This window comes from Hirundo rustica, chromosome 15 (assembly GCF_015227805.2).
Source record: "Hirundo rustica isolate bHirRus1 chromosome 15, bHirRus1.pri.v3, whole genome shotgun sequence".
Taxonomy (NCBI): Eukaryota; Metazoa; Chordata; class Aves; order Passeriformes; family Hirundinidae; genus Hirundo; species Hirundo rustica.
The window spans coordinates 15,664,744-15,801,530 of NC_053464.1; the positions used below are offsets into that span (position 1 = coordinate 15,664,744).

Below are 136,787 nucleotides of genomic sequence, written 5' to 3' on the forward strand. Positions count from 1 at the left end.
TTCCCGGTGTCCATCCCTGCCCATTCCCAGTGTCCATCCCTGCCCATTCCCGGTGTCCATTCCTGCCCATTCCCAGTGTCCATCCCTGCCCATTCCCAGTGTCCATCCCTGCCCCTCCCTGCTGTCCCCACTGTCTATCCCTGCCCATTCCCGGTGTCCATCCCTGCCCATTCCTGCTGTCCCCACTGTCTATCCCTGCCCATTCCCGGTGTCCATCCCTGCCCATTCCTGCTGTCCCCACTGTCTATCCCTGTCCATTCCCGGTGTCCATCCCTGCCCGTCCCCGCTGTCCACCCCCGCGGGATGCAGATGCCGTATGCAAACGAAGGGTGGGGCGGGGCCCTATGCAAATCAGCATGCAAATCGGGGTGGGGGAGGCGTGGCCGCGGCCGGGCGCGCGCGGGGGGCGCGGCCGGCGATGCAGATGAGGGCGGGGCGGTGCCGTATGTAAATGAGGGGGCGTGGCCCGGCGGGCGGTGTCGGAGCCTCCCGCCAGCTGCGGGCAGCGGCCCCGGCAGCGCAGCCGGAGCAGCGCCAGCCCCGCCGGTAGCGGCGGCACCGGAGCGGGCCGGGCCGGGCCCGCAGCCCCCGCCAGGCATGGCCGAGCCGCCGGCCGCAGCGCCGGCCCCCGAGGGCGAGGAGGGCCCGGTGCGCTTCGCCCGCAAGGGCGCCCTGCGGCAGAAGAACGTGCACGAGGTGAAGAACCACAAGTTCACGGCGCGGTTCTTCAAGCAGCCCACCTTCTGCAGCCACTGCACCGACTTCATCTGGTGAGCCTTTCCCCCGGACCGCCGCGGGACACCGGCTCGGGACGTCCCGCCCATCGCATCCCATCCCATCCCCCGGCCCGCTGCGGCTCGTCCTCCCCATCCTTCTCCGCTCCCCTCCGGCTCCCCTCATCCCCCGCATCCCCTGCCGGTGCCCCCGGTGCCCGCTCCCCTCCGGGCGGGCTCTTTGCGCCGCGGGGCCGGCGTCTCACTCCGCCTCTCTCTCCGCAGGGGCTTCGGCAAGCAGGGTTTCCAGTGTCAAGGTGAGTGTCGCGCTGCCGGGGGGGCTGAGGGGACCCGCACTCCGCGTCCGCCCCCCGGCCCCGGCGCCGCGTCTCCCTGCGGGCGGCATCCCCGCCGCACCGGCCCCGAGCATCCCCGCCGCGCCGGGAAGCGGCTTCGTCATTTTTTAATCGACCCAGCGACTCCTCGGTGCCCTTAAGCCGGTCGGGTCGCGTTAGCGGAGATAAGCGCCCAGGACTTGGGCTAAATCCCCCGAAAAAAGGCCGAGGGGAGTTTGTTTTTAATGTACTTAACACCAAAACGTGTGTTCGGGCGGCGAACGGGCTGGGCGAGGGCAGCTCCGCGGCTGCAACTGCGCAGCCGGCGAGGGCTTGAATGGCTCGCTTGTGTTGCCGGGGAGAAAAAAACGAGGCTTTATAACAAAATATGTTGCGGTAGCCGGGTTACTACGACCATAATTCTTTGTTCTGATGATGCCGGGATTCTGGAGGGGCCCTTCAGGGATTTGGGATGTCCCCTCGGGAAATTGGGCTGAATTAGCCAGGCGTTCTCGGGTTGCTGTTGGAGCCAGCCCGGCTGGGAGCTGCTCCTGCCCTGTCCTGTGGGTCCCACCCGCGCGGGGTTCAAACGGGGCTGGTGCTCGCAGCTGCAGGCAGTGAAATTTTGCTTTTGTGAATATTTGGGGACAGAGTTTTTATTTTGGTGGATGGCTGACTCCCAAGCTGAGGTATCTGGCGTGAAAACAAACCCGCTTTGGGGCTCTGACAGGCTCCTCTCCGCAGCTGTCCTTGGGTTTTGGAGTGGTACCCTCGGTGTGAGGTGCTGGGGGGCTCCTGCGGGGGGGCTCTGCCTCGGGAGCATCCCTGCAGCTGCCTGCACCTGCAGCGTCAGGTGAATCCAATTTAAACGATGCTGCTACTCATCCTTAACGCCTGCCACACGTGTATAACACTAAAACGCCCAAAGCATCTCTCTGCCACCTCCCAAAGCCCAGCCTGAAGGCCTGGACGGGCGTTGGCACGCTGAGGAAAGTGGAAATGGAGATTAAAACGTGTCCTAGGGCTGTTTCTCAAGGTCACAGCTCCCCCCCGCACCTGGGGTTTCACACATGGGCGGCTGAGTCACGTTACCCACAGGAATGTCGTGCACCGCGGATCTCTGGTGTGGGTCTTCCCAGGCTCACCCGGCTGTGAATTCCCCGCCGTTCCTTGCAGTGGCGGTGTATTTGTGCGGGCACGGTGTCCGTGGGAGCCGGGCCGTGTTTGTGGAGCAGGTGGGGACCACGCAGGCTTTGACTCCTGCAGCCCTGCTCGCTTCTACCTCCGGCGCCCAGCGCCGGGTCACTGGCGCCGTTCCAAGTCTCCTCCAGCTGTCAGGAGCTGTTCTCCAAACCGGCCACCTTCATCCTTGGGTGTTTTCAGGCAGTGTCGAATCAGCCTGGGTGGGCCCGGGAGCCCTGGGGAGCTGCGGTGCCACCAGGAGCCCGCCCGCTGTGCCAGGGACGCCCCAAGGTGTGTGGCTGCTCGGTGCCATCCCTCTGTGCCTTAGGAAAGCCCTGCCCAGGTCACTCTGGCGTTCCAGACGTGACTGGGCCCTAGGGAACGTTTACTGTGCAACAGGGAATCCTGCAGGCTGAGCTCTGCCGACCAGCCCAGCCTGCGCTTCCCAAAATTCCGTGATCTGTGGATTTTCCCGGAGCCCACCTGTGGGGTGCTGGGGTGCCCAGTGCAGGTGCTGCTGTGGCTGAGGCAGCTCTGGGCGATGCCGTGCCCGGGGTGGAGGACACGCCGTGTTCTCCCTGCAGGATGTTTCCAGCCTGGGAAAGCAGCGCAGAGATCTCTCCCACGGCCACCTGCTCTGGAATCACGGCTGCCCCGGGGCTTGTCCTGGAGGGAGGCAGAACTGGGGGTGCCAGGGCTGGCCCTGCCCTGCTCCAGCTGCGCCAGGGGAACTCGTGCTGGCCCCTGCAGGCACCACCAGCTTTGGGGTTGTGCTGAAGCCGCTGTTGAACTCGGCAAATATTGACAGGGAGGCAGAAAATCCCAGGGCTGGCTTTTGTTTAGGGGTTCCTCGTCCCCGCAGGGCCGGCAGGAGGCTCGGGAGAGAGGATCTACCTCTCCCTTTGCCGACCACACCTTTAATTCCACTTTAACAACTTCCCCGAGCGTCTCGTCCCGTTGTGCTGGGGGGTGGCTGGAAATGCAGCTGGGCACTCAGCTTTTCCTACTGCCGTTTTAAGTAGGTTTTCACCTGTGCCCTGATTTCTTTCTAGGGCATTTGCGATAATTAGATTGTTAATTAGCTCATTACTTGCGACTTTTGGCAGGAAGTTAGCAGAAACCGACTCTTCGTAGCTCGAAATACTAATGGATACCACAAAATGCCACTTAATTGCCTGCTAATCTGCTTCTTATCCTCGCGCACGATCTCCTCCTTATCCTCGTGTGCATCTGCGGACTTCCTGGGCCAACGTCTCTCTGGTGAGCCAGAAAGTGTCTGGGCGTGGGCAGCGGAGGTCTGCGCACAGCCGCTCCAGGGGCAGGGCTGCTCCCGGCAGGCTGGCGAAAAGAAATCGATAGCTGGTGGGTGTTGGAAGCCGAAGGATGTGCCTGGAGCTGCCAGGGAGATGAACCCGAGGCTCGGTGCCTCTCGGTGCCTCTCAGCCCATGCCACAGAGGGGCTGCCTGGCCCTGCTGCGGCTGGGAGGTGAAGAAACTTCTCAGGAACAGAGGAAGGAGAGTGTGACGTGTGTGTGTGAGTGCAGGTTTTGTGTGTGAGTGCATGTTTTGTGTGTGTGTGCGAGTGCATGTTTTGTGTGTGTGTGCGAGTGCAAGTTTTGCGTGTGTGTGTGCGTGTTTTGCGTGTGTGTGTGTGTGAGTGCAGGTTTTGTGTGTGTGTGAGTGCAGGTTTTGTGTGTGTGTGAGTGCAGGTTTTGTGTGTGTGTGAGTGCAGGTTTTGTGTGTGTGTGAGTGAGTGCAGGTTTTGTGTGTGTGTGAGTGAGTGCAGGTTTTGTGTGTGTGTGAGTGCAGGTTTTGTGTGTGTGTGAGTGCAGGTTTTGTGTGTGTGTGTGAGTGCAGGTTTTGTGTGTGTGTGTGCATGTTTTGTGTGTGTGTGTGTGTGTGAGTGCAGGTTTTGTGTATGTGTGTGCATGTTTTGTGTGCGCTCCCCTCCCCGGGTCCTCATCCCGGCAGTACCAACACCAGGAGCGCCTTAGAGGCAGGGAGCAGCCCTTGGTGTCTGCAGGCTGGGGAAGGAACAAGCGGCCCGGTCTTGTTTCTCCTGACGTGGGAGGTGCTGCAGGAAGGCAAAGGAAAGGGAATTTGGTTTGGAAGCTTTGGAGAGAGAAGCTCTTGGCTGCCTTCTGGGAACTGGCAGCTTTCTCTTTCCCTCTCGTGTTTTCCCTGCCTTGGCACCCTCGGGGCCATTTCTGCTGCTGGCCAGGCAGCTCTCGGTCCCTTTGTGGCTCGGGGTGCTGAGGGGACGTGCCCCTGGCGCTGGGTTTGCTCAGCCTGGGCAGAGGTGAGGAGCAGTGCAACATGATTCACACTTGGGAGCAAAAAATAACCTGCATCTGTCGCTGCTTTCACGTGTACAATGGAGAGAAGATCTCGGAAAGGAGAATCTCGGTTCTCCCTGAGGAGAGAGGGAAAAAAGGCGTAATTTGGTAATGGGTGCTTGGATCCCATGCGGTAACTTATCTGGGGAGAATGTTTACTTCTTGTCCCTGCTTATGACTCAGTAAGCAAGGCAACTCTTCAGATTAGATCTCCTTCCCAACTTTCTACCACACAGAATTCCTGCCTCCAGGTTTTCCTCTCCCTGTCCTCCAAGGCCAGCGCTCTCGTTCTGTTTTGTGTTTTCACCAGCCAACATCTGAGACCAGAGCAGAGCAGCTGGAAAATGTCACCCAAGGCCTCACCTCTCAAGCAAGTATTTCTCTCTAGCTCAGTGCCTTCACCAGCCACCCTTCCTCCCCCCGAGGCGGAAGTGAAACCCATCTCACTTTGCTCCCCACGGCAGCTCGAGCCGCTCTGCGGGCTGCGCTCGGCACCGCTCTTATTGACTCCATTAAACAAGTAAGAAACAAAAAGCAAAACAAACTCCAATCATTCCGAGTCGCCTCAAACCCAGTAATTTCGTGTCAACGCATTATGCACACTGGAGCAATGTTAGTGTTCAAATAGACTAATTAAAAATGTTACTGCAATTACTTTTGCAACACAAATGACACTAATTATATAATGCCGCAGAAATTGGAAACGCGGTTTCGGAGGGATTTCTGCGCGCCCGGCGGTGGTAACGCAGCGCTGGGCGCTGCAGCCGTGTCCCCAGGGCAGCGGGGTGTCCCCACATAGAGCCATGTCCCCACACAAATCCTGTCCCCAGGGCAGTGGAGTGTCCCCACATGGATCCTGTCCCCAGAGTGTCCCCACATGGATCCTGTCCCCAGGGCAGCGGGGTGTCCCTACACTGATCCTGTCCCCAGGGTGTCCCCACACAGAGCCATGTCCCCAGGTGTGTCCCTACACTGATCCTGTCCCCAGAGTGTCCCCACACGGAGCCATGTCCCCAGGTGTGTCCCTACACTGATCCTGTCCCCAGAGTGTCCCCACACGGAGCCATGTCCCCAGGGCAGTGGGATGTCCCCATATGGATCCTGTCCCCAGAGCAGGGCAGTGGGATGTCCCCACATGGATCCTGTCCCCAGGGCAGGGCAGTGGGGTGTCCCCACATGGAGCCATGTCCCCAGAGTGTCCTCACAGTGATCCTGTCCCCAGGGCAGTGGGATGTCCCCACACGGATCCTGTCCCTGGGGCAGAGGGACGTCCCTACACTGATCCTATCCCCAGGGCAGTGGAGTGTCCCCACAGGGAGCCCTGTCCCCATGGTGTCTCCACATGGATCCTGTCCCCAGAGCAGGGCAGTGGGATGTCCCCACACGGATCCTGTCCCTGGGGCAGAGGGACGTCCCTACACTGATCCTGTCCCCAGGGTGTCCCCACAGGGATCCTGTCCCCAGGGCAGCAGGGTGTCCCCACAGGGATCCTGTCCCCAGGGCAGGGCAGCAGGGTGTCCCCACATGGATCCTGTCCCCAGGGTGTCCCCACAGGGATCCTGTCCCCAGGGCAGCAGGGTGTCCCCACATGGATCCTGTCCCCAGGGCAGCAGGGTGTCCCCACAGGGATCCTGTCCCCAGGGCAGCAGGGTGTCCCCACAGGGATCCTGTCCCCAGGGCAGCAGGGTGTCCCCACAGGGATCCTGTCCCCAGGGCAGCAGGGTGTCCCCACAGGGATCCTGTCCCCAGGGCAGCAGGGTGTCCCCACAGGGATCCTGTCCCCAGGGCAGCGCTGCAGAGCAGGTACAGCCAGAAAAGGGAAGTGCGTGTGTGTGTGTGTGTGTGCGTGTGTGTGCGCACGGCCCCTGTTGCACCGATGAGCTCCGCTCCTGCACAGCCCAGTGCGCACAGCGCTGGGGGCAGAGGGGAGCGTGTGCCCCCGGGCACGGCCCTTCCCGGGCCGGGCTTAAAGCTGGCACCTGAGCCGGCCTCGCTAAACCCGCCCTGCCCTGCGCTGCCCACCTGCGGCTCCGGGGAGCGCCGGCAGGGACGGGTGGTTGGCAGGGAGCGGGGTTTTGGAGGCAGGTGTTTAGGAGGGAGAAGGGTGTTTAGGAAGGAAGGGTATTGAGGAGGGACAGGTGTTTAGGAAGGAGATGTGTTTTGGAGGGAGGTGTTTAGGAAGGAGATGTATTTAGGAGGTAAGGGTGTTTCAGAGGTTCAGGTATTTAGGAGGGAGGGGAGTTTAGGAAGGAGATGTATTTAGCGGGGACAGCTGTGGGGGAGGCCGGGGGCCGTGCAGCCCCTCTGGCAGTGCCAGGGCTCTGTGGCCGTGCAGGGACAGCTCTGTCCCCGTGCAGCACGCAGGGGCTCGCCCGAGCCTCGCAGTGGAAGTGGTTTCTCTTTCCCTTCCCCCTGCTGTTGCAGGGTGGGTTTTTCTTTCTTATCTCCGGAGATAGCTGTCACCCTAAACCCATCTTGGGCCCCGATCGTGGGGTGGTCTGTTTCCTTCCCGGGGTATCCGCTGCTGACTGGTGCCAGCCATGGGATGCTGGCTGGGAGGTTTGCAGCTGGTTTGGAGCTGTTTTGGGTGGGCATCTGGGTGCCTCGGGGTGGCAGGAGGCTTTGCAGCACACCTGCCTGGTTCCTGCTGGCTCTGACGCCGCTGCAGAGGTTAAACCACCCCAGTCCTGAGCCTCTGCCACGATTGTTCTCCTGCTACTGAGCCTTCCTGGGGAATTTAGTGCCTGGGCTGTCTCTAAGGAGACTCCTCAGCAAACAGCGCAGCATTTGTGCACGCCTGCTCGCTCACACGCGTGTGATCCCACAGACTCCCGTGCACACGGGTCCCCGCAGGGTGCGCAGGGCATCCTTCTCGGGGGGCGAGCTGTGGGCGGGCGCTCACCTGTCTCGGCACCAGCAGAAGATGCCGAGAAGCAGGGCAAGACCTTGAGGGTTTGGTGTCTGCTGTGGAGCAGGAGGTGGGGATGAGGCTGCCCTCAAAGCTCGGCGTGAATTCTGTTAACTGCCGGGGTGTCTGGAGGAACCGGAGCGGGGGAGTTGCGCAAGGGTTTGCACTGGGCTGCTGCCCTCCCTCCTTCCAGCCAGCACAGCTCCTCCTCCTCCTCCTGCAGCTGGGGAGGCTCCTCGGTGCCACCCAGGCCGGATCCATCGGATGAGCGACATGGTCACAGTGACTGAGAGATTAACGCCCGGCAGCGCCCGTCATGGAGCTGCTGGGGCGCGCTCCAGGAGGGGTGTGATCACCCGGGGAGGGGGAAATGCTCCCCCCTGGCCTGGAGGTGTGTGCTAACCACACGGGAGCTTTGCAGCCATGGCTGGGGTGGGATTGCGCCCAGGTGAAGCCTTTGGGTGGTTTTTCCTGCAGCAGGAAGCTGCGAGACGAGCGGAGCTGCTGGAGCCCACGGGGGCCTTTGGGTGCCTGTGCTCCGGCCCGGGCAGTGCTGGTGGGATAATCCCAGCAGAGGGGCTTGGGAGTCCCTGCTCAGGAAACGGGGAGCAGGGAGCTCCCTGCAGGGGAAGGGTAAGCGCAGGTGCTTGGGCAGCGAGTTCCCTCTGCCCTCTGGGGTTGTCAAAGACGAGCTCTTTGCAAAAGGCAACAGCACAAAATCAGGAGTCCTTGTGTGGGGGCCCTGGCTGCAGCCTGGGGTGGCCAGCGCAGTTCTGGGGTGGCCAGCACCGTTCTGGGGTGGCCAGTGCCGTTCTGGGGTGGCCAGCGCTGTTCTGGGGTGGCCAGTGCCGTTCTGGGGTGGCCAGCACCGTTCTGGGGTGGCCAGTGCCGTTCTGGGGTGGCCAGCGCTATTCTGGGGTGGCCAGCACTGTTCTGGGGTGGCCAGCGCTGTTCTGGGGTGGCCAGCGTGGTTCTGGGGTGGCCAGCACCGTTCTGGGGTGGCCAGCGCCGTTCTGGGGTGGCCAGCACCGTTCTGGGGTGGCCAGCGCCGTTCTGGGGTGGCCAGCGCCGTTCTGGGGTGGCCAGTGCCATTCTGGGGTGGCCAGCACCGTTCTGGGGTGGCCAGCACTGTTCTGGGGTGGCCAGCGCCATTCTGGGGTGGCCAGCGCCATTCTGGGGTTGCCAGTGCCATTCTGGGGTTGCCCCCTGTGCTGTCCCACAGCTGGGTGAGGGCAGGGGACACGGAGCAGCTCCAGACCTTTCCAGGTGATGCTGTAGGAAGCAAAGCCTGGCCAAAGACTCGAGCATCCCCCGTGTCCCATACTTTGAGATTTAGCAGGAACCACAGGTCCTGTGCTCCTTGGAGTGGGGCCCTGCAAGGGCTCCCCGGGGTGACGAATTCCCCACACGTGTACCTGGACAGAGATGTGGGGCTGGGCCATGTGGGCAGCAGAGACAAGGGCTGTCCCTTGGGGCTCCCTTTCTTCAGGGGAAGGACGGCTGTGGGCTGCTGTTCCCCGGCTCTGAGTCCATCCCTCCATCCCTCCCTGCTCTTGGCTCTGTGGGTGGCTCTGTGCCACGGCCAGGAGTCCCTGGAGGCAGAGAGGCGACACGAGCACCAGGGATGTCAAATGACACAGGAGCTGCCTTCGTTTTGCAGACGGTGACCCAATGGCTGAAGGTGAGACTCTCCCCGGAGCTCTTCAGCCCCGCCAGGGCTGCTGGTCAGGGGCTGCTGCCCCAGCAGAGAGGGGCAGACCCGGCCCCGGCTGGCCCTGTCCCGCAGGAGCAGCTCCAGGAAGTCAGTTCTTCCACAAGAGCCGCAGAAGGGATGGGGGAGACAGGAAGAGCTCCGGCGGTGGTTGGTAGCAGCCAAATTCTGTGTTAAGCAGAAGCAATTCCCAGAAGTAGCTGTGCTGGCTGTAGCTCTTCCTGGGAAGGGAGGGCACCGCTCCAAACCACAGCCTGCTCCTGCTGGGCTGCACCCAGAGCCGTGCAGGGCCAGGCTGGACTCACCCCGCTGTCGGGATCACCCGCAGAAGCCGTGGGGTCTCTCCCAGGGAATGCTCTGCTCCCTCCTCTGGCTCTTCCCAAGGCTGTGGGGTGGGAATGGCTTTGGCTGCGGTGAGGGGGCACCGAGCCATGTCTGGGAGCTCCTTCTGTCAGCACCCCAAAGGGGTCTCTGCTCGGAGAGGGCGGCCGAGGCTCGGCTGGGCCAGCCGAGGGGTGGCTCTGGCCAAACGGGCTCCTCCTGCGTGCAGGTGCCTTGTCCGGCTTTGCCGTGCTCGGTCCTGGGCTGTTGGGACCACGCTGGTGCAGGCTCTGAGGGATGGATCCATCCCGGCTTTAGACCGGCCTGCACTGGGGGAATGGAGCAAATGAAAATGTTCTCCCTGTGAGGAGGCACCCGAACTCTGTGTAATTAATAACCTGGCAGCAGCACTGGCTTTTCTCCTGCGGAGGATGACTCCTGCTCATGGCTGGGGAGCTGGCCGAGCCCTCCCAGGGCCGCTCTTGGAGCCCCGGCCATCGCTTCCGACAGCTGAGGCCGGCTCCCTGTGAAGGGAAATGTCCTTCATGAGATGTGACAGCTCTGCTCCCGCAGCATCGCGGGGCAGATGGAGCCCTGCTCCTGCTGCTCCTCCCTGGCAGCTGCCAGGCTCTGCTGGCCACTGGCACTGGCCGCTGTCGCTGGCCACATCCTGCTCTGCAGCACGGAAGGGCTCCTGCAGCTGCATGTCCCAAACAGGGACAGGGCTCCGTGTCACCTCCATGCCACCTCCTGAGAGCCAGGGCCTTCCCTTCCCTTCCCTTCCCTTCCCTTCCCTTCCCTTCCCTTCCCTTCCCTTCCCTTCCCTTCCCTTCCCTTCCCTTCCCTTCCCTTCCCTTCCCTTCCCTTCCCTTCCCTTCCCTTCCCTTCCCTTCCCTTCCCTTCCCTTCCCTTCCCTTCCCTTCCCTTCCCTTCCCTTTTGAGGGATTTTGGGCTCACTCCCTCAGCTATTTACAGCCATCCCGCTCTTCCCATCACATGGGAAAAAAAAGCCCCAATTCCGTTCCAGCCTGATACTGGAACCAGTGAGTGTTTGGGGCGGGTCACCTCGCTGGCCTCCCGCTTTCAGGACTGAACTCCTGCGGCCCGGAGCAGGAGCCCTCCTGCCCCAGCCGATGGGCACCGGGTGCCGAGTGCTTGTGAGCCACATCTTGTCAATTTAAATAATTTGCTTCCATATTTGGTCTCGCTTTTGTGCCAGATTTATACGTCTTGTTTAAATCTGACAAGCAGAATATACTTGCTGCTAATCCGAGCTGGACAAGGCAGTGCCTGCCAAAAAATCCAATATTAATAAGCTCCAGTACATGGAAGTTACTGGATTTGCAAACTTGAGGCTTGTTATGGCACAGCTCCCTGAAAATTGGCTTTTTTGCATCTACTTAAATCTGGGTTTTTCCAAGGAGCCAGTCTGTGAGCTTCCCTCTTCGGGTGGGAGCTCCCTCCCCAGCTCAGTCTCTGGAACAAGGGAAGCTTTCCAGCTCTGAGCAGGCGATGAGTTGCTTATTTTTGGGGGTGTGGTTGGGCAAACGGGGGGAGCTGGTGTCTGTGCAGGGAGATCCTGGGAGCAGCTGGCCTGGAGCGGAGCCCTGTGCTCGGGTGGCTCCGTGCTGGCACTCGGGGCTTGTGCTTGAGGACATGGAGCTGCTGGAGAGAGTCCAGAGGAGTCCGGGGCTGCTCCAGGGCTGGAGCCAGGCTGGCAGAGCTGGGAATGTTCACCTGGAGGGGAGAAGGATCCAGGGAGAGCTCAGAGCCCTTCCAGGGCCTAAAGGGGCTCCAGGAGAGCTGGAGAGGGGCTGGGGACAAGGGATGGGGGGACAGGACACAGGGAATGGCTCCCACTGCCAGAGGGCAGGGATGGACGGGAGATTGGGAATCAGGAATTGTTCCCTGTGGGCAGTTCCTGGCACAGGGTGCCCAGAGCAGCTGTGGCTGCCCCTGGACCCCTGGCAGTGCCCAAGGCCAGGTTGAACAGTGGGGCTGTCCCAGCCTGGGACAGTGGAAGGTGTCCCTGCCATGGCAGGGGTGGAACAAGATGGGCTGTGAGGTCCCTTCCAATGCAAACCATTCCAGGATTCCATGATTCCGTGTTTAAAATCTTCAGTCTCTTGTAGTTCTGCTCTCGTCTTCCTACATTTGATATTTAGTCAGCAGCAGGGAAGCTAAAAAAGATTCAGATGTCTAAATCTCAGCCTTCAGCTGTTCTTCCTCTTCCTCACGCTGTGCTGCCAGCATGTTCCAGCTGATCCCGCCGGTGGATTCCTCCCTGTCTTTTGTTGCCATGTGAAAGGATGCAACAGGAATAGCTTCACCTTTGGGGGGCACGGTTAAATGCCTTCGTTCTGCTGGTCTGAACGGAGAGCACAGGCACATGGAATAGCTGACACTCGGAGCACATGAACAAATGCATTTTCATGATTTCCAATTATAGCAGAAGAATGAGAAAGTGAGGTGGTGAAGAGGAGTGAAAGTCGTCCTGGCTCCCCCGAACGGCTTCCTGCAGCCGCGGTGACATCACATCGCGATGGAGTCAGGATTGTTTTATAATATCACCAGGAGCCGAGTGAGGGGGAAGTGGCCCATGAATTTCATTTGCATCACTGAGTGGATTAGCTCCTGACGCAGTGCAAAGTCATTATTTACAGTGTCTCCAGCTCCGGAGCCCTTCCCGCACGGCGCTGCCGTGGCGAGGCTGATTCAGAGCTGGTGCGGCTGCAGCGCTGCCGAGGGCACAGGGATGGAGCGCGTCCCGAGAGCCCGAGCCGTGCGGCCCTGCCCTGCCCTGGCCCTGCTCTGCCCTGCCCTGGCCCTGCTCTGCCCTGCCCTGGCTCTGCTCTGCCCTGGCTCTGCCCTGCCCTGGCTCTGCTCTGCCCTGGCTCTGCCCTGCCCTGGCTCTGCCCTGCCCTGGCCCTGCTCTGCCCTGGCTCTGCCCTGCCCTGGCTCTGCCCTGCCCTGGCCCTGCTCTGCCCTGCCCTGGCCCTGCTCTGCCCTGCCCTGGCCCTGCTCTGCCCTGCCCTGGCTCTGCCCTTCCCTGGCTCTGCCCTTCCCTGGCTCTGCCCTTCCCTGGCTCTGGCTCTGCCCTTCCCTGGCTCTGCCCTCCCCTGGCTCTGCTCTGCCCTGGCTCTGCCCTGCCCTGGCTCTGCCCTGCCCTGGCTCTGCTCTGCCCTGGCTCTGCTCTGCCCTGGCTCTGCCCTGCCCTGCCCTGGCTCTGCCCTTCCCTGGCTCTGCCCTTCCCTGGCTCTGCCCTTCCCTGGCTCTGGCTCTGCCCTTCCCTGGCTCTGCCCTCCCCTGGCTCTGCCCTGCCCTGGCTCTGCCCTTCCCTGGCTCTGGCTCTGCCCTCCCCTGGCTCTGCCCTGCCCTGGCTCTGCCTTTCCCGGTCACCCATCACACTGAAATACCCGACTTGAGCTCAGCTCAGGAGGAGCCCCTGGCACGGCTCCGGAGCTGGGCTTTAACCGCGAGGGGAGAGGCTGCCCAAGGGACAGGAGCTGTGTCCTCTGCCCGGGACAGGGGCACTGTCCTCACCACGCAGGAGGTGTGCCAGGGTGTGCCGTGCCAGGCCGTGCCAAACTGTGCCAAACTGTGCTGTGCTTTGCCAGGCTGTGCTATGCCATGGCATTCTGTTCAATGCTGTTCCGCTCTGTGCCGTGCTGTTCCATGCTATTCCAGGCCGTTCCATGCCGTGCCACTCTGTTCCATGCCACGTCATTCCATGTCATTCCATGCCATTCCAGGCTGTTTCATGCCGTGCCACTCTGTTCCATGCCATGTCATTCCAGGCTGTTTCATGCCGTGCCACTCTGTTCCATGCCATGCTATTCCAGGCTGTGCCAGGCCATGCCCCTCTGTTCCATGCCATACCATTCCAGATCATTCCATGCCATTCCAGGCCGTGCCAGGCCATGCCCCTCTGTTCCATTCCAGGCCATTCCAGGCCGTGCCAGGCCATGCCCCTCTGTTCCATTCCAGGCCATTCCAGGCCGTGCCACTCTGTTCCATTCCAGATAATTCCATGCCATTCCAGGCCATTCCAGGCCGTGCCAGGTCGTGCCACTCTGTTCCATTCCAGGCCATTCCATGCCATTCCAGGCCGTGCCAGGCCATGCCGTGCTGCCGGCGCAGCGCTGGAGCCCCTGTGCCCTTAGCTGTCTCTCAGGATCAGTCAGTGTCACCCAGAAGGCTCCTGCACAGCTGGAAATAATCCCCCAACGATTATTTCCAGCTTTCCGTGCCTCGGTGCCGTCTCTGCTGCGGCGGTGCCTTAGCTGGGGGTGGTGCTGGGGCTGTGGGATGCCGTGGGTTTGTTTTTGTTGTGTGCCCAGGTCCTGCACGGGCTCCTTGGGCAACCAGCCTTCGTGGGGGAGCGATCAACATCTCCACGCTCACCGGGTTTCTGAAGAGTTGGATGGAACAATTTGGGTTTTGGGGTCTGGTGGGAGCCAAGTGCCCTTCCATGCGACATCTGTAATTGCCAGGGGGTTCTGAGGATGCAGAGCTGCCTAGAGGGATCTCCCTGTGTGCAGGGGGCAGAAGGGCTGAGCAGCACCTGCGTGTCCCCTCCCCAGCCTGCCAGGGGAGATTTCTGCCCAGGAATGGCTCTGGACTGGACCAGTCCACCTTTGTGTGATCGTGCATCAAAGCACCGTCCCCAGCACCTCAGTGCATGAATTTCCAAATTTGTCTCGCTGGCTTGTCTTTGGTGGAGAGGAGCCTCAGGGCCGCAGTCTTCTGGAGGGGAGGGCTGTGGGTGTGTGGCTGTGTGGGATAACTTTGGAGCCGTGCCTTTGTGAGGAGCAGCAGGGACAGGAGCCGGGATCGGCCGTGGAGCCGCTGCCTTGGGCAGGGAGGGCACGGCCACGGCGGCGACAAGGGCACAGCTGCCGGCCCGGTGTCTCCCCGGGCTCCTGAGGTGGAAAAAGTCTCACTTACTGGGTCATTTAGAGACTGAATCTGGGGTTTTGGCAGGAGGAAAGGCTTTAATTAGCTGCTGCTCAGTAGGGCTGCTATTAGATCTTCAGAGCAAGATGCTGCCGGACTGGAAAAAATGCAGCAATAGCTCATTTGCTCAGGAAGCCATGATGGTGATTTGCATTTTGGTCAGGTGCTGAACCCTTGGAGAGAAATTTTCTAAAATAACTTCAAACTGTATCTGGGGCTCCTTCCCTCTCCGCAGCTGGGTGAATGCCTGTCTTGGTCCCAAAGCCTCTGGGTGTGAATTCCTTTGTCTGCAGCACTCAGCTCTGCGGGGAGGGCTGGGCTGTGGACATGTCCTGTCAGCCAGTGCTGCGTGACAAACGACTTTTGTCTCTCCACCTTGGAGCAGAATTCAATTCCCCCTGATTATACACCTAACAGGATTTTTCTGCTGTGCCAGCAGCCCCTCTGCTGACCTGCATTCCCAGGAGATGTGTGGTAGGGTGGGAAGCTTTGCAGTGCATCCCCTGAACCTCAGCTCCGCCGCTGCTGCAGGACGAGGTGCTTTGAAATGTGTTCTGAACGCTCTGAGATGCGTTTGGGACAGGTTTTTATTGTTTCTCCTGTGTTGTCAGCTTGCACGAGTGCCAAATGAGAACAACCCCGCTCAGCCCTGGGCTGGCTCCTGCCCACGGGTGTCACAGGCTTTGAGTGGCTGTCACCAGCGTGGTGCTGGGCAGGGGTGGCCGCGTCTCGGTGCTGTGCCGTGGCAGGGCTCTCCCGGGCTGTCCTCTCCCCGGGGCTGGCTCTCCTCGGGAGCAGCTCCCGGCCCTGCTGGCTCCTGCTCCTCCTGGCAGGATTGCTTTGCTTTCCTCTCTGGCTTTGCTGCGGATGCTTGCTGCTCCTTCCCCAAATGAGAGCTGGGAATTCCCAGCTCTTTCGGCCTCCGTGCCAGGCTTTGGGAGGCAGAGTCCCGCTGCTTTCACCCGGCTGCGGTTTGGCCCAACGGGGTACGAGGCAAGAGGCTGGTTGATCTTTTGGGTCGTTTTGGCTGTTTGCCCAGGCTGGTGTGGGTGGGAAAAGGGGGACAAGGTGGGGGACACGATGCACTGTGGCACCTCCTGCTGCGGGGACGGGTCACACAGAGCGGGAAGGATCCCTGGATCCTCTGGTGCCTGCCGGGGTGGGGACAGGAGCCACGGCACCCCTGGCCAGCAGCAAATCCCGGTGCTGCCGATGGTCCCCAGGGCCGTGGAGTTCCCTCCAAAACCACCTCCCCTCTTCTGGGCTTTTTAAATTTGGAATAAACTTAATTTCTCTGCTGTTACTATTAACTGAGTCCGAGAGGATGAAAATAAATGCCTGTTGGGAAGGGCAGGCTGACTCACTTTCTCGTTCTCCTGTAAATTTCCATTTAAGTTTCAGTTTAAGCTCAGGTATGAGGGGAGTGAAAGCCGGTAATTTGTGACAAAAACTTCTATTTTAACTCGCAGCAGAAGAACTCCCTTTTTAATTGCAGAAATTATAAGGCTGGGACTCCTGTGAAGGAACGCTGGCTGCGGCAGGTTCCTGCTGGCTGCTGCGGGTGCTCCACCGCAGGGCCACCCAAGGGAGCATCCCCCTGCGACCGCACACCCGCCCATGCCCGCGGGACCTGCACCGGTCAGGCTCCCCTGGACCGTGCTGGAACATCCCCCAGGTTTTGGGGAGCTCTTGCCGCCTGTTCATTTATCTCAGGGCTCAAACTGGACCCGCAGGAGAGCTGGGGCCCAGAGCTGTGCTTTAGGCACAGAGCCACGCTCTGGTTTGCGCTCACTCTCGCTGGCGTGGCTCCCTGGGGCTGGGAGCAGCCCCGTTGTGTGATGGCACAGCAGCCAACCCTCCCTCCAGCCGGGGCTTTGTGCCTTTGTGGTGTCCCCATCGTGTGTCCCACCCCCGGGCTGGGGTGTGCAGCCTCCTCCATCATCCTCCATGCGCAACCAGCTCCATGATTTTGAGGCATCTTGCCCTTCTCTGGACCTCTCCTGCTCTGTGGGGTTTGGAGGCAGCAAATTTTTCCTGCTGTGGGTGATGGGGCTGCCCTGCACCCCCCAGCACGGGGTGGGGGACCTTTTGCTGCAGAGCCTGGTCACTTATCTCATTCCTGGATCAGGTGCCTCGAGCTCTGCAGCAAGTTCTTCTCTTGGCTGTAAATTTACTTCCACTGTGTCAGAGCGAAACAAGAAAACTTCTTTAAAAAGCAAGAGGAAAGTCATGTGAGGGAGCGGCGTTGTGTCAGCACTTAGAGAGGGTTCACAGTAGCGTGGCCCATCTGGTGCCTTCTGAAAGGGGAAGCAGAGGGCTTCCAGCCTGAGCTGGGCTCTCAAGGCTCCCAGAGCTCCCAGCCTGCGTTGGGCTCCCAGAGCTCCCAGGGCTCTCAGCCTGAGCTGGGCTCCCAGAGCTCCCAGAGCTCTCAGAGCTCTCAGCCTGAGCTGGGCTCCCAGAGCTCCCAGAGCTCTCAGAGCTCTCAGCCTGAGCTGGGCTCCCAGAGCTCCCAGAGCTCTCAGAGCTCTCAGAGCTCTCAGCCTGAGCTGGGCTCCCAGAGCTCCCAGAGCTCCCAGAGCTCCCAGCCTGGGCTGGGCTCCAGGAGCTCCCAAAGCTCCCAGCCTGAGCTGGGCTCCCAGGGCTCCCAGAGCTCTCAGAGCTCCCAGGGCTCTCAGCCTGAGCTGGGCTCCCAGAGCTCCCAGCCTGGGCTGGGCTCCCAGGGCTCCCAGAGCTCCCAGGGCTCTCAGCCTCCTCACCCTGTGCTGGGGGACTCAGGGAAGCTCTGTGGGACCAGTTGGATGGCGCTGCTGGCTGGGTTGAAAGGGACCTCAGAGCCCATCCAGTGCCACCCCAGCCATGGGCAGGGACACCTCCCACTGTCCCAGGCTGCTCCAAGCCCCAGTGTCCAGCCTGGCCTCGGGCACTGCCAGGGATCCAGGGGCAGCCCCAGCTCTCTTGGAACCCCTCCAGGGACTGGAAGATGCTCCAGGTCCAACATCCCCCGGGGGTGGAAGCAGCATCCCCTCCCCGGCAGGCTGTGCCCTAAATTAGAGCAGCAAGATGCTGCAATGGGTCCAGATGGAGACTCCTAAAATAATAGCTGTCAGCTCCCTGGTGACTTGCACGGGGTGCTAAAGCTTTTGGCTTTAGGAATGACGATTTGGGAAACAGAAACGCTGCTGGGCTGGAGCCAGCCGGAGGTGCCGGTGGCGCGGCCCCGCCTGCGTTGGGATGGATGAACACCCTCGGGATCATCACCTGCTGCTTCTGGGACATCCCACAGGCCTTGGGAAGCTGCTACCGCCCGTCCATTTATTACGGGGCTCAAACTGGATTTGCAGGAGAGCTGGGGTCGAGCACTTGGCTTTAGAGGAATTGGGATTCCCGGGGCAGGTGTGTGACCGTGTGTGTGAAGTGCTGGGAGTGCTGGAGCGTGGGATCAGCCGGCGTCCCTGTGCCAGAGGTGTCTGTGGATGCTGCTGCTCACGTTCCAGGCCCACTTTACTGCCCTTTGCTTTGATGTCCTCTCCCTGTAATGAGCCGGGGCCGATGGATGTCTAATAACGAGCTCCCATCTCATCTTCCTCCTCTGCGGGGACTCTTGGGCTCCTCTAATTGCTCTGCAGTGGCCGTGGGAGGCGGCTGCCTGTCAGGACAGCTGTTCCTTTGATCGGGCTATTGCACATTCAGGTCTTGTCCTGCACAGGTTTCATTTTGCTGTCCAGGACTTGCCAAGCCATTACACTGAAACGAGCGGCTTAATTGTGAGGGCTAGTGGCTCAGCATCACCTCGTGGTCAGCATCACCTTGTGGTGAGCATCACCACCTCAGCACCTCCCGAGCTGGGAGCTGTGCTGCTGGGAGCTGTGCTGCTGCTGCTGATCCAGGAGCGGTGCTGGTACCCAGGGAGGCTGAACAAACAAACCCGTGCTGAAACAGCTGGGAAAAGGGTTGGTTTGTGATGTCCTGCACAAAAACCTCCTTTCCCTCTGCTGCTGAAGCTGCTGGGTGTGCAGTGAGCAGCCCCTTCCCTCCGGGGCAGAGCTGCGGGGGGAGTGACCAGGGCAGCCCGTGGGGACAGCTGGACCTGCCGGTGGGTCTGCTGGGGTCGGACACAAATCCGCGTTTGTGCTCAGTGATGGCGAGCTGCGGCAGGAGCCCTGGGCTGGAGCTCCTTGGTGATGCCAGGGGCTGTCCCCTGCTGTCCCCTCCCGAGGAGCAGGGCCCGGCTGCGCTCTCAGGTGACAGCCCCCAGCGCTCGGAGCTGTTCTCGGAGGGGAAGGACGGACAGGATAATTACCCTGCTGCCTGATGAGGAGGCTACTGTCTCCTGCAGAGCCTCTGGCTCTGTGCTGCTGCCACGCCGTCTGTGCTTTGGAACCGGCTCTGCCGTGCCCCCAAACCTCGGGGAGCTGGGCACATCCTGGCAGGACAATTCCGGCATCCTCGGTGCCTTCCTGGGCACATCCTGGCAGGACAATTCCGGTGCCCTCGGTGCCTTCCTGGGCACATCCTGGCAGGACAATTCCGGTGCCCTCGGTGCCTTCCTGGGCACATCCTGGCAGGACAATTCCAGTGGTCTCAGTGCCTTCCTGGGCACATCTGGAGCTTTCTGTGCCAGAGCCAGGTTTTGTAAGCAGGGCTGTTACACGGAAACTCTGCAGTAACTTCCTGTGACTTTCACTGGCAGAGGAATGAAAATTATGCAGCCCCTAAAAAGGCTTGAATGAAGAGTCAAAGGGTGCATTTCAGGTCCTTGTGTAACGTGTGAGAAAGGGTCGGCGTTTTGAAGTTTATTTGCATCTCCGCGGCCGGTGGGGAAGCTGCTGTGCCTGGGCATGGGGTAACTCAGCTGCGTGTCTGGGGGAGGTGACCTCCAGCCTCCCTGGTGTCCCCACAGCCAGAGAGAAACTTCTCCTGCCTGGTTTGGCTCTCTCTTGTGGAGTGCCCTGCCTCCCCCAGGAGTGCCGCTCACAACAGCAGCTGTGAGCCTGTGCTGCCTTCACTTGGCGCTGCAGGGTCCCTCCTGGACGTGTCCAGGCCAGGCTGGATGGAGCTCTGGGATGGTGGAAGGTGTCCCTGCCCGTGGCAGGCGGTGGCACAGGACGGTCCGACAGGTCCTTTCCAAGCCCCGGTGTGATTCTGGAGCCAGCAGCACCGCGATCCTGGGGCTCAGCCGGCTCCCGCTTCCACGGGGCTGGAAGGGAGCTGAGCGCAGGCTTTGGGGTGAGCCCAGGCACAGAACCCTCCTCATCCTCTGCAGCTCCTCGGCGAGGGCTCCGGGAAGGGGCTGGCAGCCAGCAAAGCCCGGGGGGATGTGGGGGAGGCAGAGGGGGGCTCTGGCAGCTCTGTGCCGCACAGCACTGCCGTGCGCCGCACATCACGGAAAACACCAGCCGGGCGCCTCTGGAGCCCTCAGACCGGGAATTTCTTCGCAGGCGTCCCCGTGAGCAGGTGGGGCTCCCCGGGGTGGTGCCCGCTCCCCGCCAGCCCCTGTCGCTGTGCCACCCCGGCTCGCAGCCTTCCCCCAGCGCTGCCGTGTGCGCCAGCAGCGCCTGCCTCTGCTCTGCCTGACACCTAGTGATTTTTCTCTCTCTGAAGGTTTCTGAGCAGTCTGAATTGAGGAAGGGGAGGGTCGCTTACAGACACGGCTCTGGCTTGGCTCTGTTTTCAGGGAGCGTTTTGAGGTTTATAGCAGCTCCTCTGCAGGGAGGGCTGGGTTGATAGTCAGCAGCGGTAGCGGGTCAGGTAGGCTATTTTTGGAAGGGCTTTTTAATTGTCTGGCGTGATTCTCGCAGGGCTGGTGGCTGGATGGTTACTGATGTCCTGTCAGGGTTTGTTAGCACGAGGCGGCTCTGCTTGCACACTGATCTTAAATAATAAACCCACGAGAGGGGCTCGGCTCTGCTCTGCCTGACTCGGGAGGGTGGCAGGGGATAAAGCACTCAGCACCTGGCTGCTCTCATGCCACAAGCTGCTCCAGGACTGTTGTGAATCTGTCTTCTCCCCTCTACGGTGGGTCTGTCACAGGGCTCAGGGGCATCGTGCCCACCCAGGACCTGCCCGTGGCCGGGCTCTGCTGCCCTCCCTGCCCACGGCACCGCCTGGATTTGGTTTCAAGCTCATTTTCCACCTCGGCTGCGTGAAGGACGCGCTCTCGGCAGCAGAGAGGGTTTGACTAAACACCTTTTAGTTGTGTAAGCCAGTGGTTCAAATGCTTCTGCTCCGCCACGCTCCTGAGCTGCAGAGCAGGCGGCTTTGGGCTTTCCCAGCCCCAGGGGCTCTGTGCTCGTGGCAGGGGCTCTCCCCAGTGTGTTTGTCTGGTGCAGGAGGGCCCAGGCAGCCCTGGGATGGCCACAAACCCCGACACCAACACCTCTCCTCATGCAGTGTTTGGGTCCTGCCCAGCCCCTGGGAGTTGCTCAGACCTGGTTAAGGCATCGCTTTTGGATCTGTGCAGTGCTGAGGGCTCCGATCCCTGTTTGACCTTGGGGTTTTTGAGTCAGGAAATTCCACTCTTACCCCTCGAAACGAGAAAGGGAGGAGAAGTAGAGGCTAAGGCAGGGAAGGGTTTGCCTGACCTGCTCCTCCTGCCTGGCCCGGAGCTGAGTGCCCGCTCGTGCCTCAGCTGGTTTCACTCCAGTCACCAGCGCGTCCCACCACCCCTTGGTGGGCTGGTGACGCCTTCAGGTGCTCCCCAGCGGGAGCGTGCCCTCTGCAGCCATCGGCTGAAGGAAAGCTGCTCGCAGCCCGCCTGTGTGCGGTGAGGAGCACGGCCCTGACTGCTGTGCGGTGAAGGGACTCGCTCCTCGCGCAGCCTGCGGCAGGAGACGGGAGCCAAAGCCCTGGTTTGTGTCCTGCATCCCACCGCTGCCCCGCCCGGGGTCCAGCAGTGCTGGAACACGCTGGCTTGAATGAGGAGTTTTAATTAGTTTCATTCTTAGGCTGTCTTTGCTGCGCTGACTCACTTCCAGCTCTGTGATAACTTCAACACATGACTCCACGTCGAGGCAGAGGAGCAGGAGTCCAAAGGAGGGGAGGTGGCGGTGCCTGGGCGTGGGGCACGCTGTGCTGGGGGCTCGCTTTGGGGGGAAGCCAAAGGAAGTCTGAGGTCAGGCTGCACCCAGAGCACCAACTTGGGGCTGGGCAGGAGGTGCAGGAGGTGCAGCAGCTTCGGCTTTCTCCAGGTTTTCCCGCAGCCCTGCTGCTCAGCGAGGGCCGTGGGAGAGCAGGAAGGGGCAGCAGCAGAGCAGCGCCAGGAGCCGTGCCCCGAGAAGTCCCCGTGTGCACCCCGGAGCCTTGTCTGTGGTATCACTTCCCCAAAGCTATTTCTGACGCAGGGAGGTTCTCGCTGCTCAGCCTGAACTCGTCTTGTTTCGTGTCTGGTGGGGCCTGAGCGCCGGTTCTGCGGTGTGACGGCGAGTGCGGCGCAGGGCCCTGCTCCTCCTTGCTCCAGCGAGGTTTGGGGCAGGGGCTGTGCTGGGGGTCACACACACGCTGTGCCCCCTCGGGGAGCCTTTGGGGCAGGGGCTGTGCTGGGGGTCACACACACGCTGTGCCCCCTCAGGGAGCCTTTGGGGCAGGGGCAGGGGCTGTGCTGGGGGTCACACACACGCTGTGCCCCCTCGGGGAGCCTTTGGGGCAGGGGCTGTGCTGGGGGTCACACACACGCTGTGCCCCCTCGGGGAGCCTTTGGCTGCCATCTGTCCGTGCCCAAAGCACCGAGCCGTCCCGGCTGGCGTTGGCCGGAGAGTCTGGCTGGGCTGGCGTTTGTGGGGGGCTGTCCCCACACACCGCAGCACCCTGGAGGGAGGGGAGGGGAGGGGGTGAGTGGGAAGGCTGGAAGGGGGAGCAGCTCCTCGCTGTTCCTCCTAATTGCTCTCCCACTTCTGTACCCGAGCGAGCGAGGAGCTGTCTTGAGCTGCGTCCCTGGGGACGCTGCCTGGTTCTGTCATCCCCGGCACCCTCCCCACAGCGGGGCCCTTTCAAAGGAATCCTTCTCTGTTTTGACTCGGTCCGTCTTCCCCTTGATGTGAGAGCGATCCATCTGCCTCTTGATACGCCGGAGGATGCAAGGGCTGCGCTGAAACCTCCTGAGCGGGGGCGAGAGCTCCCGGGACGGTTCCCACGGGCGCCGCGGGAAGGTGTGGGAGCAGGGCTCAATCCCCAGCCTTTGCCTGAAGAATCCCTGGCTCCAGACTTGTTACTAGAAGCCGATAATAAAATTTGTAGGAGTTTTCTTTCTGATGGAAGGCGTGGGGGAGTGCGGGAGGAGCTCCCCCGATGCGCTCGGCGCGGTCCGGGACTGTGGAAAGCGGCAGCCCCGAGGCCGGGCCCTGCGGTGGGCGCCCGGGTTGGCCGGGGATGGAGGTTCAGGGATGGGGATGGGTGTGGAGCCAGGCACGCCCTGCTGGCGCTGGGGCTGCTCAGGCGCCAGGGATGGACGGGGTGAGGCAGGGCTGCGCCCCAGCACGAGCTGCTCCTGCCCGAGGAGCTGCTCTCTGGAGAGGCCGTGCCAGCCCCACTGGGATGTTACTGCTCGCTGGGTCAGGGCTCTCCAAACTCTGCTGCTTCCCCCCTGCGCCGTGTGCAGGGCTGGCACTGCCCTGCCGCTGCGGGAGCGCAGTGCAGGAGTGCTAACGCTGCTCCTCACGGCCGGCTTGCGGTGCCCCTGGGGGTGCGGAGGTGGATGATGAGATGGATGCTCAGGTGGGTGCTGAGGTGGATGCTCAGGTCAGTGCTGAGGTGGAAGCTGAGGTGGATGATGAGATGGATGCTCAGGTGGGTGCTGAGGTGGATGCTCAGGCGGGTGCTGAGGTGTTGCTCTCCCCAGTGCCTCTGCAGAGCTCAGCAGGACTGTGCTGCTGTCTCTCTGCAGCCAGAAGTGCCCAATGGCAAAAACTCGGGGTCTTTCTCAACCAGCTCTATCCACAGGTGTGTGGAGTGTTTGCAAGGAGCAGGAGTGCTGGGGGCAGGAAAGCTTCAAACTCATGGAATGGTTTGGGTTGGAAGGGACCTCAAAGAACATCCAGTGCCACCCCTGCCATGGCAGGGACACCTCCCACTGTCCCAGGCTGCTCCCAGCCCTGTCCAGCCTGGCCTTGGGCACTGCCAGGGCACCCTGTGCCAGGGCCTGCCCATCCTCACAGGGAAGAATTGAAAAGGAGCTTTTTCTGCTCCAGAATTACTCAGCAGATTTCTCCTGCAAGTTGACTTCAGGCTGATTCTGCTGAAGATTGATTGTTGGGGGTTTTTTTATTGTTTTTTCTGGTTGTTGTATTTGTAGAAATGACGATGCCTAAGCACTGTCTTACCAGCTGGTCAGGAATTCGCTGCAGAGTTGATAATTTCCAAAGGAAATATTCCTGCAGCGGTAACTCCCAGTTGGTGGGTGCCCACCTGGGTGCTCTTTCCCTGGAGGCAATCTCTGTTTCAGCGCTGGTTAAACACCTTCTCCTCCCTGCAGGCGCCACTGGCCCTTCTGTTCTGAGCCGCCTGAGCACATCCCTACAACCCAGCTGCGTTGGGCACTGGAATTCCTGCCAGCCCGGGATGTGCTTTATGCTGGAGACTTCTACAAGGACAGACAGTGATGGAGCAAGGGGGAGCAGCTTCAGACTGAGAGGGGACACTTCGGTTAGATACTGGGGAGAAATCCTTCCCTGGGAGGGTGGGCAGCCCTGGCACGGATGCCCAGAGCAGCTGCGGCTGCCCCTGGATCCCTGGCAGCGCCCAAGGCCGGGATGGAGCAGCCTGGGACAGTGGGAGCTGTCCCTGCCATGGCAGGGCTGGCACTGGGTGGGCTTTGAGCTCCCTCCCAACCCAGCCTTCCTGGGATTTGGTGATTTCTGCTGCCAGCCCCGTGCCCCAGCCCCAGGCTGGCCGTGCCGGTGCCCGGGGTTCCCGTGTGCCTGGGGCCGGGCTGTGGCAGGCTGAGCTCAGTGTCCCCACCCCACGGCGTTCCCCACCCCACAGCGTTCCCCACCCCACGGCGTTCCCCACCCCACGGCATTCCCCACCCCACGGCGTTCCCCACCCCACAGCGTTCCCCACCCCATGGCATTCCCCATCCCATGGCGTTCCCCACCCCACGGCATTCCCCACCCCACAGCGTTCCCCACCCCACAGCGTTCCCCACCCCACGGCGTTCCCCACCCCACGTCGTTCCCCACCCCACGGCATTCCCCACCCCACGGCGTTCCCCACCCCATTGCATTCCCCATCCCATGGCGTTCCCCACCCCACGGTGTTCCCCACGGCATGGCGTTCCCCACCCCACAGCGTTCCCCACCCCACGGCGTTCCCCACCCCACGGCGTTCCCCACCCCATGGCGTTCCCCACCCCACGGTGTTCCCCACCCCACGGCGTTCCCCATCCCACGGCGTTCCCCACCCCACGGCATTTCCCACCCCACGGCATTCCCCACCCCACGGCGTTCCCCACCCCACGGCATTTCCCACCCCACGGCGTTCCCCACCCCACAGCGTTCCCCACCCCACAGCGTTCCCCACCCCACGGCGTTCCCCACCCCATGGCGTTCCCCACCCCACGGCGTTCCCCACCCCACGGCGTTCCCCTCCCAACGCGCCAGCGCGGGGCTGCTGTTGCTACGGGAACGGGCTGGAGCTGGAAACCTCCTCTGATTCCTTCTCCTTGCCAGTTAAGACACTCAGATGGATTGGAAGTCGCAAATACAATAGTTTTTGGGGTGGTGCAGGGAGTTCAAGGATCTTTCCCTAATGAAGGAGCTGCCTGAACTCTCAAGGGGTTGAATGAGATTTTCCCCTCAATACCCACTCAAAAGCTCGACGTGTGTGGGGCTGCTCGTTCTGCCACCTGCGGGGATAATTAAGACCTTTCAGGTTGCCATAGAGAGTATTTTGCCTTCTAATATTGCATCAGTTTATATTTGGGATATTTTTCCATAAGATTGCCAGTGCAGAGGCTGCTGTCTCTGTCAGGTGCCCCGGTGGCAGGTACAGAAGGGGAGGCCTTAACCAGCCTGTAATTTGCGGGATGGAGGAGATGCTCAGCGCTCCTGGTATTTCTCTGCACTTGGTTTTTCTAACAAATACCATCCAGAACGTTCCTTCCTCGCTGGAGGGACGTCAGCAGCCTGCTGCAGGAGCGATGGGATCTTATGTAGGCCAGACCCTGGACTCGGAGCGAGCATCTCCAGAGGAATTGTTCTGCAGTCACGTTAGCCCAGCCGAAATTCATCCTGGGGAGCTCGGCCCTCTTGGACGGGCGCTGCGGAATCAGAGCAACGCCGCCAGGAGTTGTGTCTGCTCCTGGGAGCTTGCTCACCCCCTCTTGACCCTGAAAACCCTTTCCTGCTCTCCAAACCCCACGGCAGTGGTGTGTTTAGGTGGGGGTGGGAACAGGGTGTGTGCTGAGCCCCAGCTCCAGCCCTTCCTGCGCTCCCCAGGGCCCCACCGCTCACTCCTGCTCCTTTGGGCACCTGCAAGGCTGAAAAGAGCGGCAAAGAGCGTTTGTGTGGGGTTAGAACTGCACAGCAGAGAGCTGCTCTGCAGTGAGACCTGAATGTTTCCCGGGATGGGAGCTGGGACAGCGGTCAGGAGCCGGGGCTGGCAGGGAGGAGAGGGTGTGGCTCTGCGAACTCCCCCTGGAGAGAAAACGGCTGGGGCAGCACCCAAGCCCTGCCTCAGTCACCCCGGATCACTCTGGGCGTGTTGGGGTGTCTCTGCACAGCTGCTCTCAGCAGGGATCGTGGCACGGAGGGGATTGCAGGGTGGTGTGAGAGCCCAGAGAGCTGCTGAGGGTGCCGAGAGCCGCTGAGGGTGCTGAGAGCCGCTGAGGGTGCCAAGAGCCGCTGAGGGTGCGGAGAGCTGCTGAGGGTGCCGAGAGCCGCTCCCTGAGCGAGGGCAAAGCCTGGAGCAGTGTCCTTGTCCCTGCAGCTCATGGAGAGGGGACAGAGCAGCTCCAGCAGCTCATGGAGAGGACAGGGCAGCTCCAGCATCACACAGAGGGGACAGAGCCGCTCCAGCAGCTCACACAGAGGGGACAGGGCAGCTCCAGCGTCACACAGAGGGGACAGAGCAGATCCAACAGCTCACACAGAGGGGACAGGGCAGCTCCAGCATCACACAGAGGGGACAGGGCAGCTCCAGCATCACACAGAGGGGACAGAGCAGATCCAACAGCTCACACAGAGGGGACAGGGCAGCTCCAGCATCACACAGAGGGGACAGGGCAGCTCCAGCAGCTCACACAGAGGGGACAGGGCAGATCCAACAGCTCACACAGAGGGGACAGGGCAGCTCCAGCAGCTCACACAGAGGGGACAGGGCAGCTCCAGCATCACACAGAGGGGACAGGGCAGCTCCAGCAGCTTACACAGAGGGGACAGGGCAGCTCCAGCAGCTCACACAGAGGGGACAGGGCAGCTCCAGCATCACACAGAGGGGACAGAGCCGCTCCCACACTCGGGGCTGCAGCTCTCGCTCCCTGCCCGGGGCTGCGGAAGGAGCTGTAATTCCATTAACCAGCTTGAATATGCTGGGGTCAGCTTTTGGCATCCAAAATAACACGATAATGAAAGAGAATGACGAGGTAATTGTTATTAATGGCCCCCAGGTTGGAAGAGAGCTGACGCAGTGGGTGTCACAGCGGGCCGTGGCCCAGCAGCCGTGCCCGGTGAGGGTGGGAGGGGAGGGAGGTCCTGGAGCAGAACCTGAGCTCCAGGAGGAGATTCTGCCGTGTGAATTGTAGTTTATCTGAGAGCAGATTTGCTGTGAATTAGCATCCTGGCAGGGTGCAAAACACGAATTGTTGGTGGGTGTTTGATGTTCCAGAGTCCGAAGGGCAGAGAGGAGCTTCCCTCAGGGTGGCTGGCAAGTGACTCGGAGTCCTGGGCTGAACCTGCCCCCTCTCCTTTAGCTCCAGTCTCCAGAACGCTCGGGAGAAGCTGCCCGTGGTGCAGGCAGCGATTTGCAGAAGGACCCAGTGGATTCCAGCTCCGAGCTGCGTGGGGGCTCAGGAGTCTTTGGCGGATTTGCCAGGCTGGCGGTGCTGGGGATGGGAGCAGCCGGGAGATGCAGGGGGAAGGGAGGATGAGCCTGGGGTGTTCTGTGTCACAGCGGCCCCGTGGCGAGGGGAGAGCTGCCCAGACAGGCTGTGGAGTCTCCTTTCCTGGAGATATTCAAAATCCAGCTGGGCAGGGTCCTGGGCAGGCGGGTGAGCAGAGGGGTCGGACGAGATGACCTCCAGAAATCCCTCCCAGCCTCAGCCGTTCCGTGATTTCCAGGAGCCGGGAGAGGCGATGGGGCTGTGCCCCTGTGCTGCGCTCCTGCTGAACTGTGGTGGGGCTGAAGAGATCGCGAGTGGGGCACGGGAGCCTCTGCATCCCGGGGGAGCCGGTCCCGCATCCCTCGGGGCTCGCAGTCCCGCTGGGGGCAGCGGGGACCCGGCACCGCAGCAGCGCTCGGCAGCGAGGAGCCGGCTCCTTCCCCAGCCCCGGCAGCGCGTTGTGACTGTTTGTGTAAAAATAACAGATCTTTCCAAATATTTATTACTCGATCATGTGCTGAGGAGCGGGTGCCGTGCGCTCAGCGATGGAAAACCGCCCCCGAGCAGCTGCCAATCCCGGCTGAGGCCGGGCCCGGGGGGTGCCCGCCAGGGAAGGGCAGGAGGCGGCACCCGGGCACGGTCACTGGGGCCGGGTGTGAGGGACGGGCACCGGGAGCTGGGCTGAAATGACATCTGGTGGAACGGGCACCTCTTTTAGGGGTTTTCTCGCCCAGGACTCTCCCAACAGACTCAAGGTTGTGTTGGCAAGAACCTCAGAGCGGCTTTGCAGGAGGCAGCGTGGAGGGGCAGCATCCTGGGTACGTGCCTCCTCGCCCAGCCCCAGCAGTTCCAGGCAGTTCAGTTCCTTTAAGCTCCCGGGAACGTTATTCCTCCTGCAGGGATGTGCACGAGGCTGCTGTGCGGGGCAGCGCTGCAGCCACCCCTGCAGCACTCCCTGCGCCCTGCAGGGCACTGGAGGGTGCGTGGGCACCTCACCCCTGCTGTGGGGACGCTGCACCGTGATCCCTTCCATGGGGACATTGCTGGGAGCTGGGCTGGAATTCTTGATCCGGCTGCTGCAGCTGATTTTCCTGCCCTGGTGAGGTGGCCTGGCCCTGGAGTGTGTCACGGGTCAAGGATGAGCATCTCCTCTGCCGAAGAGCAGGTCTGAGTTCCAAAAATCAAACTGGTGGCATGGAAAAGCTGGGCACACGGCTGGGGGCGGGAGCTGGAGCTGCAGCTTCCAAGGAGTTACCGGGAGCTTCTGTTCCCTCTCGTCCTGGCTCTGCTGACAGCTCCTCAGAGCTCGGCAGAGAGCTCCTCTCTTCTCATCTGCTTAGCAAAGGGGGCAGAGGAGGAGGCCGGGGAGAGCTGGGGACACGGCCGGGGACACGCAGCTCAGCACAGCTCGGTCTTTCTGAAATCTGCCCTATTTTGTGCCTCCAGAGTGCTGCAGAACAGCTGGGAGACATTTCGGGCGAGCTCACAGGTTTTTATTGTCCCACTTAGTCTCTTATGTGCGGAGCTTTCCCCTTTATTGCTTTGTTGAACTAGACTGGGTGCAAAGCTGGGCGGGTGCCGTGCCAGCTGTGCCAGCGCACAGCTGGGGTGAAACGTCCCCTCTTGGCTCGGGGTGACACCAGGGCTGGCAGAAGCTCGGGGGGCGGCGGTTCCTGCGCTTTGGGAGAGGGTTCTGCAGCTTGGCAGGCTGGGGAGCCGCTAAACTGCTTATGCAAATGTCATTAAAAATGCAAATGGATTCTTTCAGCGGGACAGAGCCGCGTTAAAAAGTAGGGCAAATCGTAAACATTAATAAAGTCCTACTGGCCAGCAGAGACGGGGACGGGCACGGTGAGCCAGGAAAGCTCTCTGCAGAGCTCCGTGTAAATAAAACGGCTCCTCTGCTTCCTCCTGCCCTCCTCCTCCTCGGGCTGCCAGCCCAGATAAGGTTCTCATCGAACCCAGTGGTGTGTGGTTGCTCAGGACTGCCCCCCACGCACGGCAGACTCAGCCCTTGGCTGGACGGAGTTTTTAGGGACAGCAGAAGGCAAACGCTTCAGCCACTTTGTTAAAACGATCATTTCTTTTAAAATGAGGTAAAACGTGAAGCAGGCTTGATTCCCTCCTCCCCAGCCCTGTGCTTTAAAACCCTTCCCTAACGTGATCCTGCAGGTAGTGTCTGATTTCACCTCCTGCGCTCCCCTGTCCCAGCCCTCCATGGCCATCACCTTGAGCGGGTTCCTGAGCTCGTCCCACGCGCTGCTGCATCCCAGAGCTTCCCCGGGGGCAGGGACAGACCGACCCCCGGGACAGAGCTGCCCACCCCTCCCGCAGCAAGGTGACTCCTCCCGCTCCGTGCTGCCTGTCTGGCAGCATCGCTAAAACCCTGCTCCAAACAGCTCTGGCTGGAGCGAGGAGGGAGCAGACACGGTAAATCCGCCTGTTGGAAATGTTATTTTAATATGTTATCCGCGGAGGATCAAAGGCGGTGCCAAGAACGCGAGCGTCCTGCCAGCTGCAGCCCTTTGAATGTCTGCGAGGCAGAGACGTTGCTGTGCAATAACCCCCGGCGCTGCGGCCTGTCAGGAGATAACGGCCCGTGCTCCAGGCAGGAAAAGCAAGCGGGGCCCCCCGTAATTCCCTCCCCGCGGCCCGGGGGCTGGAGCAGCCCCGTCCTGCGGGGTCAGAGCTGGGGGGGTTTGCTGCTCCTGGTGCTGCTGGCAAACCTCTCCCGGGAAGTGAGCAGCGCTCTCCTGGCTGGGGCCCAGGAGAGCAGCGAGCATCCTCCTTCCCTTCTTCTCTCCTTCCCTCCCTCCTTCCCTCCCTCCTTCCCTCCTTCCCTCCTTCCCTCATTCTCTCCTTCCCTCCCTCCTTCCCTCATTCCATCCCTCCTTCCCTCCTTCCCTCATTCTCTCCTTCCTTCCCTCCTTCCCTTATTCCATCCCTCCTTCCCTCCTTCCCTTATTCCATCCCTCCATCCCTCCTTCCCTCCTTCCCTCCTTTTCCATGCCCAGCAAGGTGCCAAAGCCCCACAAGGTCCAGCCGGGCTGGGCTGGCAGTCAGGGTTGCTCAGGCGCTCAGGATGCTGCTCCTGGGGTGCTGCTCAGGGGCTGGATGCAGGGCTGGATCCTGGGGTGCTGCTCAGGGGCTGGATGCAGGGCTGGATGCAGGGATGCACAGAGGAAGCTGCTCAGGGGTTGAATCCTGGGATGGATGCAGGGCTGGATGCAGGGATGCACAGGGGATGCTGCTCAGGGGCTGGATCCTGTGCCAGACCCTGGCTTGGCCAGGATCCGCCTCCCCGCTAGGACGAGCCCCAGCCAAGCCAAGCCAAGCCAAGCCCGGCCCCCCGCAGGAGCCGGGAATGAGCATCCTGTGGGTGCCCAGGGCGCTCCGGCCCGGCCCCGTGCCCCGCTGCAGCCCTCCCCTCGCTGCAGCTGGTGTTTCCTGCACAGGAAGTGGCGGCGGTTCTTATCTCGGCAGCTCCGTCCCTCCCTCCCTCCCGAGAGTTCAGGGCTGGGCAGGGTTGGAGCAGCTGGAAGGGAGGTTATGGGTGCTCGGGCCACCACCGTGACACCGCCCCTGTGTTCTGGGGGGGTCTGGCGGCACGGAGGGGCCGGGCTGTGGCTGGCACAGACCTGGGGGGGTCGCAGCTTTGTGCCCGGCTCTGTCCGTGCCTGATTTATGCCACAGCAGGGTCTGGGGGTGGGACTGGTCTGGGAGGCTGCCGGGGGTGTCCCCCGAGCGCTCCTGCTGCCCTGAGCTCAGCCCGGCTGCCACCGGGATCCCTGCGGGCATCCTTCCATCCTTTCCTTGGGCTTTGGCTCTGCCCGGGCTGCCCTTGATCCTCAGCGCTGCTGTTTGCTCTCGTGTGAAAAGGCCCGTGCTTGATAAATGTGTTGGATTTTGTTGGTTTTTTTTTTTTTTTTCCCCTCGACTGGAAGTTTTCCAAATCACTGAGATTTTTTTGTGATGTGGTTTTGTTTTTGTTTTTTTTTTGCCTGCTCTCCTCACCAGCCTTCGCCTTGTCTTGTGGTGGGAGGCAGCGCTCCGAGCTTTCCGAGGGATCGGCTGTCCCAGGACAAACCCCGTGGGAGTTTCTGCACAACACAAACTGGGACTGGAGCGCTGCAGGAGGAGGGAGAGGAGGGAGCAGCGGGGAGAGGCTGCGACTCCACCAAGGCCTGGGGCGGTCTCATTTCCCATTTTTATCGGGAAATTAGGCGAGCGTGTGAAATGTTTTCCAGCAGCGTGGTGCTTCTGGGAGGATTTCCCCCGAGGGGTGCCGAGCTGGCTGGAGGCTGGCTGGGAAGGGGGTCCCTCCCCTCGCTCCTCTTCCCTGGCACTTCGGCACAAGCCCTGGAGGCTCAGCCCCGCCTGATGGGGTTAACGGAGCACCTGGCACGGGAAAAGTGTCTCCGAAACAGCGAACTTTCCCTGCAAACGGTGCCAGGGCTGCCGGGCCGCCCCTGGCCTGTCCCGTGCCGGGCTGCAGCTCGGGAGCCGTGGGCAGAGCCGCTCCCCGGGAGACCCAGCCACGGTCCCTCCTTCCCTCTGAGCATCCTCTTTGTCACCAAAGCCGCGGCTGCTGCCTGCCTCGGGGAGCTGCAGCTTGTCCACCCCTGCTCCGCACGGGCTGATGCCTCCGGAGGGGCCCCGGGCGGGATGAGGGACCCGCGGTGCAGGAAATGCACCGGGATGCTGCTCAGGGGCTGGGTCCTGGGATGCAGGAAATGCACCGGGATGCTGCTTAGGGGCTGGGTCCTGGGATGCAGGAAATGCACCGGGATGCTGCTCAGGGACTGGGTCCTGGGATGCAGTAAATGCACCGGGGATGCTGCTCAGGGGCTGGAGCATCACCAGGACAAATCTGTGACGGATCTGGCAGCTGTTGTGAACAGGGTTTATAAATTAGGGATAACTTGTTCCTAAGGAACGTGCCCTGAAGAACGTGCCCTGAACAGCTCCGGCAGGGTCTGTGCCCCGCCTCTCCCCGGCTCTCCCCGGCTCTCCCCGGCTCTCCCCGGCTCTCCCCGGCTCTCCCCGGCTCTCCCCGGCTCAGGGGCGTCGGGGGCGGTGCTGGGGCAGCCAAGCCCCGTCCCTCGCCCAGTCACAGAGCTGGTGTGTGCCTGGGACCGGTCCTGGCCCCAGACTGACAGGCAGACATCCTCTGGGTGTGAGGGACAGGACCCGGGCGCCACCGGAGCCCCGGCCGTGGCTCTGCCGTTGTGTTTCTGACACCCAGAGCCCACCCCGGGGTGCCCCACGGGGGGCTGCTGGTGCCACGGGGCTCTCCAGCGCTCCATCCTGGGCACAGCGCCTGGTGCTGCCTGATGGGTGCTGGTTTGGAGGCTGTGCTGGGGGCCGAGAGCCGCCCGTGGCTTTTTGGGGAGGTCCTTTGGTGAGAAGTGGTGATGGAGGACATCCCTCTCCATCCCATCCCATCCCTGATGCTGCCGCCGTGGGAGCAGGGAGCTCCTGAAAGCACAAAGCACACCCAGCTGGGACCAAACAGTGCCTGGTTTTATTTCTCCTCTATTTTAGAGCAGCCTCAGCGCCCATGGAGCAGCCCCTGGCTGTGTCTGCGGCTCCCGGGGCGGCTGCTGGGTGCTCAGCGCCCATGGAGCAGCCCCTGGCTGTGTCTGCGGCTCCCGGGGCGGCTGTTGGGTGCTCAGCGCCCATGGAGCAGCTCCTGGCTGTGTCTGCGGCTCCCGGGGCGGCTGCTGGGTGCTCAGCCCCCCAGGCTGGGTGCTGTGGGAGGGCGCAGAGCGTGGGGGGCCGGGGTGGAGCGTGGGGACTGTGAGTCAGCCCCGCCCGAGCAGATGGAGCTGCCGTGAGAACGCTGCCGGGGCTGGGCGAGCAGGGCTGGGAGGTTCTGGGGGTGCTCTGGTGCAGCCTCCAGCCCCCGTGGCCCCTCGGAACCCCCTGAGCTGCAGGGTTTTGGGGCCACGCTGCTCTTGCAGGGAGAACACAAAGCCAAGGGAGCCGCCGGCCCAGGGCTGTGGTGCTGAGCCTGTGCCGTGAGCAGAGGGAAGGGGTTGGGGTGGTGAGACAAGTCCAGCCACAGGAGACAGAGGCCAGAGACGGACAGGAGAGCGTCCTGAGATTGTCTGGGTGCCGGGGCAGGAGGTGTGCGATGGCAGGGGCTGGTTGTGCCCGTGCCTGAAGCGCTGCCAGGGCGAGCTGGGGTTTTCCAAACCGCCTGGTTCCAGCTGGTGCCGTGGGCTCTGGGGCTGGACGCCGGGGCAGGGCTGTGGCACAGAGGGGACACGGTCGGTGCTGGCACCCAGGGCTGTGCACTGCAACACCAAATGAATCCTCTGTGGGCGGCTTCAGCCTACCAGGGCCCTGGCTAATTGATGCTTTCACTTGTAGTTAAACGGAGCTGCTCACGTTCCTGGGTGTTCAAGAAACCCTTCAAACGTTGCTCGCTGTACGGAGAACAAACCCTCCTAAGACGCTGCCAGCTCAAAATAAGCCCGAGGCAGCAGCAGGGAAGTCATTACTCTTCATATCGGACACAAAAAAAATATATGTTTCTGTTGTGTTCAGGATTATTTCTGGTTTCTGCGCTTCCTGGAAAGCAAAGGGACCATGCAGCGTTGTGGTTTTTTTAGAAATGCAGAGGGGAGCGGGATTACAGCCCGTGCTCCGCAGCAGCGTGTGAATGCCTCCCAGCCCTTGCTGTGCAGTAACTGAGCTCATGGCCTGCTCTCGATGGTGCCTCCTTCAAAGAGCTCCAGTTGTTCACAGCTGTGGGGCTGGGCCTCCAGCTCTCGGCTCCCTGGCCACGCTCCTGGAGGGAAGGGGAGGGCTCTGGCAGAAGGACCCTCTGGAAGATCCCTCACCTCGCGGGGTGTCCCTGTCCCCAGGCTGGAGCCACCTCTGTGCCCGTTCCCTCTGGCTCTGGCCACCACCAGAGCCTTTGTCACACCAGTGCTGGGACAACTGTGCGAGTCCCAGCTGCAGGCAGAGCTGGAACTGGGACCCCCTGGGCGCTGAAAGACTCCTCAGCAGCCCGGTGTCCCTCCTGGGCTCTTTGGAGGCGCAGGCAGAGTTCCCTGGGCAGTGCCACCGGGGCTCTGCCTCCGCAAATAACACAGCGCTCAGGATATTCAGAGTTAAGGGGGAAGGGAGGGGGTGCAAGGAAGAAAATGGGAGTGAAGTTCCCCTCTCTGTCTTGGAGATAAGCGATGAAATCCGGCTTTGGTTGTTACGTTATTAGCACTTTGAGGACCGGGTTTTTATCTGCCTTGAACAGGATTAATACGCCATGACAAAAAGGGATGGCTTCAAAGCAGGAGAGCAGGAATCTTCTGGGCTCGGAGCTGCAAGAGCCAAAGCTGGGCTGGTGGTGGGTTATCTGTGCCCTCTGCTGACTCCTGACCTCTCCTCTGGGCTGCACTGATCCTGCTGGGATACCTTTCCCTATTTCTCCCTCCTCTCAAGAGTCCGACCCGAAGTTTCAATTACAATATTAAATTACCAGGTCACCAGAGTCAAAGTAGGCTGCCAAGTTTTTAATGATCTTCTCTTTCTTCTGGTGTGGAGTTGGTGGTTTGTTTTTTTCTTTTTTTTTTTCTTTTTCTTTCTTTTTTTTTTTTTTTTTTCAGAGCCTCCTTTCCATCTCTGCACTTTTAATTGAGACCATCTGTAATTTAACACATCACCACAGCACGCGGCGAGTTGTGTAACTGGTGCAGGGTTTTAGGAGGACTCGGTGCTCATCCTCAGGGACTGCAGCAGCTCTCCGCTGTCTTCCAGCGCCTTCCTAAGAAACCCAGAACTAATTGCCAAGACCGTTTAATCTGCTCCCTCGGGGTTTTGATTAATCACAGAGTCCTTATTTCTCATCCCTCGCCGTGCAGATGCTGAGGGTGTGGTTGTGGGGCTGGGGCTGGTGTGGGGGTGTCTGTGAGTGGAGCTGGCTGCAGGCACCAGGGCTGTCCCCAGGGCTGTCCCCAGCTCTGTCCCAGCTCTGTCCCAGCTCTGTCCCAGCTGTCCCCAGATGTCCCTAGTGCTGTCCCCAGCTCTGTCCCAGCTCTGTCCCTGCTCTGTCCCCAGCTCTGTCCCAGCTGTCCCCAGATGTCCCTAGCGCTGTCCCCAGCTCTGTCCCAGCTCTGTCCCCAGCTCTGTCCCAGCTCTGTCCCCAGCTCTGTCCCCAGCGCTGTCCCCAGCTCTGTCCCAGCTCTGTCCCCAGCTCTGTCCCCAGCTCTGTCCCCAGCTCTGTCCCCAGCTCTGTCCCAGCTCTGTCCCCAGCTCTGTCCCAGCTCTGTCCCCAGCTCTGTCCCCAGCTCTGTCCCCAGCTCTGTCCCCAGCTCTGTCCCAGCTCTGTCCCCAGCTCTGTCCCAGCTCTGTCCCCAGCTCTATCCCCAGCTCTGTCCCCAGCTCTGTCCCCAGCTCTGTCCCAGCTCTGTCCCCAGCTCTGTCCCAGCTCTGTCCCCAGCTCTGTCCCCAGCTCTGTCCCCAGCTCTGTCCCCAGCTCTGTCCCAGCTCTGTCCCAGCGCTGTCCCCAGCTCTGTCCCAGCGCTGTCCCAGCTCTGTCCCAGCTCTGTCCCAGCTCTGTCCCCAGCTCTGTCCCCAGGTGTCCCCAGGGTCCCAGCCCCGTGCAGAGGAGCTCAGAGGGGCTGCAGGGTGTCCTTGATGCCTGTCCCCGTTTGTCCCCAGCACCAGCCAAGTCTGTCCATGGGTTCTGCATCTCAGAAGCTTCTCCTCTGCCTGACCTTGGCCAGCACCTGCCCGTCCCTCCTCCAGTGCCCCCAGACCAGCAGTGCCCCTGCTTGCCGCGGCCGTGGTGGCCCCAGGGCTGTCCCCTCCAGCCCAGGGCGTCCTCCTCACGCTGCCCAGCTCCTCTCCACTGGTGGTGGTCCCTCCATAGCTGCTTTGTGCTGGGATTGCACCAGGGCAGGGGAAGCGCTGTTCCCCCAGGGGCTCTCTGGATGTTGGGGTGCTCTGCCTGCTGCTCCCAAGCAGCTTTTTGTGACCCAAGCAGTTTGGGGAGCAAGAGGAGCTGGATTTCTGCCGTGGCCTGGGCGGAGGAGCTCAGCCTCTGGCACATCCAAGGGTGGCACGGGTCCTTGTGCCAGCCAGGGCACAAACCCTGCGCTGGTGCTGCTCCCTGGAGCAGCCCCCAGCCCTGTCCCTGGAGCCTGCGTGTGGCTCTGGGCGCTGCTCTGGCACGATGAGGATCTCTCCCGATCCGGGCTCTGCTGCTGTCATGGTCCCGGTCCCCACCCACTCCTCTTCCACTGCCGGGGATGATTGATGCTCCTCATCCCGCCCGGCTCCGGTACGTTCATTGTCATGCAGAGGGTGTTGTCAGCTCGTTATGGTATTTCATGGAAAACCGCAGGCGCTTTTGGGGTGCTTTGTTCATGGAGTCCTTCTGAAAGCACGTGGCTGGCCTGGACACTCAACCCCTTCCCGTGAAAGGAGAGTCAGGGATGTCCCCGCAGGCGGAGCGGCGCCCGGCCCTGCTCCCCGCTGCTGGGGCCGCTCCTGCCCTGGGGCACGGCGTTGCCAGCAGCTCCGCTGTACCTGAGACCTGCCGGTGCCCTTGGAGCCCCTGTGACAGCAGAACGCCGCACTGCTGCTGGATGGTGCCATCCCCCGCAGAGGACGGGGCAGGGGTCCGAGCCTGCATCTCTGGGGTCCCTGCAGCCTCCCGATGCACCGGGAGCGCCGGGGCTCCCTTTTCCCCTTCTGCAGAGCTCCGTTTGCTTTGTGCTCCTTGAATTTTCCTGGTTTTTATTTTCCAATCGGGCAGGGGAGCGAGCTGGGGAGCGCCTCTCCCGCCGGCTGCAGACGCAGCGCGCTGCTCCCCGGGGCCGTGCCGGGGACCCTGAGCCCCGAGGGGTGGAACGCTCGGGGCTGGAACTGGGGGAGGATTCCGCTGCCGGCGGTTCCCTGGGCCGGGCGGGGGTACGGGCACAGCTGCGTGCGCTTTGAGCTGCCACCGCCACCACGTCCTGCCCCTCGCGGGGCCCTGGGGAGTCCCCAGGGACGGTCAGGCTCAGCCCTGCGGCCCCGGAGCTGCACAGCCCTGGCTGCTGGCTCTGTCCCCTGTCCCCTGTCCCCTGTCCCCTGTCCCCTGTCCCCCTGTCCCCTGTCCCCTGTCCCCTGTCCCCTGTCCCGGCTCAGGGCAGCAGCAACGCTGATGGAGCGTTTAAACTCTGAGCCGAGTTTCTGCCAGCCGGGGCGGGCTCGCTGATGTAAAATGAATGTCTTTGTGTCTCTGGAAAGAGCTGCAGCCCCGTGTGGGGCACGGGGCAGTGGGGAGGTGGGGCCCTTCTGCAGCGTCCTGCGCTCCCGCTCGAGGGTTGAAGCTGCCCTCTCCCGCTCCCAAAGAGCGAAGAGAAGAGTGAGGGCTCGCCTTTCCCGGAGAGCTGGGAGTTTTCCCTGTACAGCCCATGGGAGATGTGAGAAAAAAGCCTGGCTCTGGGATTTTGGGCAGGTGAGGAGCCCAAGTTAATGAGGATATTCCAACCTGCCCTTTTCATGACGGGGATTTGCACAAGGCAGGATTCCTGCTCTCCAGGCAGGCAATTCCCGATTCCCGATTCCCGATTCCCATCGCTGAGCTCCTCAGCTGGGAAGGCCTTGGGAGGGCAGGAGGAGCTGGAACACCCTTCCCTCCCTTCGAAACGGGATGTGGCACTGGCCAAGGGGGCCCTGGTCCCGCAGGCTCCAGGGGTGAGGAGAGCTGGGGCTGCTCTCAGGGGCCGGTGGGGTCCCTGCTCCGGGCGCCGCTGCCGGAGCCTCCCAGGGAGCAGAAGGGACAGTGCTGATTGCTTTTGTGATGGCTGGATGATTGTATGACTTAAAGAAAGATGCATCCCGCTGCTTTTGCTTCAGAAACCCCAGGAAAGGCAGTTTTATCTTCCTGGAGCTCGATGGCACCTCTGTGGGCGCTGGTTTGCCAGGCTGCGCCCCTCGGGCTGTGACGGAGGTTTCTGCGTCCCACTGGAGCAGGATTAACTGGGCTGGGGGAGAATCACTCCCTGGGATTGAAATCTTTTAGCTGTTCCGGCAATCAGAGCTTTCCAGAGAAACCAGCTGGGGACACCTCACAGAAGAGGAGCCTCGTGCTCTCCATGTCCCCCCTTTTCCTTAAGGATCATGTCTCTTCTTTTCTTTTCTGTAAAAAACCCAAACCGGACAGAAAAGCCTTTTCACCCTCCTTACCCCTGCACCCCCCTTCATCCTTCAGGTGGATTCTGTGGCTTCTCCTCCTCTCCTGTCCCCTCTGTCCCCTCTGTCCCCGCCCTGCTCATCCCAGTGCTGCTCTGCTGGGGCTGTGTGCCCAGTGGGGCCAACCAGCAAAATTCCAGAGTCTCCTGGGGAACGGAGGTTTCTCCTTGTTCCGTGGGGTTGCTGTGCCGTGGTGGAGCAGACACAGACCCAGGGAGGGAGGGCAGGGCCGGTTGTCCCCGGTGTCCCTGGTGTCCCTGCTGTCCCCGGTGTCCCTGCCTTTGTCCTCCAGCCTGCAGCAGCAGCTCCGTGATCCCCATCCCTGGAGCTGCTCCTGGAGCTGTCCAGAAATCCCTGTGGATCACAGCTGTCTTCTTCACTGTGTCCCTCCGGAGCTGACAGTGGGAAAACCGCCAAAGTCTGAGGAGCTGAAGATTGTTGTGCTGTAAGAACCCCAGAAAGCTTTTAACCAAAGCTGGGGATTAAATCCAAAGAGTGCGAATTTTAGCTCAGCTTCTCTCTCTGCGTGCTCTAAGTGATTAAAAGCTGTAAAGCGCTGTCAGAAATTCAGGACTTCCCCTCCTGGAGCCCTTCTTTCCCCTTATTTTATGATTACCACGCTTCAGTGCCTCTGTTTGATGTCGTGAGTGTGATTTTTTAGCATGGAATGGAAAGTCGTGGGCAGCTCTGGCTGGGGCACGTTTCAGTCGCTCACCGGGGCCGAGCTGGTGCCTCTGACCCCGGGGGTTTGCCCAGCGTAGGTGGAGCAACACAAAGCTCCCTAAAAAAGTCTTTTTCTCTCCTTTTTTTTTTTTGGTGTTATTTTGTTGCCTTCAGCTTTGCTAATCTGAACTCCAAGCTGTTTCCTAAAGCTGTTGTTCGCTGGGAAGTGGGGACGTTATCCAAAGGAGAATATCCACAGGTTGGAAGGGCGCAGCTACACACTGAGATATGCTGGAAATAATCTTTGAGCTCCCCTGATATTGGAGCCATCTGCCAAAGCTCGGCTCCATCAGCTCCCTGGGGATGGTTGAACTCCTCCCTGGCTTTGATTTTTCCATGAATCTTGCTCGAACCTTCTTCTGTCTCCGTTAACTCTCCATCTGTCTCCCTTACTTGACACGCTGTATCCGAGAGCGTTCCTGGTACTTCCAGACCTCTCCCTGGCCTGGCGGAGGGGAACAAAGGCTTCCCTGTGCTGGGAATGTGTTCTGGGAAGGGGTGGGCTCAGGAGGCATCCGAGGTGACGCCCCTGAATTATTCATCTCGCGAAGGACTCGGGAAAATTGATTATTCCCTTCTTCAGAACATTGGGACAAGGAGTTCACACAATGGAATTAGCAGCAAATGCAGATGGAGTGGAAGGCAGGGCTGCTCCCTGGGCTGCCAGGCCGGGGTCATTCCTGCAGGAAGCCGTTTGTCACGGCTCCGGGGAGGGCTGGACGCCTTCCTGCAGCTGAGGACGTTCCGTGTGGGACGTGGGGCCAATCCCACCTCGTGTGCCAGCGCGGGAGCGAGCAGGGGCACGGCAGCGTTCGTCACCGCGAGCCAGCCCTGCTCCCCCGTGTGCCAGGGCTGCCACGGCTCTGGGCTCTCCAGGACGGGCTCAGCAGGAGTTTGCCAATGGAACTTGGGCCTCTCCTGGGCTTTCATGTCCCTGGGAATGCCTGTGCTTGGGCTGGCTCCCAGGGCAGCCTGGATAAGGAGCTCAGGGCTTTGGTAAAGGGCTTTTCCCGGGCAGGAACCCTGGCCTGGGAGGGATTTTGCGTTCTGAGAGCGAATCTTCGTGCGCGGCGTTATCCTTGGGCAAAGCGCCCGAGTGTGTGAGGAGGGGGACGGCAGGGGCACGCTGCTGAGCTTGTTCACAGGCTGTAAACAGGAGAGGGGATGTCCCGCGGGAGCGAGGAGCGTGTGCAGGGCCGGGAATGCCGCTCCGGGGATCAGCGGCTGCCGGAGCCGCCGCTGCCGCAGGAATTTGCAGCCAAGTGCTGCCAGCCCTGCTCGAAGCTGGAATCCTGCAGCCCGTGCCTCTGCACCCCGGGGAGCGCCCTGAAGCGGCTGGGGCTGGGGGATGCTGCGCTGAGCTGCCCCGCAGCTCCCTGCCCCAGGACAGCCCTTCCCGCTCTGGAGCTGCAGCCAGACGTGCGTTCCGCAGCCTTCAGACGCCTGGAGCACGTCCTGATGTGGTTTTACTGATTGGCACCTTCTGGAATCTGCAGGGAACCAGCAGGGAAACGGCTCTGTGGTTTTTCTGGAGGGTTTTCGAGCAGTGGTTTAAGCCAAGACGCCTTTCTCTGTGTGTGTGTGTGTATATATATATATATATAAGCAATACTGTGTTAGCATTTTCTAGCATTTTCTCTCTTTTCAGCCTCCACAATAAGACGTTCCCTAGGGTTTGAGAATGCCCTGCTGCTGTTGTGGTTTCTTAGCTCCCAAACCCAACCTTCCAGGAGATCTTTCCTCCCAGGACTGCGTCAGGATCCCAGGGAACAGCGCTGTGAGATCTTGCCCTGATATTTTGGTGCAGATCTTTTCAGACCTGAGACACTGTGCTGTGAAAAATGTGCGTTCCAGCAAATCCCCTGGGGCTGTGGAGAGCTGCTGGGCTCGGCGCTCTGCCTCTTGCCTTCCACGGGGTTTGCAGCCTTCCCTTCTCCCGGGACAGCGATGTCTGCCCAGAGCCCTGTGATGGAGCTGGCCCCGAAGGGGAGTTTGGGGCCAGGAAATCCTCCTGCATGGTGCAGTAAGGAGTGGGAAAGGTTAATCTTTCATTCTTGTTGCGTACAAGCGACTCGGGATGTTTGTAGCCAACCAGTGGGATTTGATAACTTTATTACCCAAATAATAAGATTTACAAATTAGCTGTCTAATTAGCAACCTGGGAAAGCTGCTGCTCGTGCTGGGGTTTGTAAACTGACAAAGACACGGGCTTAAACTGCTGAAGTGTGATGACAGCAGGAGGGCACGGCAGCGGAGAGATCTCTGCAACCTCCTGGCATCCATCGGGCAGCCCACGTCAGGGAGCTGAGACCGGGGAGCTGAGGTGAGCTCCTGCTCCTGACTCGCTCTGCCGGCCCTGCTTCCCCTTGTGCGGATGGAGCACGCACCTAAGCACGGGGGAAGGGTCCCAGGGGATCCTTCTGGGGCTGGTGGAGCTTCCTGGGAAGCGGTGGATGCAAAGCCCCTCTGCTGCCAGGGGCAGAGCTCTGGGTTGCCTTGGGTGTGTAGGGAAGTGCTCTGCTTGCCCACCTTCCAGTGGATTATCCTTGCCGAAGGTTACAATCAGAATCTTGGAATGGTTTGGGTGGGAAGGGACCTTAAATCCCATCCAGTGCCCCCCCTGTCCTGGCAGGGACACCTCCCACTGTCCCAGGCTGCTCCCAGCCCCAGTGTCCAGCCTGGCCTTGGGACCAGGGATGGCCTTTAAGGTGTCCCCCCCCCAAACCGTTCCATGGCAAGCTCATCCTGGTGGCACTCTCGTTCCCTCTGCTCAGCTGGAATGGTCCCAGCTCCCCCGGGAGCTCCCAGCACAGCCCAGCCTCTGGCAGCAGCGCCCACCCCACGCCCGTGTCACTGAGCCTGCACACGCGCTCCAGGAGAAATCCCTGCTAATAGAGTTCTAATTCCTTCCTTCCTGCTTCCCAGATGCTTCTGTCTCCATATACAAATGACAGAAATGGTGAGCAATGCTTTCAAGAAAATGTTTGTTTGTTTGACTCAGAAAAGCAAGTGAGAGGTCCTGCAAGGAGAGAGCTCTTGGCAGCTGTTATGCCTCTAAAACCTTCTGGGTTTGTTTTTGTTCACAATGGAAAATGTGAAAAGGAAAATGAATTTACAGCTGCGTGTAGCAGGGCACAAAGAGGGGACTGTGAAGTTCATGGCCAGTGTCATTTGCCTTTTCCTTCTTCCTTAGGAAAACTCCCCTGCTGCTGCGCCTGGGGCCTGCTCCGTTCTTGCACAGCTCCGTTTGGCTCCTGTGCTCTGTCTCCAGACCTCAGCCCCTGCTCCTCATCTTCCAGAGGCTTTTGCTCAGTGTAACCACGGCTCTTGGGAAGAGGATGTGGAGGGTGGGAGAGCCCTGGGGCAGAGCAGAGCGCGGTGCCCAGGCTCCCCGCAGCATCAGGGCTTGTTCCCTTTGCTCCATCCCTTCCTGGGCTCCCTTGGAGCTGAGGTGTGGGAGGGGGCATGGGAGGGATGCTCGGAGCTGAGCACCCTGGGTGTGGATGCAGAGTGCAGGTGGCCAAGGCCAGAGCTGGCACCCAGGAGGTGACAGAGGTGACAGAGGTGACACGGGCTGCCAGGTGCTGCCTCTGCTCCCCAGACCTGGGGAGCCCCAGCAGTGCTGCACCTCCAGCTGCAGGGTCAGAGGGGCTGAGACCCTTGGAGGAGGATCTGGGCCATCAGTTGAAGGCACCTACAGTGACAAATGATTCTTTGCAGTCTGTCACCGAAGGTGAGGTGCTTATTTGGCATTTGGGGGGAAAAAATCAGCCTTGAAGTACAGAGCTTTGGCTGCACAAACTGCAGGAGCAGTGCTGGCAGCCTCAGGCTGGCACATGCTGGGAGGGTTTGGTGGTTCAGGGGATGGGGGTTTAGCTCTGGATGCTTCTGCTGGGAAGTCTGGGCAGCGGCACGCCGGGATCGATTTCCCTGCGCCGTTCCCAGAAGGGCAAGGCTGGCATTGACGTGTGTGAGGGGAGGAAGATGTGCGTGTCTTCTGGTCTGGCAAACGGAGGCTGGGGAGATGCTGAAGAAAAGCAGAGCTGTGGGAGGAAAATTGCCCACCTGTTCCCTTGGGTACAATCTTCCATTTTTGGCCACATGCACTTTTCAGCTCAGATACCCGCGAACGCCAGATTCTCCCTCTTTTTATTCCCGGCGGTGACCTCAGAGCGTGTGCCGCGAGTGACAATGAGCTCAGAGCGGCAGAAGCGTTCCCAGCCCTCCTCTGACGTTCGCCCAACACTTTGTTCTGCTGAGTTTTACCGAAATGCCCGCTCTGGTTGGGGAGATTCCGTAAGGTTTAAAAGCCTTCCACGCGGGTTTGCCTAAAAAGCCCTCTGGGACTGCTCAGGAGCCCGGCACGGCCGTGGTTTGCCGCGTCGCCTCTCGGCTCCCGCGGTGCCCTGACCCTGTCCTGTGTTCTCTTCGCAGTTTGCTGCTTTGTGGTGCACAAGCGCTGCCATGAGTTCGTCACCTTCTCCTGCCCCGGCGCCGACAAGGGCCCTGCCTCGGATGTAAGTACGCTCCTGTGGGGGCTGGCTGCGCCTCGCAGCCCCTGGACCAGGCGCTCCTCCAGCTTCCGCGGCCGAGGCCACCCCCGGCTTGTTGTTTCACAGAAATCTCTAATTTATGGGATGGTTTAGGTTGGAAAAGCCTCTCAGGATCAAGTCCAACCATTCCGAAGCACTTCCAAGGCCACCAGTACCCCACATCCCCACGTGCCACATCCACATGGCTTTTAAATCCCTCCAGGGGTCGGGATTCGGTAGTTGTGGGGACTCTCGGAGGTTTCTGGGGTACCTAAAACACTCAAACCACCCAATGACTTGCGCTCAGCAGAGCAGAGGGAGCACAAGGGGAGGCAGAGATCTCCCTTCGGAGCTGAGCTCTCAGCCTTGCCCCGGCATCCTTCTATCCCTCGTGTCGGAACCCCCGCCAAACCCTGGCTAGCTGAGTCCCCGCCCTTGTTTCCCCGCGGGTTTTATTTCCAGCGGCTGCCCTGGCCCGGGGGCTGCCGGCGCCGCTCAGGCCCGTCTGGCAGGTTCTGCGCCTCGCCGTGGGAACTGGCTAATTTGGGGAACTGCTGGGAGAGAGGAGCTCGAATTGGGGAAACGGCGGAGCACCACAGCTCTCACCCTTAAAAATAGAAGTGGTGGGAGCAGGCGGTGTCGCAGGCTGCGGAAGGTGGAGGCTAAACACGCACCGGCCCCAGCTGGGGCTGTGCCCTGTGCCGGCAGAGAGGGGCTGGGGGGATCGAGGCTCCCAGCACTCGGTGGGGTTTGTTCTGGGCTGGGGGCGGCTGTTCCCCCCCCGAGCCCTGCTGGCGGCGCAGACGGCCCTTCCTCCCCCGGCGCAGGACCCCGGGCGGAGGCGGCAGGGTGGCACTGCTGTCACCCACGGGACAGGAGCCCCTGAGGGTTTCCTGTGCCAGGGACGGGCAGGGGCTGCGGGTGGAGCCGTGGGCAGGAGCTGCTGCCTGCTGGGCCGCTGGGAGCATCCCTGCTCCATCTCCGGTGGATCCGTGCGGGGAGCGGGGCGCTCCGTGTGCGCGCTCAGCGCTGTCCCAGCGCCCGCAGCGCGTCGCCGGCGGGGATGGAGCCGCCGCGGAGGGCGGCGATGGCTTCGAGCTGCTCGCCTGCCCGTGACAGCCTTCGTTCCCGGCGCTTTCACTCGCCGCTGCTGGAGCGGGGCGAGGGGAGAGGGCGCGGAGCGCTGAGGGCACGGGGCTGGGGGTCCCCCGTTCCCTGGGGGCGCAGCTGGCAGCGCAGGCAGCGCGGGGTCCGCGTCCCTCCGCGGCCGTCGAAGTGGAATTGTGACAGGTCTAGCAGAGCCCGCAGCACAGCAGGGCGGCTGCGGAGGGCCCCGGCCGCTGTCGCTGTCGCTCGCTGCCGTCCCCGGGGAGCGTCAGCGCCACGGCACAGGCAGCAGACAGGTAACAGCTGCCCAGCGCTGCTAATTAATCTTTTAACACGGAACTTCTGAAAATGAAGATGGAGTGCAGTCCTTGGGACTAAGGCAGGGAGAAAATGGCCCTTTTATAGCTCTCCTTTTTTTTTTTTCTTTCTTTTAATTATTTTTTTCTTTTTTTTCTCTCTTCAGCAAAGGCCACCAGAGCCTCTCGGGTCTGTCCCCTGCCCCTCTGACACGGGGGTGTCCCTGGGGATGCAGGCAGGGCGAGCTTCCTTCCTCCTGCACTGTCAGTCTTGCTCTTACAGCAGCACAATTATATCTATAATATATCATATTTATAATTATATAATCACATCATCCTCAAGGAGCTTTGAATCAGGAGAGGAAGAACTGCTTCAGCACGTATCAAGGCTTCAGGGACGAGCCAGGGACAGGGGTCTGCTCTGGGCAGTGCAAAGCTGGAGATTCCCTCTGCTCCGTGCCTGCTGATAACCACGGAGCGAAGGCAGAGCCACCTGCGCTGCTGGCAGATCCGGTGCCACCAGGCTGCGCCGGCTGCAGGGACGAGCTGCTGCAGCTGCTGCAGCGAGCTGGAAACTCTTCCACGAATGCGAACCTCCAGTGAATCCCACAGAAAGAGGGAGTTTCATTCATTGCGGGTGTCAAGGCTGGCGGCGGCTCGTCCCTGCAGTGGGCCGGCGCTTCTGCTGAGCCGGAGAGGGAAGGGAGCAGTGCAGGGGCGCTGCAGCCCGGGCTGGGGCTTTGCTGCCAGCTGGGATCCCAGAGCTGCTCCTCCCTGTGGCCTGGACCCGGAGCCCAGGGAAAAAATGTGTTAAAGAAAAATATCTTCTAACTTCGCTCCTGGATCTCTTCATGGTGCTGGAGAATGGAGAAAACCATTTTGTACCCGTGCAGTGCTTATGGTCTGCCTGAGTGTTTACATTCTAACGACGGGGTAATTCTAATTACTGCAGCGGAGCTGTGCCCCTGCAGGTGCGGGGGGTGCTGAAGCGCTGCAGGCATTAACGCATGCAGACAGAACCCGGGGGAGCAGAGCAGAATCCCCGGAGCCCCGTGAAATGTCAGAGCCTCTGTCACTGCTGAGCGCTCCCACTCCGGGTGTTTCTGTTTGATCTGGTTGTGTCTGAGCCTCCTCGAGGAGAGCCGGCGTGTTTAACCTTGCCAAGGCTGCCGAGCAGGAGCTTCCATCTGGGAGAGAGCACTAATTACACATGATAGCGTCTCCGAGCAGGAAAAAATGAAAGATTAATTGCTTCTTGCAGCAGGGAAGGAAGCTGTAGCTGGAAGCGCTGGGGCTGCAGGCGCGGGGCTGCGTGTGTGCTGCGCAGCTCTGCAGCGCGGCAGGACGCGTGTCCCACGCTGGTGTCCCGTCTGCCCGGGGGCTGTCCCGAGGGGACAGCCAGGGAGGTGCTGCAGAGGGGCACCCAAGGGCGCTCCCTGCTCAGCTCTGCTGCTCCTCATCCCCAGCTCGGGCACTCCCGGCTCTCCTGTTGGCAGGAGAAAAAGATGGAGTGACGGAGCAGCGGGTTAGGGTTAGGATTAGTGTGAGGGGATAGGGTTAGGTTAGGGGTTAGGACTAGGATTAGGGTTAGGTTAGGGGTTAGGACTAGGATTAGGGTTAGGTCCCCCCAACAAACCAGTGTGTGACCCACAGGCAGTGTGTGACCCACAGCTGGTGTGTGACCCACAGCGAGGTCTCCAGGACCCAGAGCCAGCCTGTGGAAATGTGTTCCAGTTGGCAAACCTAATTATAGCTGGAGCTATTAGTAGAATGCATAATTATTTAAATTGTAGACAAAATAATCATTAAAATGACCTTCTTTGCATGATCCTGTTAAAGGTCATCTAATCAGGATGTGTTAATAAATACCACAGTTGCTCTGGGAAGGTATCGGGCCCGTGTAGCTACATTTCAATTTTGTCTGTGAATTGTCCCTGTTTGCGGCTTGGGGAGAGGATTTCAGGAAGGATTTCAGGGAGAATTTCTGCATGGAAAGGGCTCCACGCTGTGCCCCCAAGCCCGCTCTCACCCCACTGCTGTCCCCGAGCACAGGACCCTGATCCCTCCCCACAGCTCCCACTCCTCTGTGCTGCCCTGGCCGGCGCTCTGGCAAATCCTCACAACCTTCCTGCGACTTGCTGCTTTCTGTTGTCCCTGCTAATTAACTTCTCCAGCTCCCGTGCTGTGCCATCTGCCCCTGGGGCGAGGGCACCTGCGCGCTGCCCGGCCGGCAGCCGGTGACAGTTCCCGTGGGATGAAGATGTCTCTGCCTTGCTCCTCACCTTGGGAGGTGTTTTCCCAGCCCTGTGCAGGCAGGGCAGCAGCTCCCAGGCAGGGCTGGTCCCTGTCCCAGTCCCTGTCCATGTCCTTGTCCCTGTCGCAGTCCCTGTCCCATTCCCTGTCCCTGTCCCAGTCCCATTCCCTGCCCCAGTCCCAGTCCCAGTCCCATTCCCATTCCCTGTCCCATTCCCTGTCCCTGTCCCATTCCCTGTCCCATTCCCTGTCCCATTCCCTGTCCCATTCCCTGTCCCAGTCCCAGTCCCAGTCCCATTCCCTGTCCCTGTCCCTGTCCCATTCCCTGTCCCATTCCCTGTCCCTGTCCCTGTCCCTGTCCCTGTCCCATTCCCTGTCCCATTTCCATTCCCATTCCCAGTCCCTGTCCCTGTCCCTGTCCCTGGTGGATGCCACCTGGAGCTGTCACGCTGCCAGCGCTGGCCCAGCCTCTTGCAGTCCACGCTTTCCCTGGAGGGGCTGACAGACCCCTTGTGTCTGCTGGGAGTCGCTCCCTGCATACCGAGGGGATTTTCCTCACGGGAAATGCGGGGATCAAATGCGAGGGTTTGGGTTTCTGTCCCTGCCAGGGTTTGTGGAGTGCGGGCAGGAAGCTGTGCCTGTGCTGTATTTGCTGTTATGCTGTTTAAATCACCATGAGATTCACTTTAAAATGGTCTCTTCACATGAACTGTGCTAATTCTTCTTCAGCAGAGATAATTTAAAGCTTTCTTTGCAATGAGACGGGGAAAGCAGCAGCTTCTGATCTTGAAGGCAAAGCTCTGTGTTCTGTCAAATGCAGCCAATGTTGAGTGCAGAGGTTTCAGACGCCCTCGGCTGTCCATGTGGGTCCAGCTGCCCCTTCCTGAGTCTCTGCTGCAGGAGATTTGGAGTTCCAGTGCTCTGGGAGAGCGGTGGCAGTGGCACCTTCCACTCCCCCGGGCCCTGTCCAGCCTGGCCTTGGGATCCAGGGGCAGCGGCAGCTGCTCTGGGCACCCTGTGCCAGGGAAGGGCCCTGGCTCTGCCCGTGGCGTTTTCCAGCTCTGCTCCAAAGAAAGCTGTTCCTGCCCCGTTCCTCAGGCTGGCTCAGCGCTGCTGGGGGAGGAGAGGAGCCTTTTCTTTTCTTGGCAAACTTCTTTTTAACCATCCTCGTTTTAAGTCTCAGCATCTGCATGCGCAGTGTTCTCGTCAGTCCTGTCTCCGAGGTACAAAAATAATCTCTGCACAGCGACTTCAGCCTCGCTCAGGAGCGCTCCCCACAGCTGCCGGTTCCTGGCACGTTCTGGTCAAGGTGACACGAGCCCCTGCCCTCTGCTCCCTCACCTCTGGCTCTGGGGGTCTCTCCAGAGCCGGGGTGGGGCAGGAGGTGAGGCCCCGCTCTGGGCAGGGGCTGCTGGCCTGGGGAGCCCAGCCCGCTCTGGCACTTGGCTTTTCCAGCTCCGGCTTCCCGAACTCTGGGCTCCAGTGGGAATCCAGCATCCTTGGCGTGGAGTGGGAGCTGTCTCCCTTTGCACAAAGCCTGTTTTTATGAATGACTGGCGCTCTCCCTTGCCCGTTTCTGGAAGGCAGCGCTCGGGGCGATCCCTGCGCTGTCACGCGCTGCCACCCGGCTTCTCCCAGAGCTGCCCCCGTGAGCCCTGCCCCTGCCTGTGCCAGGGAAACTGAGGCAGGGGGTGCAGGTGCTGTGCCTGGGGCTCTGCGGGATGCAGGGCTGGGCAGCCAGAGACCTCCTCTCTCCCAGGACCCTGGCGAGGGAATCAGGATCACAGCAGGGCTTGGGTTGGAACTTTCCAGGCCATGCCAAGGTCGAGTCCTGGCTGCCTCTTGGCCGCCTGCCCCGAGTTTCAGGGGGGGAAACTCCCCCACCTCCTGTTCTAGCCTGAAATCCAGGCCTGGTTTCTCTGCTCTCTTACGAATGTCTGAGAAATGCAGAGTGCTTTCAGACCTACAGTGCCACCGACCGCACTGCCTGCCCGGGGTGTCCAGCAGACAGGCTGATAGCGACCCTGACCCCTCAGCCCTCCGGTGCCCCTCTGCCGGCTGGAGCCACGCTGGGAGCTGTGTCTGGGAGCCGTTTCCTTGGGTAAAATGTGAGATATTTCCAGTTTTGGTGCCTTGGCCGAAGCCCGTACCCGATCCCTGGCACGGCACAGACCGAGTCCAAGGAGGCTCTGCTGGTTTTCCCCCTCCCGGGGGCTGTTGGGGTTATCTGTGGTGCTGAGCAGTAAAGCAGAATGCAGGTGATTAATGCAGCTGGAAGCTCCAGTGCAACAGTTCTGGGAAATTAATTTCAGGGGGATGGAATGTATTGGTGGTGATGTTATAGCTCGCTTCTGATTCCACTCTTTATTTATTTACTCCGCTCTCAGTGCCCTGAAAAGGTGTCTTTGCTAATGCCTGGGCAGCTTTCCAGGCCATTAAGAAGCTGCTCGGCTCGAATGACAGAGCTGGGAGCTCAGCCTCATCCCTAACCCTTAAGCAATTAACCTGAGATGAAATCAAGCTGCTCCGTGCTGGAACCTTCCCCCTTGCCTGTGCTGTTCCCGGGTGTGCGGAGCCCCAGCAGCTTCCTCTGCCCAGCCCCGCTGCTCCAGGCTCCTCTGAGCTCCCCAAAGTGTCCCCTCTTGCATGGAACGTGCCAAGAAATGCCAAATTTCTGTTCCCGGGCTTGGTTCTGTCTCCCCGTTGAGAAGCTGTTTCTTCTGGAAGTTTTCCCTGGCACAGGGAGCCCAGAGCAGCTGTGGCTGCCCCGGATCCCTGGCAGTGTCCCAGGCCAGGCTGGGCAGGGCTTGGAGCGGGGTGCCCGTGGCACTGGGTGGGATTTAAGCTCCCTTCCAGCCCAAACCATTCTGGGATTCCACGATTTGGGTTTGTTTGGCTCTAACTCCTGTTGACCCTTGCTGGAGCCCAGGAGTTTTCCCAGCGTCTGCACAAGGGATAAAAGGATAAACTGGGCTCTGCACCCTCTGCTGCTGGGCAAAAATCTGTCCTTGCTCTTACGAAAGCTCAAAATATTGAAGTATCCCCTAAGCAGCTTGAATGCCTGGGAGTGTGAGGGGAGGGCTGGCACCAGAGCACAGGAGATGTTTCCCGGGCAGGCTTAATATAGATGGGATCACGGGTGGCTTTTCCTGCTCTGCGTGGAAGCTGGGCAGCGTCCAGCCCTTCTGTTGGTTCGTACCTACCAATTTCACCCGGTGTTCTCCATGCTAGGACCGAGTTACTGAAAAACAGAGAATCCCCAGCCAAGCCAGTGCATTGCTTTTTCATTGTTATGGCAACACAGACGAAGAGGAATAAAGCTGGATCCTGGTGGCTGCTGGAAAAGGTCCCCACAGGCCGGTGGCACTTGACTCAAGTCCATTAGCGGCACCTCCGGAGCCAGCTGGCCCTTGGAACGGGGAGAGCAGGGCTGCCTTGCCAATACCCGATGCAAGTTCATAATCTTTGTCCTTTGTTTTCCTCCCAGGATCCCCGGAGCAAGCACAAATTTAAAATCCACACGTACTCCAGCCCCACCTTCTGCGACCACTGCGGCTCGTTGCTGTACGGGCTCATTCACCAGGGGATGAAATGTGACAGTAAGTGACTGATGGAGGGGGGGCTCTGGCTCAGGCACCCCCGGGGGTGGGGCTCAGGCGCCCCAGGGCGCTGGGCTGCAGCCCAGAGCCTGTGTCCTCTGCCAGCGGTGTGCAGCTGCAGGGCTCTGAGTGCCCGAGGGGCACCGCCTCGCCCGCTGCGGGGAGCCCCCGGGGCTGCTGCAGGGACAGGGGAGGGAAAGGCCTCGGCTCGGGGGGATCCTCCCTGCATCCCTGCATCCCTGCATCCCTGTGCAGCAGCATCCCCACATCCCTTTGTCTGGCGTCCCCGCACCCCTGCCGCAGCAGCAGCAGCATCCCCCCGAACTCCCTCTCCAGAAGCACCCCCACGGCGGCATTCCCTGCAGCGGCATTCCCTGCAGCGGCATTCCCTGCAGCGGCATTCTGTGCAGCGGCATCGCCTGCAGCGGCATCCCCTGCAGCGGCATTCCCTGCAGCGGCATTCCCTGCAGCGGCATCCCCTGCAGCGGCATTCCCTGCAGCGGCATTCCCTGCAGCGGCATTCCCTGCAGCGGCATCCCCTGCAGCGGCATCCCCTGCAGCGGCATCCCCTGCAGCGGCATCCCCTGCCCCGCAGCCTGGGCGCAGCATCGCCGCCCGCGCCCCGCTCCGCAGCGCTGGCTCCCAGTGACACCCCGTGGCCGCGGCCCCGCGGTGCCGCCGCCTCTCCCGGAGCCGCGCAGCGCCGAGAGAGCGGGGGGCGGGAGCGCGGGGAGGGATGGGATCGGCGGCTTCCCGAATTAATCCCGTGTGCTCCTATTTAAGGGGAGCGGGGCGCGCAGCCTGTGCCGGCGCTGGCGGAGGGAGCGGCGAGCTTGGCTGCTCCTCGCTCAGGGATGGGGGAGCCGGGCTGTCTGGGAACCGCAAATTCCTTAGAGCCTTGGGAGCGCTGCCAAGGGGAAGTGAACTGCTCTGGAACGTAAATGCAGATCTATGGATCTTTATATACAGACGGATCTTTACGCCTCTCTGTGGTTATACAGATACACAGGTGATTTTTAGCGCCCCTGTTGGGCTCTTGGTGGATCCAGCCGAGCACCCCGGGCATTTTAACGAGGCAGCAGAATTCCAGCAGTTGCACAGGGGCCCAGAGCCCTGGGGTCTGTCAGGAAGGACCCAGAGCTGCTGGCAGTGGGTTCTGAGTTCACAGGGGCACAAAGCCCTGGGGTCTGTCAGGGAGGACCCAGAGCTGCTGGCAGTGGGTTCTGAGTTCACAGGGGCCCAGAGCCCTGGGGTCTGTCAGGCAGGGAGGACCCAGTGCTGCTGGCAGTGGGTTCTGTGCCCAGCTCTGCCGAGTCTCCCGCCGCCCTTGAGGATCCACTGGCTCTGTGTCCACCCCAGCGCCCCTCCCACCGGCCCGGTTTAGCCCGCGGGCAGGGTGGCAGGGCGTCCCCGTCCCCTCCCCGGAGGCCTGGCGGGGTGCGGGGTGCTGAGTGTCCCCTCCTGTCGCACAGCCTGCATGATGAACGTGCACAAGCGCTGCGTGATGAACGTGCCCAGCCTGTGCGGGACGGACCACACGGAGCGCCGGGGCCGCATCTACATCCGCGCCGACATCGACAAGGACGTGCTCACCGTCGTAGGTATGGGCTGAGAACAACCGGTAAGATCGCGGACAAAGAGCCTCTAACTAGCTGAAGTCAGAAAGTGGAATGATTATTTTCGATGTCGGGTGGCACAGGAGTGATCTCCTGAAGCCGTGCCCGCGCATTCCAAGGCTCTTTGCCCTCTGCTCGTTTCCCAAAGTCTTACACATACACAATGCTCATAAATGTGCATAATCCCAGCACCACCCACTCCCACTCTGTATCAAAATGAGGTTAAAAGTCCTTTACACGCCTAGTTCTTCTCTTGAATTGGATCTGTGGTCTTGAAGGATGAAGTCAGGAAAGTCTTCGTCGCAGTGACCTTTCTGCCTTCGTGCTGCTGGCAGGCCCTCGTGACCTTTTGGCACTATCCAGTCCCTCCTGTTTGTGGTCAGTCAGCATTGAGTCCAGGCGCAGGTCACATCCCATTGGTTTCCATTTGTCATCACGATGCTCCAGCTATTTCATTTATTTCTATAAACACAACTAAAACAAGCGCATGACACCAAGAAAGGCATCACCTAGCTCTAGCTTGAGCCTCCAATAATCATTAACTTATCTTTTGTTTTTCCTAGCTTGCATCCTAATCGATATAAATTGCTTCTAACGCTTGGCTAAAATCTTATCTCTCTAAAATGGGGATGGAGGTGCGTGTGTTCCCGGGCTGCCCGGGGAGGGCAGTGCCCGCTGGCAGTGCCCAGCAGCCCCAGCAAGGCAGGACAAGGCTCTGAGCCTCCTCCAGGCAAAGCCTGGCTCCGGCTCCGGGGCTCCGTGTGTTGATGGCGCTTCCAGCCACAGACTTCTCAAAGCGGATTTTGTGAACGACGTAAAATTTCAGCCTCTGCAGGGAGGGTGTGGTTTGTGGCAGGGAGCAGGATTATCCCAACTCCAGAGCCTTTTGCCACCCGGAATTTGAGTTCCCAGAAGATGTCCCCACGCTTCCCCCGTGGCCTACAAGCACCCCAGGGAACACGGAGCCGGTTCTTGCGGAGCCTCTCGTCCCCAGCACGGGGCCGCCAGACCGAGCTGCGGCTCCGGGGGCCGGTGGAGCGGTGCCAGCGGGATCGGGGGCAGTGGGTGCTGCCTGTGGGCACGGCAGTGCCAGTCCCTGCGGGTCTGTGTGCCGTGCCGAGCTGTGCCGTGCCGAGCTGTGCCATGCCGTGCTGTGCCGTGCCGTGCCGAGCTGTGCCGTGCAGTGCCGAGCTGTGCCGTGCAGTGCCGAGCTGTGCCATGCCGTGCTGTGCCGAGCTGTGCTGTGCCGTGCCGGAGGCTCCTGCCCACACGGGGTGACCGGGCAGCTCCGGGAGCTGCGGCTCCGCAGGGGCGGCCGAGCTGTCGCGGTTATTCCCGGATGAGTCAGAGCCAGGGGTGTGAAGTGCCCCTCTGTGCCCCTGCGGTGGGGAGCCCGGGCTGGGGCACCCACGGCAACGCCGGATCCTTCTCCATCGTGCCAGCGCCCTCGGCCGGCTCCCGCGGGAGTCTGGATTGCCGCATCCTGCCACAGGCAGCGACATCCCAGGCTTGGAGTCTGTGGGACGGGGCTGGCTCTGGGGGATCCCGTGGTGCTCTCCCCCGGAGTGTTCTCAGGAAAAATATCAAGTTGTTGGAAACGTTGGTGAAAAACTGAAGGAAGCTGTGGAGGACTTTATAATTTTGTTGTTGTTGTTGTATTTGCCATTAAAGGAGAGGCTCAGTGAACCAGGCAGAGCCGTGTTTGCAGAAGTCCTGCTTCCCAGGCACCTTTCTGAGGGTTGGACTCGGTGATCCTGGGGTTTTTTTCGGAGCTCAGTGACCCTGCAGCCCCCCTCGATGGCAGCGGGGCGCAGCTCTCCGCCGCTGCTGGCACCACGGGCTCCCTGTGCCGTGTTCCCACCGCCCCGCAGGAGCTCCCCAGCCCTTCTGTGCAGCTGCATCCTCTTTCAGCTGGCTTTCAGAGGCTGTTTTATTTCTGGCCCGTTCTGGAGGTGTTGGTGAAAACGTGTCAGCTGCTGGCTTTTCCAGGAAGGAAGGGAAGCGTGCTGAGCTCTCCAGCTCTGCCACGGGGGAGTGGGAGTGCTCTGGGAGAGCAGAGCTGGGCACTGGGGAGCCCAGATGGCCCCAGAGCACAAGTGGGCACGCAGCCCTCGGGAGATGGAGCCGCCCAACGCCGTGCTGAGGGAGCAGCTGCGTCCTGGGGCAGCTCTGGGCCCTCACAACGGGGACAGCGAGGGGCTGGAGCCTGGCCAGGGAAGGGGACGGGGCTGGGGAGGGAATGGAGCCCCAGGAGAGGCTGAGGGAGCTGGGAAGGGGCTGAGCCTGGAGAAAATGGGGATCGGGGGGACTTTGTGGCTCTGCACAAGTCCCTGACAGGAGGGGACAGCCGGGGGGATTTGGGATCTACTGCCAGGGAACAGGGACAGGAGGAGAAGGAACGGCCTCAGCCTGGGCCAGGGGAGCTCAGGGTGGAGATTTGGAAGGGTTTCCTCCTGGAAATGCTGCCCAGCCTTGGCACAGCTGCCCAGGGAGGTTTGGAGTCCCCCTCGCTGGAGGGATTTCAGAGCCCGGTGGATGTGGCACCTGGGGACGGGGGTCACTGGTGGCCGTGGCCGTGCCGGAGCAGCGGCCGGTCTGGATGGGCTCAGAGGAATTTCCCGAGCCAAACAATTCCCGCATCGCAGGAGCCGCCCCGGTGCGCTGCGGGGGCACACTGGGGCACCGGGGGGGAGGCAGAGCCGGGCTGCTCCGAGCAGATTGCCCGTGGGAAATGCCCTTCCCACGTTTTCTGCAGGAATCCCAGCGCGGGGGGCGGAGGGGGCCGGAGCAGCCCCCGAGCCTGGCTGAGCCCGGGGCTGGTCCTGCTGCTCGGGAACAGGGGCAGCGGGGATGGGGGAGAGCTTCTCGCTGCCCCACCGGCCGGGGGACGCTTGCCCAGGAATTTGGGGAGCTTCCCCGCGGCCCGAGCATCCCGGCCGCGCCGAGGGGAGGGTGCCCGGCGCGGGGGCAGCCGGCAGGGCCGGTGCCTGCAGGCGGCAGCACGGGCACGGCCAGCGCCGCTTCGGTTTCCCTGTCGAGCCGGCAAAGCCGACTGCGATCTGCCGTGCGCTCTTCAGCTCTGCGCTTTTCTCTTCCCTTACTCTGATTTTTTTTTTTTTTTTTTTTCCCTTCTCTTTGTAAAGCCAGTCTTTCCCTCCCGGTGGAAAACGCGGGTTTTCACAGAATCATTGAGTCCTGGGATGGTTTGGATTGGAAGGGACCTTAAAATTCACCTCTGAAGCTCATGGGCAGGGAGACCTTCGACTATCCCAGGGTGCTGCAAGCCAACCTGGGCACTGCCAGGGGCAGCCACAGCTGCTCCGGGCACCCTGTGCCAGGGCTGCCCACCCTCCAGGGAGGAATTCCTCCCCGATATTCCGAATGTGGGCAGTGTCTCTGAGGCCCGGGTGCAGGGCAGCGCCTGGCTGCTGCGGGACAGGAGCAAACACACCTTCGCAGTCCCTGTCCTGCTCTGGGCTGTGATCAAGTGTCTGATTAGTGGGATAAAGCAGGAAATCACAGCAAACGAACGCGGCATCGAGCACTGCACAGCTCTGCTTCCCTAACAGCAAAGCTCCCGGTGCAGATCATGTGAGCCTGTCATATTTAGGGCCATGAGCATCTGGGAAATGGAGGGCTGGGAGGATGTGAGGGCCGGGAGCTGTGCAGAGGGCTCCGTGCTCCCCTCCAGAGCCAGCCCTTCCCACCGCGTTCCAGTGGGAGCTGTGTCTGTCCTGTCAGCCCCCCACTGCTCCTGCGTGGCCCCTGGGGCAGCGCTGCGGTACAGGGAGGCACAACGGGGTACAAAGCTGGAAAGGGGTCGAGGCGGAGCTGCAGGGTGGATGCTGTGGGGTCAGGTGTGTGTGGGCAGCGGGCAGTGTGTCCTTTGCCCCTGTGTCTGTGCTCCTGCCTGAACCAGCTCGGGTTCCCTGCTCTCCCTGGGGAATTTCCTTGGTGTTCCCGCTGGATCCTGCCCGGTCGGAGCCCCCCTGGCAGCCCTGAGCCGGGACCGGAGCTTCCCCATCCACCGGCCTGACGAGGGAAAACAGTGACCAAAACTGAAACCAATCATGCTGATCAGATGAACGAGCTGGAAGTGCGTTAATTAATAATCACCGGCCCGGGCAGATGCAGCCGTAACGGGTCCTGCGCCGTTCCCATTGTATGAGCGTGTGCAAATACATTCCCGTGGGGGCATTAATGGAATGTTTGAGCTCACGAGGGTGTTAATGCCGGTGCCGGGGTGGGGCTGCCCCTGCCCGGGGGCGCTGGTGCTGCTGCCGGTCAGCCTGAGAGCCCTCCCCTGTCCAAAATCCCATCCGAGCGCCGTGGAGCCGAGGGCCGGGAGAGGTGATGGGCTGGGCTGAGCGGCTGGAGCTCCGACCTGGCGGAGAGCCAGCCTTTGGAAGGGTTTCTCGCAGATCCATAGAATCCTGGAATGGTTTGCTTTAAAGACGATCCAGCTCCGAGCCCTTGCCGTGGGCAGGGGCACCTTCCACGATTCCAGGCTGCTCCAAGCCTTGGACCCTTCCCGGGCTGTGACAGCCAGGGTTTCCCTGGGCAGCCTGTGCCGGGGCCTTCCCTTCGGAGGGCACGGAGGAGGGGCAGGATGTGAGAGCCCCGGGAGCCGCAGGACAGCGGGCAGGAGCGCGTTCGGTTTGCTGCGGGTTTCTTGGTGATTTCACATCGAAGGGAGCCCCGCGTGGCAGATTTAGGGAATCGCTTGCTGGGGTTTGTTTATCCGGTGTTATCCATCTCGCCTTTCCTTGAGGCGCTGCGAGCCGGGGAAAAGGCTTTGCCCTGCTCTCAGAGCCGCGGGGAGCTCCTGGCCCTGACCTCCGCGCTGGCTCCTGCTCCGGGCGTGTGGCAGACCGGGGTTGATTCCCATCTTTTCCATGGCTGCTGGGGGCGTCTCCTCCCGAGCTCCACAGCCGCGGAGAGATTCAGAGATGTTGTGCGAGCCGTTATTGAGAAGCTGTTGCAAACTGTGCGGAATAAATTATTCAAATGTCATTCACCCAGCTCTGCCTGCCCTGGCCCTGCCGGTGACAGCTCCGTGTCCTTGCTGGCACGGGAATTGCGTGGAGGAGGAGGGCACTGCCCCCCTGAACCTCCCACTCCAGAGGTGTCCAGGACTCTCCAGCACCTCGTCCTGACCGTGGCCTGAGCCCGCAGCGGCATCTCCTTGGCCACACTCGGTACCCAGAGTGATTTAGGGCTCGCTTTATATGGGATCATAATATTCTTACTCATCACTGTTAGTAATGAAGTTACCGCTTCTTAATGATGCACAAAACTGTCAGGATATGAGAGATGTAAAACTATTTTACATCAAATTTAGCTGTCAAATAAATGGCATAAACGTTGGCGAGCAGCGCATCTCCCCTGCCGTGAGGTATCGCTGCCGTGCCGCTCCAGGTTTTTATTTTTCCTTCGCTTAATTGTTGATTTCTGCTTGAAAAGTCAGGAAGTTTCTTAAGGTCAAGCAGAAGCATTTCAGGTTTTTTATAAATGAATAGATAAAATTATTCCCATTAATGAAATTTTGAGGTCTGCACGCTGAGATAATAACACGAGGTAATCAAATCTCATGCTTCAGGGCATAAACTGATTAACTGCGAGGGCCAGGAACGACTTCTCCTGTTCCCTGAAGAAGCGAAGGGCGGCCTGATAAACAACAGGGGTTGTTCATTAGTCTCCAGAGGTGCTGTGCTGGCTGCTGGGACAGTGAAACGCAGGGCAGAGCGGAGCCGTGTGACATCATTGCAGCGAGGGGACACCGGCCGTGTGACAGCCCAGAGCCTCTTCCAGCCCTGGGCTCCTTCAGCTGCTCACTTGGGGGGTCCTGGGGCGTTTCTGCTCACGGGGCAGGAGCAGGGTGAGGTCAGTGAGGACCGTCCTCCTCCCCTGCCCTGGTGCCCGCTCCTGGGACTGCCCACGGGCTGTGCCCCCTTCCCCGGGGCTCCCACGGGTGCTGCAGGGGGGCAGGGGCGCTGAAAACACCTTTTCACCGTCATTTCAAAGCCAGGAGGGGGATAAGGGGCAGGAAGAGCTCGGGGGGTGTGGAGAGGCCCCGGTCCAGCAGGGCACCGGGAGCATCGTTCCCCGCGCCGCGGTGACACCGGGGGCGCACAGGGAGCCCCGGGGCGGTGGCACCGCGTGGGCTTTAGGGTCCCTTCCAACCCCAGAGTCGGTGATTCTGTGACAGCATCCCCGGCCGGGTCACTCGTGAGTGATGAAGCCGGAGGGGCCGCGGGGCCGGGGCTGCTGCAGCGGCTGCCCCGGAGCGCAGAGCTGCGGGCGGATGGGGCAGCGGCACTCCCGGCAGCCTCACACCGCTCCCGGGCAGCCTCACACCGCTCCCGGGCAGCCTCACACCGCTCCCGGGCAGCCTCACACCGCTCCCGGGCAGCCTCACACCGCTCCCGGGCAGCCTCACACCGCTCCCCTGCTCACACCGCTCCCCGGCAGCCTCACACCGCTCCCGGGCAGCCTCACACCGCTCCCCTGCTCACACCGCTCCTGGGCTCACACCGCTCCCCGGGCAGCCTCACACCGCTCCCGGGCAGCCTCACACCGCTCCCCTGCTCACACCGCTCCCGGGCAGCCTCACACCGCTCCCGGGCAGCCTCACACCGCTCCCGGGCAGCCTCACACCGCTCCCCGGCAGCCTCACACCGCTCCCGGGCAGCCTCACACCGCTTCCCTGCTCACACCGCTCCCGGGCAGCCTCACACCGCTCCCGGGCAGCCTCACACCGCTCCCCTGCTCACAGCTGCTGTCAGCGCCGTCACGTTTGATAAATGAGCTCGTTTATGAACGCAGGGCTGAATTTTGGCGGCCAGTTCGATTCCGTGGGGCTGGGAACTGGGCAGTGCTCCGGGAGGACAGACATGGAAGGCAGCTTTGGGGGCATTGATTCGCTTTTCAAAACTCTCTAGTTCCCAGCCTGATCAGAAATTCCTTACTGGTGAGCTGGGAACTGGGCAATTGGGTTAGCTCTTCTGACCCTGAAAGAACCTTCTGACATCCTGCGGTGCTGCACACGCAGCTGGAGTTCTCTCCTCCTTTTTGTGGGACGAGGGGCTGAAGCTGAGCCCCCCAAGAGCTGCTGGTGGGCCCTGCTGGGATTTCAGGCTGTTCCAAACACGGCAGGACCCTCTGTGCCTGATCCCTGGGCTGTGTGCACACCTCGCCTCTGCTCTGGCCGCCCTTGCACGCAGCTTTTCCCCAGGTTACGGCTCAGCTCCCTCTTGACCCGTCTCTGATATCTCTGCTCAGCCTGGAGGAAGATAAGATCCTTCCCCTGGCAGACAGACCCTTCTGGACTTCATCTGGGCGAAGGGGCTCAGCTCAGCCTGGCTGTATTTAATCTGGCCGAGCTGCAATCCAATTAGAAGCAGCTGAGTCACCTCAGGTTTGCTCTTCCCGCTCTGCCCCTGCTTCCCGGAGGAGATGCTGGCCCCGGAGCAGCGGTGATGCTGCCCAGAGGGCCAGGGTGGTGCCCGGGGGCATCCCCCAGCGCCCAGGGCGCGGCAGAGGCTCCGAGGAGGGGCTGGGTGCTGGATGTGGCCGCTGCTCCGGTGCCTCTGGGCCCCTGCTCCCACCACCCTTGCGCCGCTGTCCCCGCTCCTCGAGGGAAGCTCCATCCCCAGGTCCCACCAATCAGTGCAATCCTGCTTCCCGAGGGGCAAGAGGAAACAAATCAGCTTTAAACTGCTTAAAACCGAGAGCAAACAACAAATCAGCCTGTCAGAGAGTAAAAATAATCTCCTGAGTCGACCCTGCAGCCTCCCCCATCCACGAGAGCGGCGTTTGCTCGGCGTTAATTATGTCGTTCCTCATGTAATGCCCATGTCTGCACGGATCCAGTCTAACTCTGCTTTGAATCACTATTTTCACACTTGCTCTTGGCACGCAGGGAAGTTGTCAGTTGTTGGGTATTTTTATAGCTGGAATACTGAATTTAATCCTTTTTTCTCTCCCCCAGTAAGAGATGCTAAAAACCTAGTTCCTATGGACCCTAACGGCTTGTCAGATCCCTACGTGAAGCTTAAACTAATCCCTGACCCCAAAAACGAAAGCAAACAGAAGACCAAAACTATCAAGTGCTCCCTGAATCCTGAGTGGAACGAGACATTTAAGTTGTAAGTACAAGCAAAACGTTTAAATTTGTAAAGCGAATTTTCTCGCCACCGAGAGTTAATGCGACTTTATTTGCTCCGCTTTAATCATTCATCTGATTTTACTACTGGGCTGATTCAGCTGAGGAATGATTCTTTTTGCTCTCTAAGTGACACGGAGGCACTCACACCCCTGACCCCGCTCGGAGCAGAGCGTGTCAGGGCAGGAGCTCCGTGCTCTCCGTGGAAATGAAATATTGGAGACCTCGGCAGGCCTCGAGGACCATCCCCTCCCCTGGCACCCGTGTCCCTGTGGGGCAGGGGCGTGTGGCAGTGGCTGCCAGGGGACACCCAGCCCTTGTCCCTTCCTCTCTTCCAGCCAGCTGAAGGAGGCGGACAAGGACAGGCGGTTGTCTGTGGAGATCTGGGACTGGGACCTGACCAGCAGGAACGATTTCATGGGCTCCTTGTCCTTCGGGATCTCTGAGCTGCAGAAGTCGGGCGTGGACGGATGGTGAGATGCGATTGTTCTCTGAGCGCCGTGCCCAGGGCGTTTGCAGGTGGGAGCGTGGCAGCCCCTCAGACCTCGCCAGCTTCCTTCTGCTCCAGACGCCAGTTCCAGCTCCGTGGAAGGTTCTGCTCCGCCTCTGGGGCTGCCGAGGGCCACGTGGAGGTGTCTGTGTGGCACCCAGGGGTGCCAGGGCAGTGTCTGAGTGCCCAGCACGCACTGGCTGTGTGTGAGCTCCTCCACGGCCTCGGGCTGGGTTTTGGGGGCTGTTCTTTGGGGGCTGCTCCATCCTGGGGCACACCCAGGTCCCCAGGGCTGCCCTGCCTGAGGGCTGGTGCTCCTGGGGAGGAGCTGGCACGGCCAGCATCTGCCAAACCGGCGCCTCCAGCGCTGTCTGCTTGGCTCCCCTCAGTCTGACACTGCGATTTCCTCAGGTGTGTGCAGGGCTCCGGGGAACCCTCTGGGCTGGGAATCCTGGCTGGGCACCTGGGCTGTGTCACTAGAGAAAATGATACACACTCTCTGACTTAAAGAGATGAAGGCCAAAGAAGTTGTTTTTATTTCGAAAGACCTCGCTTTTATAGGTTTTGAAGAATGACCTGGGATTGGAGAACAAGGTTGCCACCTCTCCATCCCACTGGCCAGGCTAGAAGTCAGCCAGCTGACTCTCGTCAGAGAGGAATGTGGAAAACATGATGTTTACAGTACAGGTTGTGAGAAATCCAGTTACAGAGCTGTAAACATCTCACAGAAGCTCACATGATATGGCAACACGGGCTGTGCAGGGCCCTGCTCAGAACAAGGGGGAACGTTTAATTACACAGCGTGTGTAATTAAATTACAGCCGCTCGTTACCACCGAGCCAGGAACAGCGGGTCTGCAGCACCCCTGGGTGGGTCTCTGCACTGCCATTTCACCTCCCCCAGCGCGACACAGGGTGCCTTCTGTCCCTGGTTTTCCCCCAGGCACTGGTGCCTGAGAGCCGTGTCTCCTGTCCACGGCAATGACTGACAAGGGATGTTAAATGTCTTTCGGAAACCAAACCCTGCACGGGATTAAGCTGAGTGAACTCCCCAGACTGGTTTTCCCCCCGTGGAAGCTGGACATGTCTGCTGAGGGCAGAGAATGGAGAGGGGGAGGAGGAATGAGGTGGGTTGGGTGCCCAGGCTGTGCCACGCTGGGCAGAGCTGCTCCCGCTGCTCTGCAGCCCCATCCTGTCCCCACGGAGCTGGGCACAGTGCCTGGCACGGTGGCATTGTGCTGGTCACCTGCCAGGCCCTGATGGGACAGGGCTGCTCCTCTGGGAAGCAGAGGGGAGCTGTTCCCTTCCCCAGAATTCCCAGTCACCTGCGAGGGTGTGTTTGTGCCACGCTCCCGACACAGCCCAGAGCCTGAGCATTCCCAGCCTTTTAACCGTCATCTCGTGCAGAGCTAAGTCCTTTTCCTTGTCACGGTGCTGGCTGGAGTAAACTGAAGGAGAAGGAGCTCTGATCCGTATTTCATCTCTGAACAGCTGCAGTTCATGGGGAAAACAGGCCGGAGGGCAGAGCCTGTGCCTGGGCTGTGCACACAGCGCTTGTTCCTGGAGCAGCCTCTGGGGTTAAACCCGGCCAGGATCCCTCCTGGATGCGGAGCTGGGCCGTGCCCCCAGCAGGGTGAAAGCCCTGGGAGCTGAGTGGCGTTCCCACAGTGTCTGATAACTGCTGCTTGAGCTTTTCCCCTCCTTCGGAGGAGCATCCTGTCTGTGCGCTGGGGGCGGGCAGCTCCAGCCCGGCACTGGCCCTGCCATGAGCTCTCCTCGAGGGGCAGCTGGTGGAAGGGGTTTGCCCACTCCTGTGCCCGTGGCTGCCACGAGAAACACGAGTCTGCCTGTGGGTTTGGGGTCAGGAGTGGTTTGGAAGCGACACCGGGGCTCTGTGTGCGCGCCGCTGCAGGGGTGTGGGGGTCCCTGGGACAGCGAGGGACCCAGGAACGTCCCTGCAGCCCCCGAGGGCGTGGGGCGTGCTGAGGGGGGCGGTTTGGGGGCTCTCCTGGCCTGGGAAGGGTGCCCTGGGTGCTGGCAGAGCTGTGCCGAGCAGAGGTGAGCTCCTGCCCCCCTGCAGCCCCTGACGCGTGTCCTTCCTTCTGTCCCCGCAGGTTCAAGCTGCTCAGCCAGGAGGAGGGAGAGTACTTCAACGTCCCGGTGCCTCCCGAGGGAGAAGAAGGAAACGAGGAACTGAGGCAGAAGTTCGAGGTGAATGGATTGTCCTTGCACTCGGGGGTTTCCCTCACCCCCAGCCTGCCGTGCCCTCGGCAAGGGGCATTCCCTGCCGGCTCTTCCCCGGCAGCGCAGGGAGCGTGGAGCAGGGTCCCGGTCCCCAGAGAGGCCCCGAGGAGAAATGTCTGTTCGCTGCTCAATAAGCCATGGGAGCTCTTGCTGAACGATTGATGCAGACTTTGCTGAGCTGGCAGAAATTTCCCATTTCTCAGTGTGGCTGAAGTGTCCCCAGAACCCTGGGAACGAGTGTGGTGCATCTGGAGACTCACGTGCAGTGAGCCACACAGAAATAAGAGAGCTGCCCTTATGGTTCTCAGCGTGAACTCTGTAATTGTAGCAGAGACTGGAGAGCCAGCTCCTGTTCTCCTTTCTTTTTCATCTCATTTATACACAACTTTCCTGAATATCCGAGGAAAGACAGTTCCAACTGGTTGGCCGGCTACAACCAATGGTTTTTGCCTGTACAAAGAGCTAACAGCTGGATTTTATTGTATTGCAGGATGTTCCAGTGAGAGGGTCTGGGCAGTCAGGTGGGGAGTTTGTCCAGAGGGGTCAGAGCACACCCGTCCCCTCACCTTGCTGTGTGTTCCCCACTCCCCCCAGGCAGGGATTTGGTGTCTCAGGCAGGGAATCCCCTCCCAGCCGTGCCGTGGCTCATCTGGAGTGAGGAGTGGGGTGTGCTGGAGCCGGGGCACGGCCGTGGCCACCCCAGAGGCGTGTGAAAACGCCAGACCCGCAGCGCAGGAGCCGCCCCGACGCTCAGAGGTGCTGGGGTGACCTTGAGCCGGGGATTCTGCAGCCCGGAGAACCTCGTGAGAAGCAATTAGCCGCAGCAGGGGCTCCAGATCCCGCGGGGGGCTCTCTGAGGGGCTGCCAGCAGCAGCCGAATTGAACCGCCGGGATCGGGTTAATGGAATTTCATGCTAGGCTGAGCTCGGCACAGGCCTCACACTGCCACACATCTCTGGAAATTAAAAGGGAATAAATTGGGAGAGAGCTTTTACGGGAGGAGGAGCGGCACAGCACGGCCCCTGGCTGGGGAGGAGGCACCGGGCTGCTGCTGGTGTTCAAAAATGGGGGCTCTGACATGAGGGTCCTCAGTGAGCGGCTGTGATGGCCAGGGGGGGCAGGAGGGGCTGTGGGGCTGTCTGTCTGTCTGTCTGTCTGTCTGGGGGAGGCTGTGGATCTATCTGTCTCTCTGCCTGGGGTGCAGGAGAGGCTGTGTGTCTCTTTGTGGGACTGTCTGTCTGTCTGGGTGAGCTGTGGGGGGGCTGTGGATCTGTCTGTCTGTCTGTCTGGGGGGGCTGTGGATCTGTCTGTCTGTCTGTCTGGGGGTGCAGGAGAGGCTGTGTGTCTGTCTGGGGGACGTCTGTTCTGGACTGTTCCACATGGATTTGTGGCTCCCTCTGTGACTCCCCCAGTACCAGGTTCAACCACGGAATATCCCAAATGGAAGGGACCATAGGGCAGTGATGGATGTGGAGCCGGATAAAAAGTCCCACATTTTACCTTAATTTATTTATGTTTGCCCCTCTTTTCCTGGGGGGGTAAGAGACAGAAGCCGGTTTTTGCCCCAAATTGCTTTTTTAGGCCTCTTTCCCTTGCTTTGGGTGACCTGGACACGGTGTAGGGTGGCACGGCAGGCTGCTGTGTCCTGCTGGCACGGGGAGCAGGGTGGCCACGGGCAGAGGCGATTCCCAGTTGCTCTGGCAGAGGTTAACTGGGAAGCAGCTGAGCAGCGCCGTGGGCCAGGGCTGGTGACTTTCCTGGTGCTGTCCCCACCGCGCCCATGGAAAGGCTCCCAAAGCTCAGGGCGCTTTTTGGGCTGGGAAAGAGCTGCCGAGGTGGGATTTTGGGAGCACCCGCTGGGTTTACAGCGCCCATCCTCGCTGCCCCATCAGCCGTGTTTTCTCTCCCTCCCTGCCCCATCCCCGCCTTCGCAGAGAGCCAAGATTGGCACCGGGTCCAAGGCTGCGGACGAGAAGACGAGAAATGCCATTTCCAAGTTAGACAACAACGGCAGCCGGGATCGGATGAAGCTCTCGGATTTCAACTTCCTGATGGTGCTGGGAAAAGGAAGCTTTGGGAAGGTGAGGTACCCTGGGCTCTGCCTGCGCGCAGCACGCGGTGACTGCGAGCACTGGTGTCACTGGTGTCACTGGGAGCCCAGCTCGGCTCCCCCGAGTCACGGCAGGGAGCACCAGAGGTGTCCGATGAGACCACCACAAACCCCACCCCTTTGGGGAGCAGGGGACCAGCTGCGTCTTTAAAGCTCTTTTCTATTTGGTTGGGGTTTTCTTCTTCTCTACAAATAGATGGGAACATTTTAATTAACTTCCCAGACCGGTTGTGAGTGGTAACAGAATTTAATTCCCCTGATAATTATGTGACTTGGAGCCTTCATTTTTCTCGGGGTCCCGCCAACCCTCTGGATTTCCATTCGGGATCCCGGCGCCCCAGGGATGGCTGGGGCTCTGCAGGAGGTGGGGGCGGTGTGTGCTGGTGCGGTGGCTGGCCCAGGCCCACCCTCATTAGTGAATTGCCTTAATTGCAGGGAATATCGCTGTGCCCGCGGGCTCGTTGCTCGGGCGGGGAGCAGAGATGAGGAGGCTGTGCAGGGATGTTCCTCTGAGCACGGGGGTGCAGCAGGAGCACCCATTCTGTCCCCAGCCCTCTGCTGGCACTGGCGCTTTGGGAAGTCCGGCTTCGAGCGTTTGCTCCCTCTCCAGAGGTGGAGAGCCCAGAGATCCACGGCAGCGTTTGTGGCAGGCAGGGAATGGGGAGGTCCTGAGGGTCCCCGGCCCCCAGAGCAGCAGCCCTGCACTGGGCGCGGTTCCCGCTTGCTGCGGGGCGGCATCCCGGCGTGCAGGAAAGCCCCGTGCCGCTGTCACACGGCAATGTCCCGTGTCCCCTCCCTCCCGACACCTCAGCCCTTCCAAAGCCAGCGCCTGGCATCTGGAGACTCCGCGCTGGCGCCGTGTCCCCCGCCGCCTTCTTCCCTTAAATCTGGGAAACATTCGGTGCAGACTCCTCGGTCGGCTTTGGCTTATGTAAGGGGATGTGTGACAGAAACTGTTCCCTGGAACAGAATGTTATAAATATGCTAATTAGCGCTAATTAAAACGGCACGTTGGTTTCTCCGGGTGGATGCAGCCTCGCCCTCACGTGTGCCTGCGCCTCCGCTGGCATCCCTGCTGCCCCGGCATCCCGGCACGGGGACACCCGGGTGCCGCCGCTCCGTCCCCGCTTCCCGCGGCCGCCAGCGGTGCCAGATGTTCGGGAGGAGCCGGGAGCAGGGAGAACAGCCCGGATCCCGGCAGCTCCCCAGCCCCCGGTGTGCCCGGCAGCCGGCTGTGTCCGTGGCGCTGCCGTCCTTCTCCAAGGCTGCCACTGCGTCCTTCCCTTCCCTGGGCTGGCACCTGCTCCTGCGCCCGGCCGCCTGCTGCCAGCCTCCCTCCTGCCAGTCCCTGCTGGCCGGGACAGCTCTTGGACCGCAGGCACGCTGTTTTAGCGAGCCTCTGTCTGGCCCGTTTAACCCTTTGGCACCAGCACCTCGGGTTCGGTGTTTTGCCCTCCCCACGCTCGGCTATCCAGGGTCCGGCCTCAGTGGAGTCTGACACACCTGCTTTTCTCCGTGCTCGGAACATCTCCTTACGCTGGAGCATTCCCGAACAGACACTCTATATTACAGGAATAAATCAAGTTAAATATCAGCTCTATTTCCCCCTGCACCAATAAAAAGTTTACAAAGAATGCAATCTGCTTCGCAGCGGGCGCGCTGGCAGATGGAGGTTCCCCCGAGCCAGGCAGCCGGCTTCAGGGGGTGGGAAGCGCCTCGGGAAACAGGGGCTGGGGGCCGGGTGCTCCTGCTCGGCGCGTTCAGCCCCAGCACACGACGGCCCTGGTGCTCCGGGCTCCCCGGGACCGCGGCTGGAGGCAGCTCCCCGGGGCGGGCACGGGCAGGGGGACGCTCGCAGGGAGGGAGGCAGCGCTTGGCACAGCCCAGCCCGGCTTTGCTTCGCTGCATTATCAACGGAGGAAAGTGAAATCGGGCGCCTTGCTCGTGTTTTCGCAGCTAATCAATCTGTCGTGCTCTCGAGCTGTCAGGCTTTTGGGGTCGGTGCTGCTTTGCTGAGCAGGGAGGAGCATTTGGCCGCTGCAGTTCTGGGTTCCAGTGTGGATTTTATTTTCCTTTTGCTAGAGGTGGGGTTAAATGGGTGAGGCGGTATTTTTTGTTCAGACATAGATGTTTATTAGTTTTTATCTATGTCACAGTCTCGCAAACTGTGAGTTCTACAGCACTTCTAGCTAACAGATAAAAGTGACCCCTATCCCTCTCTACAAGGCCTTTTAAGAATAAACTGTCTAATTAAGAAATGACACCTAAATTATTTTTACTTTTAACCTAATAACTAAATACCTGTGGCCTGCAATGCAGACTTTTTTATTTAATTACAAAATACTGCTTAGACCCATGAAGATGAAGGTGAAAAAGGACTGGCCTCTGCCCTGAAACCTCTATCTTGCTTTATATATATATATATTACTATATTTTAAAGCCTTAAACTCTAAGTTTTCTACCATGTGACATTACACACTTTTATTTAAACTACACACCCATAATCCCAGTTCTATCATCTAATTTTGGAAGCCTTTTCCAAGGCCTCAGGTCAGATGCAGTGTTTTCCTGGGGGTCAGTGCCTGTCAGGTCAGAAAGTCTGGAATCCTCAGTGCCCGGGGTTCCAACATCCCAGCGCAGTGGGAGAATTCTCCGGGCTGTGAACACCTTCAGGCTGTGCAGTGCTCTGCTCTGCCCTGCTCGGGGTGTGAAGGGTGGCAGGAGGGCCTGGGCCAGGCTGGTCCCTGCTCCCCGTCACCCATCCCGGGCCCTGGGCTCTGCCAGGGGCTCTTGGCTGTTTGGATCTTTGGGATCTGGACTCCTTCAGACATCAGGAGGAATTTCTCCATGGAAAGGGTGGTCAGGCACTGATGGGGCTGCCCAGGGAGGTTTGGAGTGCCCATCCCTGGGGGCGTCCAAGGAACGCCCGGGTGTGGCAGGGCTGGGGACAGGGTGGGCACAGGTGGGACTGGATCGTCTTGGAGGTGTTTGCCAGCCTAAATGATTGCTTAATTCAGGAGAGGGTCCCTTAGAGTCCCTGGATGTTCTGGGAATACCCCTGGCAGGGGTTTGGGGTTTTCAGGCTTGGCACCTGCAGCTCTCCTGAGGGCTGTGAGGGAGCCACAGGAGGACGAGCCATGGTGACAATTTCAGCTCGGGGCACTGTGGATCCCCGTTCTCCACAACGCCCTGTCCCTCGTGCAGGTGATGCTGGCAGAGAGGAAGGGCACCGACGAGCTCTACGCCGTGAAGATCCTCAAGAAGGACGTGGTCATCCAGGACGACGACGTGGAGTGCACCATGGTGGAAAAGCGCGTCCTGGCTCTCTCGGGGAAGCCTCCCTTCCTCACCCAGCTCCACTCCTGCTTCCAGACCATGGTAAGGGCTGGGGGCACGCCTGCTCCCCACCCAGGGGCGCGGTGGATTGGGGACCCTGAGCACTGGGAGCCTGACGCTTTGGGAAATGGTTGTGGTGGTGTCCAAGGGCAGGCTGGGCACTGGGGCTTGGAGCTGCCTGGGACAGTGGGAGGTGTCCCTGCCATGCAGGGCTGGCACTGGGTGGGCTTTAGGGTCCCTTCCCACCCAAACCATCCCAAGATTTTCTGTTCTCTGTACATCACTGCACTTGCCAAAGCGATTGCGTATCCTCTGCCTTGGCAGCCTCCACCTTCTCCAGTTCGCAGGCAGAAGTTCCTCCAGGGCCAGGACGTGGCTGTGGGACGGGGAGGTGCAATGTCCAACAGCTGCACCCCGAGATGTGCGCGGCAGGGAGCTGCTGCTGACATCGGAGGAGATTCCCCGGCCCCTCGGTGCCCCCAGCCCCGTGCCCCTCCCTGATGGTTCAACAGCAAAGGGCTGCGCTCGTTCCCAGGACTCGTTCCTCTCATCAAAGCCCTGAGCAAAGGGAGAAATCCAATCCAAACCTCAGGAAATCCACTTTTGCACGGGTGTGTGATTGGGTTTGTATGAGTCAGGAGCGGAGAGGGGACAGGGGACCGTCAGTGCCATCCCTGCCCGGCCCTGGAGCCGCCTGTGAATGGGAATGTCCAGGTACTCATCAGTGGAGCCGGCAGAGGCAATCAGCAGAGTCCTTTAGAACGATGACAATGCTTTCCAGGAGGATTACATTTTAATATCACCCCAGAAATTTCATTTACCAAACACATTGAGTGTATTTAAAGCCTGCGGCCCCGGCTTTGCAGCGCAGCAATCAGAATGTGGCAGGAGCAGCTATTCCACACAGCATCTCCCTGGCATCTGAAGTGAGTCAGCGCCGGATTATTCCTGGCAGACCTATAGTAGCTTAATAGTAATCGTATTTGTAATGTAATCAAAATGTATAGCAGGGTGTATTATCAATGGCTGGCACAAAGCACTTTGATTTCTGGGAGCACAGTCCCAAGCACAATTCTCTGCCGGGGCTGTTGGCTCAGCGGCTTCGGGAGAGAGAAAAACCCTAAATCTGCATTTTAAAGGAAAGGGGAAGGTGAACAAGGACAGAGCTCCTGCCTGGGGCTGGAGAGCGAGAGGTGCCTGTGCTGGGGGATCTGGGGAGCTCTGAAAGGTCCCAGGCTCCGGGGAGGGGGTGAGCTGGGGGTCCCTGGCTGTCCCCAGGGGAGCTGTGCCTTTGCTGTGACCTCTGGGGCGCAGCAGTGAAGGGCACAGCAGCCACGGCCACAACGAGAGGATAAATCACAGAATCCTGGAACGGTTTGGGTTGGGAGGGACCTTGAAGATCATCCACGGGCAGGGACAACTGTCACCATCCCAGGCTGCTCCAAGCCCTCTCCAGTCTGGCCTTGGACGCTCCCAGGGATCCAGGGGCAGCCACAGCTGCTCTGGGCACCCTGTGCCAGGGCCTCCCACCCTCCCAGAGAAGGATTTCGCCCCAATACCAGGAGGGTGTGGATGGGGAGCGTGGTTGTTGTCGTGGCTCTGCCTCTTGTTCCCGGCGTTCAGCCAGGCAGGGGATGGAGCAGTTAATTGGAAGGGCACTGGAAGGAGCCCTGGCAGCGTCATTTTGGCTGCCCAGGGACGAGGGAGTGCCACCAGCTCCACGCCAGGCTCTGCAGTGGATTTCCATCTCTGTGCTGTGCCGGGTTTGGATGCTCCAGACTCGTCCTTGGAGGCACGGGCAGGAGCCAGGAGAGCGCTGCGTGCCCGTGGCTGGCTGCAGCCCGTGGGCAGCGCGGCCATCTGCCTGCTTTAGTCACGGCGCCGCTTCCCCTGGAGCCTTCCCTTCCCCGCCCAAAGCGGCAACGCTCAGCTCCCGCTTTTAGAGCTCAGCTGGCCGCTTCAAGAGCTCGTCTTTTCAATATTCTTCCTCCTCGAAGCAGACCGATATATTTAGGAGGCAGCTGCAGCCCGGCGCCGCTCCGCTCTGTCACGGGCTGGCTGCGGTGGCGGCGCCTGCTCAAGGTGACATTGCCACACGCGGGGCTGGCCGGGCCCTGCCGGGGCTGTCCTTCACACGGGGGTGCTCCCGACTCCCCGGGCAGCTGAGGAGCCGGATTCCCGGCTCTGTGCCATCAGTGCCCTGCGTTCTGCACGGCCCCATTGCCCCTGGGCTGCTGCTGTGATCCCCTGGGGCTGCCCCACTGCCGGGGGGCTCTGCTGGGGCAGCAGCTGCTGACCCCAGCTCCTCTGGGTGGGCACTGCCAGGATGGAAATGCCCCGTGGGTGCTGACCCCAGATCCTATGGCTGGAAATGCCCCGTGGGTGCTGACCCCAGCTCCTATGGCTGGGCACTGCCAGGCTGGAAATGCCCCGTGGGTGCTGACCCCAGTTCCTTTTGCTGGGAAATGCCCCGTGGGTGCTGACCCCAGCTCCTATGGCTGGAAATGCCCCGTGGGTGCTGACCCCAGCTCCTGTGGCTGGAAATGCCCCATGGGTGCTGACCCCAGCTCCTATGGCTGGAAATGCCCCGTGGGTGCTGACCCCAGATCCTTTTACTGGGAACTGCCCCGTGGGTGCTGACCCCAGCTCCCCCACAGCCCTGGTTGTGGCGTAGCTCCAGCTGCATCCCTTCATCTCCTCTCTGCTCCCTGTCCTTCCCCTCTGGAAAGCAGGGCAAGGCTCATTTGAGGAGGAAATGAGCAATGGGAAATGTTTATCATCTCATGCTGCCAACCTGCAGCTCCCGCAGCGCTCCAGCCTCTGTGCCCTCCCTTCCTTCCTTCCCTGGGTGGGATGGGGCAGCCCGGGGTTGGTCACTGCAGGCTCTTGTCCCCGGTCCCTCTCCAGCTCTCCTGGAGCCCCTTTAGGGCTTGGAAGGGGCTCTGAGCTCTCCCTGGAGCCTTCTCTCGTCCAGGTGAACGTTCCCGCCTCTCCCAGGCTGGCTCCAGAGCAGAGCAGCTCCGCGGGCTCCTCTGGACTCCCTTAACCCCATGAGTGACCCCTCAGCCCAGGCTGGAAGGAGTGAGGAGAGGGGTGCAGCCCCCTCGTGCCCCCCAGCACTGCCACCCCGGGGGACGGCTGGCGGTGGCACACGTCCCTCCCGGTGCCTGGCCCATCCTGCTGCTCGGGGATGGAGTCTGTTCCCCGTGGGAACGGCTCGTGTGTCCTGTGCACCCTTGGCTGAAGCCATGGCGTGCCTGGGGAAATGCCAGCAAGGACCTGCAGGGCAACGCCCTGAAAATGGCTCCTGTCAGAGGAGCAAATGTATTCCTGGGAATTACAAAACCTCTCCTTTAGGGATTCCTCCTCTTGCCTTCTCCAGCGGATCTGTCTGCAGCGGGACAGCTCCAGTGCTGAGCATTCCCAGGAATTATTCCTATGGGCTCTGTATGAACAGGAGCCCACGGGAGGACAGGGATGATGGCTGAACTTCCCTGGAATTCCAGCCTGGAGCTGCCGCTCACCTCGGGTCCCGTTTCTGCCCCCTGCGGAGTCCCTGCTCTGATAATCCTGTGGATAATTGCTTGCTTCTCTCCCTTCAGGATCGCTTGTATTTTGTGATGGAATACGTGAATGGTGGGGACTTGATGTACCAGATCCAGCAGGTCGGGAGGTTCAAGGAGCCCCACGCTGTGTAAGTGCAGTGGTTTGGCGCCTTTGGGGTGGGCATGGCTGTGCCACGGGCTGGAAACAGAGTCCAGGGCACAGCCTTGGCAGTGCAGCTCCTGGGCAGAAATCAGGAATGGGAAGATGCAGAACTCTTTGCCTGGTGCTGGTGCCTCCACCTCACCCCTGGGGTATACTGTATTTTTTAGTAATTGAGCTAAATAGATAAATTTTGGTAAATGAAGGCACAAATCAGGGAGGTTTGGAGGCTTCCTGTGAGACACCAGGCCTCTGCTCTGCCTGCTCCTTTCCCAGGGGATGGGACGGATGATGGGTTTTGGCTCCTCTGCCAGCACGGCCAACACAAGCGTTATCTGCGGGCTTTTGGCTCCTGTTCCTTGAGAGCTGGACAGAGCAGGATGTGCTCCTGAAAGCCTTCAGGTGCCCACACAAAACCCACAAACTCCGAGCAGAGCCTGGTGGGCTGAGCCGGGGTCTTGTCTCTGGCAGAGTCCTCTGAGACCCGGGACGTTCCCATGGGCGGCAGGCTCAGGAGCAGGGACGGCTTTCCCAGCGTGAGCTGAGGAGCTGCCGTGGATCCAGCTGCTGCTGGATCTGTGTACCCAGGCTGCCTCGGATCCCCCTGGCGTGATCCCTCTCTGGAATGTCTCTGCCCTCCCTGCCTTGTCCTTCGGTCACATCGTTTCCTTCGCTGCCGTCCTATTGGGAAGATTTCCATTTATCTCCTTTAGTTACCAGCCTTCCTTTCAAACCTCCTCTTGCAGATTCTACGCAGCAGAAATCGCCATCGGGCTCTTCTTCCTGCAGAGCAAAGGCATCATTTATCGGTACGTGAGCGGGCTCCTCCTCCCTCCCTCCCTTCCCCCGGGCAGCGCGCTGCTCCGGCGGTCCCACGCCGCCCGTGCCATGGACGGGGGCTGGCAGCTGCCCACGGGAAGGATGGCAGGATCCCTGAGGTTGGAAATACCCGTGGGATCACTGAGCGCAGCCATCGAAGTGTGAAGCTGCGGGCTCTGGGGGACGTTCCTGCCTTACCCCGGCTCGTGGGAAGGCGGCTCCGGTTCTCTCTTGCCTCTGTTCCATGCGCTCCTCTCCACACAACACAAAGGCTCCCCGGCAGCCTGGGCCAGCTCCAAGCCCGGAGTTTGGCTGCAGGGCGCTGCTCCCTCGCCATTTGCCCCGGAGTCAGCGCTGGCCTGACTCGTCCCGAGCTCTGCGGGGCCGCTCCCACGCTTCTGCTGCGGCCACTGAGGCCTCTTGGCCATTCCCAATACGACCCCAGCACCCAGAGGGAGCTGGGTCCCTGCCCTGTGTGGGACCAGGCTCACAGGCTGCTGGTTTAGCTCTGGAACCAGCCTCCACTGCTCTTCCCTGCTTGGGAGAATTCCCAGAGCCCGGGGTGGAGTAGAGCATCCTAATGAGTGTCAGATACCATTAAGTGCTCTGTGAAGGGAGATGCCAACAGTGCTGCGGGAGTCAGGAGGTGCTATAGATGAAAGGAGTGGAACAAACTTGACGTGAGGGCTGTTTTTTGCCATCAGCTGCTACAGAGAGATTCTAGGTCTGCTGGTCCCCAGTGGCTCTGCTTCCTTCCCTTCTCCGAATCTGAATCCCGGCTCGTGTCCGTCTGCCTTTGGACTGTCAGGGTTCTGAGCACTGACGTGATAATTAGAAAATACAGCCTCAAACCCAGCAAGAACGCATGAACTGCACCAGAATACCCAGTGTTTGCTACAAAAGTGTCCTTGAGGCTGGAGCACCCACCTCTGGAGTGGTGGCTCAAGGCTGGGGTTCAGATGCGGGATGGGCGCTCGGATCCAGCCCTGCAGCTTGTGCGGAGGAGCAGAGCTCCCGGGGCCGGGTGCCACCAACAGCTATTCTGGGGGTGAGGGTCGGGGGAACACAGCTGGTTTGTGTTTCAGGGGAGCAGAGCACAGGTGAGGCAGGGACTTGTGCTGAGTAGGTGCTTCTCCATTGCCAGGGCTCTAAGTGCGCTTTGGTTTTCACGGGAGCAGAAGGAAAAAATCAATTAAATCCATCTCCTGCCAGATGAGTGTTTTCCATTCACACTTCAAAGCGCTGTGCCCAGCACGGCATTCCTGCGGCTTAAAAGCAAAATCAGCGCTCCATCCTGACAGATCTCTGACTTCTTTTCACTGGTGTCCCCAGACATCATCCTACAAAGGGTTTGGGTGCGAGAGGCAGGCGGAGCTCAGGCGCAGCAGAGCTCTGGGACGCTGGCCCTGCCTCGTGTCACGGGTTTGCTCTCGCCCTGCAGAGACCTGAAGCTGGACAATGTGATGCTGGACAGCGAGGGGCACATAAAGATCGCCGACTTTGGCATGTGCAAGGAGAACATCTGGGACGGGGTGACCACCAAGACCTTCTGCGGCACTCCGGACTACATCGCGCCCGAGGTACGGCCGGGAGCGGCGCCGCTGATCCGGGCTGCCCCTCCCCTGGGGGCACCTCGCTTTGGGCAGCTCTCCAGCTGAAACGGGGACATCCAGGAGCTCACCATCAGCCCGCAAAGTTCATGCCCTCGGCACTGCCCGTCCCCACATCCCCCCGAGGGAACGGGGGTGCTGGAAATGCCTCCCTGTTGTGCTGTGTCCTGCTTCCACCTCAAAGAGCAGCACAGCCTCATGCTGCCCTCCCTGCGCTGTTTTCCCTCCCTGGGGGTTTGTCCCATGTCCGTCCTGCTGTCAGCTCTGTGCCTGTGCTGTCCTTGGCATGCTCAGACCCACAGCAGGTTGCTCCTCACTTGTTCCCTTGCTCCTGGAAATGACAGACCCGGGAGCTCAGCTCTGCCCCTCACTGCGTGTGATAGAAGCTTCCAGCGCAGCATCACCAGTGAGAAACAGGGAATTATCGGTGGATGGTATTTCCGTGTGGAGTGGAAATCCTTGGATCTCTCCAGCGGACTCTTTGCAGTGAGGGGCCGTGTCTGACGGGGAGAGGCTCCCCATCCGTGGCTCTAGATCCCCACAGAATGACTTTGCATTTGTTTATTACTGATGTGATAGAGTCACACGTGCCACTTCCATGAAGTGCTGTATGGGCACGGTTTAATGCCAGACTTGTGAAATTCAGAGGAGTAATCGTTCTCAAATGTCTGTTCCCTTCACTTAAAAATATCCCTCTAAGCTCTCTTCACTCCGCTGAATTTGCAATGATGAAGTTAATATTTATTCATTTAAGTGTTTCAGAGAAAAAGATTCTCTTTGCTGGGACATCAATGCACCTGTGTGCTAAAGCACATTGTGTTTGCTGCACCCAGTGAGGTTTCCCATTATTGGATCCGACGTGTGTTCCGTCCCTCCTCCCACCAGGATTAATACTGGAGGTGTTGGCGCAGAGCTTGTCACCGTGGGTGATTAATGCTCCTTCAAAGCAGGACAAACGGCCACTTCTCCCTGTGTCTGCCCAAGAGTTTTCACTTTAACTCTTATTTCCTTCTCCTTGCTGTAATTCGTCTTTTCCCAAAAGGAGAACAGCACATGGGAAATCAGGATGCCAGGAACGGCACTAAAGCCTGCTGCCCGTGGGTAGGAGGAGTGATCCCGCTGCGTTCGGGAGCAGCACCGAGGCTGTGTGGCTGTGGTGCCGTGGCCACGCTCCAGCCTGGGCCCTCCTGCTGCTCTGTGCCCCTCCTCCAGGGAGCTGCAACGTGCTCAGCCCGGGTGGCTCCAGGGTGAAACCGTCCTGTGACCTGCTTGACCCCTTCCTGGGCCTTGCTCTGTTCCAAGCAGAGCTGTGCGTGCCCAGGTGACAGGGACAGCCTGTGAACAACAGCTCCGTGTGTGATTCCCCCTGAACAAAGCTGCTGGTCACCTGCAGGGCTGTGTCCCCTCCTGGGCTGTCACCTGCTGGTCTGTGTCCCCTCCTGAGCTGTGTCCCCTCTGGGGCTGTGTCACCTCCTGGGCTGTGTCCCCTGCCGGTCTGTGTCACCTCTGGGGCTGTGACACTTCTGGGGCTGTGTCACCTCTGGGGCTGTGTCCCCTGCTGGGCTGTGACCTTCCCAAACAGGCAGTGGGCATCTGCACAGGACTGGGGATTCCTTTTAAGTGCTCTTTCCTTTTGAAGGCTTTGGTGGTGTGAAGTGTTCACACCTGGAATTCCCAGGGCGCTGGTAAGAGCAATGGGAGGGCTGGGAGCGGGCTCAGGGAAGGGATTTCGGTGCTGGAATGTGTCCCTGGGAATAACCCCGTCCTTGTGACCCGCTGCAGCTCGGCGTGGCCGTGCCCTGGGCCAGGCCGGGGCCGGGCTGCAGCGCTGCTCTCGCTGTTGTTTGCAGATCATCGCTTACCAGCCCTACGGGAAGTCCGTGGATTGGTGGGCGTTCGGAGTCCTGCTCTATGAGATGTTGGCTGGCCAGGTAATTGGGTTTGCATGGATCCCTCTGGGCTGCCGCGGGATTTGCCACGCTTGGCACGTGGATGGGGCAGCTCCTGGAGCTGGGGGTGACACCGGGTGACTCCTGGAGCTGGGGGTGACACCGGGTGACTCCTGGAGCTGGGGGTGACACCGGGTGACTCCTGGAGCTGGGAGTGACACCGGGTGACTCCTGGAGCTGGGGGTGACACCGGGGCCGCAGCCCCGGGTTCTGCAGTGACAAAACTCCTGTCACTGTGGTACGCCCGGGGCTGGCTCCATGGACCACAGCAGCAGCCGGGAGCTCTGAGGTCCAGGAGCGCCCCTGAGGCCGTGTGTGCTTTGCTCTAGGCCCCCTTTGAGGGGGAAGATGAAGACGAGCTCTTCCAGTCCATCATGGAGCACAACGTCGCCTACCCCAAGTCCATGTCCAAGGAGGCAGTGGCCATCTGCAAAGGGGTAAGGGCTGGGCTGGGCCCTGTGCTGGGCTGGGGGAGCGTGGGGAGGGAGAGCCTGCGCCCCCGGGCTCCCACAGCTTGTGCCACTGATGGTGTGTGTGCTAAACCCAGGTGAAAGTGACCCCTGCCTGCTCCCCGTGCCCTCACACTGGGATGCAGCCGGCGCCTGGGGCTGGCCTGCGGGCAGGGGAGGCTCAGCGGGGCGCTGGGGCGTTGGCTGGGAGGTGGGAAGGGAGGGCTCCTGCCCAGGCACCCTGTGCCCCCCAGGTGAGGACAGGCAGCCCTGCGAACCTTTGCCTGAAATGAAAAATGATGCTCAGGGAGAATGGATGTGATTCCCAAAGAGTTTTCCCGAGATCAGGTACAAAACCTCCGTCCTTCCGCTCAGCTGCGAGAAGTTGCCCTTCAGGAGAACCTGAAGCTCTGGTGGTGTCTCCATGAGGCCAGGGCAGCGTTCTCATTATCCTGTCTCTTAATTTGCACTGAAGCTCTGCCTTGCCCAGCATCCCAAGCTGGGCTCTCCACGGACAGGGCCTGACTTAATTGCAGCCTGAGTTAATTTGGGATGTGATGGATAAAGGCTGGCGAGGTCCCGATGTTGTTCTGTGCGCTTGGGACTGAGCCTCATCTCACCCCCAGTGCCACACGCTGCTATAAATAAGTGTTTGTGTAGGAATTTAAGAAATGTTTGCTTATAATAGTTAATATTGAAAATATCTGAACGCTCTCTCTCTCAAAATAGTGTTTCTATCTGCAAGTGACACATCCTGCGCTTACCGCTCCCACTGCGGCATTTCAGAGCCTCTTCCTGGCGTTGCCAGGATTCCCAGCTGCTGTTAGAGAGGAACATTCCCTTGTCCCGTGGGGAAGAGCTGCTGCAGGTGTTCCCACCTGGAACAGGGCACAGGGAGGGGGTGCTGCCCTGCCACAGCCAGCAGGAACAGGAAAATCAATCCTAAATTCAGAAAGCACGCTGGTGCCTGGAGGGGGATTCCCGCCGGGGCTGTCGCCATCTCCCATGCTCTTGCCAGCGTTGTTTGGGATGCAAAGGGGAAGTCCCGGGTGTTCCTGGTCGGGCAGGGCGCGGGGGACACTCCGTGCTGCAGGGCCGGGCTCGGGGCTGCCTTTGTTTGCCGCACCCGGCAGGAGTGGGTGCTGTAAATCACAGGGACTGCGCCTGCAGCGGCTGCCGGGGGCAGCTGCCGCGGCTCTCCTCGCTCTGGGGGCTGCACCGGAGGATGTCTGGGCTGGTTCTCCATAAATTCCTGCGGGTTTTTGTACCAGAGCCGTGGTTCCCTCCGTGTCGCTCTTGTTTCAAAACCCGGTGGGGGTTTGTTTTTGCCACCACCAAAGCGCTGCACCGGAAAGTTTAATTAGTAAAACCTCTTGTGTGGGGTTTAAGAACTTTTTAGTAAGCTGGGAAGTAAGTGTTTATGTTTTCCCCTGGAGTACAGTGAGATAGGTCGTGATGAGCTGTGCTGAGCTATTGGTGTTGGGTGTGGCAGGGCACAAACCCAGTAGGGGACTGGAGAAACCTCTGCCCCCGCCTGTGAGGGGTTTGGGATTTCACCACCCCCTTCTCCAAACCCGTTTTGCTGTTCCCCCTCGATGTGCTGGTGCCAGTCCCCTCTTCCTGCTGCACTGCCGGCGGATGGAACGCGTTTGCTCCTGAAATCCCGAGCAGAGCCCGGGGCCGGGTGCGGATCGGGGCTCCTCGGCTGGGCAGGACCTGGAGCGCTCACTCCCGGGACCCGGCGTTAACCCGCCGTTAACGGGTCCCGCTCGCACGGAGCGCTGCCCTGCTCTCCGCTGGGGCTTGTCTCCGCAGGCTGATCGCAGCTCCTGGCCGTGTGCAGGGGGTCAGGCTGGCTCTCCGGAGCCCCAGGATGGTTCCCGGGCTCCCGTGCTGGCCTTTCCCACCCCACGGGAGGGGATTGCCGCAGCCTGAGCAGAGCTGCCCTGGCCAGGGGGGCAGATTGTGCCTCCCAGCTCCCTTAATCTCTGCCTGGTAGCACGGGCATGCAGTGTTTTCTGGGGTATTTTGGGAACGTTTTCGGGTGTTGTGGGTGGCATTTCCCGAGGTGCTGCTGCCTGAGGAAAGCCCAGCAGGGCTGCAGTCCGTGCTGCTGCCGCACGCGTGGGAGAGGCCAGGACACGTCCCCTCTGCCCCCTTCCCTGGGATTCCTTGGAGGGTTTTTATTTCATAAAGGGCCGTGTGCTGCAGTGCCGAGGGAAACTCAATTATTAACGAAAAGCAAGCTGGAAAAATATTCTTGCTTTTGTTTTTGCTGGCCTCCGGCCCCTCCCTCCCCGGCGCTCCGGCCCGGCTCCAGCCTGGCTCCCTGCTCGAGGACCGGCTGTGCCAGGCTGATGCTGATGCCGGTCACATCCTGGCCCTGAGCAGGGGCTGGAAAATCCCTGGCCCAGCCTGCAAAGCCTGCCAGGCCCTGGCTGCTCGGAGATGGCCTTTCCAGGGAGATGCTGCCTCACGGAAGCCGCTCTCCCTCGCTCTTCCAGCTGCAGATGCCGTCACAGCTGGAGGCCTGGGATGTAGAGCTGTTTGCTCACAGAGCAGTTGCTGGCTCTGCTCTCACCTTGTATTTGATGGAGTATTTTTGTCCTTTCGGGGTTTGAGGTTCGGGTTTGGTTTGGGTTTTTTTCCCCAGTGTTTTCCTTGCTTTCAGAGCCCCGTTGCAGCTGTTGAGGATCAGCTTCCCTGGGCGAGTTTGTTTTGTGCCCTGGGGGTGGCAGGGCTGACCTGCACCCAGGCAGGGTGCAGGGAGGTGTCCCAGCCCCCAGCCAGAGCTCTGGCACCTCCTGTCCCTCCCAGGGGCTCCCACGGACCCCAGCCCTGGGACACGGAGTCAGGGTGAACTGCCCTGCTTTTAATAAAGCAGTGCTTTTGTTGCAGGTCTAAAGCTCATATTCTCCATCCTTATCAACGTCCTGTGAATCTCTGGAATCTCCATCTCATCTCTGGACACAGCTCAAACCCTGCCCCAGGATATTAATGCTGTACAGCTGCCCATGGTTCCTGGGGCCCCTTTCCCTTATTGAGCCAGTGAACAGGAGAAGTTTAGATGATAAACAACATTAATGGACTCTTTGTGCCATTTTTCCTCCAAACTGACTCTTGTTAGAAGTCCACCTCGTGTCTGTGGTGCCACGGCCCCGGAGCTGAGGGGGTTCTGCTTCCAGGGCTGGTGAAAGCTTTGGAGGGCAGATTCCGCCTTAAAGGAGCGGTGGGATTTAGAGATAGCTCTGCCGATGCTGAGGAGTTTGTGCCAAGCACAGGGAGCGCTGGGCAGCTCCCCTGCTGCTGCCAGGTGCTGGGGGAGCCCTGCCAGCACCCCGGAGCTGTTCCTTGGCAAACCAGTCTCATTCCCAGAGGGAAAGGGGATGTGCCCGTCCCAGCAGCCCTTGTGTACCTGCCATCTGCACAGTCTGCTCTCACGAGCCATTGTCAACCTTCCCTGGACCTGAGCCACTCCAGCTTCTTCCTCAGTGTCCTCTCCTTGGAGCCCCAGAGGAATCTGGAGGAGATGGGGCCCAGATGTCCTGGGCTGGGGAACATGGGGGGCTTCTCAGAGGGGACGTTCTGGGGAGCAGTGGGACACGCCGTGACTGTTTGTCCCTGCTGTCCCCAGCTGATGACCAAGCACCCCGCCAAGCGCCTGGGCTGCGGCCCCGAGGGCGAGCGGGACATCAAGGAGCACGCGTTCTTCCGCTACATCGACTGGGACAAGCTGGAGCGCAAGGAGATCCAGCCCCCGTTCAAGCCAAAGGCTGTAAGTGTGCCGGGTCCCCAAATATCCCACTGCCGGGTCCCCAAATATCCCACTGCCAGGTCCTCCATTGTCCCACTGCCTGGTCCCCAAATATCCCACTGCCGGGTCCCCAAATATCCCACTGCTGGGTCCCCAAATGTCCCACTGCTGGGTCCCCAAATGTCCCACTGCTGGGTCCCCAAATATCCCACTGCTGGATCCCCAAATATCCCACTGCTGGGTCCCCAAATATCCCATTGCCGGGTCCCCAAATATCCCACTGCCAGGTCCCCAAATGTCCCACTGCTGGATCCCCCATTGTCCCACTGCTGGGTCCCCCACTGTGGCACTGCCAGGGAACCTTTGTGGCCTCTCCCACCCTCGTTGGGTGCTGCTCCTCCTGCCGGTGCCGCCTCTCTGTCCCCTTGGAGGACGGTGTCCCCTGGGATGTGGCCGTGCCTCAGCTCTGCTGGCCCAGGGGCAGTCCCTGACGCCTGGTCCCAGCTCTGGCTTGCAGGGTGGAAGCTCCACACGATCAGCTCCTGGGCCCCTTTGTGCTGTCTGTCTGGTTTGTCATCCCGGGTCTGTCGGTCTGTTGGGTTTTTCCTCCCTTTTTCTCAAGCTGTCCAGGTCTCTCTTCTCTTTAATCCCGACTTTATTTCAACACCCAGCTGGGCTCGGGCAGGGTGGGCCGTGGAGCTGGATTGCCCCGCAGTTTCCCTCTGGGGTGGAAGGGGGCTGGAGCCTGGCTCTGCAGTGGGGGATCCTGGCTGCTGCCCCCAGCCCTGCCTGGCTCTGCGGGAGAGATGTGCTGGGAGCGCAGCCCGGGGCAGAGCAAACCCGGCGGGGGCAGCAGCAGCTGGAAACTGCTCGGCCAAAAAGACAGGAATGCTCCAGTGCTCCTTGTCCAGCCGTGTTTGCAGTGACACAAGTGCGGGGTGACGCCAGTGCGGGGTGACACCAGTGCGGGGTGACACCGGTGCGGGGTGACGCCAGTGCGGGGTGACACCAGTGCGGGGTGACACCAGTGCGGGGTGACACCAGTGCAGGGTGACACCAGCGCAGGGTGACACCAGCGCAGGGTGACACTGGTGCGGGGTGACACCAGTGCGGGGTGACACCAGTGCGGGGTGACACCAGTGTGGGGGTGAGACTAGTGTGGGGGTGACACCAGTGCAGGGTGACACCAGTGCAGGGTGACACCAGTGCAGCAGTGACACCAGTGCAGGGTGACACCGGTGCGGGGTGACGCCAGTGCGGGGTGACACCAGTGCGGGGTGACACCAGTGCGGGGTGACACCAGTGCAGGGTGACACCAGCGCAGGGTGACACCAGCGCAGGGTGACACTGGTGCGGGGTGACACCAGTGCGGGGTGACACCAGTGCGGGGTGACACCAGTGTGGGGGTGAGACTAGTGTGGGGGTGACACCAGTGCAGGGTGACACCAGCGCAGGGTGACACCAGTGCGGGGTGACACCAGTGCAGCTGTGACAGCAGTGCTGGGTGACACCAGTGCAGGGTGACACCAGTGCAGGGTGACACCAGTGCAGCTGTGACAGCAGTGCTGGGTGACACCAGTGCAGGGTGACACCAGTGCAGGGTGACACCAGTGCAGGGGCCCCCGTTGTGCCCCGGTGTTTCACAGAGAGCCGAGCCCCAGTGACCGTGATCTCGTGGCTGATATCTGTGACCAGGGTGGGGATTTTCCCTAATCCATGCTCCCGGATCACAGCTCAGAGTCCAGGGATGCTCTGGCTGCAGCCTCCCTGTGCCACCTCCCATACCAGCCCTCTGCACCTCTGCTTTTCCTCTGCTTTACACACACCCCGTTCGTCTGAGGGGCCCCCTTAGGTGCTTGGGAAAACTCTGCTTTCAGGGAAAACGTGGAGTGGGAGCTCCTTTGCTGGGGGGTGCTGGGTGCCTTTAGCTCTGCTCTCTGTGCCTCTCTGCTCCAGCAGGTTTTTCGCTCCCACAGCTCCTTTCCTGGCTGATCAAATGGGACGAACACGGCTGCGTTCAGCCTCCACAGCCCCTGGATGGGGCGGGGATGGGGCGGGGATGGGGCGGGGATGGAGCAGGGATGGAGAGCTGCCCCTCGCCCGGGGCTGCTGGCCCTGCCCTGCCCTGCCCTGTTTGGGTTTCAGGCAGGAGTTTTCACTCCTGGCAGCGCTGCCTTTGCAGGGAGCTCCGTGGGTGCTGTCCTTGGGGCCCTGCTCTCCCTCCTGCCACGGGAATGGGGGCACACGGGTGCTGGGATGGGCAGCACAGGAGTCTGGAATGCTGCTGCTTGCCTTTCCCTGGGAGGGAAGGGAATCTTCAGGGCGCTGGACCGTGTAGGAACAGCACTGCTGGGGCTTTGTTATCGAAGTACAGCGGTGTGGAAGGGTTTGGGGCTGTTTGTGCAGCCCCTGATTTGTTGTCTGGGGCTGGGATCCGACCCCTGTCCCAGGGATGCTGAGGTACCGGGGGGATCCCTGAGCTCCAGCTGTGGAGGGATCCTGCTCCCTACCTGGGTGCACTGAAGGGGCACCATGGGGTTATTCTGCACAATTCTGTCTCCTGAATCCACGGTTTCTGCCATTCCCTCTGTGTGTCCATCTCCCAGTGGAGCTGCTGCTGCTGTGTCCCCTCCGCCCGTCTCTCTCTCCCTGACAGCTCCCCGGTGTCACCGCCTGTTCGGGGCTTTACAGCCAACAACCACTGAATTCCATCAACAGCTCTTTCTTACTGCTCTGCTGCTTTCAAATGTGCAGATTTTGTCCTGTTTTAAATGTCTCCTTTCTCCAAAGATCCCTCTGACACCGGCCCTGGGGAGGGGACTCTAAGCTGCTGACTGTCGCTTCACCCTGCTGCTGGCGCCCGGAAAATTCCCTGTTTGATAGCACAGGGAGATTAACAGCAGCTGATTTGGGATTTAGGGAGGATTAAGACAACTCAGGTACCTGCTGATAGCTGATATTTCTCCAGCAGAGCCTCTGTGCTGGAAAATGCCGTTCCTTTGGTGGCAGCTGTGAGCTCAGGGCAGAGCAGCAGGGATGGGAGCGGGGCTTGGACCCTGCACAGAGCGTTTGGGGCTGACGAGGGGACATGTGGCCAAACGCCTGTGACCTTCAGGTGGCCAAGTGCTGCTGCACTGCTTCTTCATCTTGGTTTAAATCTGTTTCCTTTTCCTTTTACTTTTTTTACGGTTTGCATCTATAAAGGTCAGGCTGCAGGAGCTGTCTGTATCCAGAGCTTCAGAATAAGGGAAAGGATGAAAATGAGGGCTGGGAGTCACCCCCAGCTTTCCCCACCTTCCCCAGGCCGTGCTGAGCCCTGGGGGCAGGAGCCGAGGGGAGCAGAGCCCGGTCAGGGTTGTGCCGAGCCTCGTTTGGCCGCTCAGAGGCACGGGCAGCTGGTGTCAGCCCTGGCCCACGGCTCAGCTCCTCACCCCCCGTGCCCGCTGTGCTCCTGAGCCCCCCCAGACCTTCTGGCCCCACGGCTGTGATCCCGCAGCCCCCTGCAGCCGGGGTGGGGGCACAGGGGGTGCCGGGGAGGGAATCGCCCCCTCCCAAACCTCCCTGCCGCCCGTGCCTGGCCCGGCCGCGCCCGGAGCTCGGAGCGGATCCCCAGGAGCTCCTGCGTTGCTTTGTGCTTGATTAACCTTTATCACAGAGCCCGGAACAAGGCAGATCAGGGGCTGCCTTGTCTTTGGTGGGTCTGACGCGGGGCTCTGCTTGGCTGCTCCCTGCTCTGGCTGGTGCATAACAATTCCTTTCCTGGGTCTGCAGTTACCCTGGGAGTGTATTTACACTTCCCTGCTCTCCCTGTCTCTCGTTGAGATAATTATTGTTTTTGGTATCTAATTACTCCTTTACTTTACATAAAGCCTAGTGATTTGAAAAGTCTCGTTTTGAAAGCACTGAAATCGCACGGCGGAGCCCAGGATTGTTCACAACAGCACGGGGGGTTAAAAAAAAAAAAAAAGGCTTTTAATCTGATAATTTTTAATTGCGTAAATTAATTTCCCCCCTAACTGCCTGGAGTTAATTAATATTGAAATGCCACTTACAGACCTGGCTGTGTGAAAACACCGGTTCCCTGCACAGAGGGGTTTGTAACCTTAGCTCAGCCTGTACGGGGTGGGTTCTAATGTTTGCCTAAGTAATTTCCTAATTAGATGGGATTTAAGGATTGAGGGGCTGACACTGGGCAGGTGGATGTGCCGAGGTTAAACATCTCTGGTAATCCAGTCAGGATTTGCTCTGGCAGACCCAGGCCCTGTAAAGACTTCCCCTGGGATTTCCCAGACTGTCCAGCCTCAGTTTTCAGCGCATCAGGCAGGACCTTGGCCTTTTCCCTAGGAGAGGAATGGTCCTGCACCAGGAGCCCTTGCACTGGAGGCTCCCTTTGGCAGCAGCAGGGATGAAGGGCTGTGCTGGAGCATCCCAAACCGGATTCCAGACACGAGGGAAAGGCACCATTGTCCCCCTGACCAGCACAGGGACCCTCAGCGTGGCCCCAAGTTCGTGCTGTGACCCAAATTCCCCTAAATGCCGTTGCCAGAAGAGCCCTGATCCCCCCCAGGGTGCAAGGAGCGGATTTCCCGGCCCAGAGCAGCACCAGGAAGGTCAGACCTGCCAGGAGATGCCTGCAAGGCCGGTGGGATTGTGGCTGTGCCACTGCTTTGGGACAAAGCCCTGGGAAATTGGGGATGCCCAGCACCTCCCCTTGGCACTGGGAACGAGGGTGGGTGACAGCAGCAGCCTCGGTTTCTCGTGGTCCTTGACTGCATCCCAGGGATCAATGGAAAATATTTTATTGTGCCTTTTGTCTCTATTGGAAATCAAGCAGGGAAGTGATTAAATCCAAGGCCATCTTTGGAGCTGACAGGTTTATTTCTGCAGCTCGGGAGGAAAAGCCATTCTGTGCTGGCTATAAATATTGGACAGGACACACCGGGGCTTATGTAAGATAAATTCCCAGCCTCCCCTTTTCTCCAGTCAGGATGGAGTGATGCCTGTACATTAATATCAGACTAAAATGAGGACAATTTTTCACTAGATGGCTTTAGATAAATGTAAAAATTCATGTGGCATCTGTGTCCATTAACCAGGAGCTTAAATTTGGGAGGAGGGTGCTCGTGCAGACAGTGACCATTTGCTGCCTGGAGCAGCAGGATCCTCCCTGCTCCCCTCATCCAGGGCTGGGCCAAAGCTGCAGCTGGAGCTCCCCTCCTCCCGGCCTCGGGGTCAGGCTGGGATGCGCCTGCTATAAACTCAAAGGCAGTTTTCAACTTTCAAGTATTGATTTTACCCATCCATTTCATCTGCATCCGAACAGAAAGTCCACGAATCCCACACAGCAGGGCAGGAAACGCCGTGGATGGATGCAGCTTTTCGGATTTGCCATCCCCATATTCTTCCCTCATTGTGTGCTAGTGAGAAATCCGCGTTTGCCAACGTTCATATTAAACTATATTTGTGCTTCCTATTCCAATAACTGGCAGCCTCTCATCAGGATTAATTTTCCCATCTTTCTGAGGGGGTTGCTGCTTTGATTGTTTTATTTTTATGTTTTTTCTAAGCACGTTTCTCTGGAGCCAGGAGGCGGGCAGCGCTGTCAGCACGCCTGCACCGAGGCAAACAGGGGGTGCCAGCGGGGCTGGGGCCCTGGGAGCCTCTGTGCCAGTCGTGGGGATGTGACCTGCGGGTGACGGGTGGGGATGGAGCCTGGTCTGTGGCCGTGCAGGGACCTGGCATCCACCTGGTGCCAGCTGCTGCTCTCGTCACTCCGTTCAATCGGGGTGTGCAGCCTGGGAAGCCGCAGCACCCTTGTTCCGGCTGCTCACAAAATGAAATCAGGGCTTTGGCACCCCTGGGAGCCGTGAGACCATCGTGGGCCGATGGGCTGTAGGGAAGGGACAGCCCTGGGATCAGAGCCATGGAATCACAGAAGGGATCTGGGCTGGAAGGGACCTTAAATCCCCACCAGTGCCACCGCTGCCGTGGCAGGGACACCTCCCACTGTCCCAGGCTGCCCCAGCCCCAGAGTCCAGCCTGGCCTTGGGCACTGCCAGGGATGGGTCCTCTCCTCTCCTCGAGCGGGAGGAAACCCCTGAGCAGCTCAGAGGTGATGGAAACTTCCAGCTGCGGGGAAGGGGGAGATGCCCAGGTGGGCACTGCCGGGGAGCATCTCATTCCTGCTGCAGCCGCCTTGCCAGGCCCTGGCTGTCCCATGCCGTGCCATGCTGTGCCATGCTGTGCCATGCCGTGCTGTCCCATGCCATGCCATGCCATGCTGTGCCATGCCATGCTGTCCCATGCCATGCTGTCCCATGCCATGCTGTCCCATGCTATGCCATGTCATGCCGTGCCATGCCGTGCCCTCCCGACTAACCACGTGTGTTCTGCCCCTTCTCCCGTGCTGCCGTGCCGGGGGCGGTGCAGCCTCACCCCCATCGTTCCTGCCCCACCCACCACCGCTCTTCTCTCCCCTCTCATAGTGCGGACGCAATGCTGAAAACTTCGACCGGTTTTTCACCCGCCACCCGCCCGTGCTAACACCTCCCGACCAGGAAGTCGTCGGGAACATTGACCAGTCAGAATTCGAAGGATTTTCCTTTGTTAACTCTGAGTTTTTTAAGCCTCAAGCCAAGAGCTAAGTTGCTGTGCAGATCTCATCCCTGCATCTCTCATCCGGTTCCAGCGGCTGTTGTGGCGACACATTCCATTGCAAAACTTGCGTCCATGGGTTTTGTTCGGCTCCTTACTGGAGTGACCGTATTTCAAGTGTCTTCCTGTTGCTTGGGGTGTCACTGGAGGGGAGGGATGTGCAAGAAATGCTGCAAATGGGCTTTTGTAACATTTTGTTTGTAGAAAATGGGAACAGCTCACTGGGTGACAGAATGAAAACGGAGACAGTGACAACTGGAAGAAATCCCTTCATCACGTGCTTTAACTCCCGCTCTTTCCTTTTTCCAGTGTTTTAATACAATCATGAAATTTTAATATTTAGCCTTAGTGGCAAGTAAGTGTTTTTAATGAAACCATTCCCTGGAGTGTCTGTCCTCCCGAAGGCTCTGAGAGCCGGGTGCTGGCTCTGGCTCCTGTTCTGGCTGTGTCCTGCAGTGTCCAGCCCCAGCACAGCTCCCCTTCCCTGCACAGATGCCTTGGGCCGGCTCATTCCCCGCGCTGGGTCCCAGCAGTGGGATGGATAAGTTATTTGGGAAGGCAGAGCTGCCGTTGGCAGAGATTTCTCCTGATTGTGCAGTTTCTAAGTAGCATTTTTTAAAAAAAAATCGAAGCAAACATCCAGTGGTAAATGGGAAATTTGGAAGAGCTGCTTTTGAATCCGTGGTGGCCCTAGTGAACGCCACCAACATCCATTCCGTAGCAAAGCTTTTTCTTCTTTTCAAATGCCAAAGCCATTGATGGAGTTTGTTACCCGTGCTTTAAATGTGTCAAAAATGGTATTGACCCAAGCGAGAGGTATTTGACTCTGACCAGGATTGTGAATTCTGATGTGAAGCGTGTAAAGAACCTTGTTCCAACGGATGCTTCTACCCTTGAAAGTTGCCGCTAGATATTTAAATGGCCCGAGTTTTGTTTCTGGCGTCAAAGGAAACATTTCAGGAGGGGTGAATTTCCCTTGTAAGGACAACAATCGCACTGCTTCCTTCTCTACCCTTGCAGATGTTCGTGGGCTGTCACTGTATCGATCTGCTTGATTTGTAATGTGCCAATTTTTTTTTTTTTTTTTCTGATACTGATTATAAAATAAAAGGTGAGAAAACACGCCCCAGAAAGCTGCGTGTGTTTGGCAATAACGAGTTTCTGCAGTTCGGCGAGGTGATTCCTTCCGGGAGCCGGGGCTGGGAGCTGCCCCGGCCGCTGGGGGATGCTGCCTCAGCGGCTCGTTCTACCTCTGCGTTTGTCCCAAAAATCCGAGCTGGGATGCACTGGGAGCATCATCCGGGAGGGAGCGACAGCCCGCCGCCTCCTGCAGCCGCCCGGGCCGCTCCGGCAGCGCCGGGATGGAGTTTGTGCGGGTGATCCCGGCAGGAAGGACGGTCCGAGGCGAGGGCACGGCGCGGGCGGGCGGAGCGCTGCCGCTCGGGGATCTCCTGCAGCGCCTCGAGCAGAACTGCGGCATCGCCTCGCTCTCCCGGAGACTGCGGAGCCCGGCCAGGCAGCGAGCAGCACCAGCGACCCATCCATCCGTCTGTCCGTCTGTCCAGCCATCTGTCCTGCCCGCCCTCCCAGGAGCGCTCGTGAGAAGCGATCGGCGCTTTCAGCACAAGAGGGGTCACAGGTTCCTCTCAACCTCCCTCCTGCCTTTGGGAACCCGCGTCTGCCACGTTCTGGATGCTGCGGGGTTGTTCCGAGAGGTCCCGAACATCGGCGGGAGCTGATCCCGGCGTCCTCCCCCGGCAGCCCCGGAGCTCCTTGGCAGGGTCAGGGAGGATCCCAGTCCCCGTGACCGGGCAGAAATGCTGCTCGGGGCCAGCCGTGCCTGGAGCACAGTGCCACGGGCTGTCTGCCACGCCACGCCACCGCCACACCGTGCCACCGTGCCACCGCCACGCCGTGTCACCGCCACACAGTGTCACCGTGTCACCGCCACACTGTGCCACTGTGCCACCACCACACCATCCCGCTGTGCTCCTCGCTGTGCTCCTCGTCACCTCCCAGAGTCAATTCGCCCACTGCTGGAAGCTCTTTCAGCCCTGAGCGTTCCCTGCGCTCCCCTCTCTCCCCGAGACCCGCACGGCCGCTCCCTGCCTGCTCCCTGATTGTTCATCATCTTGACAGAGGCCGAATTGCCGCCGATTCAGGCAGAATTCAAGGTAAGACACCAGCAGCCCGCACTTTGCCGTGCTCAGCTTCCAGCCGAGGCCCCGAGGAGCGGGGGGCTGCTGGAGAGGGCGGTGCAGGGGAGTGGGCTGCCCTGAGCCCCCTCCCGGGCACATCGCAGCGTCTCCCGGAGCCTTCTGCAGCCAAAAAGCAGCAGCAGGAGGTTTTTCCCCCTCCAGGGCTCCCAGGCTGGACGCTCCCGAGGGCTGGGGACCACGGTGGCAGCTTGCACCCGTCACACGTGGGTGTGTCGTTCCCCTTTGCAGCATCCCACAGCTCCTGCCTTGCTAGGACAGTGCTGCCCTGGCCCACGTTGCTTTGGATGGATGCGGCCTTCAGGAGCCTCGTGATCAGCTCAGAGCCCTCCAGGAGCCAGGGGCCACTTCTCACAGAGAGCCCCCAGCACAGCCACGGCCGCTCCGGCAGGGACCGCCCGGCCCTGGTCCCTGGGGGACCCTGCTGCCATCGAGGTGGGCTTGTCCTCACATTCCGACTGCTTCGCCCTTTGCCTGCAGAGCTCTGCACCTGAAGCTGAGCCCTTCGCCTTGTCTGCCCTTCCCTGCTCCTGCTCTGTGCCCCCAAATCCACGACTTCTTCCTGCTGTGTGCTGGAGAGGAGCCCCGAGGGGCGCTGGCGCTCAGGGACGGGCTGGCAGACACCGGTGCCCTCCGGAGCATCGCCCCGTGCTCAAGGCCTGACAGCACAGCCACGTCCTGGCTCTTCTCCTGCCTTTCCTCTCTCGGCTCCTTGAGTTCCATCCAGACCTGCTTTTCCTCCTGCCTCGTCTCTTCTCCATCATCCTTGGCTTCTCCTGATCTTCCTCCCCAAGGCTAAATCCTGACGGGATGTCTGCCATGGCAAGTGGAACCTCCGAGCACCCCCGGAGGTCCTGATGCACTGCTGGCTCATCTCCCGGGCTCAGTCCAGCTGTGGTGGGGTGCGGTGCTCCTGGGCTGTCCAGGCTGGCAGGAGCACCTGGCTCTGTGCCCTGGCCATGCTCCTGCCTGAGGCGTGAAGGTGCCTCAGTGTCCCACTGGGCCGAGAGGGGCTGCAGGGAGGGCACAGCAGTGGAGGTCAGCCACGGGCGTGGGGTGGGGTGCAGGACCTGCAGGACCCCCACAGTCACTTTCCTCAGTTCAAACCGGCAGATTAATCCAGGGTTGGAGATCCTGGTTCTGCGGAGCACAGCAAGGACCTGGCGTGGTGGGGCCACACTTCAAAGGCAAAGTCCGGGAAAAGTGGAAAGCACAGGTTTCTGCCAGGCATTAAATTTGGGACAGGGTCCTACCTGTGTCACGGAGGGGAAGGTCACTGCAGCAGGGGGCTGGGTCTCCTGTGTAGGGACGTGGAAGAAGGGGTGGAGGAGCCTTTTGTCCCCCTTGGATTTAGTAACGAGGCAGAGCAGAGCCGATGTCCCTCCACTGCTGCTGCTGAGGGTGAAGGACCTGGGGTGCTTGTGCTGTTCCCCCAGTGCTCAGTCACCCCTCCAGCCGCGGCTCTGCCACCTCCCAGGGCAGGACAGCCCCGAGCCGGGCGCTCTCTGATCTGCAGGGTTTAGAAGAGCAGCCCACGCACTCCCAGCCTGGCTCCACAGTGCTGATAGCGGGTTCCCAGCGCTAATCCTGACACTAACGTCCTTTTTTTCCCTTTTCTGGCTTGGGTGTAGCTGCAAAGTTGTTCTTCTTAAGAAATTGCAAGGAGAAAATGTTCCATATGTGGAATTTTCTTCTCGGAGGTTTTGAAGTGCTGTGTGCTTTCTCTGTACAACCCTGGAGCAAGTCACATCCTCCACCAATAAACCAGTGCTGGTCAACAGCATATCACGGCATCATTCAAAAATCAAGCTTAAAGCAGAAAGAGCTCTCACATCTGATTATTTCGTGCAAATTTTGACGTGGTGGTGACTGCTGCTGCCATTTCGAGGCGCGTTGCTTCCTCCAGGCTCCTTCCTCCGGTGCAGTGCCGAGCTCCGGTTGTGGCGCGGGTTCTGCATGCCGGGAACGCTCCGTGCTCTCTCCCGCAGCCAGCGGGAGGGGAGGGACGCTCCCCTCCCGGCACAGCCGGCTCTCACCTGTCCCTTTGTGCTGCTCGTGTGTTTCAGGCGCGTTCAACCGGTGTTCTCCTCCTCTCGATGGTGCTTCTCTTGTCCAGGGCTGTGAGTTCCTGCTGGGTTGTGGAGTGTGGGGACAGCTTGGTTCCCCCGGGCGCTGCCACCTCTGGCCGCCTCGCTCCTTCCCCGGTTTAACTCTCTGCTTTCCGTTTAACAGAAAGACAAACGCGACACTTCCAACTTCGACAAAGAGTTCACCCGGCAGCCGGTGGAGCTGACGCCCACGGACAAACTCTTCATCATGAACTTGGACCAGAACGAGTTTGCTGGATTCTCCTACACCAACCCCGAGTTTGTCATCAACGTGTAGTCGCGGCGCAGCCCTGTCCTCGCTGTCCCACGCCAGGTCGCCCTGTACATAGGACACTAGTCTTCCGGGATTAGCAGCGCAGACACACATCCCCTCCCGCCAAGCGCGCCGACCGCTTCTCCTCGGAGCCTCTCCATGTCCGTGCCACTCGCTAGCTTGGTTTCCCCAGCCGGAGGTGTTCGGGGCGCCGGTTACCGGTCAGTGATACTTCTAGGAACTATAGTTGGTGGTGACTAATAGAGTTTTTCAACAGAAACACACCAAATTGCTACGGTCTCTGTAATTTTTGCAGCGGGACGCTGTGATCCCAGTGACCCAGCCACTCCCAAAGCGCTGCTGTGGAATGCTAAGCATGGTTGATCGCTTAAAGCGTTGTGCTGAAGCTTGCGATGAGTGTGAGCTTGTCTTAGAGGAGCCTTTTGTTCAAGACATGGATATATTTGATCAGTGTGGAAAAAAATCTGCTTTTAGACTTCTATTTTCCAGTGCGTTGTCCGTAGGGTCAGCCCGGCTCTCCGGAGCATCCCGCACCGTGCGCCTCCCCCGCGCCCTGCCGCTCCGAACCGCTCCCACGCCGGTTCCTGTAAATCAGAGCAAACCTTTTTCTAAGTGAAAGGTGGGGGTTTTTTGTAACATCTGGAACAGTTTGCAGTTTTGATACGCTCTGTCAGCACTCGCATAAATCTTTCACAGACACTGTCGAGATGTAACAGCTCTGTAAAGGATATTAATATTCTACCAAAACAAAACGCATTTATATTCTTGGTTTACAATTTGCCAACTGAAAACACGCCCAAGACCAAAGGGCTGCACTGAGGGCTATTTATAATGGAAACTTTTCTACTTTCCACCCTCTGCTATTCTCTTCCAGGCTCCAAACCCATGGATTTCACAGACATCTTGATTTCCCTGATTTCCACCAAATTCCTGGGGGTTTTATTCAGTAATCCAGGACCTTCTGCATCATTAAAAAAAAAAAAAATCTGCATGAGAAGAGACAATTCCAGCAGCCGTTTGTGAGGCAGAGCCGTGGCGTGCGGGAGGGCAGGGACAGGCAGGGACAGGCAGGGACAGGCAGGGACAGGCAGGAGCACGAAGGAGGGAGCAAGGACAGGGAGGAGAAGACAGGAGGTGGAGAGGTGAGGGCAGGAACAGGGAGAGGAGGGCAGGAATAGGGAGAGATGGGCAGGGGTACGGAGAGATGGGCAGGAACAGGGAGAGATGGGCAGGAACAGGTGAAAGAGGGAAGGAGCAGGCAGGAGCAGGTGAAGGGGGGCAGGAGGGGGCAGGAGAGGGCAGGAGAGAGCAGGAGCAGGGAGAGATGGGCAGGAGCAGAGAGAGGAGGGCAGGAGCACGCAGGAGCAGGCAGAGGAGGGCAGGAGCACAAGCAGGAGCAGGTGGAGGAGGGCAGGAGCAGGCAGAGGAGAGCAGGAGCAGGTGAAGGAGGGCAGGAGGGGGCAGGAGCAGGTGAAGGAGGGCAGGAGGGGGCAGGAGCAGGCAGAGGAGGGCAGGAGCAGGTGAAGGAGGGCAGGAGGGGGCAGGAGCAGGTGAAGGAGGGCAGGAGGGGGCAGGAGCAGGTGAAGGAGGGCAGGAGGGGGCAGGAGCAGGCAGAGGAGGGCAGGAGCAGGTGAAGGAGGGCAGGAGGGGGCAGGAGCAGGCAGAGGATGGCAGGAGCAGGCAGAGGAGGGCAGGAGCAGGTGAAGGAGGGCAGGAGCAGGTGAAGGAGGGCAGGAGGGGGCAGGAGCAGGCAGAGGAGGGCAGGAGCAGGTGAAGGAGGGCAGGAGGGGGCAGGAGCAGGTGAAGGAGGGCAGGAGCAGGCAGAGGAGGGCAGGAGCAGGTGAAGGAGGGCAGGAGGGAGCAGGAGCAGGCGGGCACTGCCCTCGGTGGCCGGCCGGTGACCCTGGCTGACGGCTGGGTTGGCAGAGGCTGAGGCCCAGGTGAGCACCCCCCAGTCCCTGTCACGCCGCTCCCGGCACAGCCCAGCCTGGCTGGTTTGCAGAACCCTGGGTGCATTTTCTGAGCCGGCGCTGGTTCTGCTGGGTGCAGCCATTCCTCCAGGCCCCAGGGAAATGGGCGGGATTTTTTCAGTCATGAGGAATTCTCTAGAGGAAATTCTAGTTTGTAGACCTTTTATAAACACGAAACTCTACCTTTGGAAATTATCTTCTTCTTTTAATGGTTCCTTGAGAACTACAGGCTGCCAGCAGCTAAAGCACTGCCCCAGTGCCGGGGGCAGGATGAGTGTCCCCTCCCTGCCACCCTGCCACGGGCACTGTCCCGCGCCTGCCGGGGTGAGAGCTGAGCCCGTGGCCTCGGGTCCTGCCCTGGGCTGGAGGAACCCAAACCAAACCCAGAAAAACTGCAAATTGTGCCAGATCCAGGAGGGCGTTTACGAGGGGCTCTGCACCAGGCGAGGCCCGGGGCTCGGGGGGCTGCTGAGGGCTGCCCCGAGCCCGGCACGCCCCGAGGACACCGCGCCCTCCTCTGCAGAGCGCAGCTGACCTCAGAGCATGTGCGTTACCGTGACCTTCAAAGCTGTCGCTGCAGAATTAGTGTTACTTCAGTGGTGAATGTCTTTAATTTCCATATCTTTGGCTCTGGAGGCGCTCCCGGCTCTGTCCAGGATGCTGCTGGGCGGTCTCCGGGGCCGAGGGACACCCCGGGGCCGTGGGCACAGTGCAGGAGCTGCTGCGGGGGGAGTCACAGCTTTTCTGTTTGGAACTTCTGTGTCTGTGCCGGGGTGACACTTGTGCATGGAGCAGGCGCTGCTGGACGCGGGTGGCCTCGGAGGGGACCTGCAGGGAGCGGGGATGTGGCACCGGGCAGCTTTGGAGGCAGTTTGGGATTGAGATCCACGCCCCGGGGCGAGCCCGGCCAACGCCGGCTCCTCTTCTCGGGACTCACACCTTGAGCATTCCCGGCGCTGTCCGCTCTGCTGCTTGCCAAACTCCTGTTCCGAGACTTATTTCCAGATGACCTGTTTCTTCTGTGGAGGAACGTGCGGTGGGATGTGCCTGGCCCTGCACGGACACTCAGATCCCTGCGGACTCCTCCAAGGAAGGGCAGAGTGCCGGGGGCTGAGTCACCGTTTACTGTCGATTGGTGATTTAATCTTCACTGCTGGGTGGGGAAAGCAGAGCTTGGGGAGGATGCTCAGAGCTGAGAGCCTCAGGAGAGCCCCAGGTGCTCCACAGATGTGTGGAGAAAGCCCGAGAAATCCGCACCTGGAGCACACCTGGAGCCGCTGGGGATGCAGGGGGCCTCGGGTCTGGGTCCCACCTGGGTTCAGTGGGAGCGGCAGCGGGGTCCCCTGTGGCACAGGGACCCCAGAGCCCGGGGGGCGCAGAGGAGGGGCTGAGGAGGCAGGACATGCACAGGATGGCACCTCCTGAGTGTCCCAGGCTGGATTACATCCCAGTGCCGCAGGTAAGTGTGTCCAGGCTCTCAGATGGCTTCCCTGGGACCAGGTGGATCAGACAGCTCCCCTGGGCTGCTGCTCCAGGCCCTGCCCTGCTCCCAGGGCCACTCCTCTCGTTCCTGGCTGGGGCTGTGTCCCCTGGCCGGGGCTCTGAGCCGTGAGACCACCACCAGAGCAGCTGTGGATGGGCTTCATCCATCCCATAAACGAACGGGAGTGGGTGCAGTGCCAGCACGTGCAGGTGGATGGAGGATGAGGGCAGTGGATGCGCTCTGATGGCTGTGAGCCCGGAGCTGTAAGCCCGGGGGATTCGAGCACAGGACACGAGGATCCCGCTGTTCCCGAGGGCTGGGATTGCACCTGGAGGCTGCAGCCTGCTCACACTGCCACGAGCTGTGGCAGGAGCAGGTGAACCTCTGGCTCCATGCATGGAAGTGTCACCCGAGCTGTTTATTTCTGATCACATTCAAAGTGGCAATTAAAAAAAGGAGGGAAAATAAAAAAAAAAATTAAAAAAATTTAAAAAAAAAAAAAATGTTTATTGTTGAACAGTTTGTGTTTGTGGATTTGATTTCACCTGCAAGTATTTGATGACTTTTCTACATCCTAGACTACCTGCTCTGTGTTGTCAAACGGTTCTCATGAAGACCTCCTTTTAGATAGGCATATACTCTGGATTCAATTTGCTGCATGTATGAAAAAAAAATAAAACATCTAATTTTAAAGAAACACGGAAATCTTGGCTTCCTTTGCCCACGAGAGTCTGGGGATGAGCCAGGGGCTGGGCACGGGGGGTGCTGGGGGTCGGGGTCCCCCGAGGGGCCCCACCGAGTGCTGGCACGGCAGAAAATGCTGGGAACTTTCAGGGCTTTGGTCAAAAACCGCACAGCTGTGCAGCTGGAGATGAGCAGTGAATGCAGCTGCCCCAGCGCAGGTCCCGGAGGGGAGACTGGGACTTAAGCTGGGTTTAAAGGCGCACATGGAGGTGGGCAGGGGGCGGAGGGACACGTTCTTTGTACCCTCGGTGAATTCTCACTGCCCAGTTCCCTAAAGCCGCCGGAGAGGCTCTGCCCAGCGCCGCTGGAGCAGCAGCTGCAGTCCCTGGGGCTGTGGGCAGAGGTGTCTGCGCCGGGCAGTGCTGGGCAGGGGGCTCGAGACCCCTGTGGGGATCCCCCAGCGCCTGCAGGAGCCCCGGGGCTGCGGGGGCTGCACCATCCACTGGGGCCCGGCAGAGCTGCCCGGCACCTCCCTGCCCGGCACCTCCCTGCCCGGCACCTCCCTGCCCAGCACCTCCCTGCCCAGCACCTCCCTGCCCGCACCTCCCTGCCCGCACCTCCCTGCCCGGCACCTCCCTGCCCAGCACCTCCCTGCCCGCACCTCCCTGCCCGCACCTCCCTGCCCGGCACCTCCCTGCCCGGCACCTCCCTGCCCGGCACCTCCCTGCCCGGCACCTCCCTGCCCGGCACCTCCCTGCCCTTCTCCGTGTGGAACCGGCCTGGGAAGGGCTTCTGCTCCTGTCTTTGGGGACGTCAGCTAAGCTTTCAGCAGAGCGTCCTCCACTCTCCCGCCCCGTGGGGCTGATGGGCAGCAGGAACACCTCAGTTCTCCTGGGGGTGGGAAAACTGCCCGGCTCAGCCAGTCCTGGCGCTGCTGGCACTGCTAGCACACCCTGGCACACCCTGGCACACCCTGGAACACCCTGGCACACCCCGGCACACCCTGGCACACCCTGGCACACCCCGGCACACCCTGGCACACCCTGGCACACCCTGGCATCTCCTCCCACCTGGGCAGCCCTGGGGGTGTCCCCCCCACGAGCCCCAGCCCCTGATTCTTCCCTCAGCCCCCAGCCCAGCCCAGGGGCCCGGGGTGCCCGGTGGAGCCTCCCCAGCCCCACTGGTGCCCGTTCCCGGCACGTTGGAAACACTCCCGAGGTTTGCCTCTCCTGCCTCGTGTAAGTGAAACATTTGGTTTTGTGACACTTCCCTTAATTATGGGAGCTAATGACAAAACCATTGTGACAAATGACTCAGCTTTTGATAGTGAAGTTAATTAATTCTGAAGCCGGAGCCGCCATTGGAGTATCTGGAGAAACGCGATTAGGAAGTCTGCCTACCCAGCGTGACACGGGCAGGAGCAGAGCCCCTGTGACAGCCAGGTAAAACCCTCCCCGGGGCTCTGAGGGATGATCTGCCCCGAGCCAGGGGATTAAAGGCCAGACATCCTGGTGCTCGCCTCCTGCTCCATCCCTCCATCCATCAAAGCACCCAGGGAACGCCGCCTCGTTAGTGCTGGGGCCGGTGACCAGGAGCGGCTCCGCATTGGGCGCTGACCTTCAAGAGCGTCTCCCTGAAGCCATCTTTCATCTCTTTCATTTGCATTACAATCCTGTTTGCCTCATTATTCCTTATCCACTTCTTCTTCAAAGGATTTAAATCAAATCAATTAAATTGTGGCAGGCTGGAGCAGCGCTGAACCTTTCCTTGTGGCTCAGCGTGGTCCGGCTGGACCCGACTGCAGAACGGGTTTAATCTTCTGCTATTTGTTCTTTTATTGCTTCTGGGCTGCCACTGCCCACAGATGCCTTTGTTCCCCGTCCATCCTTCCCCCCATCCCGTGCAGAGACGCTCCATGGAATGCCTGCTCCTTGGCTGGCCTTGGGGAAGGGATCCTCTCGGCTTCCCTCACGCAGCCCAGGCTCAGGGACACGGGGAGCTGCAGGGCATGGAGCAGCTGTGGGAGCCCCGGGGCGCTGCCGTGACGCTCGCTGTCCTGTGCCATCCCTTTCCATCTCCTCTGCTTGTTTTGTGTGCCCAGGGAATCAAAGGATCCTGGAATCATTTGGGTCGGAAGCTCTCCCTAAGACCATCGTGTTCAACTCCAGCACTGCCAAGGCCACCACTAACCCATGTCCCTTCATGCCACATCTACACAGCTTTCAAATCCCTGCAGCTATGGGGACTCTACCCCCTGGCAACCCTTTCACTGAAGAAATTTCCCCTAATATCCGATTTAAACCTCCCCTGGTGCAAATGGAGGCTGTTTCCCCTTGTCCTGTCCCTCGTTCCCTGGGAGAAACCTGACCCCACCTGGCTGCACCCTCCTGTCAGGGACTCCAAGTGTCGGTACAGAGGGGGGGAAAACGCTGGAGCAGCGTCACGAGCGTGGGCAAAATCCCCCGGCTGTGGGCACGCAGCTGCTGCGGGAGTGGTCGCCTGGGCCCTGGAAGATGCGTGGTGCTGGCCCACGCGCGGCCACCCCTGCTCCCTCGGCGTCTCCCAGAATAAAGAGGCTTCATCACAACGGATTCCTGCTCCTCCCCTGCTATTTCCATTGCTGCTCAAGTGTCGGAAACCCAGCAGGGAGAGTGGAGCTGCTGGGGAATTGCACCGGCCCGCACCAAGCGCGCCAGCCGGTGCCGCGGGCGCTGCGGCCGGTGGCACCCGTGGCATCGCTGCCACCCGCGGCAGCACGCCGCGCAGGGACACACCAGCCTCACCACCGGAGCCCTGCTGGAGCCAGCGGACTGCAGCCAGCGCTCCCGAAGTGTGTGCAGATATAAATAATCCCCTCGTAGGAGTGGGGAAGGATGAGCACATGTGCCCAAGGCTCTGGGGTCCTTATCCCCTCGCAGCCCCCGGGAGCAGGAAAATGAAGTGAGGACTAGGCAGGGCTGGAGCATCTCCCTGCATCGCTAATGACCCAAACTTGCCTGGGATCAGCCTCTCTTCCTTCAAGGAAAAACCTAATCCAGCTAGGGATTATTTCTGACTACTTACTTCCTGTCACTTTGCCAATCTAAATGCAGCAGAGCTTTCATCGCTGGATTTGGGAGGGCAAAGCCTAACAGATCTCAGGTTAGGACATTTTTGCCTGCAAGGATCACTTTTTTTCTCACGAGAGTTGTGCAATCCCTGCAGCGTGGGCTGGGTTTTGTTTTTTGTTTCTACTTGGCCCAGCACGGTAGGGCCCAGGTCCAGGAGCAGGAGGATGATGATGGACAAGGCAGGGAACAGCCGGAGGTGATGGAGCTGGGGCAGGAGGAGCCCAGGCTGCCCTGCTCAGGGTGCCAGGCTGTGACCCCGCACTTTGAGCTGCAGAGCAGCGTGCCAAGGTCACCAAACTGTCATTGGTCCCAAATCCTGGTGAACCCTGGGGAGGCCAGAGCTCCTGGAGCTCCGTTCACGGAGCGGTCAGAGGGCTGCAGTGCGTGGCCGGGGTGTCCCCACCTCCAGCCCCACAGGGGCCAACGCGACGTGACACGGACTTTGCTTCTGTTGGAGCTCGCTTTGTTCAAAGCCTAGGAAACGGTACATGTGCACTCTGCTCACACCTACACACGCTGTGTTAAAATAACACAATTAAGGCTGCAAAATCCCCCACTCGCAAGGCAATTTGCAGCCCCTCAGCTGTGGGAGGGAGATATCTTTGCAGCCTCTGCGCGGGCCGGGGGCCGGGCAGGGTGCTGGCGTCAGGCGCTGCTGACGGCGGGGGGACAGCCGGGGGCGGCGGGGGTGGCAGGAGCAGGGGCTGAGGCAGATGTCCCACGGGGAACTTGGCCTTTCCCCGCTCTGAGCCGCCTTCGTGGTGCCCACGGGATTGCTCAGGAGCAGGGGCTTAGGAAAATCGTGAAGAGCAACTTCTTACACAGGCAGACAGCGGCAGGACTGGAGGGAATGGGTTTAAATTGAAAGAGGTTCACACTGGAAACCGGGAAGAAATTCTTCCCTGTGAGGGTGGGCAGTTCCTGGCACAGGGTGCCCAGAGCAGCTGTGGCTGCCCCTGGATCCCTGGCAGTGCCCAAGGCCAGGCTGGATGGGGCTGGGAGCAGCCTGGGACAGGGGAAGGTGTCCCTGCCATGGCAGGGTGGCACTGGATGGGATTTAAGATCCCTTCCAGCCCAAACCTTTCTGTGGTTCTGTGATTCTGTGATTCTGTGACCCTGTGCAGCCATGCCCGGGGCTCATCCTGGTGCCCGGTGCCGGTGCCCAGTGCATCACACCAAGGTGTGAGCCTGGAACCATCGTGTGCCTCTGCCAGCAGCTCTCCCCAAAAGTGAGAAGCGATGACCCCTCCTCAAAAATTGCACAGGAAGACCCCCCTGTGGTGCAGGGGGGGCTGGGGGTGCTGCTGACCCCGACCCCCGTCCCCACACTCCTCGGCGGGCCGTGTCCCCTCCCCGCCCAGCCGGCCCTGCCGCTCTCCCGATGGAAACGCTGGGAAGCAGGAGCTGGTGCTGCGCGCCCAGAGAGCCCGGGCAGAGCTGCGCCGCCTCCAGCCCGGGCTGGGAACCAGGCACGGGGCCCGTGGGGAAGCAGGGAATGAAGCAGGGAATGAAGCAGGGAATGAAGCAGGGAATGAAGCAGGGAATGAAGCAGGGACTGGAGCAGGGAATGAAGCAGGGAATGAAGCAGGGAATGAAGCAGGGAATGAAGCAGGGAATGAAGCAGGGACTGGAGCAGGGAATGAAGCAGGGACTGAAGCAGGGACTGAAGCAGGGACTGAAGCAGGGAATGAAGCAGGGACTGAAGCAGGGACTGAAGCAGGGACTGAAGCAGGGAATGAAGCAGGGAATGAAGCAGGGTGATCCACAGGCAGCGGGGAGCCGGGCAGGGAGCGCGGCGGGGCAGCACAAGCGGCCATCTCAGGTTGAGGAGCCACTTGATTCTCGCATTCTTAATGTCTCCGTACCTTCATAATTCTCTGTTTGCGTTTCTGGAGTAAATAACTAGTATTTCCATGTGAGTGCATACGGATGAGGGCTGGGGAAGCGCACGCCGCCGTGTAAATCGTTCGCTTTCCCGGCTCACCGCGGCCCTCACAGGACCGTGGATTCCAGAGGTAAGTGTGTTCTAGGGCTTGTTGGAAAGGTCGCGTGAGTCATGGGCTCATCCAACCGGCTGAGAGATGTTTCAGGGAGATGAGGAGACAGCGGAGAGGGAGAGGGCAGGGGGGTTAACTGCTGGGAACGGCGCAGGAGGGGCTTGTGGGTACGAGGGATGTTCATCTGAGCCACGCCGGGCAGGGGATGAACCCCGGTGTTACCGGGGCAGGAACAGCCCCGCGCCAGCGCGGGCAGGTGCCGTGCCCTCCCTGGGGTCCGCGCTGTGGGTGTGTGTCCCCCAGCCCCTCGTCCCAGATGCCCCCCGGTGCCGGTGCTCGGGCACAGAGCAGAGCTGGGGGGAATCGGGGAAGCGAGCGGCCCCGTGCCGGGGGCTGGTGCGGGTGGGTGACGGTCCCGGCACTTCCAGGGGGTTTCCAGGCGGTCCGTGTCCCAGGACAGTCCCGGTCCGGTCCCAGAGTCCCGGGGGGCGGTCTCGGTCCCCGCTCAGCGGTGGGGTCCCCCCGTCCAGCCCGGCTATTCCCGGGGGGTCCCTCTCCCACCTCCCGGGGCACTCCCGATCCCGACACCCTGGGGTGGGGTTCCCGAGCCAGTCACGGCCGCGGTCCCCTCCCGGTCCCGGCACCCCGGGGTGGGTTTCCCGTCCCGGTCCCCGTTCCCCCCGGCATCCGCGGCCGTCCCCGCCGGCCGGAGCGGGCGGGGGGCGGTGTCCCGGCGGCGCAGCCCCCCGCGGGTCCCGCCCCCCGCCGCCCCCCGCCCCCGCCGCCCCCCGCCGCCGCCTGGGCCGGGAGGAGCGGGGGAGGCGCCGGGAGAGGCGCCGGGAGCGCACGGCGGAGCCGCTCCGCCGGGCCGGGCTGCTGCGCTCCGCGGGCCGCGCTCGGGCCATGCCTGCCGGGCTCCCCGGGGCCGGGCCGCCCCGCTCCGCGCCGCCGCGGGGCCCCGGCTCTCCGCCGGCCGCGGGGGCATGAGGCGGCGGGCGGCGGGCGGCGGGCGGCGGCGCCGGCCCTTCCCCTGCGAGCCGCCGCCGGAGGATGAAGCAGCATGAGGATGTGTGACAGAGGCGTCCAGATGCTCGTCACCACGGTGGGAGCCTTCGCAGCCTTCAGCCTGATGACCATCGCCGTGGGCACCGACTACTGGCTCTACTCGCGCGGCGTGTGCAGGACTAAGTCCGTGAGCGACAACGACACGAGCCGCAAGAACGAGGAGGTGATGACCCACTCGGGGCTCTGGAGGACGTGCTGCCTGGAAGGTACCGACCCCCGCGGCCCCAAAACTTCGGGGGAAGGGTTGCGTCGCGGGACCCCCTCCGCCCGCCCCAGATCCGGGCCCCCGGCGAGCGGCGCATCCCCCGGCCGTGCGAGCGTCCCCCGGCCCGGCGGCGCCGCCGCTCCCGCTGCCGCTTTCCGCAGCCCTCCCCGGGCGCCGGCGGTGGCACCCAGGTGGCACCGAGGTGGAACCTGCGGGGGCCGCTCCCAGCGGGGGCCGGGGCTCTCCGGGCTCCCCCCGTGCCGGGGACCGGCGCTGGCGGCGGACGCGCTGTGTCCTCCCGGGTAGCACCGGGCTGAGGGGCCACAGGTCCCTCCTCTGATCGGGAACGGGTGAGCGAGAGGCCCGCGGCCGCTGCTCCTCTCCGAGGCTCCGCGTCCCCGTCACCGGGGGGAAACCCACCGAGCCCCGGCTCCGGCCCCTTCCCTCCGGGCAGCGCAGCGGGGCGAGGTGGGCTGCTGCGCCCCACCGCAGCTCGTCCCTCATCCCCAGGGCCGGGCGGTCCCACCGCGGCCGGGCTCTCTCCCGCTTCCCTCCCGCAGCAGCGCCTGGCCGGCGAGGCCCCGGCAGCTGCCGCCCTCCTGCAGCGCGGGCCACGATTTGGGGCAGTTTTGTCCCAAAGCTGATGGTTGAGGTGTTTCCGAGCGCCCACGGGCTGCGGTTAAAGGCGAGCTTTAACGGGGCCAGGTGCCGGTACCTGCGCAGCAAAAAATGGCCGATGGCATCGCCCTGGGCCCCAACTTTCGCCCCGAGTGGCGGCAGCGGTGTCCCGTGTGCTCAGGAGAAGCTGCCCCGCTGTCCTGGGGGGCCCTGGGGGTGTCAGGCTGCCCCGGGCCCGGAGCGGCCCCTCCAGCGGCGGGGGCAGGCGCCGAGCCGCTCCTGCACGTTGGAAAGTTCTCGGTGAGTCACGGCCAGGGATGCAGAAATACCCTGTGTGCTCCTGGTGCTCGGTCCTAAACCCCGCGGAGTCAGTCAGAGCTTTCTTATTGATTCAGGGAGGGTTTGGATCATGCTCTAATTCCATAATAAATAATTTGAGATAATCTGTCTCCCCTCTCGGGCTGCGGGAGCCAAGGAGGCAGGAGCCAGGGATGTGAAAGATGGGATTGCTGGAGGCATGAGTAATTTCCAAAATTCTTCGGTTTGCTACCTGTATTTTTTTTCTTTTTCCAGCCAATGTTTTATGTCTCCCTCCCTGTGATCAATCACTGCTTTGGACGGAGGCAGAGAGGCCCCGCTGCCCCGGGCACAGCTCCCTCGGGAAAGGGCTCGGCAGTGCCATGGCAGGGCTCGGAGCTGGATCCCAGCGCCCTGAGCCTGGGCACGGGGCTGGGAGCGCAGGGCGTGGGCTCAGCATTCCCTGCTCCACATCCAGCCCGCGCTGGTGCTCTGCGAGCTGCGGGAGTGGAGTGGGAGTGGAGGGGGAGTGGGAATGGGGTGGGAATGGGGTGGGAGCCGTGCGGGGCTCGGTCCGTACCTGCGGCACCGCTGGGGCCTCGTGCGGGGCCTGGCCTCTGCCATCCCCTGCGTGGGGTGAGGGTGACAGCGGGGCTGTGGGGGTGACAGCGGGGCTGTGGGGATGGCAGCGGGGCTGTGGGGATGGCAGTGGGGCTGTGGGGGTGACAATGGGGCTGTGGGGTGGCAGTGGGAGTGACAGTGGGGCCGCGGGGGCCGCAGCGCCCCGGCAGGGACAGGGAGGGTCCCCGCCTGTGCCCGGGGGGAGCACACGGGGCTGTGATGCCGCTGGGGCTGCCTGTCACCCTCCTGAATTCCGCAGGAGAAGGCGCCTCGCAGGCTGTTAACCCGTGCGGCGCTGGGAAGGGAAAACTTCCGCCGGCCGAGCGGCGCCGGCGGTGCGGGGGAAGGAGCGGCCGGGGCGGGGGCTGAGGAGCCCCCCAGCCCGGGGAGCGCCGGGGGCAGAGCCCTGCACCTGTTACATCCCGCACGTCCTGCGCCATCCCCGCTCAGGGCCTGGCTGGTTTCCGTCGGGCTGCGAGCGGGGACGGGCTCCATCCCCCGACTCCGAGCGCGTTCTGCCGCAGGGGCCGGCTCTCCTGCGGCGCACCGGGCGCTTTCGGCGCCGAGCGGAGCTCCCGGCCCCTCGGGAGCCGCCTCAGGCCCCAGCTTTCCGCGGCCAGCGGGGGCCGGAGGCGCGCGGGGAGCGGGGAATCGCCGCGGGCGGAGCGGCGGGGCTCAGCGCGGAGCTCCGGGCTCCGAGCGTCCCCGGCCGCCTGCGGGGGAGCCGCGCACCACGTGAGCCTCACGGGAGAGCGGACAAATCCTGAATGGAGCCGCCGCAGCCCCGCGGAGAGCCGCCCGCAGCGGGGAGCGCAAACCAGCGCCGGAGGCGGCAGCCGGAGCCCGTCGGGTGTTTGAGACCGCCGGCCCCGGCCGTCTGCTCCGAGTGGCGGCCTCTGGACGGCGATTGCTGCTCCTCCGAGACACGCGCGCTCGGCAGGTGTGTGCGGCTCAGGTGTGAGCTGCTGGTGTGCGCGTCCCCCGTGGCTGTTTCAGAACCTGCCGTGTCGGGAGGGGAGCAGAGCGCACGGCGCTTTCTGGGGGGGGAGAGCTGAAGTTGAGAAATAGCTGCCTAGGCCAGTGGTGTTTTCAAGAAAGTAGCAGAACTTTGGTTTTCATCAAACTTAATTAAATTCAGCATCATTAAATGCAGCATCATTAAATGCTGGGAGGCTCCGTGTCCTCCCCGCTGCGTGGTGTAGATTGGGACCGGCTCCATGGCATCATGCGGATGTGAAGCAGGCAGAAGGAGCAGGAGGATTTGGCCAAGGCTGCTCAAAATACCATATTTTAAGGCGATGTGGTACTTTTCCTTTCCTCCTTCATTTCCCTCAACCGAATAAAGTGCTCTGTCATTTCTGGAGGAGGCCAAGCGTTGCTCTGCCTGCCTCCCTCACAGAGGATGCTCAGCATCCTGCACTCCTCTGGGGTGGGATGTGGGGTGTCCAGCAGGACACATGGACATCCGTCCCAGAGCTGTCCTTCGGCTGAGCCTTCCCCCTAGGGCCCATCCCGGCACCTCCAGTGTCCCCAGAGCAGCTCCAGAACAGCCTTTGCTCAGCAGTTCCTCCCTGCTGAGCCTGGGGAGCTTTCAGGGCTGGATTTTGGGATGATCCTGTCGGGATTTACACACAATTCTGCAGGTACCATCAGCTGAGCCCACGGCCCCCAAGGACCCTGCCCAGTCCTTTCTACACCTGCCTGGCTCAGTGGTGGAAGGATGGTCACTGCTGCAGGCGGCACCCGAGGGTGATGGGGCTGGGGGTTCCACTGGAGAGCTCCTGAGCTCCTCAAACTCCCCTTGAACACAAGAAATAACCTCTGGTACCCGTCTCTCCCGTAGCCATGTGGGCTGTTTGCCCATGTCCTGCCTGCTGGGAGCCTGGTTGCACCCTGAGGTCGCTGAGCCCCTCGCGGGGAGTCCCCAGAGAGGTGGGACCCCCAGCCCAGTGGGACTGAGCAGCTTCTCCTCCCCCCAGATGGGATCTTGCTCCCCTGGCTCCTCGCTCCTGATGCTTGGAGTTGACTGTATAGAGAAGGCCACGGCTGAATGAGCCCAAACCTGCCCGACCCACCTCCCCCACTCGTCAATATTCCCAGCAGCCTTTTCTCTGCCCTTTCCCTGTTTTACTCCCAATTGTTTCATGTTTTATTCAAAACGCTCAATGAAGACGTTGCCGTAGCTCGGCGCTGTCCTCGTGACCAGGGATCCTGTGCAGGAACATCCCCGGGATGAAGGGACTGTCTCTGTGAGCTCCCAGCCCCGTCAATAAAGCGCCGCTGTTGATTCTGCATAATGCAGGTCTTTAACTTTTCCAGGAGAGCTAAATCAAATACACTGTGGAACTCTTAAATGTATTATGTTACTGACTTCCTTTATCAACTGAGTTTGTAACTATATCTAAAAAAAAAAATGATGAAGTTTGATAAATCTATTTTCCACGAGGCTGTTTGACATTTGCCTCCTCCTCCGTTCCCACCTCTGCTAACCCACGGGCGGTGCTGGGGACACAGCTCCTGCCATTGCCCATCGCATCACTGCTGGCATTAAACCAGCTTCTCCCGCCTTCTAGAAATTCAACAGAACGCCACGGTTTGTTGAAATCCATTTGAGGTCTTCAGAAGCCTTCTCAGCCCGTTCTGTGGATGCTCCTGAGAGGAAGTCCTCTCGCCCTCCCGACTCCGTGTTCACACTTTGCAGCCGCTGTTGAGCATCCCCCCAGCTCCTGCCGGACACAGGAGCCTGTTTGTCCCCAAGCACAGAACTGGAGTATCTGATGAATAAGTAAGCACGTGTCACTTGTGCTCCGTGACTGACAGTTCCACCAGCATGATCCAGCGGTGGTTTGCACGTCAGGAGAGCTCCTTCCCACACAATGAAAGAATTCCTCCTTGTTTTGCCTTGACCTTCCTGTTGCAGATTTATTTTAATTGATCCCATCAGCTTCTCCCATCAGCCATTTGCTTGTGGCCTGCTACTTCCCATACCAAAGCGCCTGATTTTTAATTTTTAAATTCAGTTTCCCACTCCCCTTTCTAGTAGGCCTGGCAGGGGTGTGAGGTGCAGGAAAGCCCCTGCCCTTGCTCCCGAGTTTCCATTTTGCCCTGTTGGTTTTGCCCGTGGCTGGTTTTGGCTCTGCTGAGCTGAGCTGGGTGGCACTGAAGGCATTAAATCGGGCTGGAAGCAGCTGCCCTGGCCAGGCACCAGCTCTTCCCCCGCCTCCAGCTCCTCTCAGCCCTCTGAGTGAGGCCAAGCAGAGAATTTCCCCAAGGTGACAGCAAGATTGTTTCTGTTAGAAAGTTATTATCTTTAATTTTTAAAAGCGCCAAGCAAATGTCCCTGAGATTGCAATCACCCATGATGGAGCACTTTTTCTCGCTACTCATTACGGGCAGGTATTTAAGGAGCTGCTCATCGTGTTCCTCTGTCTGGTCAGTGTCTGTGATAGATTCTCATCACCACCCCAGCGTGCCGCCTCTCGGCACTGCCCGGTCCGGCTCGGTGCCAGTGCTGCCCTGGTGGGGCTGCCAGGCCACCCTCCAGGACCACGCTGACCACACTGACCAGCTGACCATGGTGACCACGCTGACCACGCTGACCACGGTGACCATGCTGATCACACTGATCATGCTGACCACACTGACCAGCTGACCATGGTGACCACGCTGACCACGCTGACCACACTGACCACGCTGACCACAGTGACCACACTGACCACCCTGACCATGCTGACCACACTGGCCACACTGACCACACAGACCACACTGACCACGCTGACCACCCTGACCATGCTGACCACGCTGACCATGCTGACCACACTGACCACACTGACCACACTGACCACGCTGACCACAGTGACCACACTGACCACCCTGACCACGCTGACCACACTGACCATGCTGACCACACTGACCACACAGACCACACTGACCACGCTGACCACACTGACCATGCTGACCACACTGACCATGCTGACCACACTGACCACGCTGACCACGCTGACCACACTGCCCAGTGGCCCAGCACCTCCAGCACGGCTCCCCACCATGCCCAGCCGTGGCTCTGCCCGTGAGGACACCCAGGGACGGGTGGCAGCTGCGGGTGCACAGCTGGGGAGTGTCAGCGTGGGCTGGAGGGGACGGAGGGTGACAGCCAGGCAGGTTTGGGGACACTGGGACACTGCGTGTTTGCTCTTTGTTACCCAAGGGCTGGGGGGAGTCGAGCTCTCCTGTGTGCTGGAGATACAGGATGTGATGTGATGGAGGCCCCCAGGGTGAGGATGTGACAGGAGAGGGACAGTCACCTGTTTGAGACTCCCCGATGGGATTACCGGGCTGCAGTTTAACACCCAGCGAGTCTTTCCATTAGGACAGCCTGGAGCAGGGACAGCTCGGCCCCGCTGTCACACAGCACCAAACTGGGCACGGGGCTCTGCGAGGGCTCAGGTGCAGCACCCAGGCGCGACCTTGGGCTTAGGGAATCCCTGAGCCTCGCCTCGGTGGAGGGTGTATTGGATAAAAGTGAATTACCGTCCTCTAACGGAGATGGAAATGAGGCTGGCTGGACCCTCAGGCTGCTCCAGACCCATGTTCTCGTGGCACACGGCCAAATGCCACGAGTCATAAGAATCCTTCTGGACACAGAGGGTCCCGTGCCCCTGCCAGCTGGCACCGTGGCTCTGAGCAGGCGTGCCTCCAGCTCCAGGGCTGCTTGGAGAGCGTCCGGGGAGGAGCTGTGCCTCAGCTCGCCGCCACCGGCTCTGCTTTGAGCAGAGGGTGCAAAATTCGCCCTCCTGGGATGCTGCGGCGTTTTCTGGGCAAAAATCCCGGCTTGTGGGGTGGGTTAAAGAGCCCGTTCCCTCACTGCCTGCGAGCAGCACGTGATGAATAAAATGTATGCTGTGAACAGCTCAGAAAGAGGCATTTTACTGCTGCATAGGCGTGGTGCAGAGCCTGTCATCTCCGGAGCTGCTCCCGTGCAATAGAGGTGGAAGGCTGAATTTGAATGAGGCTCGAGTGGGTTTTTTTTCCCCGTGCAAGGTCACTGGCTCCATGCCGGCAGTAAATAATTAGGGATGGCTGATGAAGGCTGCGAGCTGTCGGCTGCGCTTTGGGGAGGATGCCCCACGGAGGGTGCTGGATCCTCGTTCCCAGCGAGGTGGGGCAGCCCGGGAGGTGCCAGCGATGACGTTTGCGGGAGCAGCCAGGGAGCGATGCCCGGCTCCGCTGCCAGGAGCTGCGTGGCCGCTGGTAAATCCCTTCTCTCAGCACGAGTTTTGCCTCTTGTGCCGTGGAGCCGGGTGGATTCGGCGGCGCTCGCCTCACACTGGAGTCCCCCAGCCCCGTGCCCGCCGGGCGATGCCCCCGATGTCCCCGGCTGTGCCAGGGGACACGCCAGGTGTGCGGACCCGTCACGCTCTGCTCTTTGGGATGAGCTGAGGTGCGGCAGCCCAGCACTGACCTCGCTCGGCGCTTGTCTCGTCCCCGTGGTCCCCGTTCACGCGGGTCTCGCCATGGATTCTTAACCTCCTTTTTCGGGAAAATCAAAAACCGCTCTTAAAATTATATAAATGCAGGAATCCGGAAGTGCGGGGGGTGTTGCTCAGTGGCTGCCCGAGGGGCCCCACTTGGCAGGGGGGCTCCCCCCCGCCCCGCCTGCTGACCGGTGCCGCCGGCTCTCGGGGCGCGGGCAGCAGCAGCAGCCGGCTCTGCTCTGTCCGTACCGCGGCAGCTGGGGCCGGGAGGCACCCGAGGGGAAAGGCGCCCACCCGTGTCCTGAGTCCCCGCAAAGGGCCCGTGGGGAGATGGGGAGGGCGTGGGGAGGGCGTGGGGAGGGGTCCTGCCCGCTGCCCGCTGCCTGCACCCCCTGCCCGCTGCCCACTCCCTTCGCAGAGGGGCTCCCGCTGGGCTCCAACACCTGCAAACCCACTTCAGTCTTTCAAGTGACTCATGGAAGGAGACCCCTGGAAGCTGGGGGATGCATTTTGGGTTACTGCTCGGTTTCACCTCCCTGCTGAGGGTTCCCGGGTGGGCTTGCTTTGGCCGATGGGCTCCGCTCCGGAGGTTTGGGGTAGCTTTCCTCGCGGTGAGGAGCCGGGAGCCGCTCGCTCTGCGCAGTCCCAGGCGGGCTGTGAGGAGCCGCGGCTCGCTCGGGGAGCGCAGCAGCTCCAGATAAGGGCTCTGATTAAGAAGACACCCGCTGTGACAGAGAATGGCAGTGCCGGGGTGGCAGCGGCTGTCTCTCCGTGTGCGCGCTGCCAGCTCTGCGGTGGGGAGGGGCAGGGGCCGCATCCCGCACCCGGGGCTGGTACCCAGCCCCTGTGAATCACACACGGCCCTGTCCCGCCTCGGGGCAGTCTGGGGCACCGCGGTGCTGCACAGCGTTCTGCTTCCACACCGCGGTGATTCCCCAGCCCTCCACCTGCAACAGGTGTGGAAGTGTCTTCGGAGGGAACAGTGCAGGCCAGGCTGTGCCGCGTGCTTTGAACTGCCCCGTGTCTTTGGGGCCCTTCCCAACAGTCCGGGGGTTCTAAGGTTCTGTGATCGCTTGCCCAGAGGAGAAGGAGTGGGGAATCTTCTTGCAGGAGGCTCTTGGTCCTTTTTGGGATGTGTCAGGACCCCTGGGCTTCTCTCCTCCCCCGGGCACTGCAGGAATCCCTCACTCACCGGTGAGCGGCTGAGCACATCAGGGTTTTCCAGTCATGGCAGGGAGAGGCGGGAGGAGGGATGGTGGCTGCTGAGCAGGTGATAGGGTGCGATGATTTCCTCAGATATTGCCGGCTTCTTATCTCCTGACACCACGATGTAAAGACAAATCTCATGCCGTGGGCAGCAGGGGGAGGCTGAGGCTGAGCTGTTCCTGTGCCAGCTCCTTGGGAGTGGCGGGGTTTGACCGTACGGCCCTGTGGAAGTGCCGGGGTGGCAGGGAGGGCAGTGGGCAGGTTTGGGAGCAGGTCAGCCCCTGGTGCCACCCTGTCACCCTCCCTGGGGCTCCGTGTGTTCGCTGTCTGCCAAGAGGTTTGTGTTGAAGGAGGAGAATTGCTGGGGACAGGGACAAGGGGGGACAGGTGACCTCTCAGCCTGCCTGGGGACGCTGGGCACTCTTGGGGGTGTTGGCATGGGCGATACATCCTGTGGGACTTGGGCAGTAGGAGCAGGGACAAGAGGTGGTGTTTGAGGGTGACTTTGTGTTCATGCCTCTCAAATGGTCACATTTCCAATTTCACCGGTGTTTTGGTAATTGTCCCCTCATTACACCTTTAATCTCAGTTCGTGCCTGGGATCACAAGGCGGGGGAGCACCCCAGAGACACTGCCAGCGAGCAATGGTCCTTTTGAGGCGTGCCTGATTTAACTTACCGAAATCAGCCTCGGCTTGTGCTGCCGGCACTGTCATCAGGATGCTCGTGTCCTGGACATCCCTGGTGCCAGAGGTGGCACCTCCAGCGCCTGGAGAGCCTGGGCTCCCTCCTAACAACGGGAGCCCTTCAGGCCAGGCCGGTGATGCTCAGCATCCCCGACGGCATCACACGAGCACTGCGAGGGGCTGCAGCTGCCCCGGCTGGCGGCGGCCTCGCTGCAGCTGTCCCCGCCTCAGCCCGGCCGTGTGTCCAGGGACAGTCGCTCCTGCCGGGTGCTCGGCATCCCTGCCAGCTCCTCCATCTGCCCGAGCAGCCTCGCCCGGCCCCGCAGCGGCTGTGCCCCCGGCCGGGCCGGCTCCGGATGGGCACGGCCTGAGCCCCCCGGCTGCTCCGGGCTCTGGGAGCCTCTCACAGCCCCCGGCTCCTTCTCCCCGTGCTGGGAGAGTCTCTTGTCTCTGCTCAGCACGCTCCAGCCGAAGAGGAAAGTGCTCTCTGTACATCAGTCTTTGGCCTCGTCTCCAACGTGAGAGGCTGGAGAAGGAGCGGAGCAATCGCGCCGTGCATGGGAAGCAGGAAAAGCTGCAGCGGGCTGTGAGACCTCTCAGCTGGGGAGGAGCAGCAGCCGCGGCCGTGTGTCCGTGTGTCTGTGTGTCCGTGTGTCTGTGTGTCTGTGTGTCTGTGTGTCTGTGCAGCCGCGGCCGTGTGTCCATGTGTCCATGTGTCCGCTCTGCCCCGGCCGTGTGTCCGTGTGTCCATGTGTCCGCTCTGCCCCGGCCGTGTGTCCGTGTGTCCACTCTGCCCCGGCCGTGTGTCCGTGTGTCCGTGTGTCCGGGCCCGTGTCCGTGTGTCCGTGTGTCCGTGTGTCCGCTCTGCCCCGGCCGTGTGTCCGTGTGTCCATGTGTCCGGGCCCGTGTCCGTGTGTCCGTGTGTCCGTGTGTCCGTGTGTCCGTGTGTCCGCTCTGCCCCGGCCGTGTGTCCGTGTGTCCGTGTGTCCGTGTGTCCGCGTGTCCGTGTGTCCGCACTACCAGGGCCGTGTGTCCGTGTGTCCGTGTGTCCACTCTGCCCCGGCCGTGTGTCCGTGTGTCCATGTGTCCGCTCTGCCCCGGCCGTGTGTCCGTGTGTCCGTGTGTCCGCTCTGCCCCAGCCGTGTGTCCGCGCCGCTGGAGCATCCGGGGGCCGGTGGGTGCCCTCAGGGGAAGCAGGCGGAGCTGCTGGGCTGCAGCTGGGACAGAGCCAGCACAGGGCTGCTGCATCACCGCCCTCCCTGCCCGGCTGTGTGCTGTGGGCTGAGGGCACCGCCGCGGGCCCCGGGCGTGACCCAGAGCTGAAAATGGGGGAGTAAAGGCACAGGGACAGCCCCAGGTAAGTGCCAGGGGCCAGTGGAACTCCCTCTGTCCTTGGGACTGACGGCACAGCAGCACCTGGCTGCAGCAGCAGCAGGACTCGCTCTGGGATTTACTGCAGAAGAGGAAGGTGGAAAGCGTCGGGTGAGTGGTGAGGCTCAGCTGCCACTCATCTCGGGGGCTTCCCCCTCGGAGCTCTCGCTGGCTCCTGGAAGGGCAGAGCCGTGGGGAGCTGGGGTTGTTTGGTGTTTGGAATGGCAGGGCCAGACCGACCTGGGGCTGCCTAAAAGCTCCGATTTTTCTCTAGCAGAGCATTTTGTGCGCTGAGCCGGGTTTGGGAAGCTGGGGAAGGTGAGGCTGTTCAGTGGCCAAGGTGATGGTGTGAGTGCCTCAGGGACCAGGGAGCAGCTCGCCCGACCCTGGCCCCGGTGGAGCAGCTCTGTAGGGCCACGGCATGGGCAGGGACATCCCCGCCTCAGACAGGGGAGTGCCACGGGCTGCCTGGGCACCGCCGTGTTTCGGGGCTTGCCGCAGCTGCTGCCGTGTCCTGGGCGCTTTTGGGGCTGCCAAACCCCAAAGTGCTGTGAGATGGACGAGAGGCACCCTCCGCTGCCCCTGCCCAGGCCGGGAGCCTGCAGCAGTGCGGCGCTGCCAGGGTGCCCCCAAACGCTCAGGACAAGGCGGATGCGCCTGGGGAACGGCTCTGCGCAGCTCGGAAGGGCAGCTTCCATTCCTTGGACGGGGAAGACGAGGTCGGCGTCGCTCACTCCTTCCCCAGCAAAGTTCCCTCCTGATGCTCCGTCTGCAGGAGAGTTCCTTCTCGTTCTCCAAAAAAAAAAAAAAAAAAAAAAAAAAAAAAAGCCAAGAGTGAGACTATGGTGCTACTCCTGAAAATGGCTTTCCCCATCTGGGGCGCTGGAGCCGCTCCCCGGGGCCGCTTCCCTGCCGCAGATGGTGCGGGGGCGGCGCTGCCTCCCGGCGGGCAGGAGCTAAATCCGGCCGTGCCGGCGGAACCGCGGGCCGGGCCGGACCGGAGCCGCCCCCCGGCCGGGGGAGCCCGGTGCCGGCGGCGAGGAGAGCGGGGAGCGCGGCTCGGGGATGCCGGCGCCTCCCTCCCGCGCGGTGCCCGCTGCGTCCCCCGGAATAAATAGGCTGTGATGGATCGGGGCCCTTTTAGCGCATCGGCTGAAAACTTCAAATGTTTGTGCCAGGAAGGTGCGACAGAAGTATAGATGTATTTTAAAAGAGGCAGGTGCTGGAGTGGCAGCCGTGTATTTGAACTTCAAATACTTACCTTCAAATCTTCGCTATAAAAGGGGAAGAATGTAATAAATTTAATATCGCTTTTTTTTTTTCAGGGAAAACAACCTGCCGGGCCTCCTCCCAGGCTAAATGTGCTTTAAAGATTGACTGTGCAGCTGTAATAACTATTGATGAACTGTAAACATGAAAAGATCTCCCTGCTCCCGGCCTGTCAGGAGCATTAGGGTGGAAATGCTCTGTGCTCCGCTCTGGCATGACTCACCGAGGCCTCGGCAAATGTGTTTATTTGTAAAGATCCCTATTTCAGAAATAGTGACCTTTTTAATGCCTCGTGCGGCGAGCTCGGAAATTCGACACTGCCTTTTGGCGACTGGCTGGTCTCGCTGCAGCCCTGACGGTGCTTTTCATGGCCATTTACACCTTTTTGGCCCGGATATTCTGCGCCGTGGGGCTCCTTCGGAGGATGGTTTGCTTTTTGCAGCCCTGGGCTGAGGCCAGGCTGTGCTGGGGCCATGGAGGGCTCACTGCCCAGCGGGCCCTCTCCTTGTGGGATGGGTTCAGCAGCGTCTCCTTCAAACACCGACCGTGGTGTTGATGGCAAATTTAAGCAGCTGCTTCACCTCGGAATAGGGAATATTAAGGGTGGGCAGTTCCTGGCACAGGGTGCCCAGAGCAGCTGTGGCTGCCCCTGGATCCCTGGCAGTGCCCAAGGCCAGGTTGGACATTGGGGCTTGGAGCAGCCTGGGACAGCGGGAGGTGTCCCTGCCATGGCACAGCTGGCACTGGATGGGCTCTGAGGTCCCTTCTGGCCCAGGCCACTCTGGAATTGTGTGATGAATCCATGAGTAAGGCTGTTTTCCCTGTACATCACCACACCAGGATCCCTTCTGGCCCACGCTGGGCGTCACCCGCCGGGTCTGTGCCCGTCACCGTCCCTGCCCCGGCGTGCCGGTGGCTGCACCAAAGCAAGTGTCAGCAGTGCCCTTGTCCCTCGGTGCCAGTGTCCCCTTGTTCTGAGTCCCTGCTTGTGCCACCAGGTGCCAGCCCAGGCCCCTGGAGCAGCGGAGGGCATGCAGGGGCCCTGCTCCGGGCAGGGTGGGCAGAGCAGCGCCTCAGCCTCTCCTCCCTTCCCGGGGCAGCATTCCACAGGGCTGGAACTGCTCAGGCAGCTCCCTCCGCCCTCCCCGGGCTCCGGGATGGGAATGTGCTGCATGAGAAGTGCCGTGGCTGTGATGTTATTTAACATTTCTGGGGCCTGTGACTCAGGCTGCTGCTGGTGACGGGCGGTGGCACTGCTCCTTTCTGCTGCTGCTGCTCATCCCCGTGCACCGGGGAAGGACGTTCTGGTGCTTTTCTGCTGCTTGTTCCAGCCTTTATCGGCACTCTACCATTCCAAGTTGCTGATTTATATTCAGAGTTACGGATATCTCCTTTCTTCTCTCTGTTGGGCTTGTTTTTATTTTTTATAGCTGTTTACTTATTAGCCAGGCAGTTTCCAAACCAATGCAAACTCCCGTCATGGTGATGAGTTTTTGGGCAAAACACTCTTAAATCATTCTCTGTACACAGTTGTGCTTTTATGCTTAAATCCATTCTCCTAAGTGATTTGGCTTATAATTGTTTTCTGCTCTGTGAACTGACCTCTCAAAGCACCAGGAGTCTGTGCCCGTGCCTCGGACTTGCCTCTGTGTGCCCATAAGAAGCATAATCAAGCCATGATTGCTTGGACTTGAGCAGCAACTAGTTTTTAATTCTGTGATCCATTCCCCTTCAGCTGTCAACACGGAGTCGAAAATAGCACTCCCCTGTGCTGGATGCCACGCTTCACAGCTATGAAATTGTCATTTATAGGTTTTTAGAAATTCAGAGGACATTTTAATACCGGTGAAGTGAAACCTCCAGCTCCCCATCATAATGCAGCTTCTCTCCTCCTCAGTATAAATAGGTGCTTAAGCAGCCTGGGGATGATCCGGCCTCTGCCGAGCTCGGGCTGGGAGCAGACACCGGAGCACCCACACCCACAGATTCTGCCTGTCTGAATCACCGGCAGCTTGTTTAGCCAGAGCACCCCAGGTTTTACACTCTCGGCTTTGCCCCTGGCCCCAGCTGGGCAGATTTTGTCCCCAACGTTCTGGACATGAAACTCGTGGGTCAAACTCACTCCTACAAACCAGTGTGTCTGGATCCGTCTGTTAATTATCCAGCTGGGTAATGGGATCATGGAATCATGGAATGGTTTGGGCTGGAAGAGACCCTAAGGACCAGGCACCCACAGCAGGCTTGGGCTGGGAGCTTCTGCCGGCTCTAGGCAGCTCTTGGAGCGGTGGAAAGGGGAGGAGGAGCCCAGGATCCCTTTGCCAAGCGGGCACAGAGCTCCCACCCTGCAGGACAGACCCACCCTCCCCACACCCTGCTAGGAAAAGGTGTGGGATCCAGGAATCTGCCAGAGCTGAGCTATTGCCATCAGCCAAGAGGAGGCTGGAAGGCAAACCCTTCCCAGAGGCTCATCATTAACCCAAGTAAATCTAAAATGTTCATTAACCGGGGACAGCGGGATCCTGTCCCGGCTGCAGGAGGGGGACCCGGTGCCTCGGGCTCTGGGATGCTCAGCTGGGGCCAGGCCTCCCCCTCTGCCCCATCTCTGACCATCAATGTCTCCAAGCAGGCAAACCAACCAAAGATCGTGGTGGGTTTTTGTTTGGGTTTTTTGGGTTTTTTTGTTTTGTTTTGTGGTTGTTTTTTTTTTTTTTTTTTTTTTTTTTTTTTTTTTTTTTTTTTTAATGTATAATGGCCAGAATTGCATTAATTTAAACAGATAAACTCAATCAGTGAAGCTCATTAATTTCTAGCACATGGCTTATTTACGCCGATTCCGGCTGCTCCAGCGCTCATTGCGCTCTCATAGGAATGTCAATTACCTTTTAAAATAAAAATCAATGTTTATCCACTGTTAAAGATAAAACATGAAATGATTTCCTAAGACGTGCTGACGGGTGCTCTCCTCCCCAGCACGATCCGAGGGCTCCTGGCATTGGGGCTGCTGCCCAGTGCCACGGCGGGCACGGCGGGGCAGGGCCCCCCAGGACCCCTGCACCTTCCCGGGAGCGCGGTGTCCTCCTGCCAAGAGCTCCAGCAACGTGGAAGGACAGAGGGAGGAAGGCTGGGAGGATGCAGGGAGGAAGGAAGCTCAGGAGAGCGTGGGGGGAGCCCCTGGAAGCAGCTCCAGCGTCACCTGATTACTTTTCTAATGAGGAAAAATGAGAAAACCCTCAGAGCAAAGGGCTGGAAATTACCCATCAGCTGCAAACTTTTTTTTTTTTTTTTCCCTCCTCTATTATTCAGAATTGTTTTGCTTTTCTGAACTGCCTTGTGTAGGTTGCACCAACCCCACAGATTCCAGAATGGGAGATGATGAGTCACTGTCAAAATGCAGAAATTTTTTTTTTCCCCCTTTTTCTTTTTTTCTCTTTTAACACTGCTGAGGGAGTGAAGTCCCTGCGCCACGCGCCGATCGCTGGCACCTCGCGGGCTGGCGCTGGCAGGAGCTCCCGGCCCACCCGTGCTGCGAGTGCCGAGCTGCGCTTGCCGTGTCCCCCGTGGGGATGCCCGTGGCGGGCATCTCCTGCTCCCCACACCCTGCCGGCCGCGGGGGCTCGGGGGCTCCGTCCCCGTGCCCGCTGTGCTCAGGTGTGTGCTCACACCGGCCTCCGCTCGGCCACCGCAGCCCAGCCACCGCTGCTGCCTCCTCGCTCCTGCGTTCCTTTCATCCGACTTGGGTTTTTTCCACTGGAGGGGTTTTTATATATATATCTATATGAAAGCAGGAAAAAATGTCCTTCAGAACAGGCATATCTGTGTAGGTGCCTCTGCTCAGCCACAAGCCACCACCGCAGAGAGGGGGAGAGGGTGTGAAATGGAGACGGAGCCAGATTCCACCCGTTCCGCCGGGGAAGCTGGTGTGGGGCTGCTGGGGCGCTGGGGATGTGCTGCAGGAGAACTTATCCCAGGGAGGAGGAGGATTCCTCCCACGGCCAGGTGTTGAGGAGCCCAGCACCCATCCCAACGCCGGTGCAGGGCCGGGCTCTGGGTTTTGCCTTCTCTCGGCCGCTCCCCAGTGCGCTTGGGGCCGGCAGATGCGTGTGAGGTGGTGGTGGCAGTAACGGTCCGAGGGGTCACAGGGAGGGTGGGATGGCAAGGACAGGTCACCTGGCTCCCCGAGGCTCCCCTGCCCTGCTGGAGAACGCCCCTTGTCCTCAGCTCCAGCGGTTCCGGCGGGGCTGCTCCGTACTGGAGATCAAGGGCTGCAGCCTGGATCCCTCCAGCCTTCTCTGATGTGTGTCTCTAGGCTGCTGTGTGTCTTTGAACTCGGGCTGTGCTGAAAATGTGGCGCTGCAGGAGGCAAACAAGGCCCTGGGGGGTGGCTGAGACCACGGGAGCTGCTCGGTGCCACCCGTGAGCCCCGTGCACGGCCACTCCTAACACAGACCCAAACCCCGGAGCTCTGCAATCTCACACTGGGGGCCTTGTGCAAAGAGCCTCAGGATCCCTTGCAGAGCCTGGAGCTGGGGAAGGGAAGGAATACGGATGAATTTCTCTCCATCTCTCCAAGCATCTGGGAGGTGGGTGGGAGGTAAAAAAAGATGAGCCCTGAAGTTTTAATTCCTCGGAGATATTTAGGTATCTTGCTCTTGTTACTCAGGGAGCGCAGAGCCTGAGCATCTCTGGGATTGTGCAGCAGGCTCCTTCCTAGCCCGGCACTTCCCAGCTCAGCTCCGACCCCTGGTTCTCCGGAATATTAATTCTCGGAGAACTTAGACCATAATGACCCTCCACTTCCTTCAGATGGGTTCAGTAACACGGCGTCTCTTGGAAGGCCATTACTGGAAACCACAGCTTGGGAGATAAAGCACTTGGATTTATCACGAGGAGCAGAGAGCTGAGGGCTGGAATGTGACCTTGGCTCCTGGCTGAGCCACTAAGAGGGGAGCGAGGAATTTCCTTCTCATTTAAGAGTGGTCTCAGCTCATCCTCCTCAGCCTGAGCCTTCCTTTGCACACACCAGTGGCACCCAGAATGGTCCCTGGAAAACTGTTCCACCAGATGAAAAGTAATGAGATTTTAACACCATAACTGGAGCTCTTTAGTCTCCTGGCTCGTCGGGCTGGGATCGATATTCTTGGCTCTATTTCCACCGCTGCAACCGTATTTCCCTCACATCCCCCTCCCCGTCCCCCCGGCTCTCCCTGGGGAAAAGGGCTCTGAGAGGAGAACAACCTGAGATCAAATCAATTAATTGCCTCTGCGTGTGCCGATAAACGCGGCGCGGGAGCTCAGCGCGTACGGCAGAGCAGGGAAAGCACAAACCCTGCCCTGTGCCCGGGGCTGGGGCTCCGGGGGATCCGGGGGCTCCCCCAGCACCCAGCGTGAGGCGCGGGGATGTGCGGGACCGAGGGATCACGGGGATGTGCGGGATCGAGGGATCACAGGGATGTGCGGGATCGAGGGGTCACGGGGATGTGCGGGACCGAGGGATCACGGGGATGTGCGGGACCGAGGGATCACAGGGATGTGCGGGATCGAGGGATCACGGGGATGTGCGGGACCGAGGGATCACGGGGATGTGCGGGATCGAGGGGTCACGGGGATGTGCAGGATCGAGGGATGACGGGATTTGCGGGACCGAGGGATCACGGGGATGTGCGGGATCGAGGGATCACAGGGATGTGCGGGATCGAGGGATCACGGGGATGTGCGGGACCGAGGGATCACGGGGATGTGCGGGACCGAGGGATGACGGGGATGTGCGGGATCGAGGGATGACGGGGATGAGCGGGATCGAGGGATCACGGGGATGTGCGGGACCGAGGGGTCACGGGGATGTGCGGGATCGAGGGATGACGGGGATGAGCGGGATGCGAACAGCCCGAGGGGAGGGGAGAAGAGGGGAGGGGACGGGACGGCGTGGGGAGGGATGCCCGCACCAACCTGCGGCCCCAGAGGGTGAAGTAGGAGCTCATGGCTTCCAAATGAAATCCGTGTCACCCCCCAAAGGCAGGGCTCGCTGCGGGAGCCGGGGCCGCCGGGCAGGGACAGCCCGCGGTGCCACTGCCGACAGGGACAAGGGGCCGGGGAAGGTTTCCCGGCTGGAGGGGGTTCCCTGCCCTGAGCTGGGACCGTCACATGCCGAGTTTGACCCGCAGCGGGGCGAGGCTGGGGCACAACGCGGCTGCACCGGCTCCGCTCGCGGCCGGGGGTGCGCGGCGGCTGCGGAGCGGGGCCGGGGAGGTGGCACTGCCCGATGGCACCGACGGGTGGCACGGCTGGGGCTGCTCCCGCTGGGGCTGCTCCCGCTGACCCCTCCTGCCGAAGGAGGGGACAGGCAGCTCCGGTTCCTGCCCGGTGCTGGGGGGCTCGGGGCCGCTGCTCGGGGCTCCCGGCGCTCTCAGAGCCGCTGCTGCGCGCTGGGCTCCGGCAGGGAACCGCGGCCGTAAGCCAACTTGGCTGATTGGGATTGAGACTAATTGGGAGAGGAAATTACTGAGATCCACCAGCGAGACAGCCGAGCGGGGAGCGGCGGCAGCGCCGCCTGCGCTGGGCACAGCGGGTGAATCAAAGCTGCGGCTCTGCTGCCAGCACCGAGCCGGGCACAGGCACGGCCAGCGGCCGGGGAGGGCTCCGGAGCCGGCTGGGATGCGCTGGAACCGCAGCCGGGCATTCTCCGGGCCGGGACAGGAGCCCGGCCGCCGGCAGCGCGGTGTCCGGGGAGGCAGCAGCCCCAGCCCGGCCTGTCCGCGGCACACGAGCAGCGCTGGGGCCGTGCCCAGGGCCTGCCCAGCCCTCCACAGCCGGAGCACGTCCCCTGGCATCACGCCGGTGTCCTTCAGCCAGGCCCGGCTGCAGAGCCGGGAGGGGAGCACATGGAGCTGCATCTGCTGTCCCACGGGGCCGGGACCTGCCTCATCCACCCCCGCAGCTATTTCCAGCCGCAGCTCCCAGGGGCAGGATTCCCTCCCCGGGGAGCGAGCTGGAGGTCAGAGGGGTTTTTTTGGGATGGCAGCCTTGTCGTGGTGTGTGTTCGGAGGCTGAAGTTGTGTGTCAGGCGGCTCAGCATTGCCATGACGACGAGCATCCGTTGGTGAACAGAGGGAGTAAAGGAGACAAAATAAATGTCAGAGTGGGAGCAGCGGCTGTGCAGCCGGCGCTGCCCCGTGCCCGCCCCTCCCCCGGGCACCGGGCGTGCTGCTGTGCCCGGGGCTCCGTCGGTGCAGCCCCGCTCTGGCCGTGCCCGGCGGCTGCAGGGCAAAGGGACCCGCGAGGGGCAGCTCCGGGGGCGTGGGGCGCAGCCTGCTGCTCTGGGTGCCAGGAGAAGGGGGTGGGAGCCCGGAGCTGGGAGGAGGAGGGGGCTGGGGGCTGTGCTGCGGAGCCGGTGTCCTCACCGTGCCCAGAGCATCCCCTTCTCCCACAGTTCCCAAAGCAACGGCAGCGGGCGATTCTCCCCGGGGTGCCGTGTCTCCCTCGGGATGACAGCTTGCCTCCTCCAGAGCTTCATCTTCAGGCTTTAATTGATGCCTGTCGTGCCGCTCGGCTCCCCCGGCGCAGCCTGGGAGCGTGCCACCGTGCAGGACACCTGAGGGCTGCCTCGTCCTGTCTGGAGCCCTGGTCCCTGGTGGGATGTCCTTCCCGGTCCGTGGCAGAGGGGACAGAGCCAGCACGGCCTGAGCTCTGGAGCCAGCACGCTGAGGGGGCTGCCCTTCTTCTAGGGAGGTGCTGCAGCTCCTGCCGCCTCTCCCTGCCCCTTGCTGCTCCAGAGCAGTCCCGCTCTGTGCCTCAGTGTCTCCATTTAGCCCCTGGGCTGCTGCACATCCCGGCCAGTGCAGGGTTCTGAGCTTTTCCTGGCTTGTGCCTCCCCAGGAACCTTCCGAGGAGTGTGCAAGAAAATCGACCACTTCCCTGAGGATGCAGACTACGAGCAAGACACAGCCGAGTATCTCCTCCGTGAGTCCGCTCGCCCTGGCTCATCCCCAGGCCCCCCTCGCTGTCCCCTGGCGTCACCCAGCAGGAGGCAGAGGGCTCACGGCCCCTCAGGCAGCACCAGGGACCCTCTGGGGTGCTCGTGGCACTGGCCTGGCACTCGCTGTCCCCACGGCCGGTGCCAGCAGCTGCTGCACAGCCGGGGTCTCTTGGTGCCCCCGTGGGGGACTGGGACGCCGCAGGTCCGAGGTGCAGCAGCACAAGGACACGTCCCCACGCCCTGTCCGTGCTGCTGTCCCTGTTCCCCGTCCTCCAGCCGGGCTGGGTTTGCTGGGGGAGCACAGCGAGCGTCGGCCCTGCGCTCTGCCCCGGCACGGGGAGACAGAGGGACGCTGAACGGGCAGATTTCCTGGGAAGTGTGGGTCCCCCAGTCCCAGGGGCCAGCAGAGCTTCGGGGCAGAACCCCAGGCTTCCACACAGAACCCCAGAAGGGCCCAGGTTGGAAAGGACCTTAAAGCCCAGCCCAATCCACTTTCTCACATGGATCAGCTTCCAAAATGACAGTAGAGTAATGAATGCAGCAGATCCCTACCTGCTGCACCAAAAATACTCTGTGCCTTGGCTTGGGCTCTCTTCCCTCGATTAGGGCCGTTATTAAAGCAGAGAAATACAGAGAAGCTCCATTAAAATTCCACTCCTGGGGGCTTTAAAATAGACTTTTTACTTTAAATGTGAGAGGGGGTGGGAGAGCTTCAGCACTAATCTACTAAAACTGCAAAGCCATTTCATTAAACTCGCTCTCCTCTCCGCTGGGTGAGCAGAGATGTGGAAATTTGAGAGTCCAGAGCAACAACTGGATGAGCAGCAGCTGGATCAGCCAGGGGGTTGGGGCTGAGCCCCAGGCCATGGGCACGGGGCCCTTTTCCCAGGATTCCTTCCAGCCCAGCAGCTCAGGGAGCCCAGGCTGCCACTGCCCCCGGGGCTGCTGCGTGCCCCTGCCGCCTCTGTCGGTGTTTGGGCTGAGCCCGCAGCAGTGTGGCACACACGTGTGCCTCTGCACCTCGGGGGTGTCACTTGTGTCCAGCCTCTGTCACATGCTCTCACTGAGGGGACAGTGCCCCTTGGGTTTTGGATCAAGCTGGGATGGTGGCAGGTGTCCCTGCCCATGGCAGGAGGTGGGACTGGATGGTTTGAAGGTCGTTTCCAGCCCAAACCATTCCAGGACTCCATGACAAGCAGAGGATGCATGGTGGGGACCAGTGCTGGGTCTCCCCGTCCATCCTGGCAGCACAAGGATGGATGTACAGATCCTTGCACGGATCCTTCCCCGGTGTCGGTGCAGGGGGTGCTGGAGGCTGATCTCGCCCCTCTCCCTGTCCCACAGGTGCGGTGAGAGCGTCCAGCATCTTCCCCATCCTCAGCGTGGGGCTGCTGTTCTTCGGGGGCCTGTGCGTGGCCGCCAGCGAGTTCTACAAGAGCAAACACAACGTCATCCTCAGCGCCGGCATCTTCTTCGTCTCTGCAGGTAGGAGCTGCCCCGGGGGCTCCTCCAGCCTGGGGGGACACGGGGAGCACGAAGTGGGGTGTGGGTCCTTCCAGGCTGTCAGCACAGAGATTCTGGGGTTTGAGAGCTGTTCCAGCCCCGTGGGAAAATCCTCACAGGAGGGGAAAGCTGTCAGGGGTCTCTGGCCGTGGTCACTGTGCCAGACAGGGCTTCAGGTGCCCCCCTGCTCTGCCTGGAGCAGGGCCAGCGTGGGGCACAGCCCAGGAGGGGCTCCGGTGTGCAGCCATTCCCCTGGGACAGGGACTGGGGGCTCTGCCCTCCATCCTGGACAGACAGTGGGCACAGTGCCAGCCGCAGGACAGGCAGAGGGGCTGGCACAGTGCTGCATGGAAATCACTCTCTGGAGAGGCTGCTCCTGCTGGATTACTCATTTCTCTGTGCTGCTCCCAACGCTTCCCCTGATTATCGCGTGACAATGTCTTTGTCTCAAGGAACCGCTCTATTTTGTGTTTTTCTTCTCCCCACAAAAAGACAAATGACTCTCCCTCCTTGGCTGGCAGGAGCTGCTGATGCAGATGAGAAAACAGCAGAGAGAACATAATTGATTCATTAAGTAAATCTGGGAATGCACTAGCCTCTCCCCAGCCTGCAGCACAGCCCCGCTGGCTGCTGGCGGGGCACAGGCTGCCCCTGTCCCAAGCAAAGCCTCAGGACTCCACTGGAAATGGAAGGAGACAGAGCCATTCCAGCTTCCCTGTGCTCCCAGGGCCATGGCGAGCCGGGGTTCATGCTGGGGGCTCCCCCTGTACCCCTCAGGCTGGCTCTGCTGCTGCGTGACACCAGCCGGGCTCCCGCATTCACTGCTCAGCAAAGCCAAGCACAGCACAGCCAGCCGCTGAAATGTCCCTCTTCCAGACAGAGCTGGTTACTCCTCCTCCCCTTCCCATGTCTGGGGATATACAGGAACAAGGGAATGTGTAAGGGAATATATAGGTATCCTGGGAGATCGGCAGGGGTCTGCAGGGGGATTTGGCCCGGGCGTGCCGGCAGAGGGGTGGTGCCTGTGGGGACACGTCCCCCCGTCCCCTCCTGCCGCTCAGGTGAGCGCCCGTCCCGCTCGTCGCCCCCGCAGGTCTCAGCAACATCATCGGGATCATAGTCTACATCTCGGCCAACGCGGGGGACCCGGGGCAGAGCGACTCCAAGAAGAGCTACTCCTACGGCTGGTCCTTCTACTTCGGGGCGCTGTCCTTCATCATCGCCGAGATGGTGGGGGTGATCGCCGTGCACATGTACATCGAGAAGCACCGCCAGATCCGCGCCAGGTCCCACTCGGAGCTGCTGAAGAAGTCGGCCTTCACCCGCCTCCCCCCCTACAGGTACCGCTTCCGCCGGCGGTCCAGCTCCCGCTCCACCGAGCCCCGCTCCCGGGACATGTCGCCCATCAGCAAAGGGTTCAGCACCATCCCCTCCACCGACATCTCCATGTTCACCCTCTCCAGGGATCCCTCCAAGGTCACCATGGGGACGCTGCTCAACTCGGAGCGGGACCACGGTTTTTTACAGGTCCATAACTCCATCCCCAAAGAGTTCAAGGAGTCTTTGCACAACAACCCGGCCAACAGACGAACCACGCCGGTCTGAGGCGGGCTGGGCCGCGGGCGGGCTGCATGGCATCACCCTCGTGACGGTGTAACCTGTGAAACCCCGTTTTTAAGGACAAACCCGGAGGCTCCCCGCGCCCCTGCCCGCGGGGCTGGTTTTTCACTCCTGAAACGCCACCGGCCGGGCCTGCGGTGGGAGCGGGACCCCCGGCGGGGAGGGGACGGGGCCGCGCCGGGACCCCGGCCCCGGTGCCCTGCGGACTGAGCGGGCTCCAACCCCCGGGACAGCGGCTTCCCGAGGTCTCCATCGTTCGTGTGATCATAACCGCAGTGTTCCCATAGCTGTGTGTCCATGGAAATGCTGGCGATAGCCCCGTCCGTGAGAACCCTTAACCCGGTAGTTACACTTAAGTGGAATCGCCTGGAAGTCTGGAGCTGGAAGCACTGAGTTAGTGCCGGAGCGATGATGCTTGTGTTCCGAACCCCTTTCCCCGTCGTGCTGGATGGAGTGCTCGGGCTGGGCTCCTCTATGGCGTTTCGTGCATGCATTAAATAGCTTGGAATTCAATTTTGTCCTGTGGGGTTGGAAGAAACATCCTTTTGCAATTTTCTGTGGTCTCGAAAGGGCTTATTTCCTTCCTTCCTTCCTTCCTTCCTTCCTTCCTTCCTTCCTTCCTTCCTTCCTTCCTTCCTTCCTTCCTTCCTTCCTTCCTTCCTTCCTTCCTTCCTTCCTTCCTTCCTTCCATTCAGGCCATGAAAGGACTCAGGAGCAGAATTACTCCAGTGACTGGTAGCAAGTATCCAGCGTTTAATTCACCTCTAATGTTGCAAGAAAATGAATTACTTCCCTGCAGTTGATACAGACGCAGTCAGAGATGACTGTCTGGGCACAGCCGAGGGGGCAACGCGTGACCGTGGTGCTGCGGGAGCGGCCGCAGCCGCGTGCGGATGGGGTGTGATTCCCTAATGGCTGGGAGATCCATGAGAAAAACAATAAAATCATCCAGTTTGGCAAGTTCCTTGGCTGAATAGGTGGCACTGACCCAGCAGTGGGCACTGGAGAACGGCGCAGGGAGGAGGGAGGTCAGCCTGGGACTGCCAGGGAGCGTGTGAGCAGGCAGGTTCGGCTTCAAACGCGAGCTGAGCCCGTCTAAGTGGAGGCACTTTTGAAGCAGTGGGTCTGTGGCGATGTGTCACTTGATTGAAATCTTATTCAACCTTCTGACAGAAGTGGCAGAGTCCCGCAGGGTCCCCGGGGGTGACCTGGGGCCGGGGGGCTCTGTCCACCCTGCTCTCGGCACAAGGGGAACCTCTGCTGTGCTGTGTGTGAGGCTGGACGGCCTCGCCCTGGCTCTGCTGCCCAAAGTCAGAGCGTGGCTGCTCAGGGGGCACATCCTAATCCCTCCTGGAGTAATGCACTGGGGAACCTGGCACGGGAGCTCTGCTGGGGTGGAATCCTCTCTGGAGCTCCACAAAGAGCCTCAGCAAGAGCTGCCTGTCCCGGAGCACAGGGCTGCAGCACCTCCTTCACGGAGTCACACAATGCTTCGGGTTGGAAGGGACCTTAAAGCTCCTATCACTCCACGGGCAGGGACAGCTTCCACCGCCCCAGGCTGCTCCAAACCCTGTCCAGCCTGGCCTTGGGCACTGCCAGGGATCCAGGGGCAGCCACAGCAGCTCTGGGCACCCTGTGCCAGGGCCTGCCCACCCTCACAGGGAGAATTTCAACTCCCTCACCCTATTTGCTGCTATTGCAAAGAGGGTTGTTCGAGAAGGCTGATTCAGATGCTAATTAGGCCTCTCAATTGCCTAGTTGCTGATTGCCTGTGTTAAAAACAGTCAAAGGAGAGTTGCACACCCATCTTAGGGCAATATTTAAAAACGAAGCAGTGAAAAGGCTGGCAGCGCTGAACACGGAGTAGAGTGGAGTGGAATAGTTCAGTGGGATGAGACCTACAAGGATCATCTGGAACTCCCGGAACAATTTGTTTCCATTGTGGCTGACCAAGAGCTACACCAGGGCCTTAAGGGCACAGCCCGAATCCCTTTCCAGCCCTGAGAGGGGCGCGGGGCGCTGAGCCAGCCCCGGGCAGGGTCTGAGCACCCCGGGGGCACAGCCGGGGCCGTTTGTTTGTGTTCACGGAGGCAGAGCGGGCAGTGATTGAAGGTGTTTACTGCCACGTGTAATATCTTCCCTTTGTGCCGATGTCTTTCCCCTGGAAGAGAAAATCGATACCCAGGCTAAATCTGGAGGCTTCAATATTTCTCAGAGAAGTGCAAATCAATGTGGATTTCTTAACAAGTTTAATTTCAATACCTGAAAGTGCACATTCTGCCCATTTCCTGACCTTTCCAACCCCCGGGGGAGGAGGATTAAAAAGATTTGTTCAAATTCAACGAATTGAATCAGCAAATGCCCCATTACCTTGTTTTCTTTCCGCCAGACCTTGACGAGCAGTACGATAGCCCATCATCCGCTCAGCCGCGGCGGGCACGGCAGCGCCTGCGGTCACCCCGGCCGGGCTGGGGGCGCAGGGCACCGCTCTCATGTGCGATGTGCCCGCTGCCTTCTCCCGGGCCAGCCGGCGCACACGCCAGCCGCGAGCCCGATCCTGGCCGCGCTCCCGAGCCGGCTGATGGATGCTGCTGCAGAGCTCTGTATTTATCCGGCAGCGGCTTTGTGCAGCGTTAGATCATCGCCTAAACACCGCGAAGCGAGCGCGGCCGGGCGGGCTCCCGCTGCCCGGGGCGCGGGACTTGGAGCGATCCCGGCTTTGCCCTTGGAGCGATCCCACGGACCGGAGGGCGAGGAGAGCATCCCGGAGCACGCCCGGGAGAGCCGCTGCGGCGCTGCCGGGTCCAGCTGTCACCCGGGGACACGCACAGCTCCCCGCAGGCGGGACAGGGCACGGTGGGGACCCAGGGCCGCGGCAGCCCTGCACGCACAGAGGGGACCCGGGGATGGCTCCGAGCCGCGGCCGCGGCGCTGCTGTGCCGGTGCCGGGGGCTGACGTTCCCGTGTGCCTCCCGAGGGAGGGATTTAATTGCCGTGTTGGTGCTGGGATGACAAACCCGGCGGAGAAGCGCTGTCAGCCTGCGGGAGCTGCGGCTGGCACGGAGCCCGCGGAGGGGAGATGGCAGCTGGGTCCTGGCTGCGGCACAGAGCTCGGCGTGTCGCCCTTTTCCCCCTAATTCCACATCTACATCGGGACAAATGCACGGCCCTCCCCGCTGTTTGCTGCAGGGGAAGCTCCCTAGTCCCTATTCCTGCAGGCTGCTCCTTCCTCAAAATCATCCTTTGTCCTTTCTGGGTTTGATTTTTACTGTTTGCCATAGCTCATGGGAGTCTGGGTAAGGCCAAAGCGTTTATATCGTGTGTTGATTATTTACTTGATGGACAGTAATGGTTTCTGTGGTGCCATTACTACCTGTCATCTAAATCCAAACGCTGAGGTGCTGTAAAGGGCAGCCTTTCACTGGGGGCTGGAATAGCTTCTCCAGCATCATTATCCTGCGCATCCGTAAATCTCCAGCTGACTACAGCCACTAAACACAGCTCTCAAAAGTTCCCCAAACATTTTTCATCAAATACAATTTTCACCTGCTCTTTACTAATAAACTCCTGTCCCTCTGCCATTATCCTCCCTCCAGTCACTAGAGGAGAAAATCCTCCTTCATCAGCTGAGCTGGGGTCGGAGGAGCTCAGCAGGAGCTGGGGGTGTCTGGGGACAGGAGCTCTGGGGAACTGGGGAACCCCAACAGGTGCCCTGGGAACACCACGGGGAACAGTGATGCAGGTAAATGTAATTAGGAATTAATTACCACAGCTTCTCATTGCCTGCTCCCGGTGTTCTTGTACCCAAAGGGAACGCGCAGGAGAGATGGAGGAAGACTATTTACCAGAGCGTGCAGTGACAGGACAAGGAGGAATAGCTTCAAACACTCAGAGAGTAGGCTGAGATTAGGTGTTAGGAAAAAGCTCTTCCTTGGGGCGGCGAGGCCCTGGCACAGGTTGTGCCCAGAAGCTGTGGCTGCTGCATCCCTGGCAGTGTCCAAGGCCAGGCTCGGAGCAGCCTGGGAGAGTGGAAGGTGTCCCTGCCTGTGGCAGGGAGCTGGATGAGGTGCTGCTCTCACTTTGCTGAACTAAAGTTTCAGCTTCTTTAATAACCTGCAGGTCTGCTGGAAAATTGTGACGAGTGGCATCAAGAAGTAACTCGGTAAGTTTATTTTGATGAAATACAATAATTATCATGCTTAGCAGCTGTTGCTATTTAAAATACGAAAAAACAGGGCTTGCATTGAAAATGTTTTGTAAACCATGTGCACCAACAATCTGTTCCAATGAAACCAGCCATTATGGAAACGGTATAATAGCAGGAGCTCATTATGGAAAGTTAAATTGCAAATCATATTTTGTTTCAAATGAGCTGGATGAATGCATAATTTGCCTCAAAGAAATAGTTTTGTAGTTCTGATCCTCCTGCCAAGAGCTGAAGCTCTTGGGCTGCAGCTGCCGGGGCGGCCTGATTGTCCATTTCAAACTGCAGGAAGTTTGGGTTTCAAAGGAAGATTTCGAGAGAGAAAAGCGGGGGGGAAAGTGAAGGAATAAAAGGCAGAGCAGTGGGAGCTCTCAGCTGGTTTCCTATGTGAGATTCTGGCGGTGCAGGGTGGGTTTAAAGCACACCGAGGGCCTGTGTGGGGCTGATCCCATGTCCCTGAGCTGGAGCCAGAGCCGAGGTGACAGCCGAGGTGACAGCCGAGGTGACAGCCCTGCCTGGGAAGGGTGGCACGTGCGGTGCCGCTCGTGCTGGGGGCTGGCAGCTGAACACACGTGCCACGGCGCGGTCCTGGGGCCGGCCTGAGCTCTCCCACGGCGCAGCACCGCCCGGATGGATGCTCCCTGAGCTCTGCCAGCTCAGCTTGTCACCGGAGAGGCCACGCAGCCAGCGCACGGGTGACAAACCCCCAGCCCGCGGGACCCGCCGCCGTGGCCGCAGCAGGTGGCTCAGTGCTGCGGGGCTCTAACACGCCGTGCCCCGTGCCCAGAGACCTGACCCACACGTGGTGACACGTGAGACGCCACGCGAACAGCTAACGGCGCTCCCTTGGCACAGGGTGGCACGGGGGACGCGCAGCCCCCGCTCGTGGCTGTGCCCCCGTGATGTGGCTGACGGGCAGTGACGGGCTGGTGGCCACGGCCAGACCCTCTGCCATGGGGGCCAAGCCCAGAAACTGCCCCGAGCCCTCCTGCAGATGCCACGAGTGCCTCTGTCCCCTTTGGCAGGGCACGTCACAGCTGCCGTGCGCCAAGCACGAGCTCCTTGTGCCAGGGCCACCCCCAGCTGCGGTGGCTTTGCAGGAACGAGGGGCTGCCCCTCTCCTGCATCCCAGGCTGTCCCCGTGGCTCACTCCAGGCACTCCCGGGGTGCTCCAGTGTCCCCCAGCCCAGCCCAGCGGCAGTCTCATTAAATATTAAATCCAGCAGCTGCTGGCAGTGTTGGGGGGTGGGTAAAGACAGCAGAAGCAATTTGCAATTAAAATGTGTTTATCTTAGGAAAGAAGTCCCGGAAACTTGTAATTAAAATGTTTATACCAAGGGCAGGATTTCATAGCCTGAACCTTCAGAAATCTTAGTGGAGCAGCAGAGGCACAGGTGAGGCTGGCACAGGACAGATGGGAGCCGTAGCTCCAGGCAGTGCTGGGCACCCAGGGTGGTGGAGAACCACATCCAGCACTCCTGGAGCAGCCCCACGAGCTTTGTAGAAAAGCCCTCTTTGCTGGTTCTGCAGCAGCAAAGTCTGGGTTGAGAGTCTAAATTTATATCCTCTTCATATTTATTTCACAGTGATAACAAGAAAAATAAATAGAAGGGCGTTGAGCTGGCTCTGGAGTGGAGAAGCCATAAATCACTCTTCATGTCCCAGAGGCTCTCACCTCGGGGCTCAAGTGCCTTTTAACCTCCCAGATGATGGAGACCCTGCAGCCGGTGTTGTTGGGCTCCAAAAGAAGCCTTTGGAGCAGTTTTTCTCAGCTGAGCTAGCGCGAGTGCACAGCTGCCCCTCTCCCAGGCAGCCCCTCCAGCAGTCTCAGCTGCAGCCTCTCCTGGCACTTCTCCCGTTCCTCACTGCTGATCCAGGTGGCAGGGAACTCTCTGGAGTGCTGGAGCTGCCCCTGCGCTGGGTTAACTGAGACTGCCAGGATGCCAGGGCATAACACCCAGAACAGAGAAAATTATATTAAACAACTGTGAAAGAAATCATTTATTTCCATACTGTCTGTGCTTTGGACTGAAGGAAAAAGCCCACAACTCCAGCAATTTGACTTTTCCTGCCAAGCCTTGAAGCGGCAGGCAGCTCATTAGCTTGGATCATCGCTGCTCAGAATGTAATCACCTCTAAAATGAATAAAAATGTAAACCCCACTGATCAGAGGTTGCTGAGGGCTCCACACGTTCAGCATCCCCCCTCCAGCACCCCGGGGGTGTTCAGTGATCCCGGTGTGCCCAGCCTGGGGACAGCCTGGCGCGTTATGGGGTAAGTGATTCCTGCCTGGGTGTTGGGAGCATCACCAGCAGACCTGTCCTGGTGTCCTGCTGTCCTGATGTCCTGGTGTCCTGCTGTCCTGCTGTCCTGCTGTCCTGCTGTCCTGGTGTCCTGGTGTCCTGGTGTCCTAGTGTCCTGGTGTCCTGCTGTCCTGGTGTCCTGGTGTCCTGCTGTCCTGCTGTCCTGGTGTCCTGGTGTCCTGGTGTCCTGGTGTCCTGGTGTCCTGGTGTCCTGCTGTCCTGGCCTTTCCACCTGCCTTCTCCTGCCCTCTCCAGAGAAGCAGCTCAGAAGCTGGGGATCTTCCTTGTAGCACAGCAAGGAGCACACGATGGGATTGGGAGCTGAAGGAGCAGACACTGCCATGTTTTTGCAGGGTCTTCAGAGAAAGAATCAGAGAATCCCAAACGAGTTTGGGTTGGAGGGGACCTTAAACCCCATCTCATTCCACCCCCTGCCCTGGGCAGGGACACCTTCCACCGCCCCAGGCTGCTCCAAGCCCTGTCCAACCTGGCCTTGGGCACTGCCAGGGATCCAGGGGCAGCCACAGCTGCTCTGGGCACCCTGTGGCCAGTGAACTGTTGGTCAAGAGCTTGGCTGAGTCGAGAGCACCCCTCAAAGGCGTGGGGTGAGCCGGGTGCTGGACCCTCCTGGCCTCAACAGGTGTGACCCCATGATGGGGCTCACGTGGAGCCCTCAGGCCGGGCTGAGGGTGCCAGGGGAGGTTGTGGTCACTGCACGGGAAGCTGTGGGTGGAGAGGAGAGCTCAGCACAGCACCCACAAAGCTGCAAGTCTGCAGTGCTCTGCACCCACTCCCAGCTCGTCAGTGGAGCCCATTCAACGCGGCGCTTGAAGCAGGAGGGTGAAATGTGCCCGCAGGGCTGGCCAGAGCTGCTGGACACGGGCACTGGGACACGCCTCGGAGGGGGCTCTGCCAAGGCTTTGTTGAATATTCATCCGTAGGAAATGGTTATTCATGAGCACAATGAAGATTATCGCTCTGAATTCCGAACTGCTCAGCCCAGCTCCCGTTTGATGTGGTGAGGCTCTCGCAGTGCATTTGCATTAGAGAAAGCATTACTACTTCTGATGAGGAGAAGGATTACAGGAGAAATCTGCATAAATTTATTGGTAAATGTCATCTAGCATGTGTCCAAGTGTAATTCATCACAGGGCTGTAGTGCAGCCTGGTGACTCATACAGGGCTGGGGTTTTTCAACAGGCAGATAAATAACCCTCGGGACAAAATGACCTCACTGATGTTAAATCATTGGAGTTGCAGGTGAGCAGAGCCCGCTTGGGACAGGCCCCTGGGGAATTCCAGTCCCGGGAGGAGGAGTGATGGGAGATGCCAGTCCTGGGGAACGCTCGCTGCTCTGCCTCCGCCTGCTGAGCCCCACGCAGCTCTGCTCGTGTGCCACCGGCCTGCCCAGCACCACAGCCCTCCCCATCCGCCTCCAGCCTCCCTGCTCCCTCCCGGCACAGGAACGTGCTGAGGGCTCATCCCAGCTGCCACTCCAGCTGCCAGGGACAGCCCTGCACTCCTGGCTTCCCTCCCGGGAGCCCCCACAAGCCCAGGCACTCCCAGGGGCACTGAGGGACCTGCAGCAACCCCCCCGGGAAGAGCTTCCTTGCAGATCACCAGCTCGGTGCCCGCTGCAGGCTCTCTGGGGGTTCATTCCACAGCTGCAGGGGTGCTTGTGTCCTGGATTAACCCTCCCGAGGGAAGGGCTTATCCACAGCAGCGCGTCCAGCTGCCTCGGCTTTGATCTCCTGGGATTCCCCCTGTGCTGTGAGGATGTTGGACGTGTTGGCTCTGACAGCGCGAGGATTTCCCGACAGCCAGCACCTGCCACAGCGTCTGTGACAAGCTCCTGACAAACCAGAGCGTCAGTCCAGGGCACAGCTGGGGCTGGATGTCCTGGTCCATCCCCGCAGACACCAGGGCCCCTCCCTACAGCCCCAGCGTGGTTTTAGCTGGGATTCCAGCCTGCTGGAGGTGAAGGCCACTACAGCAGCTCCAAGGAAGGTGATGAACACGATGGCATTGGGTCTCCTGGCCCATGCCCTCCTTGCCACCTCCCTCTCTCCAGAGGGGGAACATCCCAGGGCTATTGGGAGAGCAGCTCTAGGCAGGGATTAGGGAGCTGTCTCTCGAGAACCATCCAGTCACTGGCTTTTTGAATTGAATTTTCCAGAAATACAGCAGTACACCCAAACTCCCTGAGCTGGGGAGGAGGGAGCGGGCACACCTGCATCACACCCACCCCGTGGCTCAGGTGCCCTTCCTGAGGAGGCCAAGCTGAGCACTGGCAGTTCCAGCCTGCTCTGAGCTCCAGCCCTGGCACGGCTGGAGCCTGAGCCCAAACCTCAGTGCCCCCAGCCCAGGGACATCTCCCTGCTGTGGGATATCCACGTCTGCAGCCATTTCTGCTTTCACACATCTCTCCAAGCCAGCAAACCCTTGCTCCATCCTGACTGCCTGGTATGCCTTATCATTGTGTTAGCAATTAATATTAGCATGGTAGAAATTGCTAATTTGCGATATACAATAATTAGAATTCAATTTAATTGCTCTCAAACTCTGCATACAAATGTGGCTTCCACTGCCCGGGTTAGGGAGAAGGACAGAGAACATCACCCCTGGATACAGCAGGGTATCCCACCCTGGGGGCGGGTGGGAGAGCTGGGGGAAGCAGAGCAGCGTTGCTGGGCGCTGAGCTCACCGCCAGCTCGTTCTGTGGGGGTGTGGGCGGGCTGGACCAGGGCAGGCGGCACCCAACACCCCCCTGTGCCTCATTGCAGGAGGGGATGGAGCCTCTCCTCCTGCTTCCAGGGCTTAGGGGAGGCTGGGAAAAGGGATGGTGCTTCTGGAAACAGCAGAGGATTCATGGATCACTGCAGGTATCAAAAGCAAATACAAAAGAGGGAATCAAAGAGGGTTTCCCAGGGGTTGATGCCCCCCAGGCCCATCTCTGCAGGCTGAGATGGCAGTGGGTGCAGCAGAGGGTGAGGGCACGGCCAGGAAAGGGCATGGGCAAAGGGGAGCGTGTCCCAGAGATGGGGGGCACTGCACAGTTAGGGGCAGGGATAGGGCTGGGTGGGTTGGTACCAGCACACACAAACCCAGTGTGCTGATGTGGCTCCTGCTGTCCTGGGTACCCACAGGGAGCCACCAAAGCCATTCTCAGAGAGGAAGTTCTCTCTGCACAGCACCAGTCAGAGCAGTAACACCCTGGGGGCAGTGCTGGTATCTCTGCTCCCGGCAAGGCTGAGAAGATGCAGAGTCCTGGCAGGAGCTGTGAGAGCTGCGAGGAAATCTGCCATGGGGTGAAAGATTAAAGAGGTGAGTCAAGAGGGTTAAAGGTCACTCAGCTGCGGTCCCCAGTTGCCATGTGGGAAGTTTCTGGGGATGGATGGCACAAGCAGTTGTGTAACTGAGAGAGATTTAAGCTGGGATAAAACACAGTTTAACAAAGGGAGAAATTAAACTAGGAACAATTTATTGACAGACACATAGAAGGTTTCAGAATGAAGGACACAAACGGTGCTGGATTTCAGCTCACCCTTGCTGAGGGGGGTGTACCAGGCACAGGAGGGTCCTGCTGGTCCTGGCCCTGGGGCTGGGAATGCAGAGCTGTGCTGGGGAAGGGAGGAGATCCCCAGGGCCTTGGAGGAGAGCAGGAATGGGCAGTGTTTACCCACAGGGTAAATGGTTCTGGAAAGGCAGGAGCCCCCAAGGCTGCTGAGCAGCAGTGCCCGAGAGCCCTGGCTGTGGTGAGGCTGGCTCTCAAGGTGACACGGAGCTGGCATGACAAGCCACCCCACAAGCGTGTCCTGGGGCGCTCCCAGCACGCCCTCAGCTCACACGGATTTATTCCCGTTCTGAAGAGCGGCGCAGAGGCAGCAGTACCTGCGTGGAGAGGGCTGGATGAGGCCCTTATCTCCAAGGGATTAACGGCGGCTGTGACTCACAACGAAGATGACTCAAAGACAGACGGGATCCAGGGATAAAGTCAGCCATGGTCCCATCACCAGCCAATTCCACCAAGTCAGCGCCGTCTCCTGAGCGATTAGTGCAGCCGCGCAGGGAGCTGCAGAGGAGCGGGGCTGGGGTTTGGCTCTGCCTCTCCTGATCCTCGGCATCTGCAGCCCGTGATAGCTGCTGTGTGCAGCCAGCCGGGCACGGCCAGCGCGGGAAGGGAGGGCTCCAGGGGACAGCCAGAAGGGGCCTTTGATCCCTCTAATCAATTCTGGTTTAAAATGTATTGAGGAGTTAAGAACGAGGAGGGAGCCTGGGGCTGCTTTGATGTGTGTGAGTGGATGGATGCAGACAAGAGGCTGCGCAGAGGGCAGAGATTCGGGGAGCAAGGAAGGCTGGAGGCAAGGAGCTGTGGCAGAAGGGGCCGAGGAGCGCTGATGGGGATGGGCACACTGGTGCTCCCACCGGAGCTGGTGGCTCT

The 136,787-nt window shown here is 60.5% G+C and overlaps 2 protein-coding genes across 4 annotated transcripts; both read left to right on the plus strand.

The window, feature by feature from the left end:
• Nucleotides 1-597: 597 nt before the first annotated feature.
• On the plus strand, nucleotides 598-93,388 carry PRKCB (protein kinase C beta). 2 transcript variants are annotated; one of them, XM_040079059.2, is made up of 17 exons: nucleotides 598-770; nucleotides 999-1,030; nucleotides 43,840-43,922; nucleotides 51,081-51,192; nucleotides 52,665-52,793; nucleotides 60,799-60,955; nucleotides 61,311-61,445; nucleotides 63,576-63,672; nucleotides 65,640-65,786; nucleotides 69,020-69,193; nucleotides 72,754-72,845; nucleotides 73,603-73,665; nucleotides 75,117-75,255; nucleotides 77,136-77,216; nucleotides 77,564-77,671; nucleotides 81,318-81,458; nucleotides 92,540-93,388. In XM_040079059.2, the coding sequence occupies exons 1-17, from the start codon at nucleotides 598-600 to the stop codon at nucleotides 92,690-92,692; spliced, it is 2,016 nt and encodes a 671-aa protein (XP_039934993.1). In that variant the 3' UTR covers nucleotides 92,693-93,388. The 2 variants fall into 2 exon arrangements, with proteins under 2 accessions (XP_039934993.1, XP_039934992.1); XM_040079058.2 differs by lacking the exon at nucleotides 92,540-93,388 and adding an exon at nucleotides 87,923-89,352.
• Nucleotides 93,389-102,838: 9,450 nt separating this feature from the next.
• Nucleotides 102,839-126,352, plus strand: CACNG3 (calcium voltage-gated channel auxiliary subunit gamma 3). 2 transcript variants are annotated; one of them, XM_040079168.2, is made up of 5 exons: nucleotides 102,942-103,204; nucleotides 122,617-122,700; nucleotides 124,061-124,201; nucleotides 125,313-125,559; nucleotides 125,683-126,352. In XM_040079168.2, exons 1-5 carry the CDS (start codon nucleotides 102,994-102,996, stop codon nucleotides 125,822-125,824), a joined length of 825 nt encoding a protein of 274 aa, XP_039935102.1. In that variant the 5' UTR covers nucleotides 102,942-102,993; the 3' UTR covers nucleotides 125,825-126,352. The 2 variants fall into 2 exon arrangements, with proteins under 2 accessions (XP_039935101.1, XP_039935102.1); XM_040079167.2 differs by having other exon boundaries at nucleotides 102,839-103,204; nucleotides 125,313-126,352.
• Nucleotides 126,353-136,787: the final 10,435 nt, after the last annotated feature.

Excerpts from the sequence above, each read along its gene's own strand:
- PRKCB (XM_040079058.2), top strand. The coding sequence starts at position 598 with ATGGCCGAGCCGCCGGCCGCAGCGCCGGCCCCCGAGGGCGAGGAGGGC. Across the intron at positions 43,923-51,080 it reads ACAAGGGCCCTGCCTCGGAT|GATCCCCGGAGCAAGCACAA; the intron begins GTAAGTACGCTC and ends TTTTCCTCCCAG. Across the intron at positions 81,459-87,922 it reads CCCCGTTCAAGCCAAAGGCT|TGCGGACGCAATGCTGAAAA; the intron begins GTAAGTGTGCCG and ends CCCCTCTCATAG.
- CACNG3 (XM_040079167.2), top strand. The coding sequence starts at position 102,994 with ATGAGGATGTGTGACAGAGGCGTCCAGATGCTCGTCACCACGGTGGGA. Across the intron at positions 122,701-124,060 it reads CACAGCCGAGTATCTCCTCC|GTGCGGTGAGAGCGTCCAGC; the intron begins GTGAGTCCGCTC and ends CCTGTCCCACAG. Across the intron at positions 124,202-125,312 it reads CATCTTCTTCGTCTCTGCAG|GTCTCAGCAACATCATCGGG; the intron begins GTAGGAGCTGCC and ends TCGCCCCCGCAG.